The 131,370-nt window shown below is 43.1% G+C and overlaps 26 protein-coding genes, 1 non-coding gene and 1 pseudogene across 35 annotated transcripts in view; 19 read left to right on the top strand and 9 right to left on the bottom strand.

Annotated features, from left to right (window-relative positions):
* Positions 1-9,368: 9,368 nt before the first annotated feature.
* LOC9652320 (flavonoid 3'-monooxygenase) lies at positions 9,369-10,987 on the top strand. 2 transcript variants are annotated; one of them, XM_024671588.1, is made up of 2 exons: positions 9,369-10,256; positions 10,331-10,987. In XM_024671588.1, the coding sequence occupies exons 1-2, from the start codon at positions 9,423-9,425 to the stop codon at positions 10,955-10,957; spliced, it is 1,461 nt and encodes a 486-aa protein (XP_024527356.1). In that variant the 5' UTR covers positions 9,369-9,422; the 3' UTR covers positions 10,958-10,987. The 2 variants fall into 2 exon arrangements, with proteins under 2 accessions (XP_024527356.1, XP_002966530.2); XM_002966484.2 differs by having other exon boundaries at positions 9,369-10,280.
* Positions 10,988-20,719: 9,732 nt separating this feature from the next.
* LOC9652318 (beta-(1,2)-xylosyltransferase) lies at positions 20,720-22,619 on the bottom strand. The gene is made up of 4 exons (XM_024670995.1): positions 22,481-22,619; positions 21,794-22,420; positions 21,576-21,725; positions 20,720-21,511 (listed from the first exon to the last, which is right to left on the bottom strand). The coding sequence occupies exons 2-4, from the start codon at positions 22,412-22,414 to the stop codon at positions 20,795-20,797; spliced, it is 1,488 nt and encodes a 495-aa protein (XP_024526763.1). The 5' UTR covers positions 22,415-22,420; positions 22,481-22,619; the 3' UTR covers positions 20,720-20,794.
* A 97-nt stretch (positions 22,620-22,716) lies between these two features.
* Positions 22,717-24,796, bottom strand: LOC9652317 (N-alpha-acetyltransferase 40). Its single transcript, XM_024670996.1, has 9 exons — positions 24,595-24,796; positions 24,011-24,106; positions 23,830-23,932; positions 23,676-23,755; positions 23,306-23,605; positions 23,153-23,226; positions 23,050-23,092; positions 22,921-22,989; positions 22,717-22,793 (listed from the first exon to the last, which is right to left on the bottom strand). Exons 2-9 carry the CDS (start codon positions 24,068-24,070, stop codon positions 22,782-22,784), a joined length of 741 nt encoding a protein of 246 aa, XP_024526764.1. The 5' UTR covers positions 24,071-24,106; positions 24,595-24,796; the 3' UTR covers positions 22,717-22,781.
* Positions 24,797-25,175: 379 nt separating this feature from the next.
* Positions 25,176-30,446, bottom strand: LOC9652763 (probable UDP-N-acetylglucosamine--peptide N-acetylglucosaminyltransferase SEC). Its single transcript, XM_024670994.1, has 28 exons — positions 30,019-30,446; positions 29,806-29,948; positions 29,621-29,719; positions 29,524-29,574; positions 29,356-29,472; positions 29,242-29,298; positions 29,069-29,188; positions 28,960-29,022; positions 28,828-28,906; positions 28,278-28,387; positions 28,168-28,221; positions 28,049-28,116; positions 27,898-28,000; positions 27,640-27,842; positions 27,493-27,589; positions 27,362-27,433; positions 27,234-27,310; positions 27,069-27,185; positions 26,929-27,013; positions 26,713-26,880; positions 26,550-26,660; positions 26,407-26,493; positions 26,228-26,355; positions 26,096-26,178; positions 25,930-26,035; positions 25,723-25,869; positions 25,541-25,661; positions 25,176-25,456 (listed from the first exon to the last, which is right to left on the bottom strand). Exons 1-28 carry the CDS (start codon positions 30,191-30,193, stop codon positions 25,346-25,348), a joined length of 2,952 nt encoding a protein of 983 aa, XP_024526762.1. The 5' UTR covers positions 30,194-30,446; the 3' UTR covers positions 25,176-25,345.
* Positions 30,447-34,360: 3,914 nt separating this feature from the next.
* LOC9652762 lies at positions 34,361-35,715 on the top strand. Of its 2 annotated transcripts, none has more exons than XM_024671305.1 (6): positions 34,361-34,816; positions 34,916-34,988; positions 35,060-35,110; positions 35,160-35,215; positions 35,271-35,360; positions 35,420-35,715. In XM_024671305.1, exons 1-6 carry the CDS (start codon positions 34,415-34,417, stop codon positions 35,435-35,437), a joined length of 690 nt encoding a protein of 229 aa, XP_024527073.1. In that variant the 5' UTR covers positions 34,361-34,414; the 3' UTR covers positions 35,438-35,715. The 2 variants fall into 2 exon arrangements, with proteins under 2 accessions (XP_024527073.1, XP_002966528.1); XM_002966482.2 differs by having other exon boundaries at positions 34,916-34,993; positions 35,076-35,110.
* Positions 35,716-36,090: 375 nt separating this feature from the next.
* Positions 36,091-37,871, top strand: LOC9652761 (gamma-glutamylcyclotransferase 2-3). Its single transcript, XM_002966481.2, has 9 exons — positions 36,091-36,344; positions 36,397-36,642; positions 36,720-36,796; positions 36,858-36,911; positions 36,997-37,053; positions 37,146-37,186; positions 37,255-37,326; positions 37,397-37,476; positions 37,549-37,871. Exons 2-9 carry the CDS (start codon positions 36,534-36,536, stop codon positions 37,701-37,703), a joined length of 645 nt encoding a protein of 214 aa, XP_002966527.1. The 5' UTR covers positions 36,091-36,344; positions 36,397-36,533; the 3' UTR covers positions 37,704-37,871.
* Positions 37,872-38,381: 510 nt separating this feature from the next.
* LOC9652760 (endoglucanase 18) lies at positions 38,382-40,301 on the top strand. Its single transcript, XM_024671212.1, has 7 exons — positions 38,382-38,584; positions 38,641-38,853; positions 38,945-39,145; positions 39,250-39,327; positions 39,405-39,557; positions 39,632-39,746; positions 39,805-40,301. The coding sequence occupies exons 2-7, from the start codon at positions 38,698-38,700 to the stop codon at positions 40,299-40,301; spliced, it is 1,200 nt and encodes a 399-aa protein (XP_024526980.1). The 5' UTR covers positions 38,382-38,584; positions 38,641-38,697.
* Positions 40,302-40,445: 144 nt separating this feature from the next.
* LOC9652759 (ATPase family AAA domain-containing protein 3-B) lies at positions 40,446-42,951 on the top strand. The gene is made up of 8 exons (XM_002966479.2): positions 40,446-40,716; positions 40,778-40,873; positions 40,947-41,057; positions 41,115-41,424; positions 41,486-41,576; positions 41,642-41,969; positions 42,024-42,172; positions 42,241-42,951. The coding sequence occupies exons 1-8, from the start codon at positions 40,471-40,473 to the stop codon at positions 42,743-42,745; spliced, it is 1,836 nt and encodes a 611-aa protein (XP_002966525.2). The 5' UTR covers positions 40,446-40,470; the 3' UTR covers positions 42,746-42,951.
* LOC9652758 (lecithin-cholesterol acyltransferase-like 1) lies at positions 42,849-44,512 on the top strand. Its single transcript, XM_002966478.2, has 3 exons — positions 42,849-42,936; positions 42,998-43,382; positions 43,605-44,512. Exons 2-3 carry the CDS (start codon positions 43,009-43,011, stop codon positions 44,491-44,493), a joined length of 1,263 nt encoding a protein of 420 aa, XP_002966524.1. The 5' UTR covers positions 42,849-42,936; positions 42,998-43,008; the 3' UTR covers positions 44,494-44,512.
* Positions 44,513-44,577: 65 nt separating this feature from the next.
* On the top strand, positions 44,578-46,811 carry LOC112345124 (putative pentatricopeptide repeat-containing protein At3g13770, mitochondrial). The gene is made up of 2 exons (XM_024671211.1): positions 44,578-44,643; positions 44,703-46,811. The coding sequence occupies exons 1-2, from the start codon at positions 44,578-44,580 to the stop codon at positions 46,809-46,811; spliced, it is 2,175 nt and encodes a 724-aa protein (XP_024526979.1).
* A 3,116-nt stretch (positions 46,812-49,927) lies between these two features.
* On the top strand, positions 49,928-51,466 carry LOC9652757 (shikimate O-hydroxycinnamoyltransferase). The gene is made up of 2 exons (XM_002966477.2): positions 49,928-50,469; positions 50,520-51,466. The coding sequence occupies exons 1-2, from the start codon at positions 50,038-50,040 to the stop codon at positions 51,411-51,413; spliced, it is 1,326 nt and encodes a 441-aa protein (XP_002966523.1). The 5' UTR covers positions 49,928-50,037; the 3' UTR covers positions 51,414-51,466.
* Positions 51,467-51,493: 27 nt separating this feature from the next.
* On the top strand, positions 51,494-53,229 carry LOC9652756 (F-box protein 7). Its single transcript, XM_002966476.2, has 12 exons — positions 51,494-51,536; positions 51,589-51,652; positions 51,703-51,792; positions 51,861-51,961; positions 52,010-52,126; positions 52,188-52,284; positions 52,339-52,412; positions 52,471-52,524; positions 52,579-52,677; positions 52,734-52,792; positions 52,841-53,048; positions 53,105-53,229. The coding sequence occupies exons 3-12, from the start codon at positions 51,708-51,710 to the stop codon at positions 53,162-53,164; spliced, it is 954 nt and encodes a 317-aa protein (XP_002966522.1). The 5' UTR covers positions 51,494-51,536; positions 51,589-51,652; positions 51,703-51,707; the 3' UTR covers positions 53,165-53,229.
* A 38-nt stretch (positions 53,230-53,267) lies between these two features.
* TRNAR-ACG lies at positions 53,268-53,340 on the bottom strand. The gene has a single exon. It is a non-coding gene; the product is annotated as a tRNA-Arg (tRNA).
* A 17-nt stretch (positions 53,341-53,357) lies between these two features.
* On the top strand, positions 53,358-54,030 carry LOC112345143. The gene is made up of 2 exons (XM_024671307.1): positions 53,358-53,566; positions 53,622-54,030. The coding sequence occupies exons 1-2, from the start codon at positions 53,399-53,401 to the stop codon at positions 53,679-53,681; spliced, it is 228 nt and encodes a 75-aa protein (XP_024527075.1). The 5' UTR covers positions 53,358-53,398; the 3' UTR covers positions 53,682-54,030.
* Positions 54,031-59,432: 5,402 nt separating this feature from the next.
* LOC9652316 (probable ion channel POLLUX) lies at positions 59,433-63,544 on the top strand. Of its 5 annotated transcripts, none has more exons than XM_024671365.1 (16): positions 59,433-59,540; positions 59,595-59,642; positions 59,710-60,190; positions 60,251-60,319; positions 60,373-61,011; positions 61,068-61,250; positions 61,298-61,357; positions 61,408-61,611; positions 61,660-61,905; positions 62,046-62,147; positions 62,201-62,299; positions 62,442-62,636; positions 62,697-62,789; positions 62,842-63,108; positions 63,165-63,395; positions 63,455-63,544. In XM_024671365.1, exons 3-15 carry the CDS (start codon positions 59,714-59,716, stop codon positions 63,381-63,383), a joined length of 2,853 nt encoding a protein of 950 aa, XP_024527133.1. In that variant the 5' UTR covers positions 59,433-59,540; positions 59,595-59,642; positions 59,710-59,713; the 3' UTR covers positions 63,384-63,395; positions 63,455-63,544. The 5 variants fall into 5 exon arrangements, with proteins under 5 accessions (XP_024527133.1, XP_024527134.1, XP_024527132.1 ...); XM_024671366.1 differs by having other exon boundaries at positions 59,713-60,190; positions 63,445-63,497; XM_024671364.1 differs by having other exon boundaries at positions 63,445-63,497.
* Positions 63,430-66,589, bottom strand: LOC112345123 (pentatricopeptide repeat-containing protein At1g09410, mitochondrial-like). Its single transcript, XM_024671210.1, has 3 exons — positions 66,467-66,589; positions 66,210-66,325; positions 63,430-66,001 (listed from the first exon to the last, which is right to left on the bottom strand). Exons 1-3 carry the CDS (start codon positions 66,587-66,589, stop codon positions 63,430-63,432), a joined length of 2,811 nt encoding a protein of 936 aa, XP_024526978.1.
* An 11,774-nt stretch (positions 66,590-78,363) lies between these two features.
* LOC112345147 lies at positions 78,364-78,861 on the top strand. The gene is made up of 2 exons (XM_024671328.1): positions 78,364-78,583; positions 78,628-78,861. The coding sequence occupies exons 1-2, from the start codon at positions 78,389-78,391 to the stop codon at positions 78,856-78,858; spliced, it is 426 nt and encodes a 141-aa protein (XP_024527096.1). The 5' UTR covers positions 78,364-78,388; the 3' UTR covers positions 78,859-78,861.
* A 672-nt stretch (positions 78,862-79,533) lies between these two features.
* On the top strand, positions 79,534-80,100 carry LOC9652754 (transmembrane protein 230). The gene is made up of 2 exons (XM_002966474.2): positions 79,534-79,744; positions 79,809-80,100. Exons 1-2 carry the CDS (start codon positions 79,564-79,566, stop codon positions 79,931-79,933), a joined length of 306 nt encoding a protein of 101 aa, XP_002966520.1. The 5' UTR covers positions 79,534-79,563; the 3' UTR covers positions 79,934-80,100.
* A 418-nt stretch (positions 80,101-80,518) lies between these two features.
* LOC9652753 (probable sodium/metabolite cotransporter BASS4, chloroplastic) lies at positions 80,519-82,392 on the top strand. The gene is made up of 12 exons (XM_024671280.1): positions 80,519-80,679; positions 80,732-80,839; positions 80,905-80,972; positions 81,039-81,117; positions 81,194-81,252; positions 81,313-81,381; positions 81,438-81,587; positions 81,642-81,698; positions 81,769-81,854; positions 81,908-82,022; positions 82,077-82,175; positions 82,234-82,392. The coding sequence occupies exons 1-12, from the start codon at positions 80,526-80,528 to the stop codon at positions 82,285-82,287; spliced, it is 1,098 nt and encodes a 365-aa protein (XP_024527048.1). The 5' UTR covers positions 80,519-80,525; the 3' UTR covers positions 82,288-82,392.
* A 1,320-nt stretch (positions 82,393-83,712) lies between these two features.
* LOC9652752 (zinc transporter ZTP29) lies at positions 83,713-85,296 on the top strand. The gene is made up of 12 exons (XM_024671485.1): positions 83,713-83,791; positions 83,843-83,901; positions 83,961-84,053; positions 84,114-84,203; positions 84,256-84,334; positions 84,395-84,450; positions 84,510-84,566; positions 84,615-84,655; positions 84,717-84,784; positions 84,866-84,922; positions 84,997-85,114; positions 85,178-85,296. The coding sequence occupies exons 1-12, from the start codon at positions 83,716-83,718 to the stop codon at positions 85,209-85,211; spliced, it is 828 nt and encodes a 275-aa protein (XP_024527253.1). The 5' UTR covers positions 83,713-83,715; the 3' UTR covers positions 85,212-85,296.
* A 30-nt stretch (positions 85,297-85,326) lies between these two features.
* On the top strand, positions 85,327-86,610 carry LOC112345189. 2 transcript variants are annotated; one of them, XM_024671487.1, is made up of 6 exons: positions 85,327-85,394; positions 85,461-85,723; positions 85,790-85,943; positions 86,016-86,049; positions 86,105-86,279; positions 86,355-86,610. In XM_024671487.1, the coding sequence occupies exons 1-6, from the start codon at positions 85,347-85,349 to the stop codon at positions 86,380-86,382; spliced, it is 702 nt and encodes a 233-aa protein (XP_024527255.1). In that variant the 5' UTR covers positions 85,327-85,346; the 3' UTR covers positions 86,383-86,610. The 2 variants fall into 2 exon arrangements, with proteins under 2 accessions (XP_024527255.1, XP_024527254.1); XM_024671486.1 differs by having other exon boundaries at positions 86,105-86,610.
* A 4,214-nt stretch (positions 86,611-90,824) lies between these two features.
* Positions 90,825-93,894, top strand: LOC9652313 (transcription factor bHLH49). 2 transcript variants are annotated; one of them, XM_024671126.1, is made up of 10 exons: positions 90,826-91,140; positions 91,484-91,561; positions 91,625-92,421; positions 92,499-92,729; positions 92,805-92,870; positions 92,933-93,001; positions 93,069-93,140; positions 93,198-93,404; positions 93,469-93,544; positions 93,608-93,894. In XM_024671126.1, the coding sequence occupies exons 3-10, from the start codon at positions 91,645-91,647 to the stop codon at positions 93,643-93,645; spliced, it is 1,536 nt and encodes a 511-aa protein (XP_024526894.1). In that variant the 5' UTR covers positions 90,826-91,140; positions 91,484-91,561; positions 91,625-91,644; the 3' UTR covers positions 93,646-93,894. The 2 variants fall into 2 exon arrangements, with proteins under 2 accessions (XP_002966517.2, XP_024526894.1); XM_002966471.2 differs by having other exon boundaries at positions 90,825-91,140; positions 91,484-92,421.
* Positions 93,895-93,956: 62 nt separating this feature from the next.
* LOC9652751 (ruBisCO large subunit-binding protein subunit beta, chloroplastic) lies at positions 93,957-96,809 on the bottom strand. The gene is made up of 15 exons (XM_002966144.2): positions 96,792-96,809; positions 96,541-96,738; positions 96,338-96,463; positions 96,143-96,280; positions 95,991-96,086; positions 95,694-95,936; positions 95,400-95,634; positions 95,172-95,341; positions 95,047-95,124; positions 94,915-94,986; positions 94,757-94,861; positions 94,607-94,699; positions 94,447-94,539; positions 94,235-94,367; positions 93,957-94,156 (listed from the first exon to the last, which is right to left on the bottom strand). Exons 2-15 carry the CDS (start codon positions 96,736-96,738, stop codon positions 94,140-94,142), a joined length of 1,797 nt encoding a protein of 598 aa, XP_002966190.2. The 5' UTR covers positions 96,792-96,809; the 3' UTR covers positions 93,957-94,139.
* A 15,342-nt stretch (positions 96,810-112,151) lies between these two features.
* On the bottom strand, positions 112,152-113,192 carry LOC9652311 (40S ribosomal protein S5). Its single transcript, XM_002966143.2, has 5 exons — positions 113,085-113,192; positions 112,863-112,990; positions 112,620-112,763; positions 112,355-112,558; positions 112,152-112,283 (listed from the first exon to the last, which is right to left on the bottom strand). The coding sequence occupies exons 1-5, from the start codon at positions 113,163-113,165 to the stop codon at positions 112,229-112,231; spliced, it is 612 nt and encodes a 203-aa protein (XP_002966189.2). The 5' UTR covers positions 113,166-113,192; the 3' UTR covers positions 112,152-112,228.
* Positions 113,193-113,295: 103 nt separating this feature from the next.
* Positions 113,296-119,450, bottom strand: LOC9652750 (alpha-glucan water dikinase 1, chloroplastic). Its single transcript, XM_024671161.1, has 33 exons — positions 119,335-119,450; positions 118,983-119,289; positions 118,862-118,903; positions 118,695-118,807; positions 118,547-118,625; positions 118,393-118,484; positions 118,197-118,335; positions 117,808-118,134; positions 117,634-117,744; positions 117,490-117,588; positions 117,283-117,417; positions 117,137-117,225; positions 116,945-117,079; positions 116,726-116,888; positions 116,586-116,675; positions 116,345-116,530; positions 116,229-116,291; positions 116,117-116,179; positions 115,999-116,058; positions 115,798-115,950; positions 115,650-115,733; positions 115,422-115,598; positions 115,254-115,360; positions 114,985-115,198; positions 114,820-114,926; positions 114,640-114,772; positions 114,464-114,589; positions 114,298-114,408; positions 114,141-114,239; positions 113,917-114,090; positions 113,770-113,862; positions 113,590-113,705; positions 113,296-113,530 (listed from the first exon to the last, which is right to left on the bottom strand). The coding sequence occupies exons 2-33, from the start codon at positions 119,232-119,234 to the stop codon at positions 113,326-113,328; spliced, it is 4,137 nt and encodes a 1,378-aa protein (XP_024526929.1). The 5' UTR covers positions 119,235-119,289; positions 119,335-119,450; the 3' UTR covers positions 113,296-113,325.
* A 152-nt stretch (positions 119,451-119,602) lies between these two features.
* Positions 119,603-120,973, top strand: LOC9652749 (annotated as a pseudogene).
* LOC9652310 (aldo-keto reductase family 4 member C10) lies at positions 120,972-122,284 on the top strand. Its single transcript, XM_024671501.1, has 3 exons — positions 120,972-121,561; positions 121,633-121,884; positions 121,942-122,284. The coding sequence occupies exons 1-3, from the start codon at positions 121,007-121,009 to the stop codon at positions 122,179-122,181; spliced, it is 1,047 nt and encodes a 348-aa protein (XP_024527269.1). The 5' UTR covers positions 120,972-121,006; the 3' UTR covers positions 122,182-122,284.
* Positions 122,285-130,518: 8,234 nt separating this feature from the next.
* LOC9652308 (2,3-dimethylmalate lyase) overlaps positions 130,519-131,370 on the bottom strand; it is a 2,138-nt gene continuing 1,286 nt past the window's right edge. The window contains exons 5-9 of the mRNA XM_024671351.1: positions 131,327-131,370; positions 131,030-131,268; positions 130,942-130,978; positions 130,687-130,891; positions 130,519-130,635 (exon numbers count right to left, since the gene is read on the bottom strand). The exon at positions 131,327-131,370 is cut by the window's right edge and continues 71 nt beyond it. Of these exons, the coding sequence (XP_024527119.1) occupies positions 130,773-130,891; positions 130,942-130,978; positions 131,030-131,268; positions 131,327-131,370 (439 nt within the window). The 3' untranslated portion in view covers positions 130,519-130,635; positions 130,687-130,772. The remainder of the gene's footprint in view (positions 130,636-130,686; positions 130,892-130,941; positions 130,979-131,029; positions 131,269-131,326) is intronic.

Genomic DNA, 131,370 nt, shown 5'->3' with positions numbered 1-131,370 from the left:
CTTGATGTTCCACAATTGGTATAGATAATAGTCTTGTGAGGCACATGCCAACCGCTTGATTTTCCAAGCTCCACAGTAGGGATATCAACTCCAATAGCATCCCACCCAGAACTTCTGACTACATTTGAGCAAGTAGAGTGTTGCCTAACATTGCAAACACTGCAACATATTCAAAACCTCTAGCACGTTTTGTTCTCCTTGCCTTCCCTGGAAAGCAGCAGCCTGAGTGTCTGAAATGAGCAAGTCCAGACACCTCATGCCCACGGTGTTGTCCAATCTGGAACACTACCACCAACACCAACTACAAGACATGCTCAAGCCCATATAGTGCCATTGCTACCAGCTCCACAACTCCACCAGTTGCTACAACTCTTGCAACTCCATCTACTAGTACAAGTGCCAATACCTAGCCATCTACCTCTCGAAGCAACAAGTGGTCTAGCTCGGTAAGTTTTTCATTTGTACCCATCCTTTTTCTATATGTATTTCTGTGTAGGATGAGTTGATAATGCCGCCACACCAGCAAGCTTATAGTTTGCCATTAGCATTCTACAACTACTCCCAATGGTTGATATTGTCATCTAGTGAAGCTTTGACATCCAGATATATTCAAGCTGACCTCAAGGTGGGCTACCATATGAGCCACAGGTATAATATGATCCCATACACTTTTCATTTTTTTTTCCTTAGATTTGTTTGACTCATTTTTGTTTCACTGTGCTAGACTCTCTCAGCACTTGTGGTTGTAGTGCACACCTATGCCAATAACAATCAGCAGTCCTTATCTTGTTGTCGTGCACACTATGGCAATCGGTCCAAAGTCATTGGTGGGATGTTGTCTATAACACCTTTCATCCCCCAGCTGTTCACCACAGCCTTTGTCACTAAGTGGATTGCAATCGTGAAGACCTGGCATATACACTTATATGGCTGGAAAAGAGAGCTATCGGTGAAGATGACAAAACTTGACGAGTTAGTAGTGGACCTCCCAGAGTGTCTTATATGGGGTGGCTTATACTCTAGTATTCCTTTCCAGCCCGGCACAGCCCAACATATAATTCTACTATCATTCCAAGTCTCAGGAATCCAATCTTCATCCATAACCAATCCAGAAGCATTTGTCTAGCATGCAAGGCAATCCAATAGTGGTGAGGCCCATGTTGAGTCTATAAAATTTGGCCTCAGCTCTATCTAGCCTTGCTACTAGCCTCCTCAAACATCATGGGGAGCCATAGAAAACAAGGCCAATGGCAACTGAGCAATAGTAATCTGTTTATACGATGTTATGGAGCATCTTATTGACAAATATTGGCTAAGTTATCAAAATTAGGCCCAAGCACTCAAGGAGAAGGATGTTTGTGAATGTAAGTCATTATCTTTTTTAAATTCTCTCCTCATAAATATATGTTGTGGTCCTTACAGTTATAGCTACTACAAATGCTTTGACTACAGATGATGATCCCTTGGTGATAAGCCGAAAAGAGTTATCCAAGTTCCATCACTCTACAATTGATTCTCTAGAGTACTGACTGGGAGAGCCTATTTAGATCTAAGTTGAGAGACAGAGTATATTGTCTACTCGATTTCCCAGGTTCTCCATATGCACACGAGAAGTTTTCTTCCCTTTAACGTACCCATCAATGGAGTGGACCAAACACAAGATCCACCGGGCACTTTAGAATCCAAAGAGCTTGTATATATTGGGTTGATGTTGTGGAAGTACCATAATCTCAACACTTTCACAATTAAACTAGATAATTGTTTTGAAAATATATAATTCCTTAACACTTTGAAAGAGACTCTTTCCAATTTAACTTAGTTCATTAGCAAAGATAAAGGTAAAAATATTCAAAATATTCCACAAATACCCATTATAAACATTTATAGCCCTCCCGGCTTATACTTGCCTCATCAAGGGCAATCACTATAGCTTCCAAAGCAGCTCCCAATCTAGGATTTGGGTCAAAACTATCGAGCTTGGGTGCTACATGATGCCCATCCTTGCTTGGGGAACTCTCAACTGCTCCAAAATTATGAAGGGGAGATCGAGAGGCCAGGTGTGTGGCCACCAGGTATCGGCGCCTCTGGTTCTTGTTTCATGGTAGAACAAAAATCACCCTCTGGATCTATGAACTTGTCCTCGCTTACATCTCGAGCAGTAATACATCCCTCATTGTCACTTTCTTCAACAGGACCTTTCCCCTCAATAATTAGCATAACATTAGAAGTAGTCTTAAGCAACCTTATTGGAGGGATTGCCAAGCCTTGAGAGGAGGAGGCATAATATAGAATCCTCAGTCTTATACTCTGTTGGATCCATTGTTGTACCTCAAAGAAGTCATAGAATCCTTTCTAGTTTGCCATACTAGGAGGAAACCTAGAAACCTCAAACATTACAACAAGGTTAGAGTAGATAGGATACTATCACAAATCTACTCTTACCAAATCACGAACTTCCAATCCCTGAAAACTCTAGTTCTTCGGCCGTAGTGCATAGCATATATTGGATAGTTTCACCCTATACTTGGAAACTCTTTTTACAAATTTTAAAATTTGAAATGGTTATAATTGGAAAATGTTGAAAGTGTCCATTATTATTGCTCTTCTCACCTAAATGTTATTGCATGCAATTGCAACTTCCATATTCTCAAATCTCCTTCAGCATGCTACACTTGAGAGAACTCCACAAACATCAACACTATACACCCTTATGTAGTACACAATCGAAGTATAAGCCCCACCAATTCATGGAATTGGTTAGACTTCAACCTACTTTTGAGTCATGCAAATCTTCTAAACATCATGGTGCAAAACTAAAGCATTGAGAGAGTTACACTAGAAATCAATGGCAACGAAGGATAAATTTAATGGGATGCATTAGAGACATAACTCCAGATAGTATATATTCATGGCTTTGCAATGGAGCTAGATGGAGTTCACTTACGCTTGCTATGAACACCATGTTAAAAGAGGTGTGCCAAATAATGATAATTTAGTTCTTTTGCCATGAGCAACAAGAGCAATGTAAGCGACTAAATTTTCCATTCTACTTTAGTCACTTAACCACACCTCCAACCACTTGGAGGAGTCTCATTCACAACCTCCATCAGTCCAATTCAGGACTTGGGACTTGCTAGCCCCAAAAATGGCATCCATGCCACTCAACATTTGCACCTGGTCCAAGTGCTCCGCGTGTCCGGTCCCAAGACCAACACCCAAAGGTACCACTAACATCTCGGCCCGTTACGCTAAGGCCATGCCCATTCACCTTTGCTGCACTAGTGGTCCAATACCACTTGCATCACCATCCCGTCTCTCCAAGACTGGGCCATCTATCCACGAGTGGTCATCCTAGATCCACTCCTTAGCATCCTTAGGATGCCCACAGACCTGAGGAATCGCCTTCCCCAAAGTCCCTTTGTCAGTTCCTATCAAGTCCCTTTCTGCCCCTGGTTATGAAGTTGAGGCCATCCTCAATGCGCGCAATAGTAAGCGACAAGGACACAAGGTGAGAGAGTTCCATGTGAAGTGGAAAGGATTTCCACACTATGAAGCAACATGGGAACCGAAGGAGAACCTAGCGAACGCGCAAGATTTAATGGAGGAATTTCTACAAGGCAGAACTCTATGTACTTATGCAAAGTTCAATTAAAATATCAATTTGCAAAGTTGAGCAAGTGGCATATGTTGGGACCCAAAGGCGCACCGAAGGTAAGCTAATTAGCATGGGTTAGCTAGGTTGACCAAGCGTAGGGCACTACGCCCGACTCCCCGCGGGGATGTCGAATCCGTAGACGTATTCTACGGAGGTTGGGTTCGAGTCCCAACCCCCTAGTAAAGCAAGGCTAGGTTCAAGTCCCAACCCCATACTAGGGCGTGGTGAGGTGAGGAATATAGGGACACCTATATTCCGTTGTCATGGGCTCTTGGCCGGGGAGGCTAACTTAGGCACACCGCTAAGTGGGGGGATGCCCCTGGAGACATGGTCAACAAGTCGTAGGATAAAAAAGAGGCGTTCGATGTAGGCATCGAACTTCTTCTATGGGTGATGGAGTTGTAAGAAACCGACTCCTCGAGCTGTCGTAGGCTAAAGGATCCCCGAAAGCATGACCGAAATAACAAAGAGTTCATCGGATGGGACCGAGTCGAAGATCAAGTCCAAGACCGACTTTGAGACCGACTTTGAGATAGAGTCCGGGATCGAGCCGAGGCCAAATCAGAGACCGAGTTCGAGACCGAGTTCGAGACAGAGTCCGAGATCTAAATCGGGTCCGAGACCGAGTCCGAAGTCGAGTCTGAGATTGGGTCCGAGATCGAGTTCGAGATCGAGTCCGAGACCGAGTCCGAAGTCGGGTCCGAGATCAAGTCCAAGATCGAATTTGAGACTAAGTCCAAATACTAATACAGGTCAAGGGGTGAAAGCCCAAAGCATGCATCTCCCAAGGGGGGGGGGTCTAGGAACCAGTCTTGAAGGAACTCTCTAGTGGTGCTTCCAAACTGACTTGAGGTTGAGACTAGGGCTGAGGGGCCTTGAGTGGGAGTGAGCATGGGCTTGGATGGTGCCAGAGGGGCCACCCAGGGAAGTGTTCAAGAGCAGCTCCCACTCCCGAAAGGGAAATCGACTATGGTGCTCCCGACTCATGTGGAGTGGTGCCCCACGTGAGTACCTTGTGGCTCTTTGGTCCTCGCCCTTCCTAGGGGCTTGGGCCTTCCCTTCGGGATGGAAGTGGGGGGGGGGTAGAGGTACCCATACTGGGCCGTTAGGCCACGGTGTTTCGCCCCGATGTCCCGAAGCAAGTGTTGCACCCAAGGCTTGGGATTTAGAGGGTCTCATGATCAAGTTTTGTTGTACCAAGGGGTGTTTGGAACCTGGAGGCTTGGTGTGCTTGGCTGCTTGTGCTTGCGGGGAGTGTAATCGAACTTTAAGTCCAGTCTAACCCGGGAAGGGGGATTGGGAGAGAATTGGGAATCTGTAGATGGATGGCTAACACTTTATTGCTCATGTAGTGAATAGCTGAAACCAAGTAGGACCAAGTAGGGGCTGGTACAATAGGCGGGAACCTTGGCGAGCGAACTTAACACAAGCCAAGGCAGTGTTGGTCGGATACACGAGGTAAGCTGGCAAACTGGAAAGAAAAACTTTATGGCTTACACTCGGTTGCCATTGGCCTTGTTTTCTATGGCTCCCCATAATGTTTGAGGAGGCTAGTAGCAAGGCTAGATAGAGCTGAGGCCAAATTTTGCAGACTCGACATGGGCTTCACCACCATTGAACTACCTTGCATGCTAGACAAATGCTTCTGGGTTGGTTATGGATGAAGGTTGGATTCCTGAGGCTTGGAATGATAGTAGAATTGCATGTTGGGCTATGCCAGGATGGAAAGGAATACTAGAGTATAAGCCACCCCATATAAGACACTCTAGGAGGTCCACTACTATCTCGTCAAGTTCCGTCACCTTCACCAATGGCTCTCTTCTCCAGCCATATAAATGTATATGCCAGGTCTTTGGGATTGCAATCCACTTGGTGACAAAGGCTGTGGTAAACGGCCAGAGGACCAAGGGTGTCATAGACGACATCCCACTAATGACTTTGGACCAATTGTCATAGTGTCTAGGACAACAAGATAAGGACTATTGATTGTTATTAGCATAGGTGTGCACTACAGCCACAAGTGCTAAGAGAGTCTAGCAAAGAAACAAAAATGAGTCAAACAAATCTAAGGAAAAAAATGAAAAGTGTATAGGATCATATTATACCTGTGGCTCACATAGTAGCCCACCTTGAGGGTCAGTTTGAATATATCTGGATGTCAAAGCTCCACTAGATGACAATGTCAATCATTGGGAGTAGTTGTGGAATGTTGATGGCGAACTATAAACTTGCTAGTGTGGTGGCATTGTCAACTCACCCTACATAGAAAAACACATAGAAAAAAGATGGGTACAAATGAAAATTTTACCAAGCTAGACCACTTATTGCTTCGAGAGGTAGATGGCTAGGTACTGGCATTTATACTAGTAGATGGAGTTGCAAGAGTTGTAGTAGTTGGTGGAGTTATGGAGTTGGTAGCAATGGCACTATATGGGCTTGCGTGAGCATATATTGGTGTTGGTGGCAGCATTCTAGATTGGACAACACCGTGGGCATGAGGTGTCTAGACTTGCTCATTTCAGACACTTAGGCTACTACTTTCCAAGGAAAGCAAGGAGAACAAAACGTGCTGGAGGTTTCACATATGTTGCAGTGTATGCAATGTTAGGCAACACTCTACTTACTCAAATATAGTCAGAAGTTATGGGTGGGATGTTGTTAGAGTTGATATCCCTGCTGTGGAGCTTGGAAAATCAAGTGGTTGGTGTGTGCCTCACAAAACTGTTAGCTGCACCAATTGCGGAACATCAAGTGCTTGGGTGCATACTCACGAGGCATTTCTTGCATAGTGTCTACTATTGTTGAGGCGTGCAAGGTTCTTGCTTCGAGCTTGGAAACCATAAGGGATTGGTTATGCAAACTTGATCTAGGAGAAGCTACCCACCATCATAGCTATGGCGCTCTTGCTTGGGCGATGGTCTTGCAATTGGGGGAGTGTGCGCTAGAAGCCTTGCCTTCAGTTTAATCATGCAAATTGATTGAAAAATTAATGAACCATTAACAAAATCATATGAAGCGTTGTTATAAAATGAAATTGCCTGTATCTAAGGCACATTTAATATACCCTAAAATTGAAGAAATCAAGAATTGAATTTAAATTTTAAATTTACACTAAAGAACACTCAGTTTTCTCCGAGTATGGCCAAGTACAATTTTCCAAAGCTCGTCACTTCACTAGTGTTGCTATAGGCAAGGCACTTTCAATGTTAAATAGTAGATCTACACCTGCAACATTAACTATTACACACTCCATTGTTAAATCCAAATGAAGTAGATATTTCTTGTCTAAGTTGAGTCCCTCCTGATGCATAAACAATGTCTAGTTTTGAATAGTGTTGAGAGTCTGTAAGGTAACCAAGCACAACAAAATAGATTAAAAGAAATTGTTCTATTCTTGCTCTAAAGATTACTTTGATAGAGTTTCACCTTCGACATTGGAGAGAAATGGTCCAAGTATGTATTTAATATCTTTTCCACCAACAACCAATATAATCCTGCAAAAGCACAATTTATGAAGAATTCTATAATATTACTAAAATTTTTACCCAAGCTCTTGTTCCATCGGTTGAAATAAGTTTGCAAAAACATGAGGTGGTTTGAAGTAATCACCACATCGATACAGACGGACCTAATGGAGGTTCCAGGTTGCAATCTAATGTGAAATATCCTTTTTGAGGTACGGAGCAAAGACATAACGTAGACTTTAGTTGTGCCATAGATTAGATACATTAAGAATTCCTATGTTTTCCATAGACTTAAAATGGTGCTTATAAAACCACACCACGCGCTCAAAGAGCTCTCTCCACAAATATTCTATGTGCTACAAAACAAAATTGATTTAGTTCTTATTTGGACAAACTCTAACATTGTGAGTACCTAGTTACGATATCCCACGTATGAAGCTCTTAGCTACAAGACCAAACAGTAGACCATATCCCTTTCAACCTTAACGTGCTTTAGAGCATTGTTTCTCCTAATGTGTTTAGGCCTTCCAAATTGACAAATAACCTATGTATATGTGCTGAATATTGCATGGGATTCTTTGGAGGCAGCCAACTCACAAGCTACAATATAATGAGTTACCCCACAAATAATGCATGTACATAGAGACCATAGCTTACAAGCTTGCAATATATACATGCTCACAAAAAGGCAGAAATGAAAGAATATTCACAATTTATATAGCAAAGTGCATAAGCCTCTTCATTCTTATAAAATCATTATTAAATCCTTGTCATGTGCCTTTGTTCCAGTCTAGTTAGATTGTGAGTGGCTAAGGCCTTATGAATTTGGCGTCGGCTAAACCAGTATCCTCTAGTTTAACAACTAGATCAGGAATTGATAATCCCCCAATTTGTGCCACCTCGATCATGGAATTGTTAGTCTAGACGTGATGATATACCTCTTTAGGTGGTACCCTATAGTGTACACCTCTCTAATTTGGATCGACAAGCCACATGTATTTGTACAGTGTTGGCTTTGAAATTTTAAAATAAATAGTCTTAGTCTCGAGGATCTTCAGGTGCATCTAGATGCCAAATGCAGTAGGACTATCGAATCCCCTCAATCCCAAAAAATTATAGAATGCTAAAAATTAAGCAAACCTTTGAAAGAGCATCATTGTTACTATCCACATCTAAACCACAATCTGAATCACTTAAATTGGATGGAAGGCCATCCCCTCCATGTCTTCTAGTAAACCTAGAAAAAGTTTCAGTAAGACAAATTTGAAATAAACTAAGGGAACTATACTCATAGTAAGAACTTCAAAGTCCATAAAGAGCAATTTAGTAATAATTCAAAACCACTTCCAACTTTGCTTACAAAAACATTTGAAACCAATCACTAACAAACCAAGTTACTTTTCACATTGCCAATAACATAACACTAAGGTAGGGCACTAAGGCAAGGAAGCATCTCTTAAACTCTATGACATAATAAATCCCTATATCTTGGGCTCAAACTTGATGATATGTGGCATTTATGTATAGCACAATGTTCATATTATAGGGACATTATCAACCCATCGAGCCAACATCCATGGGGCATCCATTGCAATGGAATTGATATTTAATGCTAAACCAATAGAAAATTGCCATATGAACACTGTATTGCATTCACACTATAGAGAATTGTGCTAATGAAAAAACTCTATGGTTTTTCTGTGGCAGTGGTGTTATACAGCAATATGGGGTGGCGGCTTTGCAGCAGTGCAGCACAACAGTGTTGGGGCAATCTGTGAGTACATAGTGGATGTGACTAGAGCACCAACTCTATTTGCAACACACTTCCACGAGCTCACCATTTCTATCATCAAGGTCCGTCAGCTCATGGTCCCAGCAGACGTCCTCCTGTAGGAATCTCCAACTTTCACATGAGTGCGCACAAAAATCCCAGTTCCCGAGAAACCTCACAATACAAGGTACTGGCATATTTTCTTTCTAATGATCTGGTCCGTGAGTTTGTTTCCATGGTCCTTGCGACCAGAGCTTCTGCATACATGTCGTGAAATTCACTTGATTTCCAGAATACGTCGCCAAGTAAAAGGCTGCGGAGCTCGAAGACTTCTCGCCACAGGCGATGATTTTCAAGGCTTTGGATTTCTTTGTTATTTAAAAAATTGTCGCAGCTTGGATTTCTTAAGAGTTTAGAAGAAATTTCAAAGATGCCAAGCTTGGAAGTCAAAGGTTGGACATCTTCCATTCAACATTGGAATGGAAGTACTCTCCAGCGCTCTGGCTCTACAATTTAGGGGCAGAAAGTAGGAATGTTTTGGGCGGTGCATATAGTGGTCTTCCTCCTCACTGCTTTCATCCTCAAGCAATGGCTCTCCAGCATATCTCTCAATCTTCCGCCAGGCCCCAGAGGATTACCTCTCATCGGCCACTTCCATCTCCTGGCCATGGGCAAGATCCCACACATCGCACTCCAGCAGCTCTCCAAGAGATTTGGACCCCTCTTTCACTTGCGCCTGGGATCTGTCCCTGTGTTCGTGGTCTCCAGTCCAGAAATGGCCAAAGAGTTTCTCAAGAACCACGACACGGAATTCGCCTATAGGCCTCGAAACAACGTGGTCTCCATAGTCATGGATAGCAGGAGCATGTCTTTCTCGCCATATGGAGACTACTGGAAGAAGCTGAGGAAGCTCTGCGCCACGGAGATATTCACGGCCAAAAGGATGAGTATGAACACGCAGATCATCCGGGACGAGCTGTGGGAGCTCAGTGGTGAGCTATTGAGAGCTTCTAAGGCTGGCCAAGTTGTCGGAGTGAGACCACACTTGAGGGCGCTCAGCTTCAACGTCATGACTCGCATTCTGATGAAGAAGACGTACTTTGGATCCAAGGCCTCGGGCGATCCCGCTATTGCGGCGGAGGCTTCGAATTTCATAGCGATGATTGATGAGATCCTCGAGGTGGGAGCGGCTTTCTCGATCACTGACTATTTCCCCTACTTGAGCTGGCTCGACTTGGTTGCCCGCCGTGCAAAGGTGGCCGGGGATAAGATGAATGGCTTCTTGCAAAAGGTTTTGGACGAGCAGCGCCCCGGTGAGGTTCCCGATTTCGTGGAGGTCACAAGGTCTCACATTGGAAACGATTTGGTCAGTCTCAGAGCTCTCCTCATGGTAAGTTGCAAATCTGTGGAACTTACTTGATTGTTCTGTGATCTTGATAGGATCTACTTCTTGGTGGATCTGAAACATCATCCACTGTGACAGAGTGGGCTCTGGCGGAACTTCTTCACCACCCAGATTGGATGGTCAAAGCTCAGCAAGAGATTGAGAGTGTTGTTGGACGCACACGCATGGTCGAAGAGGGAGACATATCCAAGCTCGAGGTTTTGAATGCCATCATCAAGGAAAGCTTTCGTCTCCATCCTCCCGTTTCTTTGCTCATACCACATGCGTCGGTCGAGGCTCAGAATGTTGCAGGCTATGACATCTCCAAGAATGCAATGCTTATTGTGAATGTCTACGCGATTGGCAGAGACCCTCGAGTTTGGAGTGATCCTCTGGAGTTTCAGCCCCAGCGATTCATTGGCAGCAGCATCGGTGTCAATGGCCAAGACTTTGAGCTGCTTCCATTTGGATCTGGAAAGAGGGCTTGCCCCGGGCTTCATCTGGGTCTTAGAAACGTCCAGCTCGTTCTTTCTAATCTTCTCCATGGATTCGAGTGGAAATTTCCTGGAAGCCCAAAAGATCAAACTATGGATGAAGCTATGGGAAACATAAGCTTCATGGCACACACTCTCAAAGCCAAAATCACTCCCAGGCTCAACGAAAGTCTTTACAGGTTGACTTAGGATCATTTGATAATATATTATATAACTCAAGATCATAGAATCAATTAGTCTCATACAATCTTCAAACCAAAATTTAATCATGTAGTACTTACAGGCTAGATAACATTTAACGTTTGTCTCACGATCTTGGGCAAATGCAACTGGACTAGCAAATCCTCTTGTTCAGGAAAAAGTCGAAAGCCTGGAAACTTTTAAAGTTAGCAAGATGTGCCAAGCTCTTCACATTTTCCAGACCATAAATAGTGTCTGAAATCTCACCTAATGTCTCAAATTTAGCTATGGCTAGAAGCTTAATGTCAACACTATAAACTTCATGTAGTATAATGACTCTAAACTACTTACACAGTGGAGGATTGCATATCACAGCATATTAGTTGGATTAGAGACAGGACATGAAATTGGCTCATTGTATAATGTATCCACCAAACAATCAGCTCATGGACCTAGCAAAGGTCCTCCTGTAGGAATTCCAACTTCTATGTGAGCCCACACATTCCCAATAGCTCACTACTTCATAATGGCTTGGAGTTCCAGCAGTGTAAGGCAGTGAGCTGGTCTGCCCCGGCTTCTTTTCCAGGTTACTTGCGGCCAGAGCTTCAGCATACACGATGTGGAATTTGCTAGATTTCCAGAATGTGTCATCGAGCAAAAAACTCAAAAACTTATTGCCACAGCTGATTCTGGAGGATGGGGACAGAGGTTGGAAATTCCTTAAAGGCTTCACTGTATTGCTGCTGGATCAGATGAGCCATGACCTCCTCCATCAACATTTTAGAACTAGAAATTACCCAACAGGAGTTCAGAGTTTAAAAAACCACTTTCTAGTGATGAAAAAACCACTATATATACCATCTAACATTTTCTTTTGAACATTAGCTAGTCTGATGTACTACCATCATTGTTTTGTCATCTAAGCAATAAGGAAAACGATTTGTAAACGTTGAAGATCATACCTTGAAGTTGAAGTCATACTACTTGTTTTTCTGCTGTGAAACTAACAATACTCAATCTCAGTTATGAAGCAGTGCTAAAGTCACTATCATTTTTTATTGCTAGCCTTGTTCCAGCAATCTACAATTCTAGTTCAATGAGTCTATTGGATAAAGGTGTAGCCCAGAAGTTACTATACATGAAAACAACAAAGGTATAGCTTCTCCTTTGATGTACCAAGTTGGCACAGGCACTGACAGATAAAGATTGTTGTCATGAAATCCTTTAACAATTAAAAGATCTCTTATTTTATTCCCAAAGAGCAAACTACTGAAATCACTCTAAACAAATCATTCCAGTCTAGATAGCGATGGTAGAGATGCCTAATGAGGTTACAATCATCTCCTCCAGCTGATTATCATGTCCAAGAGTTAAGTCTGCAGACATTTGGGTGGACAGCTCAACCTAAATTATATGGCATGAACTCACTCAATAGCAATGTATAGTTCTTGGAAGCAATGGAAGAAGGCCAAGATGTCTCAGAGCCTAGTTGGTTGCATGCCTTGATTGCAGCACTTAGAGCCTCTTGTGGCCGCAAATGGTTAAGCCTCAAGCAATAGCATTGAGGCAAAGGTAGAGATGATTGCTAACATATTAATTGGTGTTTATTTATTTATTTATTTATATTTGTGAGTGTATAAAATATGGAAAGATGTGCATATCAATTAGCCCAAAAACCCTAGTTTATATATAAAAGCGAGTGGTCCGGATTGAAACCAATTTGACGGCTACTAAAATCCCATTACACTAATATTAGTATATGGCATCTTAACTGTATATTTGGACCTCACATCATCCCCTTTTCTTGGAATGATGGAAGACCATTAGGGTTCTCTTATAGATGGGCCAGGATTTGGAGGAACATCAGAAGTAGGCATTGGTGAATTTGTAGACGGTATTAGTTGTTTCTAATTCCTTTGTATGAAGCATTTCAACTGTTGCACATGCACAATTTCTGGAGGATTAGCCTATTGGATGGCATGTCAAACCTCATAAATCTGCAGTCTAATTTACCACACAGTCCTTTCCACTAAACATGGAGCCCCTTAGATAAACCATATATTGTAAGATGGGGAAAACAGACTAACACCAAGTCATTCACTTTGTACTTCATAGATGGACGATGATGGGAGTTGTAGACCATTGTTGTCCCACTTGTATGTGGCCCAGGTGTTTGGCAGACTCTGCTAGGACAAGTGGAAAAATGCTCATTAAATACTGTTCCCACAACTTAGCATTAGCAGCTTGTGGCAATTGCAAAAGTAAACCCGACTCCATTGGTAATATTGGATATGACCATATAAGAGTTTATATAGTAAGGTACCAATAGAACTCTGCACCTTTGTGACATATGCATACAAAAAAAATGGCAAATAACCATCCCAATCTGAATGTTGAAAGTTCATATACTTCGCAATCATTCCTTTGAATGTCCGAACGAGTTGTTCCACCAAACCATTTGACTGTGGATAAAAAACACTTGTGAAAGTGTGGCATATCCCCAATCGAGACTTCAAAACATGAAATACGTCAACCATAAATGCGGGACCATTATCTGAAAGAATTTGCTCTTGACAAGAATGCTAGAACACAACTCAATTGAGGAGGAAGTATCCAATAGTAGTTGTAAAGGCAGTAGCAAGAACACCAACTTCCACCTAACAAGTCAAATAGTCAAAAACAATAATAACATATTCATTGCCAGCAGTCGATCGTGGAAAAGGTCCCATGATCAAACACCACCAACTCAAACGAACGGGAAATTCTAATTGACTCCAACCATCCTTTTGCGGCATAAGGGGGAGTATTACGAGCTTGGCACCAAACGCAATTACACACATACTGGATAATATCACGTCACATTTTGGGCCAATAAAAAGACCTACATAGCTTCTTGGTCACACGATGATGTCCCATATGCCCACCTAGAATAAGAGAATCATGGTAGGTATGGAGAAACTGTGGAATAAAGATAAGAAGGCACCACCAGTCATAAATGATCATCAGAATCCGTCCTCACAAAATAAAGAAAGTCGTCTTCAAGGTGATATTGAGAATGTAAATGCCAGAATGGCAAGTCATCAGCAAGTGATGCAGAATTCTCAAATCCATCTCAAAGCCTTTGAATCTATGGCTCAATCTTTTGAGCCTTGCAAACTTCATCAAAAGAAGGTAAATCTTGCTTTGCATCTTATGAACACTGAATGTCAAGTACAACAACTGCCAATGGCATAGAATCCTCATTTAGAAAATCCACAAATGTTAGAACAACAGGCTCTTCAGAAACATGGGAAAAGAGTGAAGAAGGGAGAGGAACTTAAGAAAGGGCATTAGCATAAGCCATAAAACTCCTTGAGTGATAAACAACACCAAAATCATATATTTAAAGCTTCAAAACTCACTAAGTAGTACGACCAACTAGATTTTTTCACTTCAATAATGAAATAACAGCAACATGATCACTTTCTAGTAATGTCCGAAAACCATGTAAAAATGTATGAAGTTTCTCGAAACCCAAAATTGTTGCTAAACACTCTTCTGTCATGGAGTAATTCACCTCCGCTAGTTGTAATGTACAATTTATATACGTAATAGGATAACACTGACTAGGCACACTCGGACTCTCTTGCATCAACTCGAGACCAATATCAAAAGCATCCACATGCAAAATGAAAGGTCGAGTGTAGTCAGGATATGCCAACATTGAAAGAGTCATCAATAGCACTTTGAGATCCATGAACGCCCTCTCACAATTTGGAGACCAGATGAAAGATGATGTTGATGACTTCAACAACACGCAACGGTGCAGTGCGATTAGAAAGATGATCCACAAAACGACTAAGATACTACACCTTGCCCAAGAAGCACTACACATCATTTACACACTTCGAAGTAAGGAACTTTAGAACAGCCATAAGTTTGTCAGGATCAACTTGCAAACCTTCATAAGAAATATGGTACCCAAGATAAGTTGTGCCTTTGGATCCAAACATGCACTTCAACCGCTTCAACTATAAACCAATGTCCCATAGCCGATCCTACACTTTACAAACATCATGGACATGCTCTTCCCACATCCCCTCCGAGTGGATCAAGATATCATCAATGAAGTCAGCAGTCACCTCCAGCAAATTGCAAAGAACCTCGTCTATCATTTATTGAAAAGTTGCTAGAGCATTATTCAAACCAAATGGCATCACCAAGAACTCGTACAAACCAAACGGTGTAAAAAAAGTAGTCTTAGGAATATCTTTCTTAGCCATCAGTACTTGCCAATGCCTAGAAGCAAGATTTAATTTGGTGAACTAACAACTTCTCCTTAAATGATCCAAAAGATCAACAATGTGAAGAAGAGGGTACACATCTGGGATTGTCATTTTGTTTAACAAATGATAGTCAATGCAAAAACAAATATTCCTATTAGACTTTGTCATAAGATGAGGTTTACATGCCCAAGGACTCCACAACTTCTGAATAACACCCTTCTCCAACATCTCCTTGATGTTTGCACATAAAATCTTGATCTTTTTAGGTGACCGACGACAAACATGAACCTTAATTGGACAAGCATCCCCAGTTGGAATCAAATGACATATAGCCCCAGATGATAGGTCAAATTCAAAGAGATCGAAATACTCTTTCATGAGTTGGACAACCCTTGCAACACAAAAACTGTCAGAGGGATCGAAAAAGGGAAAAGCGGAACAAGACAGAAATATAAAAGGAAGTAAATGGGGAGATAAAAGTAATGGAAGCAGAGGTAAAAGCAGAGGGACGAAAAAGTAGAGAAGTGAAAGGAATGGATGAAATATAAGGAAGTATGAGACAAGGGGGAGAAGCTTTAAAGTCACACTTGGCATGATTGTGTTGCAACCAATCCATACCAAGGATGAGGTCAAAACCTTGACTCGGCACCACCCACAATGACTGCAACCCAAGCTTGAGATTGCCCACATACACAACTAGGTCCGCCTCATCCCGTGCACATGCATGTGTGCAACTATTGCCATAAAGAATGAAAACTAGCTCCATTGCACGATGCAAGTGTAGATGGTAATGTGTGGCAACAAATCGAGCAATAGAAGATAAACTCGAACCTGTATCAACTAACACGGAGAGAATAATAGGAAATTGGTTGTTATAAAAACGAGCTTGGAAAGTAAACACTAGATGAACTAGTGTTGAGTGAACCCCTTGATAATACTCTCGAAAGAAAGATGGAGGGGTTACTAACTTATTCGCGCAAGATCCCTTCGTTACTCGCATGACTCCTCCTTTCCCAAATGCATCTCGGTGTCTAGACCTTCCGCTGCAACAGCACCAACAGGACGTTGTTGATGCCAAGGTCTCCACCTAGGAAATGGTGGCTACCAATCTGGAAAACGCCAACATTGATAAGTGTGACCAACTTCATCACATGCTTAGCAACAAATATCACGGCCATGACCATGTCCTTGCCCTTGTCCTTGGACTCAAGCAGCAGTAGCATCAACCTCCATTGGAATAGGATTATCACCCACAAGAAATGGAGTTGAAGGATGTATAGCGAGAAGTGGAAGAAGTGACGTCTCATAATGATGTGCCAAGCGAAGAGCATTGTTAAGGGTGGCTGGAACAAATGCATGCACGAGTCCAACAAAATCTTGACGAAGTGTTGGCCACAACATTCTTAGCTTGATCTGCTCTGATATATTTGGTTCTGCATGAAGCAAGAGGCTTTGGAAACGAATGCCAAATTGCCTTTGACGAATACAATGCAATTGTTAGGAGGTATTATCACAATCGTCAACATGTCTGAATGTGTGTTTGAAGACGTTTGGGAGAACATTCCAATCCCCACAAGTGGGTGCTCAAACCATTGTACCACTACAACACGTCCGTTAAAGACACGTGGGAAATTCATACACACGTTGAGCATCATCCCAAGAATGATATATAGCAATCACCGTGAAGTGATTGAACCAATAGTACACATCATCCTTAGGATTCCCACAAAAGAACTCTGGCTGAACACAAAGATTGGCACTAAGAGCAAGAAAAGCTATACCACGTGTCGTGAATGCCACCATTAATTGAGTTTGGTTGTTCAATTGCAATCGTATAGCATCAAGCAATTGCACTAACTGCTGCTCCAGAGTTAAAGGAGGAAGAGACTACTGATCTGCTATGAAAATGAATGAAAAGGAAAGAGCAAAAGAAGAGAAATAAAATTTTTTTAAAAAAACTAGAAGGAAAAGAGGATTTAAATAACGCAAAAAGCTAGATCTAAACCAAAATCCTAAAAGGAAAGAACTAAAAAAAGGAAATGGAAAAAATTAAGATCTAGATAATCCAAAAATTAAATCTAAACTAAAATCCCAAATCAAAACACTCTTTGGTACCCCTTATCTCCACCAATGTGAGTGCATGGAATATGAAATATATAAGCTAGAGTTTTTAGGCTAATTGATATGTACATTTTCTGTATTCCCTTAGTTCCAATTGAAATTAATCCAATGGCTACCAAAATCCCATTACACTAATATTAGTATATAACATTGTAATTGTACACTTGGACCTTACATATGTATATATGTATATATGTATAAAACATAGTTCACATAAAACCTTAATTTGTGAAGTACCAAAACAATATTAATACTAGCATGTATTTGTTTACATCAGTTCTTCCTTTCGTTCCTTATCCAATGCCACCATTTTATTTATCAACATCCCTTTGGTCTTGAATGCTTTTCTGCCCGTGTCTTCCATTCCAAACTTCTCCTTGGCCATTTTCTCTGGCTCAACTCTATGCAAAGCCAGAAGTCCCAAACCATCATTGCAGACATCAGTGTAGCTTGTTTTCCAGAACCGTTTACTTGTAATCTCATGAAGTAGCTTGTAGTCTTTCGCATTCAAGCCTGGTAGAAATCTGTCATTGAACGGCTGAATGTGCAGCTGGAATGCAGGTGTTTTGTACATGCTCCTCGACACTGCCTTCTGCATCCCTACACAGTCCTCGGGCTTGGAGGAACACCCCATAAACAAGAAGTGGAGTTTAACGTTGTCTGCGGTTACAAACTTATCAATATCTGGAAACCAGGTGCGCAGATACTCCAAGCTCATAAACTGCCAACAGGACTTGATGTGTTCGTCGATATTGACAGTGTACTGGAGAGCCACAATGTGAAGACGGGAGTTCTTGTCCACCCAGGCCACCACCGCATCAACGAAAGGAAAACGCACGTCTGACGGCTTGTAGAAATAACCATTGTTGGGGGTGATCTTCAACATGGTCTCAACATGGCGGGAAGGAACAATGTTGAAGTCCACCACGGTGATGTTCCCGGAGATTTTCAGTTCGCCGAGCACGAGCCCCTTCTTTTGAATTACATTTGCCAGGTCCTCGCACAGCCAGCCAAATTCTGACCAATTGATCTCCTCATTTTCACATTCTAAAAGCCGTCTCACATACTCCATCCAAGCTCCATCGCGGTAAGGCTTAATTTTCTCTTCCTTGGCACGGACCACCCTCGTGTAGATTCTCTTGATAAAGGTGGAGCAGTAGACTCCATTCTCAGGGTCCAGCACGTAAGATGAGTCGAGACAGTCCATGGCAGCATCACGGCATTCGCCTTCAAGCCGAATAGCTTCCGCGATCCTGCGAACCCCTGAAATCTCACGGTGCTGGGCAAACCTCAGGAGAACTTGGTCCCAGTTGTCATCCTCACTAAGCAGCTCCACCATCTGTTCTTCACTTGGTTCCAAGCATGCTGTTAAGACGATAGTTTCCCGGAGGCTGGCACCACTTATGATCTCCGAGTCGAGCAATTCCAACGTGAATTGCTCACAGCACTCACATAGTACCTCCAGAAAAAGGGGTACGAGCCCAGTGTGGTATTCGATGCTTTCCAACCGATACTGAAGCTTTCCAAGGACACACCTGGATGCGTATGTCATATACTCAACCTGTCATAGGATTTGTGACGACGTTATCAGTTAGATGGACAAGAATATTAGAGTATCAAAAGCTTACCCAGCTGAAGCCGCTCTGTGCATAAGCAAACGACTCAAGATGTGGAACAATAGAGAATAGAGGGTCATGCACAATGTGAGATATGCAACACCATACCCTCTTCCCAGTACGCAACAGGCGGTACAAATTGTGAGAAATGTTGCTCTTCGGCCCGGAGTCACAGGCCGGTTCCCGAAAAATGTCCAAAGGCTCCAGTTTCTCGCCACCATCCACGAAGAAGTAGAACTCCTCCTGCTGCTTACGAGCCTCCACGAAATCAATAACATTTTCCACAGAAGAAAGCTTTCGAATGGCAGATATCACGGTGTCTGGGTCCTCCGCCAGAAATGAAAACAACAAACCGTTTCTCATGGCTTCAGTTTCACTGATCACAAGGTAAACTAGCCGCTTCTTCACGTTCTTTGTTGTCGGCATTAATCCAGCCGCCACCTTGTTGTCGACGCCAACTTTGCCGAAGAGTATGCAGAAGAGCGCTCTGAAGTCGGACGACTTCCCAACGCCCTTGGGCCCATAGATCACGTAGTCATGATCAGAGCTGTACCACCGGAGGTGGAGCTCTCGTACAGTCCTTCTACCCACGAAGTCGAGAATTACTTCCGGCCTCGTACACGAATACACACGACCTACACCGGGATACGGCAGGGCTGTCGATTTGCTCGGATCCATGAGATCAACTTCATTAAGCTTCAAAAGATCCTCAATCGCAGCTTTGGCACCTTCAAGTGAAATGTTCCCGGGCGATCTCTTACGCTTCGAGCCCACTCGAGATCCGATGAATCCCCGCTCGTCATAGCGCCTGAACCGCTCCATGCCCCAAGCCCAATCCCTAAGCTGGAGGAAAAAGCAAAAGTGGTCCTTGTTCTTTTGGAGCTTGCAAATGTTTTATGTCCCTAGTTGAAACATATATCTGGGTGTGCGAAGCCATCAAGAATTTCCAAGAGCTCCCAAGAAAAGAAGAAGAAGAAGAACCTTCAATCGATCGATTGGATCAATAGAGAAAAAGGAATAGCATCTTGTGAATCTTTCAGAGGATTAGGGGGGAAGGAGGCACAAGGAGCAACAATCATGTCTGCTGCACAGGAACAACACAAGAAAAAGCATTTTCCACAGACCAATAATATCATTTGCCCGCCATACCTGATTTAGGGTTAGGGTGGCGATGCAAATCTCCCGCGATGGAAGCGGTCAATTTCAATAGTAAGAGGTTGAGAGAAGCTTTTACTATAGAATAATTGCATTGCATGGAGAAGTAGACCACATGGCAATTGCTAACATGCATACTTTAGATACATATAAGGCAGCAAAGCTTAATCACCAATCAAGCTCACCATGAAGGCTGTTTTGGTGTTTCTTGTGTTTGCAATTTCCACTTTTCAGATTGCATTGTCTTCTTCTCCTTCTTCAAGTAGTTCCAGGGAGCTCTTGGACGAAGCTGAGATTTATGGGGTTTCAGTAGTAGCAGAGCCAGCATCCAATTCTTCACTTGTGAATCTTTCATCAGATATGGATGATTGGGAGGGAGGCAAGCACAGAGGGGACAGCAACAACAATAACAACAACATCAACATTAACATCAATATCTTCTGCAAGAACAAGTCTATGGATGGTGATCACAAGAAGGAGGATGACAAGAAATTCATGGATCATGAGCACAAGGAGGAAGAAGAGCAAAAGTCTATGGATGGTAATCACAAGGAGGAGGAGGAGGACAAGCACTCCATGGATCATGAACAGAAGGAAGAAGACAAGAAAAGGTATTTTCCATAGGCAATAGTATCTCCTGTAGAAGTATCAAAGCACCAATAAAACCATGAAGCATACAAATCTTTTTTTCACGTAAGTTTTGCCATGACCTTATCAAGGTGGCGAAGCACCTGGTTACAATCCACGGTGGCGTCGTCCATGACAATGGAGTGGTAATCCAAACCCATCCACTGCGAGATAAACATGTAGTGTGGCCGCATAAACAACGGGCTCAGCATCTCCACCACCGACGTCCCCGGCCTCGCAAACACGATGTGCGTAAGCCCAGCTCCATGAACTCCCACGATTATCGACGAAGACTTCACCGCTTTGATCTGCTCGGCCAGTCTCATGTGAGCAAACAGCCCGTTGAAGACCGTGATCTTCCTGCGAGCTCCGGCAACGCTGTTTCTTTTGCTGGCCCAGTCCACCATCGCCTTGTACAGCTCCTCTTCGTTTGCCAGCCTCGACTCCGGCTTTCCGGAGTGCCGGGGATGAGCCAAGTAGTCTTCTCGCCGGATGAGTAGGACCTGTATCACGTCGGAGCGATTCTCTTCGGTGGAATTGCTGCCCGACAACGCTGCTGAGAAGATCTCGCCGAACTCTCGGAGCCTTGCTGTTTTGGAGGCGTCCACTTCTGCTGGCGAGCTGCCGGTGCAGGCCAGGCCGGTCCCCAGGAACTTGAAGAGAGCTGTCTCGTAACCCAGAGGCACGAATACGGCGCGGTCGAAGCAAACGTTGTCGCCAAAGTGCTTGGCGTATTTGACACCGCTGAAGAACGCTTCCCAGCCATCGTCCATGGGAGACTGTGGAAGAAAAGAGGAAAAAAACCTGTCATAGCTGCGACAGAAAGAGTTGATCGCGTTTTACCTTGCAGTGCCCATCCAAGAACACCACCATCGGCCGCTCCTCCAGCCCAACGACGCGAGAGCTCGCGTAGGAGCTATACCAATCGGTGACGGTGTGGAAGAGATTGGCGTACTCGAACCTCGTGACGAACAGCGTTGGCTTGGTGATCACCTACAATGGAAAAACGAAGAACAAAAGCCCAACAAGTTGACGAGAGAAGAACAAATGGAAAAACTTACCTCGGAGCAGCGCGAGCTCTTGGAAGAAACCGTCCGGATGGATTCCACCAAGGAGCGCAAGCCATGGCGATTGCCACCGTGACCTCTCGCGATCACCTCGTCCAGCCGACCACCCTCCACCAAAGCCTTTCCATCCGCCTCGTCCGGGACTTGGAGCTCGAAAGCTCCCACCTGGAACACTGGCAGCTCCTCCTGCTCCTCCCTTCCAATCACCGCATCGATCTCCTCCCCTCCAGCGGTCATGGAGATTCTCGATGCATGCATCACCATCTTGGTCCCCTCGCAGACCGAGGTCTTGAGAGCGTCGCTATGGTAGCAGCGAAACGAGCCTCCATAGCTCCCGGAATGATCCACCACTCTCCGCAAATCCGAGAATCCATTCCCGAAAAAGGCCTCGCAGGAATGCGAGGAGCTTCGATCAGCCGGCAGCCATGGAGAGTAGGATTCCACCAGCGACCATTTCTTGACGACGTAGGAATGGACCCTGGCCTTGGGCGGCAGCTGCTCATCCCTGTCTGGATTTTGCTGCTCGATCGATCGGTGGAGGAAGAAATACCCGAGCTGGATGAGATTGAGGACGATCACAAGAGCGACGATCCTGCGCACGCGGTCCTTCCTCATCGATCACTGCCGACGCCGCCGCATTTGGCGCATTTGTAAACCCTAGAGTCGCGGCGAGAGACTTACCTGCGATCGGGGAGGAGCTTCTCCGCTGTGATCGAGCGATCGCGCGAGAGAGAGGAGGGGCAGCATTGCGCTAGAGCGCCAACACGCTCCTCCCGGTCACCTCACACCAACACAAAACCTTCCACACATGACACGTGGCAGCATTGGAGCAGGCTAGATGGACGTCATCGACGCGCGGACAATGAGCTCAATTCTGGGCCGTTGGATGTACGGTCGAGCGCTCGCTTTATCCGAAGTTGAAAAAAGTGAAAAATAAATGGAATATTGAATTTGAATAGCTACAAATCTCTGCAAAAGAATCTCAGCTTGCATCCTGGAAGATGACAAAACCAAACGACGAACGAGCCAGAAAAAAAGAGAGAAAACGTTAGGCCAAGAGAGAACCAAATCATCTAAAGCGCTGCGCTTTCGATCGATCGATCGAGTTTTATTTTACGTACCTCCAGCTTTGCCTTCGCTTCTGGATCGAACGTCTTGCACAAAATTTCGTAGTTCTTTTCAGCTCCAATCTGGACAGAGCAGCACGTTATATGTGAAAGTTTGATGATCTTTAAGACTTTTAGTACTACCAGTGGATCGACTCTTGAAGGCGAGATGCTGGAGACCACGTACCTGGGGATGGGAAAAATATTAAAAGCTCGAGAGAGAGGAACCAGAGACTTCTTTGCTTACTTCAGCTTGGAATAGAAGGCCATGGCCGCAAGATTTCTCTTCTGAACGGTTAAAAGCACTGCCTTCATGTTGTTCTGCATTGAAAGTTGTAAAAAGGACGAGAAAAAATCTGTAAGAAAAACCAGGACCAAAAAAATAAAAGGAAAACTGAACCTTTCGCGCAACCAGCTCGAGGAGTTGCATGAGAAATTTTCCAAGGCCTTTCTTCTGGACGCACTTCTCGAGCTGCAGCTCGTACACATACAGCACCGGGATTTCCTCGTCGATGAGGAACCGAAACTGCACAAAAGACACCACGGGGTCACCGCCGTCTCTCCAGAGTCCATCGTGCTTTCCAGGATCCTCCACCAGTTGCCGAACAATTATGTACCGAGCCTCGGAAGCAACCATTTCCCGCTTCTTCACTTTCTCCTCCGCTGGCCACTCTGAGCCGTAAGGTCCTTCCATGTTTTCCTGGGAAGATCGCAAACATAAGACAAAGAAAAGAAAAGGCCCGGAGTTTTGGACAATCACGAAACTCTACCTTGAGGAGGGCTTGGATATAACGTTTCAGCGGAGCAGGCAAAGTCTCTCCAGACTGCGGCTGCATGATCAGGTTCAATCCTGGAGGAGCAAAACCAGCGAAGTGTCACAGCCAAGATTTATCTTCCAAGGAAAGAAAAGAAGAAAACGCGCACCGCTCCTCTGGTAAGTCAAGAAGGCCGGGAACTCGCTCAAGTGATCCTCCTTGGCGTAAGCCATCCGGATAACTTCATCAATCGCCTTCTTCCGATCAAGTTCCTACAACACCAGCACGAAACGGTGAATTTGATGCGCGGGTGTGTTCTTCGGAAGCACACAAGCGAAGCGACTTAATACCTCTTTCCTCTTCAATTTCTTCTCTTTACTACTGAGCTTCTTGCTGCTGCTTCGATCCATAGAAGCTGCAAGCGCCAGACGATCCGATCCCGCATCCTAGAAAAAAAAAAACCAGAATTTACCCGAGCCCAGTATATATATGACGAAATATTCCCCGCAAAAATTCACACGTGCAGTAATAATCTCTAACCTTTAAGCCTGCCTACACAGCCACACACTCCCCACACACACTAGACACTCACACGCACAAGCATCGTTTTCACCAGGGCCAAAACGAACAAAGGTCATCCTCGGGAAGACGCAACCAAGCGAGAAAAAAAAATCAAGAGACCAAAAATCTAATACATCCATCCATCCACGATCCATTCATCCAACGCAAGAACAAATCAAAAATACCACAAGCAGCATTCATCCAAGACAAAAAAGATCCCAAAACAATCCATCCCGGCAAGAAAGACCGAAATCCGGGCGCCAGGAACAGGAAATTCACGGATCGTGCAACCGGTCACATCCGATTCCCGCAAATATCCAGCTCCCCGCGCGGAATCCGATCGAAATATCAAAAGCAAGAGAGCGACACATACCTAGTGGAGCAAGAACAAAGGAGGAGCGGCAATCGGCCCCTTTCACATCCGATGCGCCAGATGACGCCGGAATTCCCTGGAGCTGATCAATGCCTGGATTCGACGCGGCAGCGACCGGCAATCTGAGCACGGATTCCAGATGCCGAGGTCCGCCCCGGGGCATCGCCCTGGCTGCCGGCTCCTCGATCGCGTCCCCCGGCGCCAAAGATCCACAGAGAAAAAGAATTATGGGGGAGACCAAGCACAAAATGGGGGCTCCAAGCACGAAGAGTGGGTTCCGTACACCGCGCCCGCGGTGGTACGGCACCATCTCCCCGTACCGCACGGCACAGACGTGGACGGCTTGCGGCGGCCACATTTAAACCCCTGTGGCAGGTTTGGTAAATTGCCTAAACGAGAGAACCTATGACTGCAGTCTACACAACGTCCACGACGTCCTGTCCAAAGCACACATACAACTCAAACGCAACGAATATCCACCCCTGGCCAAGTGGCCGCCACGTAGGCATCGGCCTTGCCCGCCACGTGGCAACCCGCTTTGCTGACACGTGTCACCACACTTGGCACGTCTAGATTCTGTAAATCCCAGAGAATTGTAGACCCAGTGGATTGTAGAGTGCGTCACTGTGGAGGACTCGCTTCTTCTCGCGTTATCTCTAAACTTCTGTGAGATGAAGTTTGCGATCGATCCTGTGAGACAATCTCGCGTTCTTTCGAGGATCTCTGATCCTTTTCATGGTTTCTTGTGGTGTCACCTATTACTCGGGAAGTCTTCGCTTTCGGCTACTTTGAATGCCTGGGGCTGCTTTCCATCGCAATAAAGATTCCACATCTTGAAGTAGCACCTCTCCGCGTTAACCACCTGAAAAGGATGAGAGTTTCGCTAGATTTGTCAGTCACAGCCGCGGGGGACGTACGAAGAGCAAAGCGATTGAAAGTTACTCACCCAGCGCTCAGTGTCGAACAGAGGGCAGGTTAAGCGGACGGATCGCAGCCTCGAGGTTAAGCTCTCGAGCGCTTTTGGATTCTCTGCAAGCATCACAGCCCTGTCTTCGTACTCCTGCATCCTGGATTAGATTCGCCACGAGTTAGATTCCAAAACACGGAAAGCGAAAAGATCTTGCTCACTTTTTCACCACCATCTCGTCCCCGAAGCCGGCAGCATAGCACAGTGACATCGCGACACGCGTGGCCATTTTCTCCAAGGGCAGCGTTATCATCGGAAGTCCGGCCCACAGCACATCGGTGCCGGTTGTGTGTGCGTTGCAGAGCGGCCTGGATGAAGGACAGAAGGAAACGTTTTAGTCGAGAGGATTTCAAGCGGACAGTACTTACGTATCCAGGAAGAGATCGGCCAAAGCACTCCGTCGAATGTGCTCGTTTTTGGCTGCTACATCAGTGAAGATAATTTGACCAGGTCCCACCCCTTGCGCAACAGCAACTACCGAAAAGTGGGCAACTGTTAGAAGAAATATCGACAACAGCCATGAGAAGTACTCACATGCTTTTAGACGGTCTTCACCAGCTGCGGGAAAGCGTAAAAGCCAGAGCGCACTGTTTGGGACTCTTTTCAATATGTTACACCTGATCAAGACAAACGTCAGGCCCGGACATTCTAAGACAAAACTCTTACCATGTTGTAAAAATTTCCGGATCCATCTTGTACAGCTGGTTGAAACATGCAAATATAAACTTATCTTCCGGAAGACCGTAGTCCGATCGCTTGGGCAAATTGGTACTATCCAATACGTCCCGATTTTTCTGAAAGATTGTTGATTGGTTTTCAGGCATTCAGATCTCGCCGAACCGAACCTGCTTATAATCGTTGACAAAGTAGCAGTGTGGAAGATGCACAAGCTTTTCAGAATAAATATGCGCGAATTCATTCGGACACACGAGCTGCATATAAATGATCCTAACAATCAGAGAAACTTGAGACGATCTAGGAAACGTACCTCGTCAACGACCAAATAATCAATATACTGCGCACCCGTTGTCCCGGGAAATCCCATGTACGAAACTTGAATGGGGGCCGGTTTCAAAGCAAATATCTCATTTTTAGCTCCCTGAGAAACACACCGAATTTTTTATAGCAAGATATTAACAATTATCACCGACCTTCGTGTAGCCGTTCAGATTAACTAGAACTTGTATTTGATCATCAGCGATCGTTCTTGCGATCATGTCTGATGACATCGCCGACATATCTTTAAAATGCTCAGCTTCGTTCATGATTCTCTGTCGCCATTCACTACCGTCACTTTGACTCAAAGCATAACAAAACACCTGCAAGTGAGAGTTAGATAACAGAAAAAAGGAAGCTTCCAAATGTACCTCTACATTCTTTCTATTGTGCATTTTAAAAACGGAACCCATCAAATGAGAAAGCGGATGATTACCAAAATCGCTGCTCACGTAACTGTAATAAGGAAACAGCATTAGGAACGTCAACATCTTTCAGTACAATGACATACCCCAAACGCAATCTACCGCTACCACCTTCGTCTTTAACACGTACGGCAGGTGGATGGACAAATGGCTGGAGCGAAAATCGTGAAGCTACCAAAGAACAATGCTCGGCATATTTCCGACTGTAAGGTACGGGTAAGAACAAAGAAACTAATATAAAACGTGAGAACCTTATTTCCAACGCCAACAAAGGATCTAATGGATACGCGATGGCGTGAAACGGTTGCACACTAGGAAGAACTTCCATCTGAAATAACTATATCGGTCAACCGACAAAGAAGAGAAAAAGACAAAATACCTTAATTTGTTTCTTGATGATCTCTTGCACTTCTTCGAACTTTTTATCTCTTCCATCCCAGTCACAAACACACTGCAGAGTAACACAAATATTACATATCCTCCGTAGATATTTGCTTTAAAATGACAAACCTGCAAAGTGTGCAACAAGTTGCAGGTGGCTTCCGGAAAATCGATCCTAAGTTGCAATGCTTGCTTATAGCTCTTGATAGCAGATTCCACATGTCCACTGCAGAAACACACAAAATTAGTATCACTCTATGCGTATGCACACAAAACCTGTCTTTGTAAGCAGATGCAAGGTTTGCATGGCCTTCAGCCATGTTCGGCCTTATTGCTACTGCTCTCAAATAATCCTGAATAGCTTCAGTAACACGTCCAGCTTCTTTCAGGGTGTTTCCTCTATTGACAAGGCCGTCAGCCGCTGTAGGATCTATCCGTAGAACTTCATTGTAACATGCTATCGCCTCAGCATAATGACCCTGTAAAGAACTTGGCACTCAAGAAAACTTCAAAACATTAAGGGGAAACTTTTGCCTGCTGCTTGTAAATAGTCGCAAGGTTACTGTACGGGGCTGACAAACCCGTTGTAACGTTCAAAGTGGCCTTGTAAAAATTCGCCGCCATGGAAATCATGTTCCTAAGGCTTCAACTTAGCGGATGAGAGGAACAAAGGTTTGAAAATTACCATTCCATGTAAATGTTTCCAAGGTTTGTGAGCGCCTGAGGATGGTTAGCTTGAAGTGTCAGACAGTGCTGCCAATCCAGATGTAAGTTACGTTTTATAATGGACAATTGAGTGCTCACCTGATAACAAGCAATCGCTTCGTCCACCCTTCCAGCGTCTTTGAGAGCATTTCCCTGGAGAAAAACCACTCCACTTAGAAAAAAACTAAAAGAGAAGTAAGATATCGTACCAAATTGTTATAAGCCTCTATAAAAGATGAATCCAACATGATGGCTTTGTGGTAGTGCAAAATCGCCTGGTCCAATTGTCCTTGTTCATAGTACACGCTTGCCAGATTTCCTGCACACATTCATGCCGGGTCCAGCAAGCTCCCCTAAGACCTACATGCACCTTCCCGTTCTTCCTATAACTAATGTTACCAAATGCTCCACACATAGCTGCGATGCGGCCAAACCTTCTTGAACTGCCTGAAGAAACACACACCCAGGGAGCAGGCATACAATGGCCACAGGCAGTAGGGGCTCACAAACAAGCTGATCCCTGACAAGCAGCTTAACTTCACAACTAACACCACTCTTGCGACACAATGTCTTCAAGGAAGCCCTTTGAATGCTTCCAGGATGGCCTCCAACCCGCGCATCTTCATGATCAACACACATGTAAAAAACAAAAAACAAGGAAACGCAGCCAGTTAGACCACTATTGCCAGGGATCACAGTCTGACTCCACACTCAAGCTCGACCAGAACGCATTCAGAAAGCTTGGAAAGTAGCGCGTACCGTACGCAATTGCATAGTCTGGCCGGAGTTGAATGGCTCGCAAGTAGCAGACTATGGACTCCTGAGCTTTACCAAGATTCTAAAAAACCAGAATCTTTAGATCGCTTACTAGGAACATGCCACACAACTTACTTTCAAGGCGTTCCCAAGATTCAAATGAGCGTCCGCAAAGTTTGGCTTTAATCGAATAGCCTCCTGCATGGATAAAAATTCAGAAAACATAAACTTTGCGTTTTCCAACCTGATAATAAGCAAGAGCTCTTTCGTAGTCCCCTGCTTCCATCAACAGGCCAGCAAGATTTGACCACGCAATAGCAAAAGTCGGCTGTATTCGGATGGCTTCAGCATAACAATAATACGCCTGCAAGAAAATGTTTAACGTCGAGAAAGGAGTTTCAAACTTCACAAACTTACATGCGGAGCCAAGCCCTGAGCTTTGAGGAGATTACCAAGGTTGCTGTGGGCATCAACCTGAAGAATGGGAAAAGGAATATCACCCCTTGACAAGACTAGCGATTTGCAACGTACAAGACGGGGATTCAATGTCAGGGCGTGTCGACAACATGCTGCAGCTTCCTGAAGCCTCCCTTTCCGCATGTACGCACTGGCCAGATTCGACCATGCATCGCAAAACCCCGGCCGCAGCTGCATAAAACATTAAATAAACGATTAATTTACAACGATGATACAAGATACCTCTATAGCAACAAGGTAATACTGAATAGCAAGGTCCACATTCCCTTTTTCCTGCAAAAAGATCTGTCAAGTTCGTACTTGGATCTTCAATATCTACCTTAAATGCATTGGCCATATTTCCGTAACACTCTGCGAACTGTGGATCTATCCTCAAAGCCTCTTCGTTCTTAGCTATACACATATCAAAATCGTGAAGCTGTAGAAACAAACGTAGCGAGTTAGACAAGACTTGTTTGAAAAAGTAGAGGTTTTGCTTCGAAGAACTGATTCAGTATCGAGAACCTGGTAATAGATCGCTCCAAGTAGCAGCAAGACATCAGTACGTTTCGAGCTCCTTTCGTGTACTACATTGCAATGTTTTAATGCCTGCTTGTAGTTCCCAGCCTTGTACTCTTGATGAGCCAGTGCCAACAGCGTATCCCCGTCTACAGTCGAGAACTTAGAACCCTAAACAAATCCCACGCGAGGGAAAAAATAGGAAAAAAAAGAGCTCACCTTGCAATCCTTCCAAACAAACGGATCCCAAGACCTCGGCAGCCGATTGAGCAGCGTGACGGGGCAGCAGCTGATGATCCGAAAAATCGCTCCTCACGGGATCCCTCGCGAAAGGCTGCTGCTGCCGTATGACGCTTTGCTGAGAGAGCATCATCGTGACCCTCTGCCCTGGCATTCTACCTGATCATAGAATGCCTGAATCGATCGATCGCGGCGCCAAGCTCCTCAAATCCTCCCCTCTCGCGCGACCTCCTCAGCCCTGCCCGGCGCCGTGCGCCATAGCTGCGGCGCCTCGCGCATTCCTCCGAAATATTTTTTTCACCCTAGAAAGATAGTGTCCCTTTTTTCTAATTTTCCCATGATGAAAATAATCCACCTCGGGTAAAAGCGCGGTGAAAAATGTGAGTGACGCATCCGCATGCTCACAGCATGCGGCCACGCATGATATGTCCGTCAAGCCATTAAGCGGTAACCAATGGCAGACTGCCACGACGTACGGCGACCGTAAGAATTACTGTAAAAAGGACTTTTGAGCTTTTAGTTTTTACCCCACGCAAAGAAGTCGTCAATTTCATGACCGACCGACCTACCCCCGCGAACGTCTTGCTCCCGTCAAGTGAAAGGCAATAAAATCGATTAGCCACTAATCAATGTTATCTTTGGAAATTTTCTTTCGATTGGACTTTACTTATCATAGATCAACAATGTGATGGATTCGATTTGTGCAACAATTCTTCGTGTTTGGTGGTGAAGCCAATCAAAAGAATAAATGGCGCTACCCCAAAATCTGAAAATCAATACAAAATGTTTGCGCTCCCAACTGAATCAAGGGGCACCAGCATCTCCCAAATGTCTTGTGGGAGGTCAGTTTGACTTGTATAAAGAGCTAACAGGTGGAACTTTAACGTGTCAAAGGCTTGTTTGGTGTTCTAGTTTGTGATGCCAGTGCACAAGAGCAAAGTTGCTCCACCTTGGGCACTTCGAGACTATCAAAGTAGCATAATAGAGAGATAAATAGAATTTCGCATAAGTGGATCTAAACATTCTTCCATTCACCTGTGACTGGAATCTATGCGTGGGCTGTAACACAAATCTTCGTGCTTCTTGTCTTGTATACATGTCTTTCTGTCCTGCTCTCCAATTATGATTTGTATTAGGGTAGATTGACTTGAATAGTAGATAAACAGTAGGCGTGTAAGCTCATAAATCTGATCGAATATTGCAAGGATGTTGACTCTTCAACTTCTTGTTCAAGTTTTGGGCATATTCTAAGAATGTTCTCTGTTATGGTTGAGAATTAAATCTTCTCAAGTAATCAATGGCTAAGATTTCCTAGTGTTTATGAATTGGAAAATAAAAAAATAATCTTAAGAAAACTTTTTATTAGACGAAATTGTCTCTCTTGCTCTAAGTTCTTCTTGGTGGTCTGCCTTTCACCAGTACACGTATTAGACCTCTTGTACGCTAGCCAGTATTTCCACTCCTATCACAAATGCTCACCGATTTGTTTGCCGATTCACTTGCAACATGCAAGATATATAGAAACAAATTCGTGAAGCTCGTCCAGGTCCATCCACAAACCCTAGTCACACAGAGAGACGCCCTCCTCCTCCATCAATCGCATGCCCTGGCACAGCGTCGTTTCTTCATGCCGAGCTATGTGGATAAAAGGAGATCGCTCTATAGTTTCGTCCCTACAATTAGGTGTGTGGCAATGTAATTGATCCAGGGTTGACAATGAGCAGTGAGAATGACTTTATTGTGACAAGTTTGATTGACATGTTAAAGAGGTTTAGATGTCCATAGTGATCAGATTAGTTTTTTAGTCTTTTTTTTTTTTTTGTAAGACTAATTGGTTTGTTTAGATCACAAGCAACCCATCTATGAGCTTTATTTTATTGTCTTCTTTTTATGCTTAGAAGACTAATTAGTTTGTTTAGATCATATGCAACAATCCAAACATCCAAACATTTTGGAGCTCATGGAACACTTAGGTAGTGGCTTTTTTTTTCTGATCTCTCCTCTCTTTTACTGAGTTGCTCAGTTTGCATATGGATCAGGAGGCTCTAAGTGGTCGAAGCCAAGTGCTTAATTGGCTAATCTAATGATCCAATTCATTTCCTCATTCAATATTGTGAACATTAAGAGCATGCATTATAGGTTTCCCAACTCGAGTTTGGGGCTCAACTTTGAGATTAGGGTGCCCTAGAGCATTGAGCTCAATTAATTAATGCAATATTTTTATAAAGAATTTTAACAAAATTTTCATCATGCAATTCTGAATTGAATTCTTTGAATCTTGAATTCTACAAATAAAGTTTCATGAATTTCATTTTGAACAATCTATAATTTTTAATTGAATTTATAATGAAATTTCTTTGAATAAAGGTTTATATAGTTTAAAACATAATTGCATATTAAAAAGTGAGTTGCTATTATGATATTATAGAAAAGAAACATTTCATAATGTTCATTATAAAGCATTTTATACCAGATGAGAAAAGAAGAAAAATGCACTCCCAATGTTTGAACTTTTGTTGTTGCTAAAATAAATTAAAAAGTTAGTAAGGAGAATAAAATAAAAAATCTATTTCATAAATTAAAGGGGTACAAAAATCACAAATTTGCTTTTAAGTAGATTCAATATAGATGTCTACATTGAACATTACATACCAAAACAACTATCATTTCAAAAATGAACTTAACATAAGATATTGGCATATTTTAAATTTTTATTTAGCTAATCTTTAGCACTTCATTGTAGAAAAAAGACCTAATGCAACTTTAGTATGACCACACTAAACATAAAAATTTGAAAATTTAGTTTTGCAACTATGTGGGAAATATATAATTAAATTATATAGTCATTTGTATTACTTTGGTTCAAATTGAATCCAATTTAATTGCTATTAAAATCTCACTACACTAATATTAATATACCATAATATAGCTTTTTCTTGAAGGATGAGAGGCAATTAAAATTATTTAATCAATGTTAAAATAATATCAAGAGGAGGCATCAGTGCATCCATAGATAATATAATTTATTTATGATTTTTTTGTAAAGTGATATGTATGTGTGTATGTGTGTCTATATATATGTATAAATATTTTTTTGAAGGATTGGTTTACTAAATGTCATGTTAAACATTATAAATATGTAACCCAACTTATTATAATACTTGATATGATCCCTTCCATTAAGTAAAGAACCTTTTAAAAAAACCATATACTGTAAAATTGGGATGAAGAAATAACACTAAAATATTTATTTTATACTTTGTAGGTGAGAGTTATAATGCTATTATTGTTCCACTTATAGTTTAAGTGTTTAATAAACTGCACTTGGACAATTCCAAGAATGCTTTTTTTTATATTAATCCCAAAATCTAGCATTATCAACTTGTGGCAATTGTAAAGATAAATTAACTCCATTAACAATATAAAATTATAACCATATAAGAGTTTATATAATGAAACATTAACAAAACTTTCACCACTATTACATTTGCAAGCTAAAAGGATGACAAATAACCATCCTAATTTAAATATTAAAATTTTATATACTTTGCAATCATCCCTTTAAAGGTTATAATGAATTGTTTCATTAAACCATCATTTTGTGAATGATTAACACATAAAAATGTGGTGTATCCTTAGTTAAGATGCCAAGATATAGAATGCTTCAAGCATACACATGGAATCATTGTTTGATCCACTCTAGACAAAAAATATTGAAACTATTAACACAAATAAAGGGGAAATTATAATTGATTCTAACTATCAAACTTTAAAACAACTATAAGTTTACTAGGATCAACAAGAAATGCAATACCCAAGATAAATCTTGGGATCTAAACAAACAATTAGACTGCTTTAGTTTTAAATTAGTTTTACACAATTGATTTAACAACTTTTGAATATTACAAACATATATACTCTTATTATATCCCCTTTGAGTGAATCAAAACATCAATAATGAAATTAGTAGTCATTTCTAACATATTATAGAGAAACTTGCCCATTATCCACTTGAAAGTTGCAAAACCATTATTTAAATCAAAGAATCATGTAACAAGTTCATATAAAAACATGGTTAAATTTTTAACTTAGCATTATTTGTAACAATTGAAATTCAAGCTCATGATCACACAATTAAATTTGTCTTATCTTACACATATGCATATAGTTGTTGCTATAGACAGTGAAGATTAACTCTACTATATGATGCAAATGTAGATATGTTAATTATACACTTATTAGAGTTATAATAAATACATTGTCACAATAAGTCAACTTTCTTAAATTTCTGACCGAACTTGTGGATAATGTTAAACCTTTGGCGCCATGGAGGAATTTGATACATCGCTGTCTAGGGCTACGTCGTTTCTTTTCCATGGCGTCGCTGGATTGGCTGTGGCAAGGTGCTGCGGCAGCTCGAGCTGGAGCTAGAGACTCTCCTCCTCGGGAAGATTTTGCCATCAAGGTCGGTCTAGGGTTTCAATCCAGAGCCGGGGCAGCATCAGCCAAGAATGTTTGCTGCCTGGCATCGCTGCGCCGCCACGGCAATAGCACTAGTGGAGTCGGGCTGGGATTGGCTACTAGCAGCAGGCAAGTACGATTAGCAAGGCTGACAGCGAAGTTTAGATTCGATGATTCCGGCAATGGAGGGAAAAGAAATGGTGGTGGCACCAATGTCGGTGGAATGGTCCTCAATGCTGCAATCACTGGCGCTCTAGCGTATCTCACCGTCACTGGCAAGCTTGGATGGATTTTTGATGCTGTGATCTCTCTCTGGGTAAGAACTGAGAAGAATCGAATTCCCTTCGATTTCTTTCGCTTTCTCTTTCTTTCTTTTCTAGCCAATTTGACTTTTTTTTTTTTTTTTTTTTTGCAGCTCTTTTTCATTCTTGCCCCTCTTGTTGCTTTGGTTGCGTACTTCTGGTTTGTGGAGCGGGAGATTATTACGGGTAATGTAAGCCTCTCTTTTTGCACGCTTCAAACTCTGGATTGTCTTTCTTGCGAGCTAACGCTTTCCCAGTTCCTTTTCCTCGCAGTGTCCCAACTGTGGCAACGAGTTCCAAGTCTTTGAGTAAGTTTTCTTTAAAGTTCCTGGCACCAGGGAATCACCGTGTCAACAGATTCGCAGTCAAGGACGAGCTCCAGCTCTGCCCATACTGCACACAACCATTCAAAGGTATTAAAATCCTCCGTGCTCCTTTCGATCATGACAATTCCGATTGCGTTTCCAGTCGACAACAAAGTTTTCGTCAGAGACGGGCCGAGTTTTTATAACCCAAGCCAGCGAAACGAGACGCGGACTTCATACGTTGATGAAGATGGTATCGTTTTCTTACGCTTTTATTCGGTCCTCTAATCAAAGTCGATGTTCTCCTGGAAGATTCAAGTGGTGCGATAGTGGACGTGGAGGCTGAAGTGCTGGACGACTAAGTGGCAAAAATCGTACGGGATGTACATGGACGTGCCCTCCGTCCAGGTGTAGTGGATGCAATGAACATGGCCCTAATGTACACCTGGATCACGAACCTGGTCTCAATATCGTCCAGGTTCATTGGAAGCAAAATGATGGGATTCTGGTAAAAAAACGATTTCATGACCCGACTGCGTTTGAACTTGACTCCCTTTGACTCCAACTTTGACAAGTCAATATGAGTCGAATCGGCCGCAAATTGGACACTGGAAGTTGGAAAGTTTCAAAGCATAATCCGGAAAACATCGCTCTTGCGTGTCTGGATGAACACTGTCACTGTTTTGCTACCTGTAAGAGATACTCATAGAAATCGTTATATTACAAACTTGATGCCAGCGATATTTTAGTTTGATCCTTTAACATCCAACATACGTCCATGGAATCGATCCAAAAGCATCGGCCTTCAATAGAGCAGCCCCAGCCACAAAAAACACAAGCCCCTTTGGTCACTTTCCACAATCAGGGAGTACGGACGGCCAAGAACACGTGAACCACGCCACCCGGTCGGTACGGAAGTTCCCGGTGGCTAGTCCGTACGCGGTACGGGTAGGTCATTTGTGAAACCCCGGGAGACCTTTTAGTATTAAAAGGAGGCAGGGTATAGGGAGAGCGCAAAAACGCGTGCCCCCTTGGTCGATTGATTCGTCCAATCGATCGGGAGGGAGATTTGCTACTCCTCCTCTCGGCTCCCTGCGCAACGCGATTCGATTCCAGCGCCTTGAATGTGGGTTTTGGCGGCGATCTCCTCTTCTTTTCTAGGCTTCCCGGCGAGGGATTGATGGCGCTATAGCAAGCGAGACGCGAGATCTGTAGTGGAGCTCCACAAATCTGCCCGGTATGGTCGCGATTTCGATTCTATGCATGCCGATTGTCTTGTTCTTGGCCAGGGCCGCGCTCTCTCTAGCTCGCATTGTGCCCTGACTCACGCAAATCTCGTGCGCCGCCCGGGCTTCTTACTCACAGCTCTCCAAATCCTTTGTTCTAGGCGATTGGAGGAGAAAACCCCCGAGTTAAGGGAAAGAGAATGGTACTATGGGTTTTCGGCTATGGATCTCTGGTGTGGAGGGCTGGATTCAATTACGACGAGCGTGTTGTTGGCTACATCAAAGGCTACCAGCGCGTGTTCTACCAAGGTACTCTCGACTGCTGTGAATCGTTGTTGGCGTGATTCTAGAACTTACACGAGTTTTGTCTTTCTTTTTTTTTCCAGGTAACACTGATCATAGAGGAACTCCTGAGAATCCCGGGAGGTGTGTGACCCTTCTCCCCAAGGAAGAATCCATTTGTGTAAGAAACTCTAAAATCCTTGCTTCCGCAACTGGCAAGCACTGATGAATTTTCTTAACAGTGGGGGGCTGCGTACCGAGTTTCTGGCAAAGATTCCGAGGAGCTTGTTTTGTCGGTAGAAAACTTTTTCCCAGTCCCATTTGTTCCGCAAAGCGTTGACATTACAAGTGCGTAACAGTTTGCTGCTCTTTCGTGTTCAGTATTTGGAGCTCCGGGAGAAAGAGTATGACGTAAGAGCCTACATTGACTTTTACACAGTAAGAACCAATGAATCACACACAAAAAAAGCTTTGATCGTTCCTATAGAGCATCTCGCTGATCGGATGTTTTCGTGCTCCGTGCCGTGCAGGTGGACTCGCCAGCGCAGCCAGCCCTCCGTGGAGTTTTAGTGTGAGAATCTAGCTTTTGGTGGATTCTTCGAAGAGTACTGATTTTTCTCTTGGACTTTCATCTTCCAGATATATTGGCTCGCAGAACAAGCAAAACAATAAATACTACCTTGGTCCAGCACCGATTGAGGACATGGCCAGGTGCTTTTCGTGTTTTTCGTTCTCTCTTTTTCCCAGATAGTAGTTTTCTGACTATGAAAACGTCTTGCAGCCAAATTGCTAGAGCTGTCGGACCCTCCGGTCCAAACTACGAGTACCTGTTTCGCTTAGAGGAAGCACTCTGCGAGATTGGTAATGAAACAAGAAAAAAAAAAAATCTCTTTTTTCTCTACTGGAAAATGACAATGCGTTCCAAAAATCCAGGATGTGCCGAGGACGAACTGATTGAGCTCGCAAACGAAGTTCGCAAGCTACTCGGTGGTGCCAATGGAGCCAATGGAGTCAAGAAGCTCAATGGAATGTGCACACACCACGTCCAGAAGATTGGCAAGCAGGTGAACGGAGCTCTGGCGCACTAACAAAACAGAAGTTACGTTTTTTTGGACGAACCATACAACTATTCTTGGGGGCCAATGCTAATGGATTTGACCCCATGGATCACAGCAAAATGTTATCGACGAGGCCATTGATCAATGCCTGTTATGTACCACTTATCAAACACTGAAAAACCTCTTTGTGTAGAAACCTTTTTGTGTAGACTCTTCCATTTTGATTCTTGGAGCTTAGCTCGCTTCTGCTTGTCTCTGCCAAGGGGAAGGAATTTTAGCAGGCAGTCACGGGAATATTTGCAGCATCGCCAGAGTACCATTGGCGAATTTTCCATTTGATTGTTGGTTTCTGGAATGGTGGCAGAGCTTGGGTGGAGACGCAGCGAACTACAACGATCGAGGAAAAAGAAAGATAGAAAGATAGAAGAAGAAGAAGAAGGAAGAAGAAGAAGCACCAAACTAAAGTTTTGTAAAGTAGCTTTCGTTTGAGCGATTTTCTAGAGCTCCATCGTCCTTGGCGTGAGTAATTTTTCATTCAATCTCCAAAGAGAGGCGTTATACCACATGATTTCCATTGCTACGTTGTTGGTTTAAATTGCGATGAGAACCAGCGATGAGAAAACCAAAGAGAAAGAAGCTCTTCTTTCTTCCCATTGGAGACTGGATTTTCTCCAATGGAAGATTTTACTTCCTCTTCTTCTTCTTCTTCTTCTCCTTCGCGATTTCTTGGATTCTTCGTTCTGATCTTTGCAGCCATATGGACCCAAATCGATGCTGCCAACTTCGACTACCGGGACGCGCTGTCCAAATCCCTTCTTTTCTACGAGGCCCAGCGCTCCGGCGAGCTTCCTTCGCAGCAGCGAGTCAAATGGAGGGGGAATTCCGCGCTTGATGACGGCAGCGATGGAAATGTAGGCGAATCTTTGCGAGATTTTGTGGACTGGGAGCTACTTGCCTTTCTCTCCAGGTGAATTTGGCTGGTGGCTACTATGATGCTGGCGACAACGTGAAATTCGGCTTCCCTATGGCGTTTACAATCACAATGCTCTGCTGGGGAGCGATAGAGTATGGACGATTGATCGATGCCGCGGGAGAAATGGGCAATCTCCGCGACGCAATTCGATGGGGAACGGATTATTTCTTGCGCGCCAACACTGGATCGTCAGAGCTCTGGGTCCAGGTACGAAGAATTCGTAAGGAAATCAACGAGTGCTCTGTTCTTCCCTCTTTTCTTCTGACGAAATCGTGTGAAATTCGCGATGATCTTCAAGGTGGGTGATCCTTACAAGGATCACAACTGCTGGCAGCGTCCCGAGGACATGGAATCGCCCAGGAAATCTTACCTTATCAATCAAACATCGCCAGGAACAGAGGTGGCGGCAGAGACATCGGCAGCTCTAGCCTCGGCATCGATCGTTTTCCAAAGTTCTGATCCGAGCTACTCCACGAAGCTGCTCCAATCGGCAATCCGTGTACTGTTCTTCATCAAATTAGCTTCTCCCTTCCCATTTCTTCGCTTCTTCTCTTCTCTTTCTCGTGTGTTTGCTCTGTAGAGATTAAGCCTTGTCAATGGCAGCTCTTCCAATTTGCGGACCGGTTTCGAGGAACGTTTAGTGGAGGATGTCCATTCTACTGCTCAGTCTCTGGCTACCAAGTAAGAAACGCGATTCCTTCGTTTCTCTTGATCTTTCTATGCCTTAAAGTTTGATCATTGCGAACTCGATCAAGTAGGACGAGCTTCTTTGGGCTGCTTCATGGCTGTACAAATCTACGGGCTCGTCTATGTACCTCTCTTACGTGATCGACCATGCAGACAAAAGTGGAATCGTGAGCGAATTTAGCTGGGAAAACAAACATGCTGGTGTCCAAGTCTTTCTTTCCACGGTGAGTAGTCAAGAATTCCACATCCAGACCCTAAAGTTCAAAGAAATCCTTCTCTAATCTCTCGAGAATGCCAGCTTTACCTGAAAGGTGGTGGCTTTGATGCACTGAAGCGATACAAAGACGAGGCTGATTTCTTCTTTTGTGCAACACTTCCAAACACGTCTCAAACCCAAGTTGATAGAACCCCAGGTTGGCGGACTTTGGAAAAAGTGTGCAAGACTGTTAAAGAGAAGTTCATGTGTTATAGGTGGCTTCATATACGTGAGAAGTGGAGCCAACACACAATACTCCATCGGCGCCTCGTTCCTCGCTGCCGTTTATGCAGATTCCCTCGCGCAAGCCCAAGTCTCCAGCACGGTTTCATGCGGGAGAACGCTCCTCGGCCCGAGAGATCTTCTCAACTTCGCAAAGGGTCAAGCCGATTACATCCTGGGAGATAACCCACGCAGGATCTCCTACATGGTTGGCTTCGGCAGCTCGTTTCCACAGCAGCCACACCACCGCGGAGCTTCGATCGAATCAGTGGCCAAGCTCCACGCCCGCGTCTCGTGCGGCGAGGGATTCTACACCTGGTACAGCAGCAAATCCCCAAATCCAAACGAGCTCACGGGCGCGATCGTTGGAGGCCCCGATAGAGACGATAGCTTTGTGGATCTTAGGTCTAACTCGGCTCAGCTCGAGCCCACAACTTACGTGAACGCTCCCTTCGTTGGGCTGCTCGCAAGACTAACGGCCCAAATTTAAACTCCCAAGTCTCAGATGAAAAACCTAATTCCATATAGGTCGTACGGAGGATCTTATCGAGTTATCTTAAAGGTAGTAAAGATGGTTTTGCGAAAGATCTTGGCTAAACCTCTAAAACCCTATACCCTTGATGACCTAATCGCATTAGGTCTCGAGCGCGCCGGGAGAGATGGGGAAATACAGCGCCTTGTATCAGTCCGCGGGCGCCACAGCAGGGATGTTCTTCCTGTTCCGCCGCGCGCCCACGGCGATGGCGGAGAAGAGTCAGGATGAGAGCGTGGTGCAGCAGCGCGAGGAGTATTCCAAGCCCCGGAATGATAATCCCAGGACCACTGCTGCTGGCTTCGATCCGGAGGCGCTGGAGCGAGGGGCCAAGGCGCTCCGGGAGATCAATAGCTCCCCGCATTCGAAAAAGGTTTGGCATTTTTTCCCCTCTCCTCTCGATCTTCATCGATCGGACTCTCTTTTCCTTATAGGTGTTTGAGCTAATGAGGAAACAAGAAGATAGTCGGCAAGCGGAAGAAGCGACGAGGAGAGCCGAATTTCAAGCAGTTCAAGCCCAGCACGAGACTGTAAGTTCTTTCTTCAAGCTGAAGTTTTTGGAAGCAAAAGTTTGTCCGGTGCTGATGCGGTGATTTCTTGCAGGATAGACAACGGGTGATGTACGAGGAGCAAAAGAAGCTTGTCCAACAGCAAGCGCAGACTAAAGCTCAAATCTCGCGCTACGAGGACGAGCTCGCGAGGAAAAGAATGCAGGTGTGATGTGTCCGTTCGGTTTTTGACTTCCACGGTTCTTATGGGATTTTGTCGCAGGCAGAACACGAAGCCCAACGAGCGAGGAACTCGGAGATGGTGAAGATGCAGGAAGAGTCTGCCGTTCGCCAGGAGCAAGCGAGGCGATTGACGGAGGAGCACATACAAGCGCAGCGTCGCCAGACCGAGAAGGAGAAAGCCGAGATTGAAAGAGAAACCATTCGCGTGAGAGCTTTGGCGGAGGCCGAGGGACGTGCTCACGAAGCCCGGCTGGCGGAGGACGTCAACAAGAGGCTTTTGGTCGAGCGAGCCAACTCCGAGAAGGAGAAGTGGCTGGCTTCGATCAACACCGTCTTCACTCATATCGGAGGTGAGAGCTTCTTTCTAGCCAGGCATTGTACGGTCAGATCTTACGTGCTCTCGTTTTGTAGGTGGTATCAAAACGCTTTTGACGGACCAGGATAAGCTTGTAGTTGCTGTTGGTGGAGTAGTAGCAGTGGCCGGCGGTGTCTATACAACTAGGTATGCAAAAGCTTTTCTCCTTCTTAGCAGAGACTAGATTCAGTTTTCTTTGTTTCTTATAACAGGGAGGGAGCTCGTGTTCTTTGGGGTTACGTAGATCGAATTCTCGGCCAACCGTCTCTTGTTCGCGAGTCTTCACGAGGAAAGTATCCATGGTCGGGACTATTTTCTCGTAAGACTGTAATGCCATGGGCCAAGACTCCAGCCGACCCGAAAAGCAGCAATGGCTTTGGAGAAGTTATTCTCCCTCCGACGTTACACCAGCGGATTAGGCAGCTCGCGTTCGCCACTGCTAATACAAAGGAGCATCAGGCTCCGTTCCGGAATATCATCTTTTACGGCCCTCCTGGAACGGGGAAAACCATGGCTGCTAAGCAACTAGCGAGGCACTCGGTACGTTGTTTAATGGTCTGGTGGTTTTTAAGCTGAGATTTGTTTTGGATCCAGGGTCTCGACTATGCTGTCATGACCGGAGGAGACGTCGCTCCACTTGGTCCTCAAGCCGTCACAAAGATCCACGAGCTGTTTGGATGGGCATCGAAGACAAGGAGAGGATTGCTGCTGTTTATAGACGAAGCCGATGCTTTCCTATGCGAGTACGTGATCTCCTTACCTTTAAGCTTTTCTGCTTTCTCTTTGGCTGATGATTGTGAGCTTCATGCAGGCGCAACAAAACCCGGATGAGTGAAGCCCAGCGCAGTGCTCTCAACGCGATTCTATCACTCACTGGTGACCAATCCAGGGACATCGTGCTGGTGCTCGCTACAAACCGTCCGGGAGACCTTGACGCGGCGGTGCTGGACAGGATCGACGAGATACTCGAGTTTCCACTTCCAGGACTGGAGGAGCGAGAGAAGCTCATACGCCTCTACCTGGACAAGTACATCGTCCAAGCGGGGGAGGGCGCCAAAGGCTGGAAGCAGTACGTGGCACAGCAGCACAAGATCGAGATGAAGGACGTGAGCGACGACGTGATTCGAGAGGCCGCGGAGATGACGGAAGGATTCTCGGGGCGAGAGATTGCCAAGCTGCTAGCCAGCGTCCAGGGAGCGGTCTATGGAAGCAAGGACAGCGTTCTCACCGCGGAGGAGTTCCGGAACGTCGTAGCGTGCAAGGTTTTGGAGCACCAGAAGAGAAAAGAGCTCGCAGACTCGGGTGGTGGAGACTAACAACAGCATCAACACCAACAGGTTCTCTCGTAGTTTTCCCGGAGTGTTCGTTTTTTTCTCTCGTTTTACAGCAGCAGCAATTTTGTGAGCAGCAGCAGGGCACAGTTTTCTAGCTTTTTCGATCTAAGTTCTCAGGAAAGGTTTCTATCAATCGCGGCGGGCTCTTGACTTTAACTTTGAAAGAGATCCAGGTGTTCTTAGATTGATTTTCTTCTTTGGGTCTCGGAGTTTTTGATATGGGTTTTCTTTTAGAATGTCTGGCAATGGCTCTCTCCTTCCAGATCGCTGCCTCGGCCGCTACAACTCCTCCAAGTTCTTCGCTTTCCTCTTCTAGGAAACCTAGGCTCTCTCCGGTGATCTTGGTGCCTGGAGCTGGAGGGAACCAGCTGGAAGTTAAGCTTGGTGGAGATTATCATGGTAGTCGCTTTGTGTGTAGGACTTTTGGGTTCTCGCATTGGTTCCGGCTATGGCTCAATGTTCTTGGCATCATTCCTCCATTCACACCATGCTTTGCCGAGAGGATAAGGCTCGAGTACAATGGCGGGAGTAAGAAGTTTCACAATCCTCCTGGGATCACGACCAGAGTTCCTGGGTTTGGTTCCACCGAGACGATGGAGTACCTCGATCCAACCTTCAAGTAAGTTTTTCCATCATTTTCTCTTAGTTAGTCTTCCTACATTCTTGCGTTTTTCTCTTAGTTCTTTGGTAGAAGTTCTCTCTTGCTTCTTACACAAAGTTCTTTTGAAGGTTTCTTTTGCTTGTTTGCTCTCGCCATAGCTTCCGCCCAAGCAAGAAGTCTTTGTTTCGTTCGTGTTTTCATAGATTTAGTTTGATTGATACGAGCTGGTTTTCTTTCCAGGTTTCTATCTGGCTACATGAATTCTTTGGTGGCAGCACTGAAAGCCAAAGGCTACGAGTCCCAGAAAACTCTCTTTGGAGCTCCATACGACTTTCGCTACGCTCCGGGGCCAAACGCAGCGGAAGTGGCACTCCAGTTCCTCCAAGACTTGAAAAACTTGGTGGAGAAAGCCTCGAGATCAAACAAGAACACGCCAGTGACGCTAATCTCTCACAGCCTCGGTGGTCTCTGGGTGCTCCACTTTCTCAACTTACAGAGCTCCACCTGGAAGAAGAGATTCATCCATCGCTTCATCGCAGTGTCAGCTCCATGGGGTGGCTCCGTCCAAGAGATGCGAGTCTTTGCCTCTGGATACACCGAAGGGGCCAACTTTCTGGATCCTCTCGTGCTGCGAGACGAGCAAAGGAGCAGCGAGAGCAACCTTTGGCTGCTGCCATCGCCCAAAGTTTTTGGAAACAAGACGCTGGTGGTGGGATCGTCAAGGAATTACACGGCGACGGATCTGGAGGACTTCTTCCACGATATTGGGTACTCGAGGGGATACGAGCACTACAAGACGAGAGTTCCCGGACTCTTGGAAGAACTGGCTGCTCCAGGGGTTCCAGTGAGCTTGGTTTTTGGCGTTGGAGTGGACACACCGGAGACTCTGGTGTATGAGAAACAGGGATTTGATTACCAGCCCAAGATGGAGTATGGAGATGGAGACGGGACGATCAACTTGTGCAGCTTGAGATGGGTGGTGGATTCGTGGAAAAAAGTCGGGGACCAACAAGTAAAGGTGGTGGAACTTCAAGGGAAGACACACACGACGGTTTTGAAGGACGAGGATGCAGTGGAAGAGATTGTCAAACAATTAGGTGATGTCGAAGGACAAAACTTAAGTTCATAGTGGACGTTTACCTTGATTACCGTTTTTTAGTACAAAGTATAGGTCTTAGGGTTTAACTCGAGGTGTTTTTCTTCTAAGCAAAGAATGTGCGATCGGTGGCTCAGTTTTTTCGAAGATCCAACCCTCTGGTGGGACAACAGAGGCAAGAATGTAAGCCTCTTCTTGATCTTGTTTTGTAGAAGTTAGTGTTGGTTTTCTCCTGCTTGCAGTGGAAAGGGTATCCAGAATTTAAGCACTCAGTTTCTGGTGAAGGGCTCTACATAAGTTCCTGTCCAGAGTCTCTGAAGGCCAAGCTTGAATCTTTGGGAAAACCCCCCAAAAGTTGTTCTAGCGGTGTCCGAGCAGCTTTTGTTGGAGGAGTGACCGGAGCTGTCAAGGTGTTGAATTCTCAAACAGCCCATGAAGCGCACCCCCAGAACCGGCACACAAGCAGCATTCAGCGAGAAAAAGCTCCCACGCTTTCCATTACACAAGACGAAGCTCCACCGAGAAAGCAGCTAAGTGCGCACTTCGAAGCCAGGAACCAGGTTTTGGCGGAGCTCAAACGATGCAACGATCCAGCGAAAGGAAGGGAGCTTCACTTCAGAGCTGCGAGCGAGCATCTCCTCAACAAGTACGTAGCAACAGCGGTAATCACCATGTACTCGAGGTGTGGTAAGCTGGAGGACGCTCGGAAGGTCCTGGACGAAAACCGCAAGATGCTACACGGTCATGTCGTTGCATGGAACGCTATGATCCTTGGTTACGCGCAGAACAACGAGAACGAGCTCGCCCTGGAGCTGTTTTCGTGCATGCCTGACAGATCGGGCTGCGAGCCGGATGCGAGAAGTTTTGTTGCGGCTCTCAAGGCTTGCGCGGGCTTGGCGAGCAAAGAGGAGCCCAAGCAGGTCCAGGGACGGGCCGTGAAGAGGATGGCTTTGGAGAGAGGCGTGGAGATCCATGCCCAGGCTGAGGAGCGGGGATTTGCGAGTGACATCTTTGTGGCGACAACGCTGGTGGATATGTACGCCAAATCTTGTGACCTGCCCCGTGCTCGCGCGGTGTTTGACAAGATCTCCGCACCGAGGAACATCGTGACTTGGAACGCATTGCTCTTGGGATACGTCGAAAACGGCAGGAGCGAGGCTGCTCTGGAGCTCTTGAGCCGGTGCCGTCTCGAGTGCGAGCTGAATGCTACGAGCTACGCTGTGGCTCTCAGAGCTTGTGGCAATGTCATGGGACTGGAACTCGGCAGGGAACTCCACAAGGAGATCAAGATGAACCATCAGCTGCGGAACAATCCGGTCGCGGGCACTTGCGTTGTGGATTTCTACGCAAAGTGTGGCGCCATGTGGGAAGCTCAGGAAGCTTTCGACTCCATTCCTGAGAGCTCGAGAGACTCGGCCGCTTGGAACGCGCTTCTTTCAGGGTATAGCCAACAAGGAGACTACGAGAGTGTGTTATCCCGGTTTCAAGCCATGGATGCCAAGGGCCTGGTTAATGGTATCACCATCATCTTCGCGCTCACCGCTTGTAGTCACACCGGAAGTATTGGACTGGCGAAAGACCTGTTCGATGGACTCCGGCATCTGGTTTACGGCGTGGCTCCGACTCTGGAGCACTTTACGTGCATGGTGGATTTTTACGGGCGGGCAAATCTCTTTGATGAAGCACTGGAGCTGATCAAGAGCATGAGAGACGATCACGGCCTGGAACCCGATGTTATCCTGTGGAGGACGCTGCTTGGGGCGTGCCGGAAGTGGAAGAAAGTTGACGTAGGGAGGCTGGCGTTTGAATCGCTGCTGAAATTGGACAAGGAGGTGTCCGCGGCTTACGTGCTCATGGCGGGGATCTATGCGAGCTCTGGAATGCTGAAGGAGAGGGACGAGGTTTTGAGGGCAAGGAAAGATGTGAGGGCGTGGAAGAAGCCCGGGCAGACATGGTGGACAGATGACAAAGGGAAAGTTCACAGTTTTGTGGTGGGTCGCAAAGATCACCCGCAGTATCGAGACGTTGCATGCAAGGTTGACGAGGTTATGGGGAAAATCAAGGTGGAAGGTTATGTGGCCGATATCAATGGTGTTTTTCCCAGTGATGAAGGTGTTGCCAAGGAAGATGCCTTGTGTGGGCACAGTGAAAAGTTGGCTATTGCATGTGCCTTAATCAACTCCAAGCCTGGGACAACTATAAGAATCGTGAAGAATCTCAGGGTCTGTGATGACTGTCACAATGCCACTGCCAGAATCTCTAAGGTTGAGGGCAGAGAAATTGTATGCAGGGATGCTAGCCGACTGCACGTCTTTAGAAATGGCATCTGCTCATGCAACGATTATTTCTGATCGTGATCACAGATTTACCTGTCAATAGTTTTTCCACAACATTCTCTGGTGCCGATTTGTAGAGAAACATACCTCATCTCCATTTTGCATTCTATTAATACAATATTACTGTTTCAAGTTGCAAATGTGTTAGAAACGATTTTCTGCGTCGTTGACACTGCTAGTGTCCTTCAGTTTTCCATGGCGCATAGGAATAAAGCTGTCATCGCTGCTGCGTCTGTGGTGCTTATGAAAGCTTGGGGGAAGAAAAGACGCATGTCGGCTGGACAGTCATAGATGACGTGAGACAGGGTTTCCGTCCCTGGGCAGCATCGCGCCTCCCTGGGTGTCCCTCTTCGGCAGAGTTCAATGTGTAATGAGTGAGCCCAGTTACCAGAAGTCGGTAAACTGATAAAGACCACTTGACTCTCCTCCCCTAATCCCAACAGGCTCCTTTTCCATCACACCAGCTTGACTGAAAACTTTTCAAGCATATGCCCAGTTTTGCATGCTTTCAAGCGAATGCCTCAGAGTGATGTGGTGTCGTGGGCAATTGCAATCGAAGCTCTCATCGCCGACAGTGACAAGAGCCCGAGAAGCATGAGCTCCATCTATTGGAGTATGGTCGCCCAAGCCACTATGTCCCACCTCTCACCCATCATCCTCTCACCCTCTCACCCTCTCACCCAGCATTTTTTTGCAGCAATGAAGTCCAAGCAATCACATCTATCACTGGCTATCGATCAGAACGAGATTTGGTAGGCTTCCATGCTGTATTATTTGAGTCCATCATCTCTTTGGTCAATGGCTCGGTTCTAGTAATCAGTTCTATCTTATGGCTTATTAACTAATGGCTAGAGGGGTCAGGTTGATCAAGCAGCATTCTTTGTTTGGATTGGTTGCATAATACTTGATAGAGCGTTTTCCACAATCTTCCATGGGGTATCAGTACATCATTATTACATTTGATTACTTTGCTTGGTGGATGTTTTACTTGATGGAATAGCCAACTAAACTGCACAATTCTTGATGCAAATGGTTGTTTTTACAGCTGTCCTAAACTCATTTTGTCTGAAATCTACCTTTGACAGCTTTAAAGGCATTCTCCCATTTGAATTAGTTGTATAATACTTGATGGGGCATTTTCCACAATCTTCCATAGAGTATCAGTATAATATCATTACCTTACTAGATGGATGCTTTACCTGATGGAATAGCCAACTCAATTGCACAATTCTTGATGCAAATGGTTGTTTTATGTTATAACTGTCCTAAATTCATAAGGCCCAGGGGAAGCTTTAAAGGTATTGATGGAATAGCTCACCATTAAGCAATTTTCAGATCATCTTGAAATAGATGGCCTTCCACAATTCAATTGTATTTCAAGTTTATTGGCAATCTTGAATTTTCAAAGTCCATTGCATCTTGACTTTTAGTGCCTTGTTTGAGCTTATTTTGCCTCTTACTATCACTCACTCCCACTCTATCCAGAGGGGAGAGCATGGTTAGAGTACTTTTATCGCGTTCTTCCATCTTTATAGCTTTGGCTCAGGCTAAGGATTACCAACAGACTTATTACACCAAATGTACTCAGCCTGTAGAACAATACGAGTTAAAATCAAAGCCAGTTGCCACCGCACCAGCAGTATCAAATAGTGCTGATGGTAGAGCGGGATTAGGAGACACTGAAAAAGATGATAGAGAAGGGTGCAACCTTGCCGAGCTGGTTGAGCCTGGCAATGGCTTCGTCCATGAGAGTTTTGATGGCATCTAGCAGCTCTCAACTAGCCAAGCATTTTAAAACTTGTTATTAAGCTAAAGTATTCTAAACTAACATGACTATTCATACATATTTTGTTTTGGCAGTCTCACAGTGCCTAACCAAGAAGCATGAGACCGTGCAAACAAATTTCCCCGCCCGGCCGCTATGAGGTCCTTACTCCCGCCGCACTCCCTCCTCCCTTTCTCGTCCCAGGAGGGGTCCCTTTGTGTCTGCCACTCACAATCTGGCTATATTTTTAGCCTCCAAGGCGCAGCAGGCCTCACTTTTGCTCTTTTACTTTGCTCGCGTCGCGGGGCCTCTGAGGAAGCAGGAGACTGATGGGTGCAAGAATGCTGTCTTAATGATATTTGCTGCCGTTCTTTCTTCCTCGCCTCTATATCCACCTCCGGATGTTCGCTCGGTTGTTGTTGTGTTCACTTCAGCCACCTCTCCTTTGTTTGCGTCTGTCGGTTGGATGCTTCCGCCCCTGGGTCGTTTGCGTTGTCTGTTCTGCATATATTGTTTCCTTTTATTTGTGGCTTCCATGGTGAGTAGCCCATGCGTTCTCCGTGTAATGATTGTTTGACGGCATACTGGACCAGTTCACTGATCTGCTGTGTTGCTTGCAGGATTTGATGTGTCTCCAGCTCCCAGAGAGCCTCGGGGTGACATAGATCGTGATATGCTGAGCATACTTTGGAAATGTGTGCAACCTCTTCACAACAAACTGGGTAAATCCGTTGGTCCTGCAGAATTGGCGGTTGTTCTCTGCGTCCAAGTTCCATGAGTAGGTGGTGACTCCCCATGCGGTATCGTGCCAGTGTTCTGTACACCATGGGGCCGAAGATTTCGGTTAACCGAGTCTTGGTAGATGTTGTACTTGGTCTTTTTCCTCGGGCACAGCCATTTGACGAGAGCTATCTGTGTCCATCCATGACTCCAATTCTTCCGGGTAGACTGCTGTGAGGATCTCCAAGTCGAAGCCAAATCTTGTGGTCCACTCCTTTCACATCGTGTCACCATCTTTTGTGAGTTTCTTGATCAAGAGCGTCTACCAGTTTGTCCAAGTGGGAGAATCTGCTTTTCTGAACATATACAATGGCCCTGTGCCATGCAAGGATCTCTCATGGTAACAAGCCCGACTCCATGACCATGATTGCATAACATGTAGTATGCTTGTTGGGCTGCTTTCCTCCGCTCCATCACTCCTGCTGCCCAAGGCTGAGTGCGATGAATCACATAGCCGAGATATTTGTATTCCTTCTCATGCGATCGAAGCTTATAAGATCCAAATAAGATAGAATAGAAGACGGCAGCAACGAAGCAACGATGAAGATGCAAATGAGACGGAGCAAAACACGACGTCTAAGTCTTTCCCAAGACTTAGTCTTAATTACCATTAGCATTTAAGATGGTCATATTTGTCGTTCGTGTCAGATCCACGGAAGAGGAAGCTAGCTAATTGGAAAACCTCGCAACAAGGAGATGGAGGAAGTTGCGATAGTGTCCAGCGAGTTCGTCGGTCCGGCCAAGGCTTTCGATCATCCACCAAAATTCGAGCTTTCCACTTTCGATCGCCTCATGGGGTATGCCGGATACCAGAAAAGAATGCTCTTCTACAAATCGGCACCCGAGAATGTGGAGGATCTGCTCAAGAGCAGCCTCGCGGAGGCCCTCGTCCCCTTCTATCCATTCGCGTCGCGCATGCGTGCCGGCGATGGAGTCTCGACCCCTGCTCTCGAGCTCGATTGCTCCTCTGTAGATTTCAGCGCCAAATTCACTGTTGCCACGACCAAGAAGTCGCTGGCCCAGCTTGGATTCTTCGAGCCCTGCGAGTTCTGCGACACGCTTTGCCAGATTGGGAGCCCTCCACCGGCATATCCCTGGAAAATCGAGGATCCCCTGCTCTTTGTCCAGGTATGGTAGTTGCCACTGATTCGTCCATCATCGCTTACAAATCCTGTTAGATCACACGATTTGGATGTGGAGGAGTGAGCCTGGGAGTGGGATTCAGCCACCAGGTAGCTGATGGAGTGAGTTTCTGGCATTTCATGACCTCCTGGGCAGAAATCGCTAGAACGGGCCAAATGATCTCCGCTCCCCCGGTGATCTCTTACAACTACAAGGGATTGGAGCTGAGCGAGGAGGAGCACATGAGAAACGCGGTGGGATATTGGGGAGCAGAGATCGTCCCTAGCGTGGAGAAAATGCCCCTCGTCGTACCCAATTCGTCACCCATGGCCACCCGGCAGTACCGATTCGATCGCTCCGCCATCGCGGAGCTCAAATCCCGGGCGGCGGCTGGCAGCAGCGACGCTCGATTCAGCACCTACGTCGCCCTCTGTGCGGAGTTCTGGCGGAGAACGGTCATCGCTCAGGGATTCCCGGATTCGCAAACTGTCAGGTTCTTCGTCCTCGCCAGTTGCCGCGGGCGCATCGCTTCCATCCCCACCTCCTACTTTGGCAACGCCATCTGCGGATTGTTAGCCATTGCCAGCGCCGGCGATCTCAAGAACAGGGGGCTTCCATTCGCAGCTCGGACCATCCACGACGCGATCCAGGCTTTCGATGGCGCCAGGGTGGAGAGTGCCTTGAGCACCATACTTTGGATGATCCAGGCCCCTCGCCCGGTTCGAGTGACGCCGTTTGGCCAGGCGGTGAGCTCCAACCAGCACCCGGTGGAGAAATCGGAGTTTGGATTTGGGAAACCGTGCGGGATCACGTTTGGGACGAATGATCTTCACGAAGGGAAGATCTATCTCTTCCCATCCAGCGATGGCGGCGTGGTCGTCACGGTGGTGCTCAAGGAAGAGAACATGAAGAGGATGATCCAACAAGACGAGGACCCCTCCATTATTTAAGATAAATTGTTTATCTTTAATAAAACTTGCTTAGCCACGTAGGCAGAATATTATTTCCGTACGATATCATTGGCGAGGGTTTTCAATTGTGAGGCGGCAGCACGGCCTATGGCGCGCTTGATCGTAAGTTCTCGTGGGAATTCGAGGGATTTGATCGATGGGCGCGTGTTTCCAGGTGAAATTCAAGGCGCTCATCCTCCCCAAGCCTAGGCGCAGCTTGTAGACGCGATCGTGGAAAGGTATAGGAGTCTCTAGGAATTGATCTGAGCTCTAGGTTTCTTCTTTCCAGGGGCAATGGCTATGGTTTTTCATCCGATTATTAACGACACAGAAGGGTATAGACCAGTGAAGTACTTTGTAACAGCGAGACCTTGGCTGGGTAAGCGTACTATTCTTTGCTCGAGAATTGAAGCTCTACATTTTCATCTTTTTTTATTCTTTTGCTAGATCTTTACGGTACCAGAATACGTCCTGTTGCTCAAAGCTACCAGATCGAACTCGATCCTTCTCTATTGCATCGGAAACTTTCCGAAGATATACTTCATGAGGTTTGTGCCATTTTTCTTCGTTTGCTGTTCTAAGGGTGCTGCTCACAGATTTTTATGCGTCTGTCTCCCTACACGCTGGGAAAGGCGTCGTGTGTGTGTAGAAAGTGGCGATATGCTATTCGCAATCCCGTCTTTTGGCGCTTGGCATGCTTAAAGACATGGCAGGCAAGAGCACTTCTTTTCTCTCTCCATGTTTTTACGTGACTTTGCTGTGATGACCTTCCAGCTTCATGGTGTCGAAGGAAACAGAAAGATATTGAGTCAGAACTACGATGGCTCTTGGCGAAAAATGTGGCATCATCGTCCCAGGCTTCGGTTTGATGGTTTCCTTGCAGTTACTCTTTAAGATCTTCGAGTGACTGACGTGCTTGTCCCAGGTATTTATGTGAGCCGCAACACTTACATTCGCGCCGGTGTTGCTGAATGGAAGGTTACGAATCCAGTTCATCTGGTAAGATGATCTATTCCCGTTTTGGATGAACTTATGGCTTTTTTTCTCGTCGTTCCAGGTCTGCTACTACAGATATATTCGTTTCTTTCCGAATGGAAGGTTCCTCTACAAGGTAGCGAAGTTCCTCTACACATTTTCTCGGAGCTTACATCCTTTTGTGCTTTAGAATACTGCGCTGCGGCTTAAGGAAATCGCAAAGACAATGAATCGGCGCGCTACAAAGGAGAACACTTACGGGGGACGGTACACGCTCGCACAATCCCAGGCAATGAAATACGTGCTCCCTTTTCCTTTATCTGAATCGCCAGAGTTCTTTTGTAGGTGGATGCGGCCGTGGTTTATCCGGGGCTACGGCCTACAGTGCTGAGAATTCGCCTCAAGTAAGATTGAGTTTGTCAAAGATCTTTCTTCATGGTTTTGTTTTGCAGAATTCGTAGTACTACTCCAGGTGCAAACAATCGACTGGATTTGCTGCTGCTCGTCACCAGTGGCCTGGACGACATCGAAGTTAGCACCGACGAGGAAATCCTGAGCTCCGTGGAGAACTGGGAGGAAGACGAGAGCCACAACCCGAATGTGCCTGCCGTGACTCACAAAAAAGGATTAGCGCCATTCGTGTTTGTTCCATTTGAAGAGGTATACGGTTCTCTCTATTCTTCTTCTTTGATCATCGTTGTGATTTTCTTTGGAAGGTTGAGACGTCGGTGCTGAATTTACCAGTGGACACCATGGATTTTTACCTTCCTGGGTAAAAAGAAGTCATGTAAAAATGCGCATAAAAGGCTTAACAGAATATCTCAAAAATTGTACTGTCGCATTTGAATTTGCAAAATAAAAAAAGTATATATAAAGAATCGACTCCACTGGGGATCGAACCCAGAATCTCTGGTTCCGTAGACCAGCGCCTTATCCATTGGGCCATGGAGTCACATTGTTTTTAGTTCTCGGGTTTCTGCTATTGAGGGCAAATCTTTAGGTTCTTGGCTATGGAGATTGATCGCGTCAAGCCACAATGCGGCGACGACAAGACGCGGGAGGCGGCGATCGAAGCTGAGGTCGATCGAGTGAAAAAGCTGCCGCGATCAAGCGCGTATGCGATCCATCGTCTCAAGGTCCTGGGCAAAATGCTCGATCTTCTCAAAATCCCACGCCAGGTGAGCAGCGAGGGACGCGTTTCTTTTTGCCCTAATCTCGTCGCGCACCTGCCAGGACCGGACTTCCACGGAGGCGGATGATCTTGAGCGATTGTTCGCGGAGCTGGCGTTTTGAAAGTATCATACATGGGAGGAAAGGTCTTTCTATTTTCTCCTGCTCTTTCTTCTTTCTTTGTGTTTGGGTACATGAAAGTGATGGAATCGATCAAAACGTCGACTTAGAAAAATCTCTGGAAGCATCATGATGTCTACGCCATCGCTGGGAAATGGATGTGTAGCAACGTTGGAATCACTCGTAGCTTGGGCTCGCCACCACAGCCATCATCCGGAAGATCCTTGGGAAAGGTGCGATCGGCTCCACCGGCAACAGAGAAACGATTCTGTGAACTTCATTGGTCGACAAGTGCTAAGCTACTACGAGGACTCTTGCCACTGACGAGAATAAAAATGGCTTTTTCTTTTCATTTTTTGTTTTCTTCTCTCAAAAGCTCAAAGCTTTTACGACGCGCGTCATCTTTAATGGTGTCCTCGGACGAATCAGAAAATGCACTAATGTTAATGTTTTAGATCAATTTTACTATGGATTTAAGGTGGAATAATTAAATAAATAAATCTCTTATAACATAAGCTCAGACTCAAACCAAAGTATATAGGTGAGTGAGATTTTCTCAAATCATTAAAATCATATACTTTTGCTAACAAGTGAGTCTAAGTTGAAATATAAACAAATCTATATCATTTTGCCATTTTATTACAAATGAATATATCATCATTCTTAGATTTTACAGCATTAAATTTAACTTATAATAATAAAAGTTCTAAAAAAATCGATTCTAGACATTTATGAATAAACACCTGCCAATACCAAGAAGGGAATTTAAGTTTTTGCTCAAATTCCCATCCGAATAATTTAATTTAAAATATAAATTTAAAAAATTAATAAAATTTTTATTTACCATATTTAAAATTTTCATTTAATTAAATTGATATTGATGAGAGGTTTCCTTCCTATTAAGCCAATAGTGTCGATTGACATATTTTGCAAGAGTTTTGCTTTTAACTTCAAAATACTTGCAAAAATAAAAGATTATTATTAAAAATATTTATTTTTAAAACAAATAAACTAAAATATTTCAGCTCTAAAATTAATTATTTAGGATTAATTTTACAATAGTAAATTTTAAAAGAGGGTTATAATCACAATATCATACATTAAAACTTCTCACAGAAATTGTACTAAAATTTATTAATTTTATTTTTTATAAAATAATTATTTTAAAACTTTATTAATAAAATATTTTTGACTATAGACACATTCAAATTATTTTTTTACTAGTAAATAAATGTTTTCACCATTATTGTATATTAAAGATTCACTTAATATGACCTAAAATATATCTATATTTATGAAAATATTTGTAAACTAAATACACATACTTTAATATATATTTAAATGGATATAAATATATTGTGTAATTAACCTTATACTTTATTTATAGCATAAAATTACTATTTTTAGTAGTTTAGTGCAACAAAGAATAGTCACATTTTAGATTTTATATTTCAATCATGAAAAACTCAAAAACAATATGAATATACAAAAAACATTTTTTTAAAGATTTAGTAGAGATACATTATGATTTTAATTTTTCTGTTATTAAATTTATTAACCTAAAAATCTTTAAGTGTGAATTTTGCTAACATTAAAAATTGCACATAAAATGAAATTTAAATAAAACTTTAGACACATAAATAATTTTTAAAAATTTTATTAATATTTATGTAAAGTTTGAATATAAAAAAATATAATACAAACTTGCTAGGTAAATCAAAGGTTTTAAAATGGTTGAATAGGTTATGTTCTAAGTTGATATACAAATAAAATGAATTTACTTTTAAAGTTACAATATCAAAAGTTATTTTAAATCATAATCAACCTTTTAGTTTTTTCTTATATAAACAATCAAAGTTGAGTAGCATAGTTTTAAATTTTTAAACAATTACCTTCCAAACTTCTATAACTAAAATTATCAATCATTTTTATCTTTTATATTTTACTTAACATGTTGTGAATGCTCCAAGATATAGGAATAAATATATTAATTGAGGTTTAAATCACAATAATGGATGGACTATATTCAGTCATAAATGGACAATCCATATGCTTTAGTATTATAATTAATGTATTACCTAGGCAGAGTAATATATGTATTTACAAACCTTACACTATCTACCCCTTCGGAAGATGAAAAAATGATAAAAATAAATTAGGTGGAATATTTAGAGCTTCTGCTAGATGATTACAAACTACCATAAAAATCCGAAGCTCCCACAAAATCACTAACAAAGTTGTGAACAACTATAAGTGAAATAAAACCCAGAGCCATGGCAAAAGCATTTATAAAATCTTGATGAATCAATTGCAATTCCATATGTAACTGTTAAATGCTCAAACTAATATTGAAGTCATAGTTTTGAACCAAAATTTTTTTTTTTAAAAGCCATTATAGTCCATAAATATTATTGCAACAAATAATATATCTTGTCTGTAAGTTTATTTGTTGACGATTTTCCAAGACCACTATTAATTTAAACTCATGACTATAAACAAAACCCACCTTTATGTCTTCACTTTGGTCAACATTCATGACTTGTATTAACTTAAACTCACTACCATTATCCTTGTCTGACACTGCACATGGGAAGTTGGATTCACTTTGTTATCCTTTTTATCTCTTTTTTAAAGGAAAAAAGGTCTAAAGCACTAGCTTTATTTAAATTTGTTATGCTCGTCCTCACTCCACCATTTATGTTTGGCTTCACTTTATTATTGTATTTGTTTAACTCACTATATCATGGCTGAATGTTTCATTTGAACTCACTATATTCATCCTCACTCCATAATCAATATTGTTCATCTTCACTCCACTATTATATTCACTCATCCTCACTCTATTGTTGGGGCCAAACTCCCATCTGTCCCCTCTACCCCCTCCTCTGAAGAAAAAAATGTTTGAAGTGTCGGGGCATAAAGGGGAAAATAAGAAAATTTGAGGAAAAACAATTATAGAAGAAAAAAAGGTGAATAAAAATGCATCAAAAGAGAAATTTACAGCAATTAACAATACAGATATATGGAAATTAAAAGAAAGACATGTGCTCAAAACTTGGAAAATAAAGGACTTCCTATCATAAAATAATTCAACCACCACATTATAAGCAAAAGATTCACACCATTCAACTTCCTCAACACACAACTCAATATTTGAGACAAAAAAATCAATAACAATGTCCATATGTTCAAAAGAATACATAAATTCTTTAACAACAACGGTAAAGTAAAGGCTCTCAATAGCACTCATAAATAAGGATTCATACTCAACCCAAAATTATAGCTAAAGTGACTTAACCCTTGGAATAGGGGAATACTCAATACTAAAATTGATCAAAGACTTTACTAATAAAACAAAAACAATTTTCTTAACTTCATGTATATACTCAACATTCAAATTAGTATGAGAAGGACAAAATACACTCAACTTAATATTGAGAATGAGAATTATAAGAGTCATAAATGATTGACATGCTAGGAGAAGAAAACATTGCAAATGAAGAAGAAATATTAGAAATATGATAGAAATATGGTTTAGGCCAAAAAATAAAAAAATGTTAAAAAAGAGTAGAAAGTAAAGAAAAAAAATTAAATGCCAAATTGAAAGATTGATATCTACCCCATGAAATTTCCATTTCATCTCCGAAATTACTTCTATAATAATGAACCTCGTCAAAATGATTTGGAATCTATTCAAGCTTATACATATTGTCTTCCTATAAACTTGATTTTTGAACATTCTCTAAAAACTAGATTGCATCATTTATAGCTTGTCAATGATGTCACAATCATATTCCACATTAAGGAAAGATGGCAAAACACCAAGAACAAAATAAGCCATATAATCATATCCTATAAAAGTTGGAGATGGCAACACACCAGGACTAACATTATCACACCTTGCAACATTAAAAGTTTAATTCAATGGAGTAGCATTTATAGCCTAAAGTGATATATTACTTGATCAATAATAATGTGGCATAACAGGGAAGAGAATGCAAAGAAAAAGTAAATCTAAACATAACAATAGTTAAAATTCTAAATCTTGCAAAAAATTAATATAAATCTAGATCTAAAAGAAAATGAAGAAATAAGAACAAAAAGCACAATCCAAAACACTAAAGCAAAGCATTATTAACAAGTTTTGCCCTTCAAAGACAAATTACAATGCCCTTCATCTCCACCAATGTGAATGCTTGAGTGGGGTTTAGACCCCTATTTATATACAAGAATGGATGGCCGAATTCAATCTCAAATAAACAGTCTATATGCTTTAGTACTATAACTAATGTATTATTTAGGTAGGGTTTTATATATATACATACATACATATATATATATACATATATATATATATACATACATACATATATATATAATAATAAATTAACATATCCATATAATATTTATCATAAATTTTTTTTTATTACATATATATAGTGTAATCACATAAAATTGCCCACTTTTATTCCTAAAACTTTAGCTAAAATAACGAGCTCTAGAGGGAACTAAATCAGAATTTAGATTAGAATTAATTCAGTGTATTATGTTTCCTATGAAGGATGAGAACAATCGATTGAATTTGAATTACTATGATTTATTTTTCCTTTATTCTTGATAAAAATAAACATAATATTTAGGTGGGGGTTTCTTTATTAATTTAATAATTATTTTTTAAATATTATAGCTAATGTCTTAAACTTTTATCATTATCATATTTATTTCTATTTAAATTTTAAGTATTTATTTAAGGGAATTTTAAGATATTTATTACATTTATTGTTTGAAAATAAGTGTAGTGAATATCTTAATGATGAGTAAAATTAATAATTGTGAAAAAAGAAAGACAAATTTGCACAAATAAAATATATTTAAAATATATATTTTTAAATTTAAGTTAAGCCATTTAAAGTTTACAACGTTTTGCAAAACTTTATCCAACTCAAAATAAAACAAAATGATTAGAAATAAATGTAAGTGTTAATTAATTTAATAAACTTGGATGACTTCACTTAAATGGCTATTGATAACTCTAGCACAATTTCATGAACTTTACAGTAACTCAGTTGGATGAATTTATCTTTCACCATCCCCACCATGCAAAGAGGGGATCAAACCCAAGCTTCGGAAGGTGGATTGTCCTCCTTCACTGCTATTTCACCTAGGCATTCAGGTTGTGAGTTCAAGTAGCACGAGGTGCTGAGTCATTTGCCAAACAACTTCACAAGGAGGTTTAGAAAGACTATTTGATGGACAAATAATTGTGGGACAAATGGAATGTGCAATCTTCCAAGAAAACGAGCCTAGAAAAAAGGAGCCTAGGTCCAGACGCATACGATTAAGAAGTGTGAGAGGAGTCCATCCGAAGAGAAGATTAGTGATGTTGTTTCGCTTGAAGTCTTGTGTGGAGGGCAAACGAGGCAATGGCAAGAAACCTTAACTCACTAAGCCGCATAACAGTTGCCACAAGTGTGGAGAGAAGGGCCATCGGATCCTGGGTTAGATTGATCGCAAAGCGGCCGCGATCGAAGCTGAGGCTGATCGAGTGAAAGTTGTTCCTGGTTGATTTTCTGGACGAGTTCTTCTTGCCTAGATTCTTTAGTATGTTTCTTCCATCGAGGTATGATTTTGTGTTTTCGTATGAAGGTGACGGAATCGATCGAAACAGGAGGATGAATTTAAAAACTCTGGAAGCGCATATGCGACATGATTTCTCGTGCTCTACAGTATCGAGAAGTTTATTCGGCACTGGCACTGTTTGTTCACAGGGTATTCAAGTGCCTCAGATTTGGAGTCCCCGTTTTGAGCTCCAAGCATTCTCGCCACTGACGAGAAGATCATATGGTTTCTCGAATAAAAATGGTATGAGCGTTTTCTCTAATTTTGTTTTCTTTCCTCAAAACTCTTGGTTTCCAGTTCTAAAGCTCTGACAATGTTGCTCAATGGCGTCCTCGAATGAGAAAGGTACAAATGCTTTCCTTCCTCTGTTAGCTCGAAGCTAAGACATGTACTTTGTGCGCTTTCTTTTTAGAAGGATGCGTGGGAAAGACGATCTAGCTCAGCTTGGCCCGCCAAACTCAGCACCGAGCTTGCTAAGATCTTCGACAGTGAGACGGCCTCTACGACGGTCTCGCTCGATCTCTCCGACTAATGCCGGCAGAATTCCAGGTCCACTGTTACCCGCTATCAGACGGTTCAACGCCTCTACAGCAACGAGCTCCTCCCCTGATGCAGTCACTACCAGGCCTGGAAAGGTTTCGAAGAAGGGGGAAGCAGCAAAAGAGTCTGGAAAAACAGTGGTTTCCTGGAATGCGGATCTACTTCACAAAGACGACCCCGAGCTTGAGAAGCCGGTCCTTTCAGCGGAAGAACTTCGTGGTCTATGTCCTGAGGGAGTACACAATTTTTCGAGTGATCTTGCTACAAGGATCAACATTCCGAAGCATGCAACAGTGCCGGCCGTGAGTTTGGAAACAAAGAGATCCTACCTATGGCCTACGACGTTTATATTGGTAAGCTTCAAGGCTTTTCTTCGAGAAAGATTTTCTGGTTTACGTGTTTCTCGTTTCCAGCTATCCATCGCATGCTCAGTTGTTCTTTTGTATGCCTTGGCTATGCGGGACCAGGCAGTTCATCTGGAGGTATAACAACTTTCATCGAGCCATCGATTGACCTTTTCTGTTTGTTTTTGCAGCAAGAGGTGGCTAAAACCAGGAAAGAGCTGACAGAATGCAGCGTACGAGTCAAGTTTTGCAGAGAGGTTGAAACAATCGATCCGCAGATTATCCGGGAAGTAGAAACTGAGGTAGAAGTGTTGCGTACGAGAGGAATTAGAAACTATGCCTTGCTCCTTTCCAGTTTTTTCCTGGTCATGCCGTTTCTCCTGCATAAGTTCCTCGATCAGATTCCTAAGCTTGGGTTGAGTGACAGAAGCAACGAAGAAGAGGTCCCATGGAGTACGAGGTTAGCTTACAGGGTAGACGTCGTTTTTTCTTCTTTTTCTTACGTGAAGCCGCTAGCACTGTTGCTGGCAACTCTAGTGCTTATAGTCGTAGGGGGATTAGCACTGTATGCTGTTAGCCAGGATAGCATTTGGGATGCCTTTTGGAGGGCGTGGACTTATGTTGCAGACTCTGGAAATCACGCAGACAACATCGGTTTTGGTCCGAGATTTGTTTCGGTCTGCATCAGCTTGGGAGGACTTCTTATTTTTGCTCTCATGTTGGGACTCGTTTCGGACGCCATTTCAGAGAAGGTGGACTCGCTCAAGAAAGGCAAAAGCGAAGTTATAGAGAGTAACCATACACTGGTTCTTGGATGGAGTGATAAATTGGTGAGCATGGATCTTGCTTCTCTAGTTTTCGGCTCCAGACTAATACATGCTTTCAGGGATCGCTCTTGAAACAATTAGCAATTGCAAATCAGAGTTTAGGTGGCAGCATTGTCGTTGTACTGGCAGAGCGAGATAAGGAGCAAATGGAGATTGACATAGCAAAGTTGGAGTTTGATTTCATGGGAACTTCAGTAATATGCAGAAGTGGTAGTCCTCTCATTATGGCCGACCTCAAGAAGGTACCAGAGACTTATTTCTTACATGACACCTTAACTTGTGAAACCAGGTTTCAGTTTCTAAAGCGCGTTCAATTATAGTTCTTGCAGAAGTCGAGAATGCGGATCAGGTAAAACCTTGCAAACAACTGTCCTCGTCCTAATGGTTTTAATGTTGTAGAGTGACGCGCGAGCATTACGTGTGGTGCTAAGCCTTGCCGGAGTCAAGGAAGGGCTCAAGGGACATGTTGTAGTAGAGCTAAGCGACATTGACAACGAACCACTGGTGAAGCTCGTCGGTGGAGAAATGGTAGAGACAGTAGTAGCACATGACGTGATTGGCCGCCTTATGATCCAATGTGCAAGACAACCGGGACTTGCTCAGGTTCGACATGAACCATCCTTTGTCTTAAAAGTCTTCTTGCTTTCGCAGATCTGGGAGGACATACTCGGGTTTGACAACGCCGAGTTCTACATCAAAAGGTGGCCTCAGCTGGATGGCCTGAACTTCAAAGACGTTTTGATCAGCTTCCCGGATGCTGTACCTTGTGGAGTGAAAGCAGCCTCCAATGGCCGCATTCTTCTCAACCCGGAAGACGATTACATACTACTTGAAGGGGACGAGCTTCTGGTAATTGCAGAAGACGACGACACTTACGCACCAGCTCCTGTGCCAAAGGTACGAACTGTATCTTTTGCTTTTCAAGTTTACTAGCAAAGTAGTCATAGGAAGCTTATAGTCTAGGAAGAAAAAAAGGTAAGTTTGGGGGGAGAGAAAGCATAGCAGCGGACTGAAAATAGAACGTCTCATGTGACCAGGTTGAAAATGTTTCACCTGAACTAGACGTTTGTCGAAAGCCAAAGGTCCCAAAGAAGATACTTCTCTGTGGTTGGCGCCGTGATGTTGAGGATATGATTATGGTAAGATGGCAAGATCTCTGCTGTGCTCACCCTTTCCCCTCCCCCGGCTGCAGGTGCGAGCGGGACCTCTGCCGAAAGTCATGTCACACCGAAAGTATCCTGAGAAGGTTTTGTTTTGTGGTTGGAGACGAGACATGGATGACATGATAATGGTAAGGTTACTCGTGGAGGTCCCATGAGCGCAGCTGAAGCAGACACCGATATTCCTCCCACTTCCCACTACTTTTCTCTCTGAATGCTTTCTAGTGCTTTAAAGATGAGTGTCTTACCAAGTTTGTTTGTTTCTTTTTGCAGGTACTGGAAGCTTTCCTTGCCCAAGGTTCCGAGTTATGGATGTTTAGCGAAGTCCCCGAGCATGAGAGGGAGACGAAACTGTTGGATGGTGGACTTGATCCGCAGTCCTTGTTTAATATCAAGCTCGTACACCGTGAGGGAAATGCGGTCATTCGTCGTCACCTTGAAAGTCTTCCTTTGGAAACGTTTGATTCGGTATGGACAGATTGCTAGATAATTTTTTAAAAAAGTTTTCACTGTCTATTGTACGGATAGATTTTGATCCTGGCAGACGAGGCTCTGGAAGAGTCCGTTGTCAAAGCAGATTCGCGCTCCTTAGCTACGCTGCTATTGATTCGAGATATTCAGGTACGTTCAGATCCTACTTTGCGATACAAAATTCCTTAACTTTGTTTTTCAGTCCAAACGGCTGCCTTACAAAGAAACAAAAACTGTACAAATTCGGCAAGCAGGCTCGAGTCACACGTCTTGGATACGAGAAATGGAGCAAGCTTCTAACAAGTCAATCATTATTAGCGAGATCCTTGACTCTAGAACAAGGCATCTGGTCTCAGTCTCTAAGATAGGCGATTACGTGCTTTCTAATGAGCTAGTGAGTATGGCATTAGCAATGGTGGCTGAAGATAAACAAATCAACCGTGTCCTCGAAGAGCTTTTCTCTGAAGAGGTGAGTTCTTTTTCGTTTTTTGTTTTCCTTTCTGAATCTTTGTTTTGTTTTTACAGGGCAATGAATTATACATACGAACTGCAGCACTCTACTTGTATGACCAAGAGGAGCTGAATTTTTACGAGGTGATGATCCGTGCAAGGCAAAGACACGAGATTATCATCGGTTACCGGCCTGCTGCAGCTGAGCGTGCCATCATAAATCCACCAAACAAAGCTGAGCGTCGAACGTGGTCGATAGAAGATGTTATGGTGGCGGTCGCAGAGGAGGAATAACGAAACCATAAGGTGATCCCTTGTCACTTTTACTCTCTTGCTCGGCTCATAAAAAATCTAGTTCCATGCAGTGGACGTTTGCGAGTGCCGCGTATGGTGACGAGCAGGATCTTGCGTTCGGATGTTCCATGGCTTGTTGCGCAGCTGTTATACCCAGGAGCTTTTCACTCTGAGTTCCACAAGCACCCAGCAGTGAATTCCAAACAGAACTACTTGCAGCGAGAGGCATGCTTTCTATGAAAGCCCGGGCCTCGGACAAGTTTCCAGTTCGAGAGAGAAGATCAACCATGCAAGCGTAATGTTCCGGTGACATCAGTTTTTTCAGCCGGTCGTCCGCTTGTATTGACTTGAAACACTCGTGACCTTCGGCCAGCAATCCAGCACGGCTGCAGGCAGATAACACGCTCAGCACAGTGATCTCGCTCGGCTCCAGACCTTCAAGCTGGAACAACTTATACAACTCGACTGCTTTTTTGCTACAGCCGTTCTGAGACAGCGCTGCAATGGTGGCATTCCAACACTTGAAGTCCCTCACCGGCATACTGTGGAACAACTCGATCACTTCAGTCACCAGGCCGTGCTGAGCGCAAGCAGCGATCATGACGATCCAAGAAACACTGGTCGGCCTCGAGATGGTCTCAAATAGCTTCTTAGCTCGCTCCAACTCTCCGTTTTGAGCATACGCTGCAACCATGGCCGTGGAGGCCACGCCGTTCTCCTGGTTCGTAGGTATGCTCGTGAATATATACTCAGCTTCTTCCAGTTTACCGCCCCGGGAGCACACAGAAATCATCGTCGTGAGCGACACATCGCTTCTCTGAGGCATCAAGTCAAACACTTTTCTCGCCTGGACGAACAGATCATTCTCGCAGCAGCCACCGAGAGCCGAGTTCCACGACACAAGATCTCGTCGAGGCATGCAGTGGAAAAGCTCTAGAGATTTCTCGACGAGCCCGGCCCGAGAATACGCAGCCATCATCTCGTTACACAGCACGGTGTTGGCGGAGCCAACTTTCGCGAAGAGCCGGCTTGCCTCGGCGAGAAAACCATTTCGGGCATAGGCAAACACCATCGCGTTCCAACAGGCAGCGTCCCTCGCCGGGAGAGTATCGAAGAGAGCTCGAGCTTGATCGAGAGTTCCTCGACTCCGACTATACGCCGAGATCATCGTCGTGGAGCTCACAACGTCGTGCTCGGGCATTTTCTCGAAGGTGTTCTTGGCGAGCTCAAAATTGTCACTGGAAACGTATCCTTGGAGAAGTCCGTTGTAGGAGACAACGTTCCTCTCGGCCATGGCATCGAAAACACTGCGTGCTTGGGTGATATTCCCAGCCTGGGCATAGCACTGGAGGATGGTGGTCCAAGAACAGGCTTCCCAGGCGGGCATTGCATGAAAGATCTTGCAAGCGGCCTCCAGATCGTGGTGCTGAGAGAAGGAATGGACCATCGCGTTGAAAGAGATGGCATCCCGGTGCTCCATTTGATCGAAGATGAGCTTGGAGCTCGCGGTATCGGTTTGAGCTCGGAGAATGATCGTGCAAGCGATCGTCGAGTGCTGTGGCATGATCCAGAAGACGCTGTTAGCTTCCTGGACGAGACTAAGTTGCAAGAAGGCTGAGAGAATCGCCTCCCAGGTTCTTGGATCGCGCGGGGAGCTGCGGTTGAAGATAGCGATGGTGTCGTCGATGGAAGCGTCTCGCGGGAGGGAAGAGATCAGCAAGGTGGAGAGCGTGGAATCGGGAGGGAATGGGATTTGATCGAAGAGAAGCTTCGCTTGGTGGAACTGGCAGCTTTGAAGGTAGGCTTGGATCATTGCAGTCCAGGCGACGATGTTCCTTTCAGGCAATCGATCAAAGATATCGCGTGCTTGATCCAAGCTTCGGTCCTGAGCCAGCATCTGGATCATAGTCGTGCAGCAGACCAAGTTCCACTGCGGCATGGCCGCGAAGATCATTCTTGCAAGTTCCACAAGGTCCCTTCTTCCGGCATTTGCAGCGAGGAGCGCAGTCCATGAGATTACATCTTTCTGCGGCATTGAATCAAACAAAACTTTAGCTTCTTGGGCCAGGTTAGACCTCCCGTACGCAACTATTATAGCAGTCGATGCCACAATAGTGTCGTCAGTACAACGTTTCATCTTCTCGTAGAAAAGCTTAGCCTGGAGTATTTCTCCAAACTGGGCAAACGCTGCAATGATAGAGTTCCAGGAGTTTATGCCGTAAGCAGGCAGCCGATCGCACACAGTGTCTAGGCATTGCAAATTCTCGCTTAAGGCAAAAATTTTGATTATCACATTCCACGAAATGGCATCTCGAGCGGGCATGAAATCAAAGAAGTGTTTTGCCTGACACAATTGCCCGTTCTTGGCAAATGTGTCGAGCATGATGTTACACGAGAAGAGATCCGGCTGGGTGATGCCATTGAAGACCTCGCACGCCTCCTCGACGCTCTTGCATCTGCCATACATGAGGACGAGGTGATTCGCAAGGAAATTCGAGGGCCAGTGCTCGCACGACAGGATCTGTGCGTGAATTCGCCTCCCGCGCGCCAGGTCGCGATGGAAGCCGCACGATCGCAAGAGCGCCACCAAATCGTGCGGCTGTCTCATACGATGTGAACTATAAACATTGTTTAGGATGCAAAGAAAGTCAATAGTCTTTGAGGTTTATTGACTTTGTTGTCTTTTGTTGATTTCATTGACGTTTTGAAGTTCTTGATGAATTGGAGCGAGCTTGAGAGCCATCACAGAGGCAAGACGATCGCGAGCTGCAAAAGAAATGAGAGAATTTGAGAGCTGGAAGAGTGATAAAGAGACAATGAGATCACCTATTTGGCTGCCTCCATAGCTCGGGGAGCTGGCTGATCTCGGGGAAGCAGGGCAGACAGATGTAAACCTCGTCCCTGATCACCTTCTGATCCTTGCTCACGAACCACACCCGATCCTGTGCTGCTCCATAAACGTCTCCACCAGGAGCTCCATGTGATTTTCGTTCAGCAAACGAACTTACGGTTGCCCGTCACGAACACCTGATCAAACACCCAGTATGATCAGCGGAGAAAAGAAAACTCTGAGAGCTTTATACCGTGCCAGCAGCATAACGAGCCTGCTGGTTCGCACGAGTGTATGAGATTAGGAGAGGGAACATTCTCTCCAACCTCTCAAACACCCACTCGCAGAAATCCTCACAGCAATGCGAGAAAGGCATCCCAGCTGCTCCAAGTAGTTGACATCGCCAAGCATCGAAATGCTCACTGGAGACCTGTCAGACTTGAAAGTATATTTTTAGAATATGCATATTTTAGTTAAACCTATACTTTTGCCCTTATTTATTTGACTGGTCAAAAGTGAGCCCTAAAAGTGTTTGAGCTCCAATTTTGCAGTAAAGTATATCCTTAGAATATCCTCATTTCACAAAAAATTTATAATGAAAATATTCAATATAAATCTCTCAGCCAAAACTAGAAAATTGGTTGGATTGATTAGATAATATCCCCTCTTTTGTTTTCGTGGATTATGTAAAGAAGGGAGAAGCCTTTAATCTGTACGAGTAAGACTGATATTTAAAACGAGAATCTTAGTTGATTAATTAGATTGATAATGTTTGTTGCCCAAAGTTAAGCCCAGGTGGAAATGGTGTTTATAGTGGTGCTAATGGTGGTGGGAACTAAATGTGAGAAAGACCAAACAACTAATTTCAGCTTTGTTCTTCCTACAAAAAGAACAAATGAGTGTTTGCAAATGTAATACAATTGTTTAGAGTTTGGTCAGATAGGCTGATAGTGCTCTGAATCAAAAGCATGCTAGTATGGCAAGCATGATGGAGTGCTTGGAGAAGCATGTGGCTCTTAGTGGTAGTCATGTTTCAATATCATTACCTTTCATTCTTTTTGGTGGATTGCCATATGTTTTCTCACAATAGTTATATTTCCAATGCCTAACTCCTTTGCCAGAAGAATAAGTTAAAAGGTTCACAACATGAGACCAAGCTCAATCAGTTGCCATCACTCTTAAAAATGTGCTTTGTGGTCTCTTTCTCTTGTTTAGCACAGTAGTTTTCTTACTCATATTTCCTCACATCACCTTTGATTTGGCATGGCAGCCACACAATGGCTTGGTTAGGAGTATGGAGGCTATTGCCATAGTCAATTCACCAAAGACCTAGCTGCCGACTGCCAAGAAGGAAATCTAAGGTGTTGTTGGTGCTGTGGAGGAGCTTGTCAAGATTCTAGTGGTTAGATCTTCTCCTATTGCTTCAGATCTTCTGCTAATCTCTCTTTGTGTCACTGCTGATTTAAAAGCAACAGCTCTAGATTTACTCGTTAGCAATTCTTGCACGACACCTCTAGATCTTGTGAACCAAAGGATACAAATTGACTGATTTCTACACATTAGCAACTTAAATCTAGTATGCCAACACTGGTTTGTTCTATGAATTTTAATTATAATTGTTCTTTTAATTCTTATAATTTTGTAAATTTTAAATGGACGTTCCTTTGTTTGATCTTATATTATTGAGAATTTATTTCATCTGGACCTCATTTAATTTATTTTAGTGCTTCTCTTTTTACTTTTGTGTTTATAGATTTCTTTTTGTTGAGCATGGAGGAGCTTGAAAAAATTTATAATTTATAAATATTTTGTTATAACATTTAAACATAACATTAATCTAAATTAATAAAAACTGTTAAATAATAAAATATCCCAAAATATCCAAATATATTTTAGGTACACTAAATGCACTTGTAGCACTGATAGAGGCACATTAGCCACCTCTAAAGCACCCAAATTGTGTTAATTTTTCAGTTGTAATTTGAATTTTTAATTAGAAAAGATTGGGAAACAAGATACACACTCTCTTGGGTAAGATGGCAAAAATATTTTTTTGGTTTGACACAAGATGTTTAAGAATATCCAAAAGTCTTTATATTTAATGTTATTAATAAAAAAGATTACAGTTATAATTATAAAAATTTAAATTTCTTAAACACTTTCAAATCAACTGATTCTATTAATACATTTAATCCAAATCGTCAAATGAATATACTAAGAGTATTCTCAAATATCCCACCTATAACAGATTTACTTATAGGAAACAAAAAAATGTTATGTCTGGTGGCACATATGACTGCAACATAAAGGCAAACATTTTAATATATTTTTTTTAAATATAATTTTTCTTTATTAATTTTTTAAAATAGAAGCTATATAATTAAAATATCATTTTTATTAAAAAATAATTATATAAATATCTATTATTAATTAAAATTAGTGGATTTTAATATTTAAAATTAAAAATATATTAACTAAAATTAATAAAAAACAATATAAAATATTATTAGGTATTTAGTTACTAATTATTGGTTAAGCTAAGTTCTTAATTTGTTATTGAAAGATCAAATACACTAGGGAAAACATAATATATATCAAATTTTTTTTTAATAGAATAATATTTATTTAAGTATAAAATCATTTCTAATAAGATAGACACAATTGGCATATCATCCTTTTCTTTATCCGAATATTTATTGAAGCACGTTTGGTATAGCTTTATAGAGAGAAATTCATGTGTCCCACCATAATATATATATATATATATATATATATATAAATAAAACACATTAAAACATGAGTGTTTTTTAAAATGGATAAAGTTATATTAAAGTACATTTTAGTTATATCTACTATGTTAAGTTTACACTTTAATGAATCTATTGCTAAAAAACCTATTATTGGAAGAAGTGGATATTTAAATCCTTATGATATTGGTAAAATTATTACAGCTTTTTATCAATTATTAGAAAAAATTAAATATGATGAAAGTTATCCAACAACTTATGGTGATGATGCTGAAGTCAATACTTCAAGAGGAATAGTTTCAGTATTTATTAAATGCAAAGATCATTGTTCTGTTGAAAACACAGATGCATCAATTTCAGGTCTATACATATTGAATGGTTTGCAAAGTTTATTAGCTTTAAGTACAGATATTATAAACAAAGAATGTGCAGGTTCTTTTGAGAAAGAAGGGTATAAATATATATTAAAATATAATCTCAAAACAGATGATTCTATTTCTATAACTGCATATTTAAATAGAAAAAGTTTAGTCGATCATATTATTTATTGCCAACTAAGATTTAGTGTGTTATACTCTAATACAATTCTTTATAGTGATAGCTTTTTAGTTTCTCCTAATGGTAAAAATATATTATTTTTAAAAGTAGATTGTGTGCTTACTTTATATTCAAAGGAAAAAATAATTTGGGAAAAAAACTATTCTTCTAAAAATTTGTTTAGTTGTAATTTAATATTACAAAATAATGGGAGTCTTGTATTTAAACATATTCAGGAAGTATTGTGGTCTTCAAATAAATATTGCAGCCCTAAACTTGAATGTTTTATGCCAACATATTTTGTAGTCCAAAATGATTGTAATTTAGTTATTTATAAATCAAAGTTTCCTAATAACGTATTATGGGCGTCTGATACAAATAACCATATGTTATGCCATATCTAAAATTTAATATGGAAATTAGAATCTTAATTAAATGAAATATACAGTTAAAAAGTGTTTGAAATAAAAAAGACATCAAGATTTCTTGGTTGTGAACAGTGTTTAAGAGTGGACCTTTAATTATCTTGGAGGTGCCCGCGGCTGAAATGTTTATTTTCCATTGGCGATGCCTTTGCATCCTGCTACATTTCCTTTCTAGTTGCATGATTTTGTGTGGGCACTGGCGATGAGGAGGAAGCCCGAGAGGAGCGCAGTGGGGAGGGAACCTGGACTGCTGCGACCACTTTGTGAGAGACGAGTCCGCCGAATGTATTTGTTGTCATGTGTGAAAGTTCCATTGAGCTCTGCATATCTTTATAGGAGGTTTACAGCGAGCACGAGGAATCAAGCGAAGGGCGCATGGTGGAATCGCTGCTTGCACGATCATTCTCCTCGCTTAAACGATACCGCGAGCTCCAAGCTCATCTTCGATCGAATGGAGCACCGGGATGCCATCTCTTTCAACACGATGATCCAGTGCTTCTCTCAGGACCACGATCCGGAGGCCGCTCGCGAGATCTTTCACGCAATGCCCGCCTGGGAAGCCTGTTCTTGAACCACCATCCTCCAGTGCTATGCCCAAGCCAGGCATAACACCGAAGCACGCAGTGTCTTCGATGCCATGGCCAAGGGGAACGTCGTCTCCTACAACGGGCTTCTGCAAGGATACGTTGCCAGTGACAGTGTCGAGCCCGCCAAGAACACCTTCGAGAGAACACCTTCGACGTTGTGAGCTCCACGACGATGATCTCGGCCTATAGTCGGAGTCGAGGAACTCTAGATCAAGCTCGAGCGCTCTTCGATACTCTCCCGGTGAGGGACGCTGCCTGTTGGAACGCGATGGTGTTTGCCTATGCCCGGAATGATCTTCTCGTTGAGGCAAGCCGGTTCTTTGCGAAAGTTGCCTCCGCCAACAACGTGTTGTGTAACGAAACGATGGCTGTGTAATTCTCGGGCCGGACTTGAAAAATTCTCTGGAGCTTTTCTACTGCATGCGTCGGCGGGATCTTGTGCCGTGGGACTCGGCTCTCGGTGGCTGCTGCGAGAATTATCTGCTCGTCCTGAGGCCCCAGAGGAGTGAGGTGTCGCTCACGACGATGATCTCTGTGTGCTCCCGGGGCTGTAAACTGGAAGAAGCTGAGTATATATTTCACGAGTCTACCTGAGAGCAGGACGTCGTGGCTTGCACGGCCATGGTTGCAGCAAAACGGAGAGTTGGAGCGAGCAAAGAAACTGTTTGAGACCATCTCGAGGCCGACCAGTGTTTCCTGGATCGCCATGAGCGCTGCTTGCGCTCAGCACGGCCTGGTGACTGAAGCGATCGAGTTGTGCCAGTGAGGGACTCCAAGTGCTGGAATGCCACCATTGCAGCGCTGTCTCAGAATGGCTGTAGCAAAGAAGTAGTCAGGCTGTACACGTTGTTCCAGCTTGAAGGTCTGGAAACGCAAAATCTTGCTCGTCATCATACGGGTCCGAGATCTTCTTCAACACTCAAGAAAACTCACCTCTTCAGAGAAAAGCTCTTCAAGGACACGGTTGATCTGTTTATCTTTAGCCACCATTGCAAATGCCATACTCACTAGCTCATTACAAAGCACGTAAGCCAAGATGTGTGACTCCATTGCTGGGATCCTGTGCAAACTGATAGTGTCGGTATGTACTGAAGAACTAAATTCATTGCTAGCAACCATTTATTTCGGTTGCTGGTTGTGATTGGACAGTCCCGTCTTGCATTTGCCGGCACCATTACGGGGGGCCATGGAGTCGACCCAAAACGCCAAGCGCACTCCTTGAGAGCATGCCGCCTCCTCTAGGCACCATTTGTTCTCCACACCAATATGGCTTGATCGTCGAGTGCTGTGGCATGATCCAGAAGACGCTGTCAGCTTCCTGGACGAGAGTAAGATGCGAAAAGGCCGAGAGAATCGCTTCCCAGGTTCTTGCATTGCGCGGGGAGCTGCGGTTGAAGATAGCGATGGCGTCATCGATGGAAGCGTCTCGCGGGAGGGAAGAGATCAGCAAGGTGGAGAGCGTGGAATCGGGAGTTGATAGTTCGCTTGGTGGAACTGGCGGCTTGGATCAGTGCAGTCTAGGTGCCTTATTCTTTTCAGGCAATCGATCAAAGATATCGCGTGCTTGATCCAAGCTTCGGTCCTGAGCCAGCATCTGGATAATGGTCGTGCAGCAGACCAAGTTCCACTGCAGCATGGCCGCGAAGATCATTCTTGCAAGTTCCACAAGGTCCCTTCTTCTGGCATTTGCAGCGAGGAGTGCAGTCCATGAGATTACATCTTTCTGCGGCATGGAAGCAAACAAAACTTTAGCTTCGTGGGCCAGGTTAGACCTCCCGTACGCAACTATTATAGCAGTCGATGCCACAATAGTGTCGTCAGTATAACGTTTCATCTACTTGTAGGCTTGGAGTTTTGAGATGCTTTATTAACTATTATCAGGATAACTGGTTCAATATCTTTCCCTTTGCTGAGTTTTCCTATAATAACTCTGTTCACTCTTTTCTTCAAATTTCCCCCCTTATTTGCCCGAAATCCCCGATTCAATTTCTCACTTCCTTCTTCATTTAAATCCTCTCATTCAAATCCCCGCTCTGAGGCATTTGTCTCCAATCTCTAGGAAATCCACAACTCCATCTCCTTCCACCTCCATCGTGCTCAAGAATTTCACAAAACATTTGCCAATGTCCATCGTTAGGATTGTCCCCTTTATAATATCGGGGATAAAGTCTAGCTCCTCAGGCAAAATATCTCCACCACCAGGCCCTGTCCAAAACTTGATTTCAAACGCCTCGGTCCTTTCTTTATCACTGCCATCATTAATCCTGTCACTTATCACCTTGCACTTCCTTCCTCATATCAAATTCACCCTGTTTTTCACTCCTCTCTCCTTAAGCCTTATATTCCCAATCCTATTCCAAATCGGGTCATTCCTCCACCTCCACCAGTGCAGCTTGAGGATGGGTCTGAGTACGAAGTTCATGACATCCTTAATTCCAAGATTTCACAGTCTAAACTCTATTATCTGGTCGACTGGAAGGGTTATGGACCTGAGGAATGCACTTAGGAACCTGCGAACAACGTGATTCATTCTCCTGACCTTGTTCAGTACTTCCACTGTTGCTATCCTTCTCATCCCAGTCCTCATTCTTTTTCTCCATTTCCCATCCCTCGCCGCTCATCTCATCCTCCTCTTCGTTCTTGTTCACATCCTCGTTCCACTTGTTCTTGAGGAGGGGGTGCTGTCAGGAATCCCCCAATTCTTGCCACATTCCTGACTCTTGCCGGATTCCTAACTTGCAGACCACATTCCTAACTTTCGAGACACTTCCCTATTCCTGACTCTCTGATTTCCTGTACGATTCCTAATTCTCGAGCCACATTCCTGATGATGATGTGGTGCCTCCTCGACCTCAGCTATATTTAGGCTGTCCTCAATCCAAGAGTGGTGGAGCTTCATCAACCTATAGTATATATAGGTTAATCTTGTTCCATTTCTCCACAATCTGAATCAACGTTAATCTAATGCCTTTTCTTTGTTTCCACTAGCTTTTCTCTTTGTCTTTTGCATTTTTTAGTCTTTATTTTGTTCGGGGTCTTAACAATAAGGGTGCAGAGTTCTGTTGGTGCTTCACCATAAAAATTCCTATATGGTCATGATCCAATATTACTAACGGAACTGGGTTTACTTTCGTGATTGCCACGAACTATTGATGCTAAGACGTAGGATCAGTATTTGATAAGCATTCTTCCACTTATCCGACCAAAGTCTACCAAACAATTAGGCCGTGTATAACTAGGACAATAACAATGCTACAATTCTCATCATTGTCCACCCGCGGAGTATAAAGTGGATGACTTGGTGTTAGTCTGTTTTCCCCATCTTATAGTATGTGGTTTATCTAAGGGGCTCCTTGCTCAATGGAAAGGACTGTATTAAGTGTTGCGGCAAGTTTGACCAGAAGTTTATGAGGTTCGGCATGACATCCAGTATGCCAATCCTCCAGAAATTATGCATGTGCATCAATTGAAACGGTTCATAAAGGGATTAGGAACAATTGATACTACTATAGATTCGCCAATGCTTCCTCCTAAAGTTCCTCCAGATCCCAGCCTACCTACAAAAGAACTCTAATAGTCTAAAGGAATGATGTGAGATCCAAGTGTATGACTACGATGCCATATACTAATATTACCATAATGGGATTTTGGTAGCCGTTAGATTGGTTTTAATCCGGATGTAAGCGACTAATTTTTCCATTCTACTTTAGTCACTTAACCACACTTCCGACCACTTAGAGGAATCTCACTCACAACCTGCATAAGTCCTATTTTGGACTTGGGCTTGCTAGCCCCGAGAATGGCATCCCTGCCACTCAACCTTTGCACTTGGTCCAAGTGCTCCACATGTCCGATCCCATGACCGACACCCTAAGGTACCACCGACATATCGGCCCGTTACACTAAGGCCGTGCCCATTCACCTTGGTCACATCGGTGGTCTGACACCACCTACATCACAGTCCTGTCTCTCAAAAACTGGGCCATCCGTCCATGAGTGATCATCCTAGATCCACTCCTTAGCATCTTTAGGATGCCCATAGACATGGGGAATAGCCTTCCCCAATATCCCCTTTCCGGTCCCCACCAAGTCCCTTTCTGCCCATGGCCGTGTTCGCCAACACTGCCACTAAATCAAGGCCCACAAGCCTGACCATTAAGTCCCACGGTCCTCTGGGACTTGCTCCTCACATGACCGTATCCTTGGTCTCTACACTATAGGATGACTCCTCTTCCTTTTCACTGTCTGGGACTTTGGGGCAACATTTCGGAACACCGTGGCCTTATACGAGCCTCGTGGGTACTCTCCCCGCCTTCTGCCTTTGGGTGCTCTAGCCATGGGCTTAGAGTGAGGTTCCGTTGAGCCACGCCTGGTATCCAAATAGGTAGTGCCACCCACACTTGGGCTGGGAGCATCGGCCAGTCGATCTCCCAGGGAAACTAGAGCTGGCTCTTGAACACTTCACCAAGTTACCCCGCTTGTCGGTCTGTGTTCACTCTAGTCTTGGACTTCCCAGTGGGCAGCTCATCACCCAACACTAGGTACAGCTTTCCTGGGCCAAACTAGCCTTTCCTGGCCAAACGGGCTCCACTATAGTCCTCCCCTTACTATACTTTTGGAGCTCACCAAACCCCATAAGGTCTGGGAGACGAACGCTTTGGGCTTTCACCCTCTCAAACTCAGACTCGGACTCGGACTCGGACTCGGACTCAGGCTCGGTCTCGGCCTCGGCCTCGGTCCCGATCTTGGTATCGGTCTCGGTCCCGGTCTCGGTCTCGACCTCAGACTCCATTTTGGGTCCTTCTCGAACTCCATCTCGGATTCCATCTCGGGTCCATCTTGGACTCCATCTTGGACTCCATCTTGGGTCCATCTCGGACTCCATCTCGGGTCCATCTCGGACTCCATCTCGGACTCCATCTCGGTCCATCTCAAGCTCCATCTCGGACTCCAACTTGGGTCCATCTCGAACTCCATCTCAGACTCCATCTTGGACTCCATCTCGGACTCCAACTCGGGTCCATCTCGGACTCCATCTCAGGTCCATCTCGAATTCCATCTCGGACTCCATCTTGGATCCATCTCAGACTCCATCTCAGACACTTTCACATGTCATGTGTTGGTCCTTTTGGGTCCTTTTTTGGAGCCTCGCTTATTGCTCGCTTTGTGCTTGTTCTTTGAGCACTTCGTTAGGAGTTCTTCTCCCGCTCTCGACCTTTCAAGTCAGAGCTTTTAATCCAAACGTGTTATGCTCGTTTAGTTTTCGCTTCTACCATTACCACATGGCACCCTTCTGGCTCCACTTTGGGGCCTAGGGATTTTGTATCTCACACTGGATCAGTTGCTTTTGTATATAAGTTGGGGTTTTTGGGCTAATTGATATGCACATTTTTTGTATTTCCTTTCCATATTCCATGCACTCACAACAGTTATAATTATAAAAATTTAAATTTCTTAAACACTTTCAAATTAATATAATCCATTGATTCTATTAATACATATAATCCAAAGTATCAAATGAATATACTGAGAGTATTCTCAAATATCCCACCTATAACAGATTTACTTATAGCAAACAAAAAAATGTTATATCTAGTGGCACATATGACTACCATATAAAGGCAAAACATTTTAATATATTTTGTTTTATTTTAATTGTGCTTTAATAATTTGTTTTAAATAGAACCTTTATAATTAAAATATAATTTTTATTAAAAATTCATTATAAAAATATTTATTATTAATTATAAAACAAGTAGTGGATTTTAATATTTGAAATTAGAAATATATTAATTTAGAATATTTTTAGCTATTTAGTTAGAATTTATTGGTTAAATTAAGTTCTTAATTTGTTATTGAAACATCAAATACACTAGGAAAAATATAATATATAAAATTGTTTTAATAGAATAATATTTATCTAAGTATAAAATCATTTCTAAAAAGATAGACACAATTGGCATATCATCATTTTGTTTATCTGAATCTTTATTGAAGCACGTTTGGTATAGCTTCATTGAGAGAAATTCATGTGTCCCACCAATATATATATAACATATATATAACATTAAAACATGAGTATTTTTTAAAATGGATAAAGTTAGATTAATATACATTTTAGTTATATCTACTATGTTAAGTTTACACTTTAATGAATCTATTGCTAAAAAGCCTATTATTGGAAGGAGTGGGTATTTAAATCCTTATGATATTGGTAAAATTATTACAGCTTTTTATCAATTATTAGAAAAAATTAAATATGATGAAAGTTATCCAACAACTTATGGTGATGATGCTGAAGTCGATACTTCAAGAGGAATAGTTTCAGTATTTATTAAATGCAAAGATCATTGTTCTGTTGAAAACACAGATGCATCAATTTCAGGCTTAAACATATTGAATGGTTTCCAAAGTTTAATAGCTTTAAGTACAGATATTATAAACAGAGAATGTGCAGATTCTTTTGAAAAGGAAGGGTATAAATATATATTAAAATATAATCTCAAAACAGATGATTCTATTTCTATAACTGCATATTTAAATAGAAAAAGTTTAGTCGATGATATTATTTATTGCCAACTAAGATTTAGTGTGTTATACTCTAATACAATTCTTTATAGTGATAGCTTTTTAGTTTCTCCTAATGGTAAAAATATATTGTTTTTAAAAGTAGATTGTGTGCTTACTTTATATTCAAAGGAAAAAATAATTTGGGAAAAAAATTATTCTTCTAAAAATTTGTTTAGTTGTAATTTAATATTACAAAATAATGGGAATCTTGTATTTAAACATATGCAGGAAGTATTGTGGTCTTCAAATAAACATTGCAGCCCTAAACTTGAATGTTTTATGCCAACATATTTTATAGTCCAAAATGATTGTAATTTAGTTATTTATAAATCAAAGTTTCCTAATAACGTATTATGGGCGTCTGGTACAAATAACCATATATTATGCCATATTTAAATTTTAATATGGAAATTAGAATCTTAATTAAATGAATTATACAGGTAAAAAGTGAAATAAAAAAGGCATCAAGATATCTTGCCTATCTTTGGTCTGAAAGGTTTATTTTCCATTGGCTGCTACATTTCCTTTCTAGTTGCATGATTTTGTGTGATGAGGAGGAAGCCCGAGAGGAGCGCAGTTGGACTGCTGCGACCACTTTGTGAGAGACGAGTCCGCCGAATGTATTCGTTGTCATGTGTGAAAGTTCCATCGAACTCTGCATATCTTTATAAGAGGTTTACAGCGGGCACGAGGAATCAAGCAGAGGGCGCGTGGTGGAATCGCTGCTTGCACGATCATTCTCCTCGCTCAAACCGATACCGCGAGCTCCAAGCTCATCTTCGATCGAATGGAGCACCGGGATGCCATCTCTTTCAACACGATGATCCACTGCTTCTCTCAGGACCACGATCCGGAGGCCGCTCGCGAGATCTTTCACGCAATGCCCGCCTGGGAAGCCTGCTCTTGAACCACCATCCTCCAGTGCTACGCATAACACCGAAGCACGCAGTGTCTTCGATGCCATGGCCAAGAGGAACGTCGTCTCCTACAACGGACTTCTGCAAGGATACGTTGCCAGTGACAGTGTCGAGCCCGCCAAGAACACCTTCGAGAGAACACCTTCGACGTTGTGAGCTCCACGACGATGATCTCGGCGTATAGTCGGAGTCGAGGAACTCTAGATCAAGCTCGAGCGCTCTTCGATACTCTCCCGGTGAGGGACGCTGCCTGTTGGAACGCGCCGAGACGCACTCCTTGAGAGCATGCCGCCTCCTCTAGGCACCATTTGTTCTCCATACCAATATGGCTCGATCGTCGAGTGCTGTGGCATGATCCAGAAGACGCTGTCAGCTTCCTGGACGAGAGTAAGATGCGAAAAGGCCGAGAGAATCGCTTCCCAGGTTCTTGCATCGCGCGGGGAGCTGCGGTTGAAGATAGCGATGGCGTCGTCGATGGATGCGTCTCGCGGGAGGGAAGAGATCAGCAAGGTGGAGAGCGTGGAATCGGGAAGGAATGGGATTTGATCGAAGAGGAGCTTCGCTTGGTGGAACTGGCAGCTTTGAAGGTAGGCTTGGATCATTGCAGTCCAGGCGACGATGTTCATTTCAGGCAATCGATCAAAGATATCGCGTGCTTGATCCAAGCTTCGGTCCTGAGCCAGCATCTGGATCATGGTCGTGCAGCAGAGCAAGTTCCACTGCGGCATGGCCGCGAAGATCATTCTTGCAAGTTCCACAAGGTCCCGTCTTCCGGCATTTGCAGCGAGGAGCGCAGTCCATGAGATTACATCTTTCTGCGGCATGGAATCAAACAAAAATTAAGCTTCTTGATCCAGGATAGATGTCTCGTACGCAAATATCATAGAAGTCGATGCCACGATTGTCGTCTGTATACCTTTCATCTACTCGTAGGCCTGGAGTATTTCCCAGAACTGGGCAAATGCTGAAATGATAGAGTTTCAGGAGTTTATGCCGTAAGCCGTGTAAATTCGCTTCCTTGTCCGCGATGCCAGTACTCGCTTTACCCCTCGCAGCAATGCGAGAAAGGCCAGTGGCGCCATCCCGGCTGCTCCAAGTAGTTGACATCGGTGAAGAGCGCGCCATCGCCACGCATACAGGCCAAGGGGCCGCCCCTCCTCCTCCGCCGCGCTCGCAAAGAGCTCGTATGCCTCCTTCTCGCAAGCAAATTCATCACCAGAATAGTGAAAGTTCTTCAGCAACTCCTTGTGTTGGTGTACACGATCCAATTCCTGTGAGCCTTGACTGTGTGGCGAAATGCTCACTGGAGATCGCAGCTTCTCGCCCTTGTTCTTGAGGTGATCCACGACCTCGAGCGCCTTGGCAAACTCCTCGTCCAGCTCATATTCTTAACCTTAAATTTGAAATTGTATCCTTGCACCACTTTTACCATAAGAATATCAGTTTTAAGGCATGCTTTTGCCCTTATTTATTTGACTGGTCAAAAGCAGTGTGCCGTAAAAGTATATCCTTCGAATATGCTCTAGGACCTGGAATTAGGGCAACGAGAGAGAAGCAGGGATCACTCATGGCCTACGTCGATCACACATTCTCCATCGGCGACGACGAGCCGGCGGGCACGCCCATCGATGGCCGATCGCCAGTCAAGGAGATCGCCCTGGCGGCGGCGTGCCTGGGGCTGGGCAGCGTGTCCATGGTCGCGGGGCTAGTCATGATGTATCACAGAGTCGGGGGCGACAAAGCTCACGGTAGGCATCTCGCCAATTCCTAGCCAGGCAGCGTCAGATCCGCTAGATCTCACCAAAATCACAGGGATTGCGTTCATGGTGCTTGGCGGCCTCGTTTTCATGCCCGGGATCTATCAGTCAAGAACAGCCTACTACGCTTACAAGGGCTACAAGGGCGTCTCTTTCACCTCCAATCTAGCGGCAGTGTGAGAGGATCTGGAACTCTTTTTTTCTCTCTTCGTCTTTCTTGCTGGCCAGAGCTTTGGGAAGCAAGCAAGCTTGGCGTTGGCGACCGAGAGATCGATTCTCGGTCGAGAGAGATTCTTGTACATAAACCAAAGGAAATAAGTTTTGTCCATTCATTGTTCTTGGAAGAATTTTCAAACATCTCTTAGATCTGGAGAATATCTTAGTTTCACTGGGTAAGTTTGGTTGAATCTATTTTCGACTTTGACCTCTTCTCGTTGGTGGCAAGCTCGAGCCCTGGTTTTTTTTTATAAATCAATCACCACAGCAGCTCTTCGCGAGCAAGCTGTGAGAGATATTTACTTCCAATGCTCTTTCAACAGCTTGTGGTGCTTGTAGTGGCAAGAACAAAGCTCTAGTATTGTCTTCACCCTCGAAGAACGTAGTGTCAAGAACAAAACCCTCGAAGAACTGGACCAATTACTGATGAAAGGCTGTTTTTATTCGTGCTATTTAGACAAAATATTCAAAATAAACTTTTATAAAAAAGAGTAAAGTGTAATTTGTCTTCTTGGAAGAATCTTCAAACATCCTATTTTTCTAAAACCTTTTAGGTATGGAGAATCTCTGCGTTTCACTCGTGGGTGCCACTGGGCGGCCATGGACACAATCCAAGCGGCAATCCAAGCTCAATCGCAGGGTCATTGCCGCGGCATCAATGTCTCGACAAGAGATCAAGCGATTCGTGAGCAAGAACTTCGTGTCACTGGGTAAGTTTGATTGGATCTATCATCTCCACTTTGATTTCTTCGTTCTCTCTAGCTCTCATTGGTGGGATGAGTATTGGAATGCTCGAGCCCAGGCCCGGACAGTTCGCTCAACACCTCGGCCTCTCGAGATGGGCCACCGCGGGCATATTCCTCCTGTCTGGTCAGCATTGACGTTTTGACTTGACCATATTGACTTTTCTTGACTTGACTTATTTTGACTTTCAGGATTTACTTTGCAGGACGGGGATATCAACAAAGCGCTTGAGGCATGGCCGTTTGCCTTGCAAGGACTGGTAAAGCATAGTCTATGCATTGTTCCTGCTTTCTATGATCTTTCTTTCTTTCTTTCTTTTTTCTAGATTTCTATTCTGTTTATTACTCCTGCTGCTGCTTTGCTCGTCATGCAAATCAAGCTAAACCCTAAGGAGCTTGTCACTGGTAATGACAGTTCTATCACTTTTGAGTTTTGATTTGATTTGAAAGCTTTGATGGATCGATCGAATGTGATTGCTAGGCCTTGCAATCTTTTGCTGCGCACCAACAACACTCTCGACTGGCGTGTCGCTCACTCAGGTAAAGTCTTGTGCTGTTTTGGACTTTAGCTTTAGACTAAAGTCTGAAATGTGCTCCCAGCTTGCTGGAGCAAACAAGGCACTTGCACTGGCGCTCACGATATCGTCCAACTTGCTAGCAGTCTTCACGGTAATCAAGCTTTTCCCTTTAACCATTTGATCGAGTAATTGCTTAAGCTGATGCAGATGCCAGTATCAGTTTCTCTGTGGATTGGAAAGCTCGGGATCAAATTCCCTGCCAGTAAGCTCTTCCGGAGCTTAGTCCAGACGCTGGTGCTGCCTTTCGCGATTGGAAAGCTGCTAAGAGAAGTTTTCTGCTTCTACCATCCCGCGGAGGTACTAAAGTCGAAACCTCAATCGTTTGCTTTTTCTAACTTGTCGTGACACAAGTCCATTGACAGACACCGCGAGGAGATCTCGTTTGCGAGCGCTCTCTTGCTTAGCTCGGTATTGATTCTCTTAAGTCGATCTCTGTTTTTGTCTTTCTTTTTCGCATTCATGTTACCATTGCTTGTAGGTACCTTGGATGCAAATAAGTTCTTCGAGGTCTTTGCTCTTACAATTGGATGCTAGAAACTTGATTGCGGCACTCTTTCTGGGAATGTAAGTTCGCTTTAAGATGGTTTCATGATTTCTTATAGTTTTCCTCGTTGCAGTGCTTTGCATTTCATGTTCCTGGCAGTAAACATGTTCCTCGTATCACTAATAAAAACAGGCTCAAAGGAAGATGACGAAGCATCCTCCCGAGCAGTCATACTTGTTGCAAGCCAGGTAGTGTTATTCACGAGATTGGGGTTTCTCCGAAGTTGAGTTTTTTTATCGCAGAAAACACTGCCTGTTAGCGTTGCAGTGGTGGAAACTTTGAAGGCTGGAGAAGGCAGTGGGCTGCTTGTATTACCATGCATTGCAGCTCATTTTTCACAGGCGAGTCTTGATTTTGTTTTTCTTTCATCATATCTGACATATAAATACATACATACAGATTATATTAGACTCCATACTGGTGGGTTTGTGGAATCGAGGAAAAGAAGATTAAAGTGGGAATAAAAATTAAAGAAATTATAGAATAGGCTTTTATATAATTAGTACATCTAATATATGTAGATGAGTCTCGGAAAAATAATTTGATGAATTTATAAAATAAACTTTAAAGTTTAATAAAATTTATAAATAAAAAATATATGAGTATACAATAATACATCATCTCATACTAGAATTATTGTTGGTTATTAAAATTTTATATTACTTCACATCTCTAGGATTTTTTTTCATAAATCACATTGCGTTTTTTCATTCAAATCTGTTTAATTTCCATTAAATTGCTGGCATTTTGGTCCATATCTTTTATATTGTACTAGTGATTATTGGGTTGGATAATTATTTATATATATCAGAATACCATATTGAGTTTGTATTATGGAAATGGTAAAGCAATGCATGAAAATAGGTAACCAAGCTTTTCAAGATTTATATATTTAATTTATTATTTCCATATTCTTGAAGTTTTATTGAATAATATAACTATATAAATAATTTTGTATATAAGAGAAAATTAAAAAGATATTTATCTTTATAATTCTATCTAAACATTTTTAAATACAAATTAATTTCTTAATGTTTAAGGATTATATATGTATAAGCATTAAAAAAAATTTATGTAAATTTGTTTTTTGTTAGTTGATTTATTTTTTGATCTTGCGTTAATTAAAAAAAGATTCAAAAGCAGTTACTCCAAGACAACTATTATCGACGCTATCTCAAGTCAGTCAAAGTTTGAAACCTCAACTTATCATGACTTTGTAATATGGTTAGTGTTTTTACTACTTTCTTATTTTTTCCTTTTTTTTTTTTTTTTTGCAACTGTAGCCATTGAAATACTACTTTAAGGCATTTGGGCTGTGTGAGATGAAGAATTTCGGATGGTAAAAGAAGGCAGACACACTCGAGGCAACGTTGGCAATGTATGTTTTCCTTGTTAATTCTTCTTTAATTAATTTTTTTTTCTTGCTTTTCGAGTTGTATTTGGTCCCAAAGTGCAAACAACTTGTCTAGTCTTCTACCACTTCGCATTATCTATTATCACACAACTAAATATTTATTAAATATATATACTTTAAAGTTTTAAATATTTTGCAATTATTAGCAAGTTCACTATAGTATTAAAAACACAAAATAGTTCTATAAAATAAAACTATGGATTAGTTGCGAAAGTGGCTCCAATCTTCCAGAATTTTTTATAGTAAAGTCATATATTTAAAATTTTAATATAAAAATCATATAACATTTTATATAAAAGTATTCTGACCAAAAAGTTATATATGGAAGTATTTCTAATGCCTCTATAGTATTTAATAGTAATAAAGCCAATGAGTTTGAAGCAAGATATGGTTAATAACCTTTAACTTAATGTTTCTGATTTGATGCCCCTTAATTTCATTTTAAAACTTATGGCACATTAGGGTTTATGAGAAAAATGGCTACTGGATCGGTTCCAGTCGCCCTGGCGCTGTCCATGGTTGGAGGAGCAAGCACTGCCCTAGGTTTGTAACATTCTTCTGGATTAGCTACCATTCTCTCCTCCCTTTTGATAGGTGCGTTGCTCGTGATCCTGTATCCGGCTCCCAATCTCAATCGCCTCGGCCTCTTGCAAGTAAGATCCTTAAATTCTTTCCTTGTGGACTTGAAGAGCCATTGTTCCTTCAAATGTAGGGGCTTGCAGCAGGCTTGATGCTCACATTGTCATTTCTAGACCTCATGTATAACGCTATAAACAACCTTGGCTTTGCTAGAGCAAATCTTTGGGTAAGTCGTTCTTTTCTTTCTTCGTTTTCTAATCTTCTCTCTGGTTTGCTCCCTGGTCAGTTCTTTGGAGGGGTTGTGCTCTTTGCTGGTATAGTTACGTTTGTTCCTGAGCCTTCAATGGCTTCCATCACAAAAACTTCCAGCTCTGAGGTTCTATTTTTTCTTATGTTTTTCATCTTCAAACTTTGTGTGGCATTTGTAGGATAGAAATGGCAGTGACAAGGATGTGATGAAAAAGCACCGCAAGCAGGTTCTCTTCAGTGGCATAATCACGGCTATAGGTACTCCCTGTTCTCTCGCGCTCACAAGAGAAGTTTACATTCGTCTTAAGTTTTGGGCAGGAATAAGCTTGCACAATTTTCCTGAGGGAATGGCTGTGTTCCTTGGGTCCATGAAGGTATGAAACACTACCGCTTATTGAAAAAACTTCCAACCTTACGCGTTGCTACATTTCAGGGCATTCGAGTTGGCATAAGCTTAGCCCTGGCCATTGCTTTGCACAACATCCCAGAGGTAATTTAAGTTATGGTTCTTTCTTTTGCTCAACAGTTTGTTTAACAGGGAATTGCCGTCGCTTTGCCGATTTATTTTGCAACCAACAGGTATTCATTAGTGCTGGAAAGAACAAGGATTTCTCATTGTCTCTTTGATTTTTGCTCCTAGCAAGTGGCAGAGCTTCAAACTTGCAGCATTGTCTGGCTTCGCGGAGCCGCTCGGAGTGATAATTGTTGGTAAGAAAATTTTTATTCTTTTTTCACTGCTTGAAAGGAAGAACAGCAAAACGTGCTTACTCTTTTTGTGTTTGCTTACAGCGGCACTCTTTCCTTCCGGTCTCTCTACGGACGTTTTAGAAGGATTATTGGGAGGTGGTAAGATTTGTGTCGTTTTGTTTTTGCAATGCAGAAACGTAGTGGACTTTACTCTTCGTCCTTTAATCTTACAGTCGGCGGTGTCATGGCTTTTCTTACGCTTCACGAAATGCTTCCTCTAGCCTTCGAGTACGCTGGTCATCGACGAGCAGTCACTGCCGTCTTCATTGGCATGGCTCTCATGTCCGTAAGGTAAGAATGAAGTGTTTTTACTCGAAAAGTCTCCAAAACTCATCTCAAGATTTTGTTTTGCAGCTTGCAGATCCTCGAAATGGCTCTGCCACACTGAAAGTTCCTCTATAGCAAGTGGTACGTTTTTCTCTTGCTGGGAGCATATTCTGGACCGGCAAATGAATATACTTTAGTTTCGAGTCTTAGGGCGACGAATTCCGTGTTTGTTTACTTTCTTGCTGTAGCTTCGGCAATGGCGCGCAGTCTGGTGTCTCGAGACAAAACTATTGCTGATATCCAGGTAAGTCAACTTTGGTTACGCTATCTTACATTTACTTTTTCCTGTCTCTTGGGTGAAAACTTTCAGGCTGCTCGTTGGAGAGAGAGAGAGGATGCTGTGATCAAGTCCGCCATCGAGTTTCTCATCGAGGGAGCTAAATTGTCAAAGTACTGCCAAACACCGTCACGCAAAGATCTGTCTCGTCGTCTGGAGAAGATTCTCGAGCCCGCGCGGTACCAAACTTATGCTCCTCATTTCCCCCGAGGCGACGACTTTGGAGCGCTGGGATTGTCAACTCTAAACTCGGGCCGTGAGAGGAATTTCAACGATGCGGAAATCCAGACTTCAAGGTAACTTACTCGCTTAAAGGCTTTTCTTTTTTCTTTCTTCTAACTCGGAGAGAGGAACACTTGCAGGAGTTTGGAAGGTGGTTTTACCGGCAAGGTGTCAGATAACTCTCAAATTTTGAGCGAAACTAAAGACGAGGTGGTGGCGGTGGTGCCATTGCAGCAATCCCAAAGCGGCAACACTACTCCGTTCGAAATGAAAATGGACAAGCTCATTACAGAGGTGAGAATCTTCTTTTTACTCCCTTCCTTTTGTTTGGTTTCTCGTTTTGAGTATCGAATTCCTTTGTTCCAGGTGGTCTCCAAGTGGCTGCAATCGTCTTGTCCCTGTGAGTGTGCTATCACTTTTTTCTTAAAGTTTCTGGTGCTCAAAGTTTTTACTAGTGGGATCTCGAGTGCCTGCAGGATCTAGCTCTCCAGATAGGTTGCGACTGTACTCTCGAAACAACCAGCTCACAGAAAATCTTGGTGGATGGTGCGGGGCTAGTTCAGCTGTAAAGAAGGGAATCTCTCAAAACAATGACCTTCGATCGTGCCAGTTGCAAGAGAGCAAGAACAAGTTAAGCTTCCAGTTTAAATTTCGTTTTCTCTCCATTTTTTTTCCCCTCGTTCTACTAAAGCGACACAATGGCAGCCAGTACAAGAAGAATCAGCAAGGATGAAACACTCGAACAACCACATGGTTTTTTTATCTCGCGATCAAAGAAAAACAGTATAGCGAGAACCCAGTACGAAAGCCCAAGCCAGGAAAGCGATCGATCGAGGATCGAGGTTTTAAAACTTAACCGTCACGGATTTAATGATCCTTGGCACATGGTTTCATTAAAACCTCCAAGCTTAACCTGGAGCAAAGCGAGATATAAGAATTCCTTCCTTATCATTGTGTGAAAGCATATCTTACAGAGTCTCTTTCACAAGGTGGAATTTTGGGCGTGTAATCATGAGCCGTGTGATCCATCCAGCGATCGAGCGATGGGTGCAACGCCAATGATCTCGACAATGTAAAGTAGAGCTGTAGAGAAACATCACACCACAAGCCAGCAAAGCTCTTAAAAGAAGGATTGGAGAGAAGAGTATATTATCTCGTATCCATCAGGCTTTGATGACTGAAAGCTAAGCACCAACTTACTCCCGGCTGGATGGAAGATTGTTTGGCAGCAAAACGAGAACGATATGGAAAACGGGGGCAATTGTCTTACGTAGTGCTTGCAAGAGCCACACAAACAAAATCTAAGTTATTATTTAAAATTATTATAGTTTGTGATCAAGTGGAGATACAAAAGACCGTTGATTCATATATAAATTGTCTTGTATAATCTAGATTATTAGTTATATATACAACAAAGAATGGTCTAGATTGAACCCCAGTGGAAAGTTGGCTTACAAAACTATATCGACGACTAGTTTGAGCTTTCCTTGCGGCACTGGATCTCTTTCTTTCCGGTGTCGACACTTCGATCACAAAGATGCTTAGAATAAGCCACAAGATCTGAGTGTTGGGTGTACAAGATCTTGGCCTAGGACGCTCTGGCTTGCATTTGGGAGTTTTCAAGTAATATACAAAAGCGTTAGAACATCCATCCGGGAAGGAGGAGAAAAGAAAAGGCAAGGCTCTTTAGAGCTCTCTCGGCTCGAGCGAATCTCGAGCGCATAAAACAAGTGCTCCGCCACCTTGTTCCCAATGATTCTTTCCTCCTCCGCGTGAGGAAACTTTGGAGAGGAAATCCCACCACCCTGTACGTTTTAAGAGGACGAAGATCCCACTTCTTCCCGATAATACTATATTGTAGCGATTTTTATTTGGCCGATCCGGCCAGCTACTGCGAAGCGCGTGTACTTCAGACCAAGACAAGGCATCACATTTTTTAAAAGTCGAGAATTTGAGCCCGTTTAACGAAGGGAAAGCATGACCGCCAACTTTTATGTTGAAGGAGAAAACGATGTCAACTATATATCAAAGAGAAGATATTGGTGAGAATCCTGTCTACTGGTCTGAAAGGGGATTCTGGGCGTTGCTACCACATCGGTGTCTAGTTAAGCGTTGGAATTCTTCTGCTTGAGTATGACGTGCTTTTAAAACAAAAGTTGACACGGGGCTTGGTCTTGCCGGATGGAGTTTGAGGGCTGATTGTGAGATTCATTCGTTTTGCAGTAGTGTAGACAAGCCACAAAGATGCTGGCTGGTGGCTGGCACAACAAAAACCAGCTAAAATCCCACTGAAATCCACACTTTTAATTTTTGCATTTTTCCCCTTCTTAAAAAAAAAAAAGAAAAGGGGAAAAAAGTGATGTGATTCTTTCACCAGACTCGAAGAAATCTACTGACAATGGAAAGGGGAGAGCTCTTTACAACCACAGCACCAGCAGATTGTTTGCTGTGGGGTGCAATTTGCAAGGAGCACTTTGTTCTCAGTTGGTTGCCCCTTTGTTTTCATACAGCTGAGGAAAAAGATGTATAAACCAACACGAGCTTATCAACAAAGTCTCCACAGCTCTACTGTTGATACATCTTGATTTGTGTCTGTGTGTGTTACTTGAGACCTAAGCCAGACAAGATGAGGAATGCACAGCTATGCAAAACACACACACAAAGACAAGCACATCATTTTGAATCCTAACCATTGTCTCACTCTTTTCTTTTTTGTTTTCTTTTGAGGGAGGGGTTAGAACTTTAGGACTTTTCCCAAGTACCCCTCAGCCAGCCAGCCAGCAGTATTGAGTTGCTGTGGAGTCTTTTCATGATTGAGTACCAGCTTGAAGGAGAAAAGAGGGGAGGGAATAATGCACAAAGCAGAAAAATAGCTAGATCATAGATCAACAGGACAATCTCCTTTTTCTTCAGTTTTGTGGAACGGGCCTTGGGGGCACGGAGGGAGGAGAGAGCCAGTCAAATAAATAACAAACAAAGAAAGCAATGATAGAGTTTGTTAGAGAACTATATACATGTATATGATTTTTATAAATGTTGTTGTTGCTGGCTTTTGGTTGGTCCCATACCTCCATCACCCCCCCAATTCTTTCTTCTGGGTAAAAGCAAAGCAAGGCTAGAAAACAGGAACAACAAATATTGACAAATTGCCCTAGGTGGGGGCAACTGGGGACCTTTGGAGGACAAAGATTTTGGTCCCATGTTGGAGGGGTCCATCATTCCTTCTAATAAAAAGAAAAATGGCCCTTACACTGCTAGCCCCTCCCCCTCTTTGTTTTTATCTTTTTTTCTAGTGAAGAAAAAAGGGAGGGTGGCATTTGTCAGGGTGGTGGATGAGCAATCCATATCTGAAATGATGCTTGATCTTCTCCCTCCCCCTTCCTGCCTTTCTCAGATAGATTTCTCTCTTGAGAAACCAGCAACTAATCACCCCACTCAGAAGAATCTATCCTGCTTATCCTCCAAGAGTATGCAAACAAGTTTTTACCTGGACCACATTGGGAGGAGATTGAATGTGGTGATCAGAAAGCCCCAGAAACAGCAGCCCTATACACAAATGCAAACAGTCCCCACTGTGAGAGACAAAGTCCCCACTTCCCATCAATTGCCAAGTTGAGGCATCTGCTGCAGTTGGGGAGGAAGTTTTTTCTCTTGTCCCTAGGGAGAGAGAGGAAGGTATGGCTGTATGTGGAAATGTATTTCCATGGCCACATACACGTCCAGCAGCGTAGCATAACTGTATATAGAAGTGTATTCCCATGCACATACATTCGTACGCGTCACTGACCGCCAGACCAAGTAGATAAAAGAAAAGGGAAAGAAGGGACAATTTCTTTAGGGCAGTGTGAGTTGGTATTTCTTTACAATAACGCCCATACGTCTCCCACGCGTGCCTTCCCTTCTCCCTTCTGCCGCTGACGTGACAAGGCGAGATTTTGACCGGGGCCCCGGACAAAGACTGGCCAGGCCTCGATAATGCTGGCATTCAAGCGGCTTTGCCCGGTACTGCCCCCGGCATTTTGCTGCCAGCGTGGCAGAGGCCATTTAGCCATTTGGCTGGGTCCACTGTGTATGTGTACAAGCAAAAAAGCCCACTGGGAGAGTGACGTGTGTGAGAAGGACGTCATCAGAGAGAGAGGGGGAATCGAACCCCCATCTTTTCGAGAGGCGCGCCCGACACGTCGGCCATGAGCTGGAGGCGACGTGGAGGTGCGCGGGCCTTGCTGGCGCGCATATGACATGGCGATGCGGTAAAGCCGGGTATTGCGCTGACGCAGTCCGGCGGACGTCAGCGGACCTCGTAGCTTATAATTGGCCCCAGGTCACGTGAAGGGCTGACACGTGAGCCCGGGTGGCCCAAAGCCCGCTTGAATTTGGCCACTGGCCTTGCCACATAGCCGACAGCCATGTCAGACTGTCCGGGCCCACCCCTAGGAATTGTACACGTAAGTAAAAATGGTAAAGTCACCAGGTAAAAGGCGCCACTTTTTTTCAGATGAAAGCGATATTTGACGGCTGCGATTGAAATGGCGGTTACTGTTTAACGTAGTTAAACCCGCTAACTGCCGAAGGAATATTCGCGGGAGAATGCTATCGCTACGGAAGATACTGTCTGGATCAAATTGCCAAAGGACAAATTCCATAACTCCAATGGGTTGGATTGTCCATGTGAGATACTCACATAGGAGTTCCAGTATTTCCCAGTTTTTTAAAGGCATTCATGCATTTGAGCCATGGGCAGGAACATAGAAAAGCCAAGCAGGAAGGGTAACGATGGTAGAACAAGAATTTAGTATTGATAAACAATGAGAATATTAAACAAGAAAGGATGGAAATTGTTTTGATTAAACCTTTGTACATTGTTGCATTGCACATTAATCGCTCGCAGTGAGGCGTGCCGGATTCGAACCCGCCCTCCCGCGTGCGGTCCCCCTTCCATTAAAAGACGCAACGTGGCAAGCTCTGACACGTGGCCCCACGCCACTGGATGCATTCCGACAGACATGGCGCTTATGGGCGCCCGCCACGTAGGCAGCTGTCGCGGGCGTTCCGCATTTCCGGCCAATCAATGAGACCGGTCAACATATACGGACGTCCCGGAATATTCGTTTGTACGGGCGCCGGGATGCTCGCGGCGGTGCCGTACTGGTAGAGCCACAAAAGCGAGGGCTGGGCTATGCGTGTCTTTGTGGAAGAACTCGTTAAAGGCCCTCCCCCATTTCCAGGGTTTTTGAGAAGGCCCTTTTGCGCCCCCCGTGGTGGACGATCTCGACGGGCGGCTTGCGCCAAGATTATCGAGGTCTGTCGTCTTGATTCGAGCTTGATTCATCGCCGGGAGCTCCCGCGGCTGTGGATTTCCTGGATATATTCGGCTCTCGTCCACGATTTCTCCCGCATTTCGGCGATTTCTCCCGCATTTCGGCCCCAGGGGTAGCGCCGCGAACCGGCATTGTGGAATCGATCCAAAATATGTTCACGGATCTTTCGACAGGTACTTCGTCCTTCTCTCGATCTTTTTCCCGAGTTTGGATGGCATGGCCTTCTCTCGTGCCTGGCCGTGTGAATTGGGACCTGCATTGTGTGTGGATTTCGCTACTTTGCCGCCGCGACGATTGCTTTCGTTGCCATATCTTATTTCTCGCCTGTGAATTGTTTGTTAGTGTTGGCTCCCGAGAGCTGTCTAGAATCAGTGAACAGAACTGTTCCATTCTCAAATTTGGAGTGCTTACATTTGTTTGGTGTCGTGTTCCCAATTTGATCTTGGAAACTGGTTCTCTGGCATTGATGAAAGCTTAGTTTTTTTTTTTTCCACGCTTCTGACTTGGGTGACACAGGGTGAATGACTGCAACGCATCAGCGATTCAAGAGTTGTGAAGGCTAGCTCGGAGCATCCGCTTGGAGAGCTGAGCTTGGTTAGTTGCTTTGTGCCTCCTCCTCCTCCTCCTATATGGCCATGGCTCACGTTTCGTCGTCAGAGCACAAAGGATTCTCGTATATGAGGAGCTCAGTCCCACTCTCCAGTACTATTGGCGCGGATTTATCATCATCCAAGTACTTCATGGACTCGAGCTATCCATCGACCGACTGCCCGGTTTCGTGGCCAATGGGGGCAGCAGCGCCGGGGGCGGAAGGTAGCGCTTTCGGCCCCGAGTTTCTGAACGCCATTGGCAGCGGTGACTGGCATCAGTTTGTCGACCCAAGCATCTCCTTCTCGTCGGCGATGCCGGCCAGCAACGCAGTCGTCTCGGCGAGTAATTCCGAGGCTAGCAAGCATCCCGGCAGCAACTTAACTTATGGGCCTTCTTCGCTGGCGTCGAGCCCGAGCCAAGGGATAGAGAGGGCTCCCTCGAATGCCTGGGCGACGTCGAATGGCCTGAGCTTGACAGTGGATCCTTCAAAGGGTGGCCTTGCTCTCCAAGGGATTTCGTCGCAATGCTTTGCGGATTTTCCAGCTGATCCTGGCTTTGCGGAGCGTGCTGCCAGGTACTCGTCGTTCCACAGCGGTGGCGGGTACGGGCAGCAAAGTCCCAACAAGCTGTCCAGGACGTCGAGTATGAGAGGCGACAATAATGCGGCGGATGAGGCCGTGAAAAATGCGCTAGACGAGGGCAAGCTCTTCAACAAGCTCCATAAAGTCTCCCAGGAAACTGGCTCAAGTCCCACCAAGGAGGATTCTTTCAGCTCCGCACAGAATTCAATGGAGCAAGGCAACAAAAAGAGAAAGACCAGCGAAGACAAATGCAAGGATACTCCAATCCGGAGAGACGTAAAGGTACTGCATTTCTGAATGATGCGTGAGTGGCTAGAACGAATATAGGCTAACTTTGTAACGTTTCTGTGGATGTGTAGAACCCCGAAGGCGAAGAGACAAAAGTCAAGCGCCAAAAGGCATCCGAGGGGTCCAAGGAAAAGGACGAGGCTAAAACAAAGACGGAGAGGAGTAGCAGTGAAAACTCTGGCAGCTCGAGCCCAAAGTCCGTAAAAGAGAACTCCAAGCCCCCGGAGCCCCCGAAGCAAGACTACATTCATGTGAGAGCTCGAAGAGGCCAAGCAACTGACAGCCACAGCCTTGCCGAAAGAGTGAGTATATCTCTTTTTTGTTTCTGCATGTAGTGCGGCGAGAATCTAATCTAACATGAACTAATGCACGTACAGGTTCGAAGAGAGAAGATCAGCGAGCGAATGAAGTTTCTGCAGGACTTGGTACCAGGTTGCAGCAAGGTGCTGTTTACATAATAATGTAGGACAAGAGAAAAACTCTAACGCAAGTTTATTCTCTTCAGGTCACCGGTAAAGCTGTCATGCTCGACGAGATAATCAACTACGTCCAATCTCTACAGCGCCAAGTCGAGGTACGGTGGTCTCTCAACTGTAACCTAGTGGATCATTGGAACTAAGCTACGCTTTTCTCTTCCACAGTTCCTCTCCATGAAGTTAGCCGCGGTAAATCCCAGGCTAGACATCAACTTGGACGGCCTACTAACCAAAGAGGTGAGCTTGGATCACATACGACCATCCCGATGCCAGCCTTACTGATTGCATTTACAGGTGCTCCAAGGCCGTGGATCCACTTCACCCATTGTTCTAAACCATGACATGAGCTCCACATACTCCCACCTCCAGCAGCTCCAGCAGGCACAAGCGGCCGTAATGCAACTGGGAAGTTGCGGCCTCGATCTCAGGGCCTTGAGCAGCACAGTGGAGAATGCAATCCGGGCTCCAGGGGAGGGTGGCTTTACAGATGCGGCATCTCAAGTAAGTCCTTACTTATCTCCTTCCAGCAAAAAGCTCATATGCTTCTTTCTTCTTTTTCTTCCAGGCGTCTAGTGTCTGGGACGGCGAGTTGCAAAGCGTTGTCCAGATGAGCTTTGGAGCACTATCTCAGGAGCTGCAAGGTTGGAATCTTGGCTGTGGATCTTTTCCAAATTGGTTCTGACTCTGTTTTTCACAAATCTCAGTGCAGCTACCCACAGGGCACATGAAGGTTGAGATCTGAGGATGGAATGGTTTTGCAGAAGAAATATCAGCAGGGTGGTGATTCCTTGTTCTTGTGATCTCCAATGTTGGTCCAGAAGAGGAACCTTTGTCACCACAACCAACAAAAAAAGACAGGCATGTACACTCACCACAAAATTTTTTAACGGTTTTTCTTTTTGTCTAAAAAATATTTATGAAATTGTTTTTCTCATCCAAAAATGTGTTGAAGTTTCTCCTGAAGCAGAAATTAAAAACATTGTGTCTAAAATATCTATGAAAATTCACCAACATTTTCCTCATCCAAAAAAAAGGTGTTGAAGTTTCTCTTCATTCACTTCAAACAAAAATCTTTCCATTCAAGGCCGTTATGAAACTGAACTACAATAGAACTGCAATAGAACTGCTGTTTTTGCTTTGCTCGCAAAACTTGTTTGATACTTCTTCCGCACGTACCAAAGAAAACAACAAAAAAAAAAAAAAAATCACGATAGAAACAAAATGTGTGGATCCTGCTTAGTAAGGAGGATAGCCTGCAGCCAAAACCCAGAGATTCCATCACTCACAATAGCCCAAAAACCAAAAACAAAAGGAAAGAAGAGACAATGTACCTGAATTGTCCATGGCCATTCCTTGCGCAGCTCCAGTGGGAATAAACTCTTCTTTGATGTCTACTACCACAACGTCCGACGTAAGAAAGGTCTTGGCCACTGATCCCGCGTGTTCAAGGCAGCACCTCACCACCTGAGAGAACGAAACAACCAAGAGAAAATTTATCGCTTTCTACTTGAAACTCGAGTGTTTTTTTCTTCTTTTTTCTTACCTTTGTGGGATCGATAATTCCTGCAGCCATGAGATCCTCGTAGGTTCCCGTGGCTGCGTTGTAGCCAAAGTTGAAGTTATCATTGGCCAAAACCTGGAAAATCCATGCATGCAAGTCGGTAAGCGCGCTTCGCTACACATGAAAACGAAGTTTTGCCAACCTTTTCGACGACCACACTCCCGTTCACTCCTGCATTCTTGGCGATGAGTTTGATCGGGTAGCCCAAGGCGCGCTTGACAATGTCTGCGCCAATCTGGCAAGCGATTCATCCAAACTTGTCAAAGAGATGGCGATTGCGCTATATCCTTACCTTTTGCTCCTGGTTTTCAAGCGTTTCCTTGATGGCATCCACTTTCTTCGACAGCCTCAAAAGAGCTGTGCCTCCACCAACAACGATGCCTTCCTCAACAGCAGCCTGCGAAAAGCGAGGAATTGCAGAAAAAACGGGTGACAAGACCGGTATATTACCTTTGTTGCATTTAGAGCGTCCTCCACTCTAAGCTTCTTCTCTTTCAGCTCGGTTTCCGTTTGAGCTCCCACCTGCGCGAATCAATGTCAGAAGAATTTTTTCCGGAAACGGCAAAAAAAGCGATGTCTTACAGTCACAACTGCAACTCCACCGGACAATTTGGCAATACGTTCGTTCAGCTTCTCCTTTTCGTAGCTTTGTTCGGCAACCTACAAACATAAGTTAGCTTCGTGACAGAGAATAGAAATAACAACACCTCCATCAAGTTGCGAATTTGAGTAACGCGCTTTGTGACGGCCTCCTGTGTGCTTCCATCCCCGACAATTGTCGTCGAATCCTTTGTTACCACCAGCTTTGCAGCATTCCCAAGGACTTCACGGCCAACTTTATCCAAAGACAGCCCAACTTCTTCCCGCACAACCGTGCCTACGATGTACAAATCGATAAGCACAAGCCTCTGGAAAACAAAAAAAACTCTACTTACCTCCAGTGAGGATGGCAATATCCTCGAGATACTGCGTCTTCCTCTCTCCAAATCCTGGGGCCTTGATGGCCACAATCTTGAGAGAGCCACGAAGCCGGTTCACAACCAGAGTTGCAAGTGCTTCTTGCTCGATCTCCTCGGCCATAATCATAAGGGGATAGCCCCCGCGAATTGCATCTTCCAGGATTCCAATCACGTCTCTCGCAGTAGCAATCTTCCTGTCAACCAGGAGGAGCTGCGCATGCATCTCTTCATCAGCACGGGAGCAAGCAAGAACCAAAAACAGATCTTTACCTTGCAATTGTCGTACTCTACGGCCATCTTGTCAGTGTCCGTGACGAAGTAGGGAGACATATAGCCACGCTCGAACTGCATGCCTTCGACTACGTGCAGTGTGTTCTCGGCACTCTTGCCTTCTTCCAAAGTGACAACGCCTTTCCTCCCGACTTTGTTCATGGCCTCGGCTATCATTTTGCCCACTTCGTCATTGTTCCCGGCGCTCACCGTAGCAACATCTGCGAGCTCGCTATCCTCGACCTGAAAAGAGACTTTTTTCACTTGACGTACAACTTGGAATCCGGAAAAGCAAACCTCTTTCGAAATCTCCTTCAGCTCCTTCACCAGAGCTGCGATGGTTTTGTCAATTCCCCTCGTGATTTGAATAGGATTCGAGCCAGCAGCCACAACCTACAGCCAAGCAGAAGGCTTAATGAATCTGGAAGAACAGAAAAACGAGAAAAAACCTTGACGCCTTCGGCAATCAATCCTTGTGCCAGGATCAAGGAAGTCGTCGTTCCATCCCCAGCCAAATCGTTGGTTTTAGAAGCAGCTTGCCTCACGAGTTTCACACCAATGTTCTCAACCGGGTCTTCCAATTCAATCTAAAATACATTTCCATCAGCAAACCACAGCATCAACAAGAAAGACAAGGCACATACTTCCTTGGTCACCGTGACACCATCGTTGATAATCTTTGGAGAACCATACTTGCTCTCGAGGACGACATTCCTTCCTTTGGGACCCAAAGTCACTCCAACAAGATCCGCGAGCTTGTTCACTCCAGCCTGTTTCGCAAAAAGTCGATAAGAAAAACTCGCCAATGGCCCAATGCCAATCCGAGAGAGGAAGCTTTTCTGCAAACCTGGAGTCTTTTGGTGGCTTGGCCGTCCTTGTTGAAGACAAGCTCCTTGGCCATTGCGGAGGTGCGCACACAGCTCTTGTGCCGCCATTGCCTTCGCTTGGGGAAGCTAAGTCCCAGCGGAGAAGCCGAATTGGAGCCGGAGAGGAAGGTGGAATTGAGGGCTGTGAGCGCAGTTAGGCTGGTGCTCGCGCTCGCCATCTACGCACCAATGTTTAGAAACCTCTAGAGACCACAGGAGAAAATATGCTCACCTCAAGAGCCCTAAACGTATCCTGTGCTAAAATATCTTTTCACCCCTTGGATATACGCTTGGTTTCTTTTTGCTCTAAACTAGATTTAGCTTAATAAAAAGGGAGTTTATGTTTGGTATTTGCCAATCGTTTAGATTTTTAAAGCAGCAACCTAAGTTTCATACTTTTTAGTATCCATGTTATTAATAGCATTGGAAATTAATATCAGAATGCTGACCATTGTGGGGAATGATGTTGCCACTATGGCCTCTTGCCCTCTAAAGGTGAGGGCTCCCCACTCCATTAAGATGATTTTAATGAAACTTGTAAAAATCTGAAAGTTTTCAAACAGCTTGGATCTTTGCAGAGAACACTTTGATTTTAAGCCCTTAAACATATAAGGAGTTTTAATCCCAAATATAAAAACTTGTAAACTCATAGAATATTTTATTATGAGACACCAAATTTATTAGTACAATTTTGGTAGGATATTTATCCAGCTACGCAAATTCATTTAAGGCTTACCATAAGACTGTGTAATTAATTTTATATCTAATAAAAACAACAATAGTAATGTTAATTAATTATCTTTTCTAACTTACTTTAATCACTTATTGGGAGTGAATATTAATATTCGAAAATATAAATTAATTTTCAACTCAAGCATAATAAAACACAATATAAAAAATAGGGTACCCGTACTTTTTTTTATTGGGTCCGCCATGTGAAATCTACACTCATGAGTTTAATTCAAAGATTCCTGTTCCATACACCCTATGCAAATTGGAGCCAATAAAATAAATGATCAAGTATCCTATTTTTTCTAAGATTTTATATTATGTTTGAGTTAGAAAATTAAATATTAATATTCACTGAAAAATATAATTAATTATCATAGGTTGGATTAACAAAATCATGCCAAAATTGTTGGAGTTTCATAATATATACAGTTTACAAGCTTTTGAATATACTAAACTAGCTAGATCTTTGAACAAAGAACACTTTGATCTTGAGCCCTCATAATAACTCCCTCTCGAGCCTCATAATAAAATATTCTTTGAGTTTACAAGTTTTTATATTAGCAGCATGGGATTAAGCATCATATTAGCTTCATCAGTATTGGCACCACCCTATATTTCAGCTACTGTCCCAGTGTGATTTAAATTAGAAATCCTTTTTTTCTTAGTCCAAATATATTTAGGAGCATTCTAAATTATATTTTAATACGCATTGCTTCAAGTTTTCAAGATAACAAAATTTATCCAACAACAATATAATCTTTAGTAATTAACTTTTGCTGATCAAGGATTAGGATGACAGTAAATTTTTATGTTTGAGTAACTGGTCCAAAGAGTCTTGTATGACACAATTGATGTAATAAGTCTATATACAGCTATCAAGGTTGTGACACTAGATTAATTTTTCAAGGAATTTTAAAATATATTCTTAGACAAAAAACTACCTAAAATCTCCACCAAATGTGAGAACCCTGGAGTCTCATACTTAAAATAAAAATAATCAGAGGTTTACAAATGTTGGATTAGGTCCTTTTTTCTTGAGATGTCCAGGTTGTATTTTGAAATTTTATTGATTATAACTTCTTTGCAATTCCTATAGATGATATACAATGCATACGAATTTTACTAAACAAAAAAAGTTTATAATGTCAATACAACATCTAATTTCATTGCAAATAAGGAATGTTAGTAGTGAAAATTGTTGGGTGAAATTCAGATGAACTATTTAGTAGTTTTTAAAGATAATTAGCATTTCCATCAACTATTTGAGATATAACACATTATAATAAGCTAATTGTTTCTAATATAATAGTGTGTGAAGAAGTTAGTAATGAATATATTTATCAAGATATTAACAATAAAATTATAGTTAATTTATTCTAGTAAAGGTTAATGATAATACCCAAAAATTTATAGTTTTTGGTTTGCTTAAGCAAACCTGTAGGAGTGGATATACCTAGAATATACTTGGATATTCTAGGATATTCTACCACCCAACGGTTGTTATTCATTTATATTTTTAAGATTTTTTAGATCTTAATTTTGTATTTATAGTTTAATAATATATTTATAATTTATGAAATTGCTGAAAAATTTTCTAGTACATTCTTTTTTATTCTACCATCTAATGGTTGATATGAAATAGTATTACTCTTGTGTTTATAAATTATGTTTATAATTATAAATTTTATTTGATTAATTGGATTAATAAGTAGAACTAACAAATTCTTAAAACTTTAAATGATTGAAATAATTAATAATATAAAAGTGGTTCACCATAATATTTCAAGAATCAGCAATCTTGAGTAAGGAAGTTGGACCTATTTGGCTGCCTCCACAGGCTGATCTCTGGGAAGCAGGGCAGACAGATGTACACCTCGTCCCTGATCACCTTATGATCCTTGCTCACGAACCACACCCGACCTTTCCTGGCACTGCGGTAGACAGTCTCCCACAGTACAGGGATCGTAGAGATCGTCAGCAAATGAGGTTGCAAGCCTTGCAAAGGATCGTGTGCTGCTCCATAAATGTATCCACCAGGAACTTCATGCGATCCTCGTTCAGTAAAACTTTCTCGTAGAACTCACGGTTGCCCGTCCCAAACTCCTGATCAAACACCCAGTATCAGGAGATAAAGAAGCAAATACTGAGCTTACTGTGCCAAGAGCATAACGACTTTGCTTGTTCGCATGAACGTACGAAAGTAGCAGAGAAAACATCCTCTCTTGGGCTTTCTTGTCCACAATGCCAATCCTTTAAAGTTTTAATAATTTGTTATGCGTTGCATGTAATAATGTTTAGTTTGTTTAATAGTAATGTTTTTCTTACTTATCAATCTAATTGATCAGATAAAAGTTTATAATTATAAGCATGTTTGTAATTTATAAACACAAGATTAATCTTATTGTAAAATAAAACAGAATATACTAGAAAGTTTTTAAGAAAGTTTATAAATTATAAATACAAAATTACTATAAATGAAGAATATCCTAGAATATTAAAGCATATTTTAGGTATATTCACTACTATGTCGGTTTGCTTAAGCAAACCAAAAATTATAAATTTTCATTGTAGACAAGGTATATTCAATTATGAAATTTAAATTTAATGGGTTGTAGTGTGAATTACCTATTTTCTGAAGTTAAGCTATTGTTAGTTTAGATGTTTTGACCAATAAGTACAGTTGAAAATACCCAAAAAATTTCAATACTAACATCCCTTATTTGCAATAAAATTAGATGTTATAAACACAAAAAAAAGACCTGATCCAACATTTGTAAACTACTGATTATTTGTATTATAAGTATGAGACTTGGGTAATCTAAACATACCTCTTTTTTGAAAGTTCTCACATTTGGTGGAGATATTGGATTTTTTTTTGTCTAAGATTATATCTTATAATTTGTTGAAAAAGTATTTTAGTTTCACAACCTCAATAGCTATATAAACTTATTGGATCAATTGTGCAAATATGTGATACAAGACTCCCTGGACCAATGACTTAAATATATAAATGTACTGTCATCCTAATCCTTGATTTGCAAAACTTAATTACTAAAGATTGCATTGTTGTTGGATAAATTTTGTTATCTCGAAAATGTATGGTGCTGTAAGTTTTTCTCTTAAAATGTATCTCGCTTGGGCATACACCCTATGTTTGGTGGAGATGAGGGGCAATGAATGAGCTGGGTCCATGGAATTTGCTAGTTGTAGTGATGTGGAGCGTCACACTTTACTTTAACAAAGTTTCTATACATTTTATGTGACGTAGAGTGTCACAAGTTCCAGTCAAGTTGTGGTGACTTCTACTAGCAGATGGGGTGTCCCAGTCTTTAATGTGGTTGTGTTTGCTGAATTTCTTGTTGAGTTGTGATGATTTGTATGCTTCTTTATGGAGTCCAAGTGCTGTATACATGAGTGAGGAATTACGCTTTGGGGTGGTAGAATACCGGCTGGCCAGGGATGGGATGGTAACAAGATCAGGGAGGCGCTCCTGGATTTGATGTGAGATCCACAGTTTGCCATGCACCTGACCGAATCTGCACAGATTATCATACTTGTGGCCTGATCAGAAGATCTCCTGTGTGAAACACCCAATCTACAAGCTCAGTCAAGGCTCACGAGGAATCGGATCGTGTACACCAACACCGGAAGGAGTTGCTGAAGAACCTTCACTATTCTGGCGATGAGTTTGCTTGCGACGAGGAGGCGTACGACGAGCGCGGCGGAGGAGGAGGGGCGGCCTCTCGGCCTGTGGGTGAAGCGGATGCTTGGGCGATGGCGCGCTCTTCACCGATGTCAACTACTTGGAGCAGCCGGGATGGCACCACTGGCCTTTCTCGCATTTCTGCGAGGGTTACAGCGAGTGGGTGTTTGAGAGGATTGGCATCGCGGACAAGGAAGCGCAGGAGAGGATGTTTCCTCCGCTACTCTCATACATTCGCGCGAACCAGCAAGCTCGTTGCGCTGCTGGCACGCTATAAAAGTTGTCTTTTTTCCGCTGATCATACTGGGTGTTTGATCAGGTGTTTGTGACGGGCAACCGCGAGTTCTACGAGAAAGTTTTACTGAACGAGGATCGCAAGGAGCTGTGGAGGCAGCCAAATAAGTCCGACTTCTTGCGGCTCAGTATTTTCTTCTTTATCTCCCAGATACTGGGTGTTTGATCAGGTCTTTGTGACGGGCAACCGTGAGTTCTACGAGAAAGTTTTACTGAATGAGGATCGCATGAAGCTCATGGTGGAGATGTTTATGGAGCGGCACACGATCCTTTTCAAGGCTCACGACCTCATCCGCTGGGTTTGGCTCGTGAGCAAGGATCATCAGGTGATCAGGGACGAGGTGTACATTTGTCTGCCCTGCTTCCCCGAGATCAGCCAGGCCCCCGAGCGGCAGCCAATTAAGTCCGACTTCCTCCCTAACGAGGTGATCTATCTCTCCTCAAAAAAAACTTCCTCTCGTTTATTTTCTCGTTCTGCAGCTTGAGCTTGTTTCATCCTTATGACTCCGTGATGCTCTTTCGTGCAATGCTTCATCCCTGTGATGAACACACAGGTTTGCTCCTCTGGAATCTGCAGCAGCTCCATTTCTTGCTCAACAATTTCTAGCCGAGAGCCTCAGTTTTCACAATATCTCCTTCAATTGTTTGTTTCTGGCCTTTGAGACACAATGTACAGTATATATGCTCCAGCGCTAGCAATGAGGGATAGAATGATTTTATGGAAACTAGCTTGTAGTCCACCGCTCCGAAATCCTTTCCATCTTGACACAGCAAGCTTGCGCTGGCAATGCTTGCCAATTAACGAACATCTCATATGTATCACTCTCGTTTGGACATTAGGAGTTCCATGCTACCTTTTTTGATCGGTTGAGATGCCATAGATTGCCTAGTGGAAAGCTTTGCCATTCACTGGCAAAGGAATGCAAAGTTACCTGGCTCCGCATACTCCGGAGGGGCTCATGGGACGAAATGGGACGATCAATCTGAGCCATGGCCAATATTCTGTGATGGATGGCATTGAACTACTCTTGGCCGTGGAGGGTCTGGGCCATCTATACGAGGAATGTGCCAGCCATGTTGGCCAGAGGTTTTGATGGCGTTACCTCCGAGTAGAGGCTGTATAATGCTGTCTGTTAATGAATCTATCTGCTCTATCCTTTTTGAGGTGGGGATTGGAAAGAGGAGAGAGCATGTGATTTTCTTGGATGGACGGGTCTCTAGCTTACCATGCTCTCCCACACGCTGTCTCCTCTCTTCTTGGCCGCAAAGGGGACCTTCGGCATGGGAGCTCACCAACTTGATAGACTCGCTGCTCTGGCTCACGTCGAGCTCACATGTAGCTGCTTTTTGGATGGGAACTTGGTCACAGCTGGGAGAGGGAGTGCCCACAGGCTATGTTCCATAAAGAAGTGGATTTTCTTGAGAATCCAAGGTGTTCAATCCAGTAAAAGTTGTCATAGAAATATGCTTATTGGGCTTTGTCCGAAGTTTGAGGAAGATCATTGAAAGAGTTAGTACTGGAGTTTGCAAAATAACTGATAACTGTGCAGCAGATCAACTGATAAATAAGATTAAGAATTAGTTATGCTACTAAAAGCTGACTACTATATAAAAAACTTTAGATATGGCAAACCATAGATGAGTTGTATAATCTTCTTATTTGTTTATCTTCAAACATTTTTATTAGAATATAGCAACATTTTTAATATTTTATATACTTATTTGTCTCACTAAACATTATATCTTGGTGAAAAATTATAATCATAATTCATTTTCTAGATATAAGCATTTTAAATTAAAAGTTTAACAACTTTAATATAGTTTTACGGAATATCTTACATTTTTTTAATTAGTTTGCTTAAGAAAACCTGTAGGGTGGTAGTAGATATACCTAGAATAAGCTTGGATATTCTAGGATATTCTACCACCTAATGGTTGTTATTCATTTAAATTAATTTTGAATTTGTGAGTGCATGGAATATGGAAAGGGAATACAGAAATGTGCATATCAATTAACCCAAAAACCCTAGCTTATATACAGGAGCGAGTGGTCCGGATTAAAACCAATCCGACGGCTACCAAAATCCACTACGCTAATATTAGTATACGGCATCGTAGCCGTACACTTGGCCCTCACATCATCCCCTCCTCTTGGAATAATGGAAGGCCGTCAGGGTTCTCTTGTAGATGGGCCGGGATCTGGAGGAACGTCAGGAGGAGGCATCGGTGGATCTGTAGACGGTATTAACTGCTCCTGATCCCTCTGTATGAAGCGTTTTAACCGCTGCACATGCACAATCTCCGGAGGATCAGCCTGCTGAACGTCATGCCGAACCTTATAAACTTGTGGTCCAACTTGCCGCAACACCCGATACGGTCCTTTCCACTGCGCAAGGAGCCCCTTAGATAAACCACGTACCGTAAGATGGGGAAAACGGACTAACACCAAATCATCCATTTTGTACTCCGCTGGTGGACAATGATGGGAATTGTAGCGCCGTTGTTGTCCCACTTGTACGCGGCCTAAGTGTTCAGCAGACTCTGCTCGGACAAGTGGAAGAATGCTTGTCAAATATTGATCCCACGACCTAGCATCAGGAGCTCGTGGCAATCGCGAAGGTAAACCTAGCTCTATTGGTAATATTGGATCATGACCATATAGAAGTTTATATGGTGAAGCACCAACAGAACTCTGCACCCCTGTGACATAAGCATACCGAAGAGACGGCAAATAACCATCCCAATCCGAATGTTGAAAGTTCACATACTTCGCAATCATCCCTTTGAATGTCCGAACGAGCCGTTCCACCAGACCGTCTGATTGTGGATGATAAGCACTCGTAAAAGTGTGGCGTATCCCCAACCGAGATGTCAAAACATGAAATACCTCAGCCATAAATGCAGGACCATTATCCGAAAGAATCCGTTCTGAACAAGAATGCTGGAACACCACTCGATTGAGGAGGAAGTATCCAACAGCAGTTGCAGAGGCACTAGCAAGAGCACCAACTTCCACCCAACGAGTCAAGTAGTCAGAAGCAATAATAACATACTCATTGCCAGCAGTCGATCGCGGAAAAGGTCCCATAAGATCAAACGCCACCAACTCAAACGGATGAGAAACTGCAATTGACTCCAACCGTCCTTCCGCAGCACAAGGGGGAGTATTACGAGCTTGGCACCAAACGCAGCTACGCACATACCGGATAATATCACGTCGCATCTCTGGCCAATAGAAAGATCTGCGCAACTTCTCGGTGACACGACGGTGTCCCATATGCCCACCTAGAATAGGAGAATCATGGTAGGCATGGAGAAACCGCGGAATAAACACCGAAGGCACCACCAGCCGTAAATGAGCATCAGGATCCGTCCCCACAAAATAAAGAAGGCCATCTTCAAGGCGATATTGAGAATGTAAATGCCGAAAAGGCAAGTCATCAGCAAGTGATGCAGGATTCTCAAACCCATCTCGAAGCCTTCGAATCCACGGCTCAATCTTTTGAGCCTCGCGAACCTCATCCAGAGAAGGTAGATCTTGCTCTACGCCCTGTGGACACTGAACGTCAAGGACAGCAACCGCCGACGGCACAGAATCCTCATCTAGAAAATCCACAGATGCTGGAACAACAGGTTCATCAGAAACATGAGAAGTGAGTGGAGAAGGAAGAGGAGCTCGAGAAAGGGCATCAGCATCAGCCATAGAACTCCCTGGGCGATGAACAACATCGAAATCATATATCTGAAGCTTCAAAGCCCATCGAGCCGTACGACCAACCAGGTTCTTCCGCTTCAATAATGAAGTAACAGCAGCATGGTCACCTTCAAGTAACGTCCGAGAACCATGTAGATAGGCATGAAGTTTCTCGAAACCCCAGACTGCTGCTAAACACTCCTTCTCCGTCGTGGAGTAGTTCATCTCCGCTAGTTGTAATGTACGGCTTATGTATGCAATGGGATGGCGCTGACTAGGCACACTCGAGCTCTCTTGCATCAACACACCTCCAAGACCAATGTCAGAAGCATCCACGCGCAAAATAAAAGGTCGAGTGTAGTCAGGATATGCCAAAACCGGAGGAGTCGTCAATAGCTCTTTGAGATTCACGAACGCCCGCTCACAATCGGGAGACCAGATGAAAGATGACGTTGATGACTTCAGCAACACTGGCAATGGTAAAGTGCGATCGGAAAGATGATCCACAAAACGACCGAGATACTGCACCTTACCCAAAAAGCGCTGCACATCATTCACACACTTCGGAGTAGGGAACTTTAGAACAGCCACAAGTTTGTCAGGATCAACTTGCAAACCCTCACGAGAAATACGGTACCCAAGATAAGTTGTGTCCTTGGACCCAAACACGCACTTCGACCGCTTCAGCTTTAAACCAACGTCGCGTAGCCGATCCAACACTTTACAAACATCACGAACATGCTTCTCCCACGTCCCCTCCGAGTGGATCAAGACATCATCAATGAAGTCAGCCGTCACCTCTGGCATATCGCAAAGAACCTCGTCCATCATTCGCTGAAAAGTTGCTGGAGCATTGTTCAAACCAAACGGCATCACCAAAAACTCGTACAAACCAAATGGTGTACGAAAAGCAGTCTTAGGAATATCGTCTTCAGCCATCGGTACTTGCCAATACCCAGAAGCAAGATCTAGCTTGGTGAACCAACGACTTCGCCCCAGACGATCCAAGAGATCAGCAGTGTGAGGAAGAGGGTACACGTCCGGGATCGTCACTTCATTTAACGGACGATAGTCGATGCAGAAACGAATACTCCCATCAGGCTTCGTCACAAGATGAGGTTCACATGCCCAAGGACTCCGCGACTTCCGAATAACACCCTTCTCCAACATCTCCTTGACGTTTGCACGTAAAATCTTGATCTCCTTGGGTGACCGACGACGAACAGGAACCTTGATTGGACGAGCATCCCCGGTTGGAATGGGATGACGTGTGGCAATCTTGGCCCCAGACGATAGGTCAAATTCAAAGAGATCAGAATACTCCTTCATGAGCTGATCAACAGCTGCAACACAAAGATCATCAGAGGGATCGGAAAAGGGAAGAGCAGAACAAGATGGAAACACAAGAGGAAATAATGGGGGAACAAAAGTAATGGAAGCAGAGGTAGAAGTAGAGGGACGAAGAGGTACAAAAGTGAGAGGAATGGATGAAACATAAGGAAGTATGAGACAAGGGGGAAAAGCCTCAAAGTCACACTTGGCATGATTGTGCTGCAACCAATCCATACCAAGAATGAGGTCAAAAGCTTGACTCGGCACCACCCGCAACGACTGCAACTCAAGCTCGAGATCGCCCACACACACAACCAGGTCCGCCTCATCTCGTGCACATGCATGTGTACGGCCGTTGCCATAAAGAATGAAAACTGGATCCGTCGCACGACGCAAGTGTAGACGACAACGTGTGGCAACAGGTCGAGCAATAGAAGATAAACTCAAACCTGTATCAACCAACATGGAGAGAAGAATAGGAAACCTCTTGTTATAAAAACGAGCTTGGAAAGTAAACACTGGATGAACCGGTGCCGAGTGAACCCCTTGATGATACTCCCGAAAGAAAGATGGAGGGGTCACTAACTTATTCGCGCAAGGTCCCTCCATTACTCGTGCGACTCCTCGTTTCCCGAATGCACCTCGGTATCCAAACCTTCCACCGCAGCAGCACCAACGGGACGTTGCTGACGCCAAGGTCTCCACCCAGGAAATGGAGGTCGCCAATCCGGAAAGCGCCGACAACGCCGATAAGTATGACCAACTTCATCACACGCCCAGCAACGAATGTCACGGCCACGACCACGTCCTCGCCCTTGTCCTTGGACTCGAGTAGCAGCAGCATCAACCTCCATGGGAACAGGACCATCACTCATAGGAAGTGGAGCTGAAGGACGTGTAGCAAGAAGTGGAAGAGGCGACGTCTCATAACGTTGTGCCAAACGAAGAGCATCGTCAAGAGTGGCAGGAGCAAGTGCATGCACAAGTCCGACAAGATCTTGACGAAGTGCTGGCCACAGCATTCCTAGCTTGATCCGCTCCGACATATTTGGCTCCGCACGAAGCAAAAGACTTCGGAAACGAACGCCAAATTGCATCACCGACTCATATGGCCCTTGGCGAAGACGATGCAATTGTTGGAAGGCATCATCACAATCGTCGGCGTGTCCGAAGGCGCGTTTGAAGACATCCGGAAGAACACTCCAATCGCCACAAGTAGCTGCGCTCAATCCATTGTACCACTGCAATGCCATCCCTTGAAGACATGTGGGGAACTCACGCAAACGCCGAGCATCATCCCAAGAATGATATGTGGCAATCACCGTGAAGTGATCGAACCAATGGTACACATCATCCCCAGGATTCCCACGAAAGAACTCCGGCCGAACGCGAGGATTGGCACCAAAAGCAGGAGGAGTTGTACCATGTGCCGTGAACGCCGCCATCAACTGAGTTTGGTTGTTCAATTGCAGGCGCATAGCATCAAGCAATTGAACCAACTGTTGCTCTAGAGTCAAAGGAGGAGATTGCGGATCGGCCATGAAAATGAATGAGAAAGAAAGAGCAAAAGAAGAGAAATGACAAAAAGCTAGAAAGAAATGGTAGATCTAGACAATGCAAAAAGCTAGATCTAAACCAAAATCCTGAAAGGAAAGAACAAAAGAAAGGAAATGGAAAAAGCTAGATCTAGACAATGCAAAAGCTAGATCTAAACCGAAATCCCAAATCCAAGCACTCCCCAGGGACAATCAAAGGTGCCCCTCATCTCCACCAATGTGAGTGCATGGAATATGGAAAGGGAATACAGAAATGTGCATATCAATTAACCCAAAAACCCTAGCTTATATACAGGAGCGAGTGGTCCGGATTAAAACCAATCCGACGGCTACCAAAATCCACTACGCTAATATTAGTATACGGCATCGTAGCCGTACACTTGGCCCTCACAAATTGATAATTTATAAGCATGTTTATAATTTAAAAACTTTTCTAAACACTTTCTAGTATATTCAACCTATTCTATGATCTAATGGGTGTTATGTAATATGATTAATCTTGTGTTTATAAATTATAAACATGTTTACAATTATAAACTTTAATTTGAACTATTAAGCAAGTACAGCATTGTTGCACGTAATGCACAGGAAATTATCAACTTTTTCTAGTTATTTTGAATTTTTTTATAACTAGTTCAGATAAAAAAATTAGTTTTAGTTGTTAAACTAATATCATTATTGGTATTTCTAATAATATTTATCAAAGATATATATAAACATTTAAATTTAAACAATTTATGTAATATCTCTTATAGATTAACTATGGAAATAAGTAGGTCTTTTGACCACTATGAACCAAAATAAAAACAATTATTAAAAATACTGAGATCATAAAAAGTAAGAATTTTTTAAAATAACAATTACTAGATTTATTTTAAAGAAAATTTACATGTATATATAAACAAGAAATATTATGGTGAATATTATTATTAATCAGCTCTTGAAGTTGCTTTCCACATCATTAAAATATTGTTTTGCATATATTAAAAATATATTTAAACTTTCTTAATTATAACTTAAATTTCCTTCTATTATTTGATTCTAGAAGGACAGAATAGTTTAAGGTAAAATTTTATTATAATATTATTTTTTTAGTTACTTTTCTAAAGTTTTGCTTCATTGTTAGTTATTTTATTTTATACTACTTAATTAAGCTTATAAATATAAATTTTGAAAATTTAATTTTTAGTATATGGTATAAAGCTTCTTCACTTTGCATAGTTAGATCTGATCTCTGGGGCACTTGTCAATCAGCTACAAATCACGAGTGCGATATATCAAACCATATTATTTATTTGATAAAGTTAAGTATATCAAAAGTTTTGATTGTTGCTAATACTATAAAACAAAGCTTGCATTTATCATGGTAGTAATAGTAAATAATTTTAGTGTTTTATGATCACAACATATACCATATAATATATAACTCCATATGAAAAAATATATTATTTACATTTGCAAATTAATAATATAAAATAATTAATTAAATTTCCTTTATGACAATTGCTCTTATGAATATAAAACATGAACTTTGGTCAATTAAACTTGATAAAAAAATTAGTTTCAATTTTGTAATGGATAAATGCATTAATAAACTTTTATAATTTAGCTAGTTTATGTTCCTTTTCTTTACAATTTCCAGATTTATTGTGTAGATAATGAGATATTAGGTTAATATTAAGGAAGAGTATACACCACTATATCATTTTAACTTAAATTTTTATTACACATTTTCTTTTTTTACAAAAAGTTTAACTTTTTTTTTCTTTCTAGGGTGGTAGCAAACCACAAAAAAATAAAGTTAGAGATAGTCTAACTCAAGCTAAGCAATGATAATCTTTTAGAGTATGTCAGTAGACTCTTTTAATGTATGTTTTGAAGTTCTAAAAGAATAGTTTAAATTTAAAATTCAACTTTAACTTTAAGTCACAATAAAATAATGACTCTAAAATTATTCATTTTACTAATAGCACAAATTAATTAAGAATTTAAAAAAATTAATATATACTTGTGAGGTTATTAAATAGATAGACATTAACTAAAAGAAAATTTGAAATTTAATCTAAAATTAATGAAAATACCCATTTTCATATTCATTCATTTGCTGAGTGGCTTAAATTTAGTTTAAATTTATTTTTATTATATTTATAACTTTAATAATTAATATAAGTGAAATTCTGAAAAAGGAAAACATAGTTTAAGGTAAAATTTTATTATTATTCTAATTTTTAACTTATTTTTTAAATTATTTTTTTTATTACTTATTTATTTATTTATTTATTTGTACTTTTGAATAATTTAAAATTTTACTTTTGATATTTTTTATATATAAATCTATTTTTTATTTGATAAAGTTCAGTATGTTAAAAAAATTTAATTTTTTCAATTTTATAAAGTAAACCTTGCATCTATCAAAGTGACAATTGTAAAAAAAAATTCAATATTTCATCTTTACAATACATTTAATGTACTTTATATAAGTTTATATAAATAATTATATTATTTACATTTTCAAATTAGCAATATGAAATAATTAATTTAATTTCCTTAAGAAGAATTTCTTTAATAATATGATACATGAAAATTTGTCAGTTAAACTCAATAAAAAAATTTATCAGTTTTTAATTTTCAAAAATTTCAATTATAGTATGCAATTAATAAAATACCATGGTTATGTTGTATTGCTTTAGGTTGAAAGAAAAATATCTTTAAGTTTCAAACATTTAGTCATAATTGTTAACAAGATTTATATTAACTAGTTAATAATTTCAATATAATATACCTAGTTATAAGTTTTAATATAGAATTTTTATGTGTTATTAAAATTCATATTTTTTTGCTGTATTTTATGATTTTTGAAAAATCTCTTTATGAATTTTATTTAAAATTTAAATACAACAATGTAATGTTGGTATATAATTCATGGTAGTAATTATGTTTGTATTTATACTTTTTTATAAATATTTATAATATAATCACAAATAACTTTTAATTCTTGTAAATCTATTATATTCTGCTGAATTTAGTCAGAAAACTAAATAAGTTTAGTATATATGACATAAATTTAGTTAACTATTAAAATATTATGTATGATATAATTTGATCTTTGAGTCACAAAATATTGTTGGATTTTATGATGATTTATTTCACTTTTGACACTTGCATCAAAAGAATAGAGAAATAGAGAATTTAATGCATTGTTTAGAAGATAAATATTGATTAAAAAACTTTTGAAATCCTGGCCGATATCGACGAATTCCCTTTAGTGAGTGGCAGTTAGTAATAACAAAAGACTCTCCACTTTCTTGCTATTGATGCTTTCTATATAGGATAAAACCCAAAAATAGATCAATTTATTAAAATTTAGTTATGAATCTTTTGAATCTTGGGAATTTTAGGATATATATGGATCAAATAGTTTTTAATTATCTTGTTTTTTTATAGTTAGTTTAAAGGGAGAAATAGAGTGTGTTACATGTGGTATTAGAGCAAATAATATAAGTTCAATTCTTATTTATTAGTAACTATTTAAAATATAATAAAATATACTTTTTGTCTTGAAGGCATATGCAAAAGCAAACAAATTTCCAAGAGATATTCAGATGCCTAATTTTCAGTGAATTTCAGTGAGTATGTTTCACCTTGATCAAACCAAATTTCAAACCATAATCATGCCACAATCTAGACAGACTTCCAAGCTTTAGAAAACTTGTATAAAGACTCGTTAAGCTTTAGAAAACATGTGGCGAGACAGTAAAAGAATTCTAAGTCTCCGTGAGATCTTGATGATCCCTCGCGCATTTTCGTCCTCAGTGGCTCTGGCGACACCGCCTGCTCCAGGTCCACTAGAATCTCAGCACGCCCTCCGCCCGGATCACCTCGCCGTGCAGCCGGATCATCTCCTGGTCGCTCAGGGATGGAGATCTTTTCCTTGCCACCCCGCCCACCGCCGCCACCACCGCCACTGCCGCACCGCTTCCAATTTCCCTCAAACAGCGACCTAGTTCGCCATAGCCAGGGTTTGCTCTATCACTTCCCATCCGCCAGCCAAAGCTTCCACGCCGCTGAATGAAAACCATGTAATCATCCTCACACTCCCACATTTTATCCAAGAACGCAGCCAGGGCTTTGCTCCAGCACCATCGAGGCTCAAGCACGACCTTGGGAGGCCCTTACTTTATCTCTTTGAAGGCGCGGTCGCGGCAAGCTCGCCTCCAAGAGCACCCAAAGAACACAGTTTTCATACTTAGAAATCTTTTTGGCTCTCTCGCCACAACGGGAAAATAGAAAATAGGGTATCCAAAATATCATTAGTCAAGCGAAGAACGAAATCAAAGACCTTGAATCGAGCTTTCCACTCATCGCATGGTTTTGGCGACGCGCTCGATCTCATCCTTCCTCCTCACCGCATAGCTGCAAGCAAAGATCGCCCCCAGTCGAACAAGAAGAAGAGGAGGAGGCTTTGAATCTCTCATCTCTTTCACCTGTTGGACGATCCTTTGGCGGCGTTGATGAGCTCGTCCGCCAGACACTCGGCGATGGGCTTGGCGGTCTTGAATGCGCTCTCCCTCGTGCCGGTGGCGATGAAGGCCAGGGCTTGATTCACCCTCCTCAGCGGCGAGGTGTCCACGGAGCTGCGCCTGGCGACGCCTCTCGTCACCAGGCTCACCGACTCCTCGCGAGGAGCGCTGGAAAGATCGATCAGGCACACCGAAAAGAACTTCTATCCAAGAAATGCGCGTTCCATACCAGTGCTGGATGGCGTCCAGGACCACTTTGATCGGGTTCTCATCCGTGAGGAGATGGATAATCTCCATCGCGTACTTGACGATCCTCACCGCCATGACCTTCTTGCCGCTGTTGCGGCCGTGGAACATGAGCACGTTGACGAGCCTGGCGATCAGACACAGAGAGATCAAGAACATCGCTTGACTTGATCGATCGAGAGAAATCTTGCCAAGATCAAGATCGAGGGAGATTTCGGGCACGCACCTCTCCACGATCGGGCACCGCCCCTTCTTGAATCGCTTCCTCGAGTAGCGCCCGGCGGTGCAAGGGACAAAGCTTCCCACTTTGTGGCCATTCACGGCGATGTAGTCCTCGAGGCTCATGTCTTCGATCTGCGATCCAGCAAGAAACAATGCAGATCATCAGATCGATCGATCGATCGATCGATCGACCGGCGGCAGCAAGAAGCAAGAAATTCCACAAAACCTCCGCAAGATCGCCATAGCTCCACTTGCCGAAGAGCTTCGCCTCCGTTGGCATCGCCGGCAGCTCCATTGCTTGCGCCATCGCTTTCGCTCTCGCGCTCTCGCTCTCTCCCGCAAATTCTAGCCTAGCTCTCTTCTCTCTCACGCGCCTGGCTTTCACGATACCGTACCGTCCTTTTAGTTACTTGGCGGTCTCACGTTTTACCACACCGTAGTAAACTCTTTACTTTCACTTTCTACTCTTACATTTGAGGTCTCGTTTGGACAACGTAGAGCTCTCCATCTTTGATACACCCTTCTATATCTTGAGGAGTTCCATAGACTCTCTCGATCTCGGCTCCGGCGCGAGCGATGTTGGATAGAATCGTCTTCTGGAAATTCGCATCCAGGAGTAACTTGTCCGTGGAGTAGTCCACCACTCGCTCTTCCTCTCGATCCATTGGAACGCTGTTGTTTGATCATAGCTTTAGCTTTGCTCTTCAATGGAAAAGGAAATGCGGAGTTACCTGTCGTATAAACCAGCTCCGGCATAGCCTTCCAAATCCTCTCCATTTGAATCGGAGCGAAAAATCACCGAAGGTTTGATGAACAAGCCATGTCGCTTGCTGGGAAATCCTAAGATCTGCTCCAACAGAGAATGCAATGCAAGCTTTACCGAGAGCAAAGACGAGAAACTTTATATTTACCTTTGGATTTTTCAAGTCTGATTTCTGCGTGACAAAACTCAACGCACGGCCTTGGTATGCGCCAACCAATGTCTCTCCCAATCCCTTGACGACCTGGAAACAAGTTTTTTTTCTAAAAAACATGAGAAACAAGCCAGGTTTCTTCACCTCTGCGTAGATTTCCGAGGCATTCCCATTGGAAGGATTCGTAGTGTGGATGACAAACGCATAGTCCGCGCAGATAATTTGCTGAACTAACACTGCCATGCGAAGATGTTCGTGATCTATCTTTGCCTTGCGAGTGCTGATAAAGGCCCTTTCGTTCCATTTCGACGCCCACACCTGTTTGACCATAGCTTTAGGAAAAGAGCAAAAAAAGAGAGGGGACATACTCGTCTGATGGCCATCCACGCCTGCTCCCATCTATGCTCGCCTTCGTTACCCGGCCATGGCATGTTGAAATTGATCATTGTAGTTTTCAGCTCCTCAACCTGTTCGAAACAAAAGAGTCAAGAACTTTAGTGTAAGTGTCGTGGCAGCCGAATTTACCAGTTCCGGTGGAGCCTTGAGCTTCAAAATAGTGTCGCGAATTTCTTTGAGTTTGCTCAAATCACCGCCGAGCAGCGGCTTTTTAAGCCGCTCAACTTCTGCGGAAACCTCCTGCAACGAGGAAAAAGAAAGCGTCAACCTGAAAAATATTAGAGCGGACCAGTACCTTGTTGATACTGTTTGAAAGCACTTCCTCGAAAACTCCAAATGGCAACGCAACAGAAGTTGGAAGTTTTATCCACGAAGGAAGTTTCCCTCGCAGGTTTGCAGTGTTCAAAGATTTAGCGCCGACCTGTTTCTACATGCTGTCAACAACAAACACAGAAATGGATCCTACTTTACCAGCTCAGGCGTGAATTCATCGGCCGTGACCGCGTACTTTCCCATGAATTTCTTGGTTTTCAACACAATGTGCGGGGGTTCCTCTTCCACTGCTGCAGCAACGTCGCCTGACAACTCCGTGTCGCTCACCTTACTATGGCAAAACCAACGTAAGAAAAAGAGCCTTGTCATTCGTACTACCTGTACACGATCTCAGAAGACGCAGTGAGCTGCAGCTTTAAAGCTTTGCCTTCCAACGAACGCAGGTCCGTTAAAATGTTAGGATCGAAACATGTCGCGAATAAGACCTATCATAGGCGAAAAATCAGAGTGACTTTTGAAGCATCCTGAAACTCTGGCATTTACCTTGCTGTTTCGTGCACGCACAGATACATGAGAGAGCACGTCAGGCATATCAGGAGTTAAAACTGCAACTGCGCCATCAGGAATCTCTTCCTCCCCTTTGACTCTTCCGGATATCAGTATTGTCGGCTTATCATAAACTTTATCTTGCACGTCACCGAGCTCATGTACTACCGAGACAAAACCTTGAACATTTACTGGACTAATAACTTGCCAACTGTATGGAAAAAAATTTGTAAGACAAACATGCATAGAAAGAAACAAAAACACACCTTCCTAAATGCGCTGTACTACGCAAAACCGGATCTAATCGATTGAGAAGAAGAGAGAGAGACGCGGCTGAGCCCGCTCGTATCATCTCCTCTGTAAAAATTTCCATCTGACACAGAAACAACATTCCAACATTTTGATCAGGAGTTAGCATAAAAGTAAGTACATACCGCCCATTGTTCGACGCCAAATGAAATACCAAGATACTCAGCTGTCGGCTGCAAAACCTTTTGATAATGCTCTACTTTATCACCAAGAACAAGACGAGTGCGATCAAGAACTGATTTCGCTTGTAACGCCCAGTTTTCGGCTTTAGAGTTGCAAAGCTTGATGATATTGTACCAATCCTGCAAAGGGAAGCTGTTAGAGGACATTTTTTCATAAAGTAAAGCCTCTACCTTTAAACAGTAAACGAGCTCTTCATTGTTATCGCTTGACAGACACAAGTTTTCCAGAACAAGACAAATTATGAGCATCATATCCTGAAAATGTTTGAAAGATGTTTAGCGAGGGAAAATAAATGAGTGCATTTTAGAGCTGGCTTACAGAGGGGCTCGCTTTACTCAATCCTTCCAAGCCTCTTTCTACTGCAGTCCGCACCGTGGAGTCCAAACCAAGGTCCAAAAAAATGATATCTTTTAACCTGTTATGAGGTTTCTGAAGAGTTGGGAGTAACTCCCTTCGGGATTCCAATAAACCCTGCACAGGAACATGATCCTAACACCGCTCTTTACAGGAAAGACGAACCTCAAGAAGTGGAAGCACGTCCCTGTCTTCAACACGTTGCATGACAAACCTTAACAGTTCCTGGAGTGAATCTACGTGAGTGAATCAACCAGAAACGAAGAAAACTCATGATTATTACCGGCAACGCTGGGGACAGACCACTAATGGGATGCACATCAATTGTTTTCATGAAGTCGTGTCCCTGTTTCAAGAAATAAGCCAATCAAAATGAGAGCACACAGAGCTATTACCTCTGAAGAGTAACCCATGCATGTTGAGATGGCGGACTCTAGATCTGCACCTGAGTGAACCGCCTACACAGTAAAAACGGAATCAGGTAGCTACTCAAATGCAGCCTGCAACGCACCTTCAAACTCCTCATATACGCTTTCAAGTCTCGAAGTAAACCATCCTTTTGGTCTGGTCTTAGCCTTGGTTCTGAGACAATCGGTCGGTCGTAGCTTGCCAGCCGTTCTTTTGTGACTCCGTTGTCGTTCAAGGTTTTCCAGTACACATCAATATTAAAATCACTTGAGATGTAGTCCAAGAGAGCCTACAGAAAAAATTCGTTGTTCAAACATATAAAATTTTTCTGATAAGGCACTTACCTGGCAAATAACAACATCGTCAGGACTAGTATTATTGTGCAACTTTTGATGCCATTCTTCCATCATACCGCCTTTGCAATCGTTATTCCGCTGCATTTTAGACTATTTCAGCACGCAAACAAAGACAATATCAACTCTACCTGTATAACTAATATTTCATCCCGAATCCGTTGGCCAACGTCCCCTTGTGCACCTCTTCCCACGGTGCTTAAAGTTAGTCGGACAAGCTCCCGATTATGGGGCTGCTCCACGTAGATTGCCTGAAGTAAGTCTGTTAGTCGGTCTTGAGCAGCGCTGATTTCACTGCAGCCAATTATATAGTGCATAAGCATATTGTTATTTGGAAATTGTGTACTAACCGAGGCTTCACATTGTAGTTTTTATTCCAAGTCAGTTGGCGCATGGCCATGTAACGCAGCCAAACAAGAAATCCCGCAAGTACAAGTTCTCCGCCATCTTTTGAGCGCTGCAACAAATCTGCCATTATATTGTACCTATAGGAAACTATAAAAATTATGAACAGCAAAAACTTCGAAAGCGGAGGATAGAACCTGTGCATCAGCGAACGTTCCGCCTCACTTTCCAAGCTGGCCATCTCATCTAGCAACCACTTCGCAGTTCCTGAACCATCTAGCTTTCCCTGGAAGAGAGAAAGAACACTAGCTTTCAGGATTAAAATTACGATGTACAAAGCTACCTTTGCTTCCTTCTTCTCGGATGGTTGAAGAGGGATATAGAAGTCCGAATCATTAAGTTTAATCCAGTTGCTTCCCGCTCTTACAACGAACGGCATTCCAAGGAATTTTCCTTTCCCAAGATCGATTTCCAAGGACTATAACACAAGCGTGAGCAAAAATTGACGATTGAGCAAACTTATTAAGGAACAAAACAAATGCTGCATTACCTGCAAAGACGTGTCACCGCCAAATTCTCCTTCGCAAGGCGAATCTACTGCTTCTTTCATGTCTTCAGATCCAGGAGGATGTAACTCTGCTGGCGGCCTCTGCATTTACCCAGAAGGTAACTTGAAATCTGGCAAAAGTTTTACCTTCCACTCTCTTGGATTATCTTGCGATAATGACCAGTGAATAGCCACAGGCTCCTCAAAGTCAGTCGCAATAGTCACACGAACATTTCCATCAACCTTGGTCGCAATAGTCTATTCTACATGCACCACAATTTTCTCATCAATAACAAGGTAAGGAAAACTTGACGACCTTACCATAAGCTCTTTGTTGCCCAGCTTAAATACTTTTTTGAAAAGAACAGCATCACCCGCTTCTTCCGCCATTTGTGACAATGCCGACTCCAATTTACTAGTTTCTCGAGGTGTTGCAGATACAGGTGTACTCTCTTCAGTTTTACCTGTATACTTGTTAATAAGCTTTCCAAAATCCCTTTGCTTCCTTGAAATCCTGCCCCCGGATCCCCTTGAAGCCGGTTTTGGTGGAGCCGAGTTGCTTCCCTTCAGCTTTGCTCGAACACTCTCGATAGTTGCACCATTAGCAACCTCTTCCTGAAGTTTCTTGCGCGCATCCTCGTATTCTGACTGACATCAACAGAGCATGTTTTACGGCTGATTTTCCAAACAAGCACGAGGCATTCATCTACCTTCTCTTGTTCAGGTGTGTAGTTTTTTTTCCCTTTTTTTTCCCAATTAATAAATGCTTGAAGGGCAATGAGGTCTTCTGGTATATATACCTGTGAGTGAGGAATGTCCAGTCGGAAATTCTTGCCATTGAGCTTGAACCTGCACAAATCAGAACGTAGATTTCCTTAGAAAAAGTTAAAGTCTGCTGAGATTCACCATCTGTCAGTGGCATCATCCCGCAACAAAAACTCGATCGTCTTCAATTCTTTGTCGGGTACTTCAACCTTTAATGTGTTGACATCACCAGACTGCGAGTGGTGATCAAAAACATTCCTTTAACAACAGACTCAGCCACAAAGTTTAGGCTCACCGTAACAAAAGGCGACTGCAACGCAGTATTATTGAAATCCCGTGTTCCAGGTGGTCGATGCGACGGAAGCCTCCACTTTCTACACGTGAACCCCACAGCAAACATGTGAGAAATATAACGAGGCAAAACGAAACACGGCAGAACTCACGCATCATTTGCTTTAAGCGCGCCCCAGTGAAGAAAGAGAGATGTGGTATGGGTGTTGTGAACTTGAAACTCGACATAAGCTGGGCCGCCATCCTTTGGCACACCCGTTTTAATCTGGAATGAGCTGAAAAGAATGAGAGAGAAGGAGAGAGAACCTTGCGTGCTTACCTTTAAAATGCCACCACCATCAAGATTGAAATCTTGAGAGATCTAAAAGAAAGAACACAAACAGGAAAAGGGAAGAAAGAAATCCATCGTTGGAACTGACCAGGAGCAAAGGTTTAAGTACCTCTGAAGCAGCCTGTGGAACAAAAATGGTAGCTCTCTTTCTTCCGGAATCTTTAAGCCTCCTGGAATTGGGGCTGGCTCCAAACATCTTGGACAAAAATAAATCATCGCGCGTGCGAGATAGCATAATCCGCGAGGACTGGATCCGGCAAGCGCATTGCCGCGGATTGATCGATCTCAACGCCACAAGCGTCTGATCACTGAAAATGCGGCACGAAACGCAGCTCGTCTGGAGGAAACCGTAACACTGCATTCTGGATTTCCGAGAAAGACGAGGGATTCTTGTCACCGCGGCATCGCTCTAACAGCTGAATCCCGATCGATTCTATCTCATCCGAGCAGATCAAAGATACCTGGGTTGATCGCGGCGACAATGCGATGACGCAGCAAGTCCGTCCCCGACCGCGAGATCCCCCAAGCTATGGCGCTAGAGAAGATCCCAAATAAGGCCACCCTTACAGCCACAGAATCCCACGGAATCCTCTCAATCAGAGTTTGCCACGCAAATTTTCATTCTTTAATCAGAAAACACCACGTGGACAAATAAGAAACCGTGGTGTCTAATCAGTCGTGGGGTCGAATCTCAGAAGTGCCCATCGTGGCCTGGAGGCTAGCACATAAATATACTTATGCTGTTAGACTTTATATCTCCTCTCTTCAATTTCTCTTTGGATTGATCGATCATGCCTTGCGATGAGGAGGACGAGAACGAAGATCTCAACCATTGTGTCGCGACGATTCTCGCAATTGGCACCGCTACTCCGGAGGAATTCGTGCTGCAGAGCGATTACCCGGATTTCTTCTTCCGGATCACAGAGTCAGAGAATCTGGTGGAGCTCAAGGAGAAATTCAAGAGGATCTGTGAGTAGTTTTCCTGCGCCAATTGAGAAATGTGGTATCCATCCCATCCAACATTTGTGTTGTTCTTCGAATTCATAGGTGACAAGTCGGGAATCCAGAAGCGCCACCTCCATCTCACCGAATCGATCCTCGCGGGAAATCCAGAGCTTTGCAAAGATAGCAGCGAGACATCCTCTCTTCTGGCCAGGCAATCCATCTCCAATGCCGAAGTGGCCGCATTAGGCGCCCGGGCCGCCAAGAAAGCTCTCCAGGAAGGTGGACATTCCGCGGCGGAAATCACCCACCTGATCGTGGCCACATCCAACGGCATCCGCATGCCCGGCCCTGACCTGGCCATCGCCAAGATTCTGGGCCTCCGCCACGACGTCCGTCGATTGATGCTCAATCAGGTAGGCTGTTACGCCGGCGGAACCGCTCTCAGAATCGCCAAGGAGATGGCGGAGAGCGGCGGAATCTCGACACGTGTTCTCATCGTGTGCAGCGAAGTTGGGGCCTTCACATTCCGGCCGCCCAACGAGAAGCATCCCGACAGGCTTGTTGGCTCCGCCATCGTGGGTGACGGCGCCGCGTCACTCGTGGTGGGCTGTCGGGATCCCAGGCTCGATTCCAGCCCCGGGCAGCTCCTCGAGCTCCATTGGGCCGGCCAGTTCTTCGTCCCAGACAGTGAGGACGATCTCACCGCTACCCTAAGCGAGCAGGGATTGATCTACTTTCTCTCCAAGCACGTCCCAGACCTAATCTCCAGTAGCGTCCGCGAATTGCTGCCCACCGCGCTCGCGGCATCCTCCAAGACGAGGGATTTGGCTCCGAATGATCTCTTCTGGCGATCCATCCGGGAGGGCGAGCGGTACTGGATCAAATCGAAACGAAGCTAGGGCTACGCAGTGACAAGCTCCGCGCGACAAGGGAGACACTGGCATCGTACGGCAATATGTCCAGTCCCACAGTCTTGTTCGTGCTCGAGGAAATCGTACGCCAGAGCTCGCGTAGCGGCGAATGGGGCGTGTTGCTCTCCTTTGGCCCGGGGCTCACAATAGAAATACAGCTCCTAAGGCGCTGCTAGCCAAAAACCCTATTATTTTGAAATTTGGCGCGAAAACCCTAATTTGAATTTGCCCCCAAATTGCCCGATTTTTAGGGTTCTTGAGTGAGTAGACGAGGATCATGACGGATTTCTTCCCGCTCAACACCGGTGCAAGGATTCCCGCGGTTGGGCTTGGAACCTGGGAGGCCGATGGCGAGGCGTGCACAAGAGCAGTGAGGTTTGCGGCGCTGGAGGCTGGATACAGGCACATAGATTGCTCGCATTTGTATGGTAATGAGATCCAGGTAGGCCTTGCCTTGAGGGAGATCCTTGGAGATGGAGGAGGGATCAAGCGCGAGGATCTCTTCCTGACCTCCAAGCTGTGGTTCACTGCCAAGACCCCACGGCATGTTGAGACGTGCGTGGATGCGTCGCTTAGGAACTTGGGGCTAGATTATCTGGATCTCTACTTGCTCCATTGGCCGACTCCAGCCCCGATGGGAGACGCTACCGATCCACCTCCAGCTGCTGCCTTGGAGCACCGGGAAGAGGTTAGACAGATCAAAGATTCGTGGCAAGCCATGGAAGCTTTGCTTGCCACGAACAAAGTTCGAGCTATAGGTGTGAGCAACTTTGGGATCTCACAGCTTCAAGAGCTTTTGGGCTCTTGTCTCATAGTTCCAGCAGTAAACCAGGTATGGATGGGTCGTTTGTTTTCTTCTTCAAGGCTTCTCTAAAGCTTTTGTCACTTCATTGGATTTTTTAGGTGGAGTTACATCCTTTTTGGAGGCAAGACGATCTGGTGGAGTTCTGCAAGAGGAAAGGAATCCATGTCTCGGCCCACACACCGCTCGGGATTCCGGGCACCAACATTGGAAGTTTGCAACTCCCGAGTAACGGTGAGAGCTCCAACGCCGAAGGAAAGACGTTCTTAAGAACCAAATCCGTGAACAGTCCAATGCTCAAAGCTTCTGTAGTTGCAGCCATCGCTGAAGAACTCGGGAAAACTCCAGCACAGGTACGAGTTTGTGTCTTGTTTCGTCACTAGTTTTCTCAAGTATTGGTGCACTTGCAGGTGATACTGCGATGGGGATTGCAAAGAGGGACGAGTGTTCTTCCTCGGAGCTTGACACCCGAAAGGATCAAGCTCAACATCGACATCCTGGATTGGTGTTTGGCTGACGATGATTGGAAGGCCATCAATGCCATGGAACCACAGGTTCGTCTTATCAACAGCACTTTCTCTTACCTCTCAGAGAACGCCCCACTCCAAGCTGTGAAAGAAGACGAAGTAGAGCAGGCAGAAAACATATAGGTGGAAACGAGAAACATAAAAACATTGTAAATTTGGTGTGTCTGTTGCTTTGCTCAAACAGAAATATATTCCCCAACCTTGGATTTGGGTGTTTGCTTGAAAAGGTTATACACAACATTGCATAGGCCTTGTCTTGTGAAAAAGAAAATTGATAATTCTACAGTTATTTCGACTCGTCGCCGATAATTCTACAGTCATTTTGACTCGTCTTGTGAAAAAGGAAGCCGATAATTCTACAGTTATTTCGACTTGAGGAAGAAGGTGGCGAGTTTTCCTCTAGAGAATGTAGACGGCATAATGACATTAGTACAAGATCTGAAGTTTGAATTTATTCTCTAGACCGTATAATGACACTAGTACAAGATCTGAAGTTTGAATTTTCATTCTTTATTTATTTGAAAGTTTCTATGTTTTAGTTTTACTTTTTTCTATTTTACTACAACAACTGTTTCTATAACATCTGGACTTCTTGCAGCCATAACAATTTTGAAAACAACATCTTCCAAGATCTCGCAAGGCTCTTCCAGGCTCATCAGTCTTGCATCTTCATCAGACAAATTTGATTTTGGATCATCAAGATTAAGTCTACCATAATATGGAGTATTGTGTGTGTCATAATCCTGTTGAAAGACTTCTTGTGCTGTTAGCTTTGAATTGCACTCTTGGCCCATTTGTATTCAAACTTGATCAAGTCTTGAATCCCTTAAATGAATCAAGTTGTCCTTTGGAAGGATATCAATTGCCAGAAACAATTTAGCCATCGCATCTTTCACATCCTTGTCCATATCCACTCTCAAAGTAGCGCTCACAAATATCCACTCTCAAAGTAGTGCTCACAAACATGAGAGGGAGAAAGAAGATGGCAACCTTCATTGTGCTTCTATTGGTCTTTAAGAAAGTTATCTTATATATTTATTTGATATTGTTTGGGAGTTTTAAGAATATTCTTAGCATATTATTTTTAATCTTATAGTCAATATTCTTTATTGATTGCTTAAACTTCCAACCCAATTCTACAGTTGAATCAAATAAATCTGGAATTAAGAGTGGTGGTGGCAATGGCAAAAGACTGCTCTGCGAGCTCACGGAAATTGTCTCCTTGTCTCTCCCCAAATTCTTGTGCTAGCAGTACCTCGTCCATGGACGCCGCCTCTCTTCCTCCGCACCTCCACCGTCTCTTTCCACAGCTTAAAGCTCATGGACTGCGCCCGCCGTGGCTGCCAACAATTCTACCGAAGTCCATGAGCTCGTGAGAGAGATCAGAACTTTAGCCTCACCTCTGTTGCGTTTAGTGGAGAAGGCTGTCCGGATGTACGCTGCGATGCACCAGGACGTGACGAGGATGCAGAGTATCTCCATCCGGATGAACCTTCCCAGCCTCCGGGCCATGGAGCGCTTCACCAACCAGATGATCCTGCCAAGCGCGTCCACATAATTGACTATGGGGTCCTCTATGGCGATCAGTGGCCGTCGCTCATCAAGGCGCTGTCCGAGAGAGCCGAGGGGCTGCCACTATTCAAGATCACCGGCATTAACTTCCCGTCCCGTGTCAACCTCGAGAAAACCGGCTGGTCGACTACGTGTGGGATGCACCTCGAGTTGCACTCCATCGCCACCGTGGCATGGGAGTCAGCGCAGCCGAGATATCATCCTTTGGATGTGGCACGTCTGCGAGGACGGGATCATCGACAGCCCCGGAAGCTCTTCTTCGAGAAGATCCTCAGCTTCAAGCCTGTTATGTTGTTCCAGTCCGTGGTGCACGCTGACATAAGCAGTCGCAGCTTGACTTCATGGATATGTGGAGCGCATCTCCTCGTGCAAAACCTGGGACCGCCTGGCTCGGAAGCGCTCGAGATGGTCATGGCCATTTGCGAGAACTTGACTTGCTGAATGGACGAGAAAGACGTAGTTTTGAATGCTTTGAGCGTCTGGAAGCCGATTGAGAAGCTAGCGCGCTTCAAACACCAGTCATCCACCCTGTGCCTGTAACCAGCTACATTCTTTCTTTAACTTCTTTGTTCCTGCTCGTGCAGGCGCCACTCACTTTCTCGTAAATCTCCTCCGTCACTGCCACCCCTTCGAAGCCTGCTCGCTTCACCCGAGCATCCCAGATGTGATACGTGTCCACTAGCCCTTCACACGCGACGATGGTCATGATGTCTCTTGCTGCCAGCGTTTGGATATACCCGCTTCCGGGTTTGTTTCCTTCTGCATCAAATGGATCAAATAAGAAACCCCACGTTGCTTTGAGTCAACTTATAAACGAATACAAGTCTTAGTTCTGGCTAATCGTCAACTTCACCAAACCTTAACATGAAAACAACTTCCTCGAATACTTGTCCTCTATAGCCATTCGCCACGTCTCTTCAGGCCTTGACCTCTCACAACTACGTAGAAAACCAACACCATTGAAGCTTTTAGATCGAGAACAAGTGAACTATTATTACCTTGTGCTTGAGGCTGCTGATAAGTGCGCACAGCAGGCCTCACGTCGTCGAGCTGTGCCAGAGACTGCAACACAGGAAGTAGCTTGAGAAGCTCGTCGTCGCTCCTCTGCCCAGTGAACTTCCCAATCACAATCTCGTTGCCACTCCCAGGTTGGCAAAAGAAGCCAGGGTCGTCGTCCACCAGCACAACCTTGCGCAAGTCCCTGCCGAGGATGGCCAGATCCTTGAACAGCGCCTCCTTGCCGAGCGGGTGTCGTGCCACAGCGTGCAATCACTCAGACCAAGAACGTATCGGAAGCGAGTCCCGCGAGGATCGAGCTGCGTAGGGGGCCGAGCTGAAGAGCACAACCTCGGCAAACAGCGCCAGGGCGTCCAGAAACTCGTCGAGATGCGCTCGCTTCTTGATGCACTTGCGACTGCCATTATCTCTCACCTCGAAATCACACTGGCTCCGACGGTGCAGCAGAATTGACGTGGAGGAGACGAGTGTGTTGTCCAGAGCCAGCGCAACCGTCATCCTCCCCTCGAGCACAGCGTCCTGCGGCGGCAGGAGCGTATTCCTTGCGCAGAGGTGCTCTACCACCATTCCGTAGGTCTTGCATGATCCAGCCTGAGTAACCAATGATGGCAGACTTTTCAAGCGCTGCTCGTGGTTGCTTAGCTCGAGCTTTGTATAAAAGAGTGATAAAAAGTTATGAAAAAAAATTATTCATGAAACTTAACTATTTTTAGCAAAAAGTAAATTTCTACAAGTTTTATTATGAAATATATGTGATGACATCACAAAACTAATTCAGAAAGTAATTTCTATAAAAGTTATAATATATTTTTAGATTCATTACAATTATATTCTTTTATCACGTTATTATACCATTGTCTCCTCAATTCATTTAAATGTTAGTACATTCTATTCTTTTTTTGTTTTCCCCACTAACTCTTGTTACTTATTGATGCAATGTTTATATAGAACTTGGAAATAATTTAAATTCGGAGATACTAAACAGTATGTGTAAGGATCTTTATAATGGATATTAATTTTGAATTTTCTTTTCTTTTCAAAAAGAGACATTTAGAGGAAATTATTACATGGTATTATTGCATTGCACAACAGCTAATTATTGATAACTACAATATGGAATCTAACACATTTGGGCTTTTTCATACTTAGTTTGTCAAAAAGAAAACAACACCTCATCCAAATTAATTGCATTATAGTGTAGCTTTTATTTTGTAATTCTAAAACACAATAATAAAGTGGTGGTGAAAATGCCATAGCCTTTAGCCGTGGCATACAACACTCTCATAGTCATTCATATGGATTTTAAAGGCATAAGAAAATGTCAATTAGATTTTAGACAATTTATTTACAAACATATATATATGAGTTTAATTATATTTAAAATTCTTTACAATTATTTCTAATAGATAAATTTACAACGTTCAAAAACCATAATATTCCTGAAGAGATTATTACTATGTTTCTAGACCATCTTCCCAACTTAAGAGGCATGATGTCATATTTATAAATAAACCCAAGATCTAATTCTTGCAATAGTAGGATGACTTTTTTGTTAATTATAATTGACTAAATTTTCTATTCTACTTTATTCAATTAACCACACTTTAAATTACTTGAAAGAGTTCCACTCATAATCTCTATAGATTTTCATCCCAATTTGGGTTACTTACTAACTCTTATAAGTGATCTCAAGGTTATTTTAATTTTGACTATTTTATTGATAGTAAAAAACTATATGCCACAATCCCATTTCTTCAAGACTAAATATTTCATTCATGAATGATTATACTATGACTAATTATTAACATCCTTAAAATGCCCCAAAACATAAGGAATAACATTCTCCAATATCCTTTATTCAATCCCCACTAAATCCTTAATCCATAGTAGTACTCGCTAACATCATGACCACTAAGTCCTACTAATCTTTAAAACTTATTACACAATGTAACTATACTTTTAGTTATTAAGAAAAAATGTCACTCCTCTTCCTTTTTATTGTTAAGGACTTTATAATGACATTTCAAAATACTATGGCTAAACATAAATTGTCTAAGTACTCTAGCCCCAACTATATAGCTAAATCAAGGTTCTAATGAACCACACAAAATATTTAAGTAAGTAGTGCAGCCTATACTTAAATTGGAAATATTGACCATTCGATTTCTTAAAGGATCTAAAACTAACTTTTAAATACTTCACCAAGTCACATTTTTTGTTTATCCATATTTATTATAATCTTAAACTCCCTAATGTTTATATTATCATCCACCACATGAGTATATCCTTTTGTTACACTAGCTTTTTTGGCCCACACTAATTTTCTTGTAGTCCTCCTCCTACTATTTTGTAAGGACTCACTAAATCCTCTAAAGTCTAGGAGATGATTACTTTGGGCTTTCACCTATTGGATTTGGTCTCAATTTTAGTCTTAGTTTTGGTCTCAATCTCAATTTTAATTTTGAACTTAATTTTAGACTTAATGTTAGATTTGATCTTGGACTTAATCCTAGACTCAATCTCAACACTTCTACATATTATAACATTTGCCATATGTCAATCCTTCTTCTTCTTTTTTTCCTTTTCTAGAGACTCATTCATTAATTACTTGATGCTTGTTTCTCAAACCCTTTTTTAGGAATTCTATTCACATTCTTAACTTTTTGAGTTAGAGTTTTTGGTCCAAATGTGTTACATTTATTAAACTTTGCTTTAGCACATGACACACCTTTAGCTCTATTTTACCACTTAGGGATTTTAGTCTTACATTAATATTCCTAACTTTAAGTGCAAAAACAATGTTAAGTTAAGGATTTTGCATGCCTTTTATAACTTAGGTGTGAATTCTTAATTTTTTCACCATCTTAATTTAAACATGAATTTTTCACTTGTCCATCATATAACTATTTTATGTCAAAAGATACCTTCTCATTATAGATTTACAATTGTAGCACCGAGAAAAAGAACAATCATGGTAGAGAAGGGTTACAACCATAAAACTCACTAAAATGGATGAAAGTATCTTCTATATAATATGCTACTTGGAACATAAATTCATTTATAATATTTACTATTATCAATAATTACTATGAAAACTTGCCAAACTCACAAAATTTAACATAAAACTTTATAATTTAATACCCTGGATTGATAATCTTATCTCAACCATGAATCCCATATATACCTCTTTTAAATAGATTTAAAGTGAATTGTATAGTTTATAGCTGTAAATTTTAATATATTGATTTTAGCATTGTAGTGAAATCTTTAAAATCTGGGACACAAATAATTATAATACTTACACACTGGAAATAATAGAATTACATTTTCCTTTCTGTTTAAATAACAATTTTTCTTATAATTTTTCTTTAACTGTTGATTTGATCAATAATAATAGCAAAAAACTTTATAAAGAAATATTTTTCGTGTAGAAGTTTCTAGACAGAAGTTAGAGATTCTAGCACTGCTTAATCACTCCTTAAATGTCATACTTGAAGTTACTAAATAATATTATTAAACTTATATTATCATAAAGATCAATTCAATGTTGTATTAGTTTTATTTATTTTTGAGTTTTATTTTTTACTAACCCAATAGCCACAATGAGTCTAGTCTACCAACTATTTACAGCCATAACAATCTTGAAAGCAACATCTAGATTTTCCAAGAGCTCTTCTAGGCATCTTCAACAGGCAATATAAATTTTGGATCATCTAGACTAATTCCTGGTTAATGGTATAGAATGAGAAAAGTTTGTACTGCTTTTATTACATCCTCTCCATGTTCTTCTGGCCAAGGAATGAACAATCCATTTTCACTTTGTATTGAATTTCCCTCCACTGTAGAAATCCAGAGCCCATCTATACTCTTCAAGCTTGCCCTTCCAACCGGCATGCCTGTGAAAAATCCATTCCACTTGCTTGAGCGACTTCATCTCAGCATCAGTTCGACTTATCTTCGATTCCGGTGCTTCTTCCAGCCAAGAAGCTGGAAGACCTCCTCACCAGTGTGCAAATCGCGTTTGATAGAGCGCTAACGCAGGCTTCCAAAGCTTTGGACCGTCCCCTGTGTTACCACTACAACGAAGCGCAGTCGCTGAAAAGCCTTCCTTTGCTCATTTTACTTCGGTGCCGCTCGCACCCCGTTTCAAGTGAGCTACCTTTTCGGTGCTCACACTTGTGTTAAGATTAAAGAACCTGATGGCCCAAACGCGGACTTGGGCATCCTTGGAACGAGCATGCATGTTGGTTGCTTGTCTACATGGTGATCTATGACCTGAACAGAAATCAGCTGAGTTACGCAAAAGCAAGTTGTCCAAATTAATTCGATACTACTTACTCAACAGGAACGTCCTCTCTGTTACCCCATTCGTTCCAGCTGCCACTGTAATTTGACCAGAGCTTGCCACCAATCCGGTGCCATGATAGTAAGACGCTGCAAGATGCTACTCCTCCATTGCAGTAGAAAATCTGAGCTAGAGAAAGTTAATAGGTAGAGCATTTCCATTTTGATTCTACTTACTAGTCTCTTTTGCTGCTCCGGGTTGAGTCCAGCATTAAGGAACACTTCTCGCAATTCGTCTATTGTCTTAAAGATCCCATTGGTAGTAATCAAGCTCTGGTGAAGACCTTGCTGAATATATTACACGCAAAAGAATGCATCGACGCACCTTTCTTGGAATGCTGATGGCACCTGGAATTCTTCCGGCACGCTTGGATCTCCTAACATGTCCCGAGTACTGTTCTAAGTTTCGAGCGTCCACAAATGCTATACTCTGGTCTTTTGTCGACAAGAGCTCAAGAATCTCATCACAAGTGACTGAAGTGAAAGGCCTTGGATTTGATGGCTTGAAATCTCCATAAATCTGCCATAACATCGATAAGTTATAGTAGCTGGAATGAACAATATTAACCTTCAGAGGACAAGGCTCGTAGAGTTCAGTTGCTCTTCCCTCTGCCGTCCACTGTACAACATAGAGTTACTCCAAGGAAGTACAAAGAAAATATAACATTCAGAGCCTTTTTGTATCCTCCGTCGAGGACATGCACACGCTCGTGGCCGTGTCTTACAAGAGACCACCATAACCAGCAAGCCAAAAGGCAATCGCAATCATCGTAAACGACTACTGGCTTTTCAGATGACACTCCTTTGGCTTCTACCTGAAAAGAACTGCCTATAAATGTGGAATTCCAAGTATATTAATACATACCACCGCGGAGAACTTAGCAGTGTCATTTGTTAGTTGTCTACAAGACACTTCGGATTGGCTTATGTCGATTCCATCTGTAAGCTGGTTCGGCAAAATAGATACCGAGTTAGAAAAGGAAAACATCAATAACAAAAACGAAAAATTTACCCAATTGAAAAACACTGCTCCGGGAATGTGGCCTGAGAGATAATCGTCGTAGCAGGCGATGTAGTCCGACTTTTCCACTCCCTTAGACAGTGTCTTTGTGTCAACAATTCCTAGGGACCAACAAAGTCACGCAGTGAGATGCAGGGTAATGCTGACCTCGGACATCCAGAATAGACACGTTGTACAAGTTTTTCTCTAGCCAAGCACTTGAAACCAATGGATCAATCAGTACTGCAGACGCTGCAAAAATACCATCAAACCTCAGCCGCAGAGATCATTCAAATTTGAGTTTACCTGGTTGTGCGTGGCGTCTGACTGCCCTGGAAGCACCAGCGTAGAAAATTCTTACAGGAGAAAACACTCCAGAATGAATCTTAAGCAACGCCCACATACTCTGCAACCTTATCGGGTTATGACCTTGTATGAAAAAAACTATGTGATAACTAATCTAAATGACTGAATGCAAACACAAGCCAGATCACTACTTATTCTCTTCGCTGCTTATGCCCATCTCATAGAGAGAAATGAAGAGAAATGTGAAAGAGGAAAGCGAAACAAAGAAGTCGTACAGTAAACTCTGCCGCTCAACAGCAGTCCTTCATTTCGGGTCCTCGAAACATTTTTATAATTTCCTGTCGCAGTAGAACTCTTAATCAATTTGGAGAAAGAATAATTCTATGTACCTTTTAGTGGCAATGCGATAAAGTAAGTCATGTTGCGCACTGCATGCAGCCTGCTGTGCACTTTGCTACTGAGATCGCCAAACGTCTCACTCGAAAAATATTTGGATCCGATCCCCTTGCTTATCCTCAATATCAAGGAGCTGCTGGCCGCTGGTGGGAGACGACGCGTTATCGAGTATCTCCTTGAAATTTATCCCAGCAACACCTGCAAAGAAGCAGGCAATGTAATGGTTACCCAATTAAAAATCTTAGTACCAGGTATTGTTTTAGCCAGACCATCGAGAAATCCAGCCTGCAGAACGGAACGTAAGTTTTGCAATCGGTGAAAAGTAATATCACTCACAGGAATTCTGACATCGAGCTTCACTATTCCACTGCTCCCTGTTATTTTAACTCGTAGAACACGCGACCAAATTCCAAGCAGATTGCTGCTTTTCTTTGCCCAGTCAGAATCAGAATCTTCTTCTAAAACTTCTGGAGTGATAACTTGCACAGTCGAACTTTGCTTATCGTCGAATGGTGTTTCTTCTTTCGTGCTGGAGTTATTTGCGGTTTCAGATGTTCTGCTGCTTTTGCTGGTACCTGCAACAATTATGATTATAGACAAGGGATGAAAGTACTGCACACCAACACCCCTTACCAAAGTAGCGCTTCTCCTCATCGTAATAGCGATTGAATCCCACC

This window comes from Selaginella moellendorffii, unplaced genomic scaffold (assembly GCF_000143415.4).
Source record: "Selaginella moellendorffii unplaced genomic scaffold, v1.0 SELMOscaffold_7, whole genome shotgun sequence".
Taxonomy (NCBI): Eukaryota; Viridiplantae; Streptophyta; class Lycopodiopsida; order Selaginellales; family Selaginellaceae; genus Selaginella; species Selaginella moellendorffii.
Note: the sequence above shows the minus strand (reverse complement) of the source record. Positions and strands in the feature narration are given on the sequence as shown.

Coding starts and splice junctions, on each gene's coding strand:
- LOC9652320 (XM_002966484.2), top strand. CDS start 9,423: ATGTTTTGGGCGGTGCATATAGTGGTCTTCCTCCTCACTGCTTTCATC. Junction 10,281..10,330: donor GTCTCAGAGCTCTCCTCATG/GTAAGTTGCAAA, acceptor TGATCTTGATAG/GATCTACTTCTTGGTGGATC.
- LOC9652318 (XM_024670995.1), bottom strand. CDS start 22,414: ATGAGGAAGGACCGCGTGCGCAGGATCGTCGCTCTTGTGATCGTCCTC. Junction 21,726..21,793: donor AGAGCTCGCGCTGCTCCGAG/GTAAGTTTTTCC, acceptor TTTCCATTGTAG/GTGATCACCAAGCCAACGCT. Junction 21,512..21,575: donor TCTTGGATGGGCACTGCAAG/GTAAAACGCGAT, acceptor TTTCTTCCACAG/TCTCCCATGGACGATGGCTG.
- LOC9652317 (XM_024670996.1), bottom strand. CDS start 24,070: ATGGATCGAAGCAGCAGCAAGAAGCTCAGTAGTAAAGAGAAGAAATTG. Junction 23,933..24,010: donor AGAAATTGAAGAGGAAAGAG/GTATTAAGTCGC, acceptor CTGGTGTTGTAG/GAACTTGATCGGAAGAAGGC. Junction 23,756..23,829: donor CTTGACTTACCAGAGGAGCG/GTGCGCGTTTTC, acceptor TTGCTCCTCCAG/GATTGAACCTGATCATGCAG.
- LOC9652763 (XM_024670994.1), bottom strand. CDS start 30,193: ATGCCAGGGCAGAGGGTCACGATGATGCTCTCTCAGCAAAGCGTCATA. Junction 28,001..28,048: donor GGAAACATTTACATGGAATG/GTAATTTTCAAA, acceptor TTGAAGCCTTAG/GAACATGATTTCCATGGCGG. Junction 26,036..26,095: donor TGAAGACCGTCTAAAAGCAT/GTGAGTACTTCT, acceptor ACTTTTCGGTAG/TTGCTGTTGCGCAAGGGGTG.
- LOC9652762 (XM_002966482.2), top strand. CDS start 34,415: ATGGCGTCGCTGGATTGGCTGTGGCAAGGTGCTGCGGCAGCTCGAGCT. Junction 34,994..35,075: donor GGGAGATTATTACGGGTAAT/GTAAGCCTCTCT, acceptor TTTTCCTCGCAG/TGTCCCAACTGTGGCAACGA. Junction 35,111..35,159: donor AACGAGTTCCAAGTCTTTGA/GTAAGTTTTCTT, acceptor CCGTGTCAACAG/ATTCGCAGTCAAGGACGAGC.
- LOC9652761 (XM_002966481.2), top strand. CDS start 36,534: ATGGTACTATGGGTTTTCGGCTATGGATCTCTGGTGTGGAGGGCTGGA. Junction 37,327..37,396: donor CCGATTGAGGACATGGCCAG/GTGCTTTTCGTG, acceptor AACGTCTTGCAG/CCAAATTGCTAGAGCTGTCG. Junction 37,477..37,548: donor GGAAGCACTCTGCGAGATTG/GTAATGAAACAA, acceptor CCAAAAATCCAG/GATGTGCCGAGGACGAACTG.
- LOC9652760 (XM_024671212.1), top strand. CDS start 38,698: ATGGCGTTTACAATCACAATGCTCTGCTGGGGAGCGATAGAGTATGGA. Junction 39,328..39,404: donor GCTCAGTCTCTGGCTACCAA/GTAAGAAACGCG, acceptor TCGATCAAGTAG/GACGAGCTTCTTTGGGCTGC. Junction 39,558..39,631: donor TCCAAGTCTTTCTTTCCACG/GTGAGTAGTCAA, acceptor CGAGAATGCCAG/CTTTACCTGAAAGGTGGTGG.
- LOC9652759 (XM_002966479.2), top strand. CDS start 40,471: ATGGGGAAATACAGCGCCTTGTATCAGTCCGCGGGCGCCACAGCAGGG. Junction 40,717..40,777: donor GCTCCCCGCATTCGAAAAAG/GTTTGGCATTTT, acceptor TTTTCCTTATAG/GTGTTTGAGCTAATGAGGAA. Junction 41,425..41,485: donor CGTCTTCACTCATATCGGAG/GTGAGAGCTTCT, acceptor CTCGTTTTGTAG/GTGGTATCAAAACGCTTTTG.
- LOC9652758 (XM_002966478.2), top strand. CDS start 43,009: ATGGCTCTCTCCTTCCAGATCGCTGCCTCGGCCGCTACAACTCCTCCA. Junction 43,383..43,604: donor TACCTCGATCCAACCTTCAA/GTAAGTTTTTCC, acceptor TTTTCTTTCCAG/GTTTCTATCTGGCTACATGA.
- LOC112345124 (XM_024671211.1), top strand. CDS start 44,578: ATGTGCGATCGGTGGCTCAGTTTTTTCGAAGATCCAACCCTCTGGTGG. Junction 44,644..44,702: donor GGGACAACAGAGGCAAGAAT/GTAAGCCTCTTC, acceptor TCCTGCTTGCAG/TGGAAAGGGTATCCAGAATT.
- LOC9652757 (XM_002966477.2), top strand. CDS start 50,038: ATGGAGGAAGTTGCGATAGTGTCCAGCGAGTTCGTCGGTCCGGCCAAG. Junction 50,470..50,519: donor ATCCCCTGCTCTTTGTCCAG/GTATGGTAGTTG, acceptor AAATCCTGTTAG/ATCACACGATTTGGATGTGG.
- LOC9652756 (XM_002966476.2), top strand. CDS start 51,708: ATGGCTATGGTTTTTCATCCGATTATTAACGACACAGAAGGGTATAGA. Junction 52,525..52,578: donor ATGGAAGGTTCCTCTACAAG/GTAGCGAAGTTC, acceptor TTTGTGCTTTAG/AATACTGCGCTGCGGCTTAA. Junction 52,678..52,733: donor ACACGCTCGCACAATCCCAG/GCAATGAAATAC, acceptor GTTCTTTTGTAG/GTGGATGCGGCCGTGGTTTA.
- LOC112345143 (XM_024671307.1), top strand. CDS start 53,399: ATGGAGATTGATCGCGTCAAGCCACAATGCGGCGACGACAAGACGCGG. Junction 53,567..53,621: donor TTCTCAAAATCCCACGCCAG/GTGAGCAGCGAG, acceptor CGCACCTGCCAG/GACCGGACTTCCACGGAGGC.
- LOC9652316 (XM_024671365.1), top strand. CDS start 59,714: ATGCGTGGGAAAGACGATCTAGCTCAGCTTGGCCCGCCAAACTCAGCA. Junction 60,320..60,372: donor ACCAGGCAGTTCATCTGGAG/GTATAACAACTT, acceptor TTGTTTTTGCAG/CAAGAGGTGGCTAAAACCAG. Junction 62,790..62,841: donor TATTGATTCGAGATATTCAG/GTACGTTCAGAT, acceptor TTTGTTTTTCAG/TCCAAACGGCTGCCTTACAA.
- LOC112345123 (XM_024671210.1), bottom strand. CDS start 66,589: ATGCCTTTCTCGCATTGCTGTGAGGATTTCTGCGAGTGGGTGTTTGAG. Junction 66,326..66,466: donor CTCGTTATGCTGCTGGCACG/GTATAAAGCTCT, acceptor GGAGCAGCACAG/GATCGGGTGTGGTTCGTGAG. Junction 66,002..66,209: donor CTATGGAGGCAGCCAAATAG/GTGATCTCATTG, acceptor CAATGTTTATAG/TTCACATCGTATGAGACAGC.
- LOC112345147 (XM_024671328.1), top strand. CDS start 78,389: ATGCGAAAAGGCCGAGAGAATCGCTTCCCAGGTTCTTGCATCGCGCGG. Junction 78,584..78,627: donor TGGAACTGGCAGCTTTGAAG/GTAGGCTTGGAT, acceptor TGTTCATTTCAG/GCAATCGATCAAAGATATCG.
- LOC9652754 (XM_002966474.2), top strand. CDS start 79,564: ATGGCCTACGTCGATCACACATTCTCCATCGGCGACGACGAGCCGGCG. Junction 79,745..79,808: donor CGGGGGCGACAAAGCTCACG/GTAGGCATCTCG, acceptor CCAAAATCACAG/GGATTGCGTTCATGGTGCTT.
- LOC9652753 (XM_024671280.1), top strand. CDS start 80,526: ATGGAGAATCTCTGCGTTTCACTCGTGGGTGCCACTGGGCGGCCATGG. Junction 81,382..81,437: donor ACTTGCTAGCAGTCTTCACG/GTAATCAAGCTT, acceptor AAGCTGATGCAG/ATGCCAGTATCAGTTTCTCT. Junction 81,855..81,907: donor GCGGCACTCTTTCTGGGAAT/GTAAGTTCGCTT, acceptor TCCTCGTTGCAG/TGCTTTGCATTTCATGTTCC.
- LOC9652752 (XM_024671485.1), top strand. CDS start 83,716: ATGAGAAAAATGGCTACTGGATCGGTTCCAGTCGCCCTGGCGCTGTCC. Junction 84,451..84,509: donor TGTTCCTTGGGTCCATGAAG/GTATGAAACACT, acceptor GCTACATTTCAG/GGCATTCGAGTTGGCATAAG. Junction 84,785..84,865: donor GCTCGGAGTGATAATTGTTG/GTAAGAAAATTT, acceptor GTTTGCTTACAG/CGGCACTCTTTCCTTCCGGT.
- LOC112345189 (XM_024671486.1), top strand. CDS start 85,347: ATGGCGCGCAGTCTGGTGTCTCGAGACAAAACTATTGCTGATATCCAG. Junction 85,395..85,460: donor AAACTATTGCTGATATCCAG/GTAAGTCAACTT, acceptor GAAAACTTTCAG/GCTGCTCGTTGGAGAGAGAG. Junction 85,944..86,015: donor TGGACAAGCTCATTACAGAG/GTGAGAATCTTC, acceptor CCTTTGTTCCAG/GTGGTCTCCAAGTGGCTGCA.
- LOC9652313 (XM_002966471.2), top strand. CDS start 91,597: ATGGCCATGGCTCACGTTTCGTCGTCAGAGCACAAAGGATTCTCGTAT. Junction 92,422..92,498: donor CAATCCGGAGAGACGTAAAG/GTACTGCATTTC, acceptor GTGGATGTGTAG/AACCCCGAAGGCGAAGAGAC. Junction 93,002..93,068: donor CTCTACAGCGCCAAGTCGAG/GTACGGTGGTCT, acceptor TCTCTTCCACAG/TTCCTCTCCATGAAGTTAGC.
- LOC9652751 (XM_002966144.2), bottom strand. CDS start 96,738: ATGGCGAGCGCGAGCACCAGCCTAACTGCGCTCACAGCCCTCAATTCC. Junction 94,862..94,914: donor ACGCTCTAAATGCAACAAAG/GTAATATACCGG, acceptor CGCTTTTCGCAG/GCTGCTGTTGAGGAAGGCAT. Junction 94,540..94,606: donor GGAGTGTGGTCGTCGAAAAG/GTTGGCAAAACT, acceptor TGGATTTTCCAG/GTTTTGGCCAATGATAACTT.
- LOC9652311 (XM_002966143.2), bottom strand. CDS start 113,165: ATGGCGCAAGCAATGGAGCTGCCGGCGATGCCAACGGAGGCGAAGCTC. Junction 112,991..113,084: donor GCTATGGCGATCTTGCGGAG/GTTTTGTGGAAT, acceptor GCTGGATCGCAG/ATCGAAGACATGAGCCTCGA. Junction 112,764..112,862: donor CGGTGCCCGATCGTGGAGAG/GTGCGTGCCCGA, acceptor TCTGATCGCCAG/GCTCGTCAACGTGCTCATGT.
- LOC9652750 (XM_024671161.1), bottom strand. CDS start 119,234: ATGCAGTGTTACGGTTTCCTCCAGACGAGCTGCGTTTCGTGCCGCATT. Junction 117,418..117,489: donor GCGGTGACACGTCTTTGCAG/GTAATGCAGCAT, acceptor CTTGTGTTATAG/TCCTTGGAAATCGATCTTGG. Junction 114,590..114,639: donor ATGAATTCACGCCTGAGCTG/GTAAAGTAGGAT, acceptor ATGTAGAAACAG/GTCGGCGCTAAATCTTTGAA.
- LOC9652310 (XM_024671501.1), top strand. CDS start 121,007: ATGACGGATTTCTTCCCGCTCAACACCGGTGCAAGGATTCCCGCGGTT. Junction 121,562..121,632: donor TAGTTCCAGCAGTAAACCAG/GTATGGATGGGT, acceptor TGGATTTTTTAG/GTGGAGTTACATCCTTTTTG. Junction 121,885..121,941: donor TCGGGAAAACTCCAGCACAG/GTACGAGTTTGT, acceptor GTGCACTTGCAG/GTGATACTGCGATGGGGATT.